General features: G+C 41.5%; 3 protein-coding genes and 1 pseudogene across 7 annotated transcripts; 3 read left to right on the top strand and 1 right to left on the bottom strand.

The window, feature by feature from the left end:
- The first annotated feature begins 286 nt into the window (after positions 1-286).
- On the top strand, positions 287-35,518 carry zcchc2 (zinc finger, CCHC domain containing 2). 3 transcript variants are annotated; one of them, XM_080418047.1, is made up of 14 exons: positions 287-1,301; positions 6,303-6,435; positions 8,824-8,894; positions 22,159-22,230; positions 23,359-23,459; positions 26,297-26,388; positions 27,769-27,831; positions 28,651-28,711; positions 29,073-29,202; positions 30,373-30,443; positions 31,070-31,143; positions 31,400-31,504; positions 32,114-33,613; positions 34,388-35,518. In XM_080418047.1, the coding sequence occupies exons 1-14, from the start codon at positions 474-476 to the stop codon at positions 34,447-34,449; spliced, it is 3,363 nt and encodes a 1,120-aa protein (XP_080274173.1). In that variant the 5' UTR covers positions 287-473; the 3' UTR covers positions 34,450-35,518. The 3 variants fall into 3 exon arrangements, with proteins under 3 accessions (XP_080274173.1, XP_080274174.1, XP_080274172.1); XM_080418048.1 differs by having other exon boundaries at positions 6,300-6,435; positions 30,379-30,443; XM_080418046.1 differs by having other exon boundaries at positions 6,300-6,435.
- A 4,791-nt stretch (positions 35,519-40,309) lies between these two features.
- LOC308076863 (GPI mannosyltransferase 1-like) lies at positions 40,310-48,572 on the bottom strand. 2 transcript variants are annotated; one of them, XM_080417384.1, is made up of 8 exons: positions 48,326-48,572; positions 46,924-47,097; positions 46,078-46,198; positions 45,463-45,709; positions 44,795-44,898; positions 44,145-44,299; positions 42,201-42,302; positions 40,310-41,605 (listed from the first exon to the last, which is right to left on the bottom strand). In XM_080417384.1, the coding sequence occupies exons 1-8, from the start codon at positions 48,485-48,487 to the stop codon at positions 41,435-41,437; spliced, it is 1,236 nt and encodes a 411-aa protein (XP_080273510.1). In that variant the 5' UTR covers positions 48,488-48,572; the 3' UTR covers positions 40,310-41,434. The 2 variants fall into 2 exon arrangements, 1 of the variants encoding a protein (XP_080273510.1); XR_013932340.1 differs by having other exon boundaries at positions 41,469-41,605; positions 44,145-44,295.
- A 3,762-nt stretch (positions 48,573-52,334) lies between these two features.
- LOC308076995 (E3 ubiquitin-protein ligase TRIM35-like) lies at positions 52,335-66,237 on the top strand (the record flags this gene model as incomplete). The annotated part of the gene is made up of 6 exons (XM_080417518.1): positions 52,335-52,708; positions 56,570-56,608; positions 57,604-57,633; positions 59,032-59,154; positions 63,118-63,162; positions 65,180-66,237. Exons 1-6 carry the CDS (start codon positions 52,444-52,446, stop codon positions 66,235-66,237), a joined length of 1,560 nt encoding a protein of 519 aa, XP_080273644.1. The 5' UTR covers positions 52,335-52,443.
- Positions 66,238-81,573: 15,336 nt separating this feature from the next.
- LOC308076994 (myosin heavy chain, fast skeletal muscle-like) lies at positions 81,574-101,997 on the top strand (annotated as a pseudogene). The gene is made up of 39 exons: positions 81,574-81,780; positions 81,876-82,019; positions 82,553-82,709; positions 83,013-83,040; positions 83,158-83,260; positions 83,617-83,709; positions 83,797-83,860; positions 84,062-84,160; positions 84,235-84,338; positions 84,678-84,816; positions 85,154-85,272; positions 86,498-86,647; positions 86,742-86,912; positions 87,007-87,310; positions 88,023-88,087; positions 88,208-88,295; positions 88,715-88,832; positions 89,293-89,416; positions 89,520-89,656; positions 91,044-91,299; positions 91,503-91,745; positions 92,154-92,330; positions 92,766-92,911; positions 93,248-93,338; positions 94,769-95,158; positions 95,601-95,727; positions 95,831-95,949; positions 96,051-96,247; positions 96,571-96,754; positions 97,202-97,367; positions 97,745-97,869; positions 97,985-98,293; positions 98,908-99,111; positions 99,590-99,715; positions 99,980-100,150; positions 100,854-100,958; positions 101,040-101,135; positions 101,732-101,863; positions 101,977-101,997. The product of its transcript is annotated as a myosin heavy chain, fast skeletal muscle-like (transcript).
- The last annotated feature ends 19,899 nt before the right edge of the window (positions 101,998-121,896 follow it).

Here is a 121,896-nt window from a genome sequence, read left to right as displayed (position 1 = left end):
TTGGCTATTCCAAGATCGCAGATCTACAAGCGCATCACTTCGTGCCATGCCATGAGCTTGTAGATCTGCTATTTTTGAAAAATCCTGGCACAATTCTTTTTTTTGAGACAGAAGGCCCACAGCCCCCCCCAAAAAAAATCATTTTGGGGTCCTTGATATGAAAAAGTTTGAGAACCACTGGACATAGGTCGGAGTAATAGGTCCGGTTCTGTTTAGGACCCAGCCTGGGCCTCGGGCCAGTTCAGTCAAGACTGAGGGGGGAGGAGTCAGTGGATCATGATTGACGCCCAGTGGAGAGAGCAGGAAAAAACTACAGCCCTGTCGCCGCTACACTGTGACTATTAGCTAAAATAAAACACTGTAAAAACGAATAGGTATTTATGAGTATTCGGCGCTACGAGGCCATGCGATCGCGCGAATAATGCCTATCGATCCGTGATTGACACCCGATCGCCTCTCGCGTCGAGCTGATAATGCTTAAAATGAAGCTGCCGATGAGAACGGGCGAGGAAGGAGGAGGAGGCGGCGGCGGGGCCGCCGTCTACTTGTCGGAACAACTCGATCTAGTGGAAAATCTCCCCGGAGGAATCGGTTCCTCCTCGCGATCGGCGGCCGACGACAGGCTCCGGGAGCCGATCGCCGGACGTCCCGCGGCGGCGGCGGATCCGCCCCGGCTAGACAAGGAGACGGTGTTCTCGTGGTTCGGCCTGCGCCTCGACCCCGCCAAGCGGATCGAGTTCATGTGCGGGCTGCTGCATATGTGCCAGCCGCTGGAGCTCCGCTTCCTGGGCTCCTACCTGGAGGACCTGGCCCGGAGGGACCACCACGTCCTGCGGGACGCGGAGATCCGCGCCAACAGCGCCAACGGCGACATGGGGATCCTCCTGACGGACGACGTGATCGGCGACCCCGTGGTCCGGTCCAAGCTGCTGGTGTGCCTGTCCCTGCTGGGGTCGGACAGCAGGGAGTGCGCCCGGGTCCTGTTCAGGATCCTGAGCCATGTCGACCCCGCGCTGTTCTACAAGAACTACGGCTACCCGCTCCCTCCGTTCAGGGACCACCGGCCGTTCATGGACCGGAGGTCGGAGCAGCACTGCGGGGGGTCCGGCGGCGAGGCGGCGGCCGGCGGACCCCTGGAGCAGCTGGCGCTGCTCTTCACCATGGCCTCCCTCCACCCAGCCTTCCCCTTCCACCAGAGAGAGACGCTGCGGGGCCAGCTGGACAAGGTGGACCTCCTCCTCGCCAAGGAGGAGGAGGACCGCCGGCGGCACAACGAGCTCACGTTAGCCGCTCAGGCCACGGTAAAAAAAAAAAAGTCCACGGTTTATAATTGTAATGAACGACTGAATGAATGTGCACAACTTGAACTTTTTTTGCACTTGACCCTACCCGGGTCTAGACTCGATAGCATAGCATGAATACCAAAACGCTCGCCCCAAAACACAGTTGCTCCGCCGGGGCAAATCCGGCGACCTCGGAATGGTTGCCACCTATAGTGTTCCTAAACGTAACCTCAGTAAACTATGCCTAAACAGTACTGTGTTCTACCGTGTTACGCTATATACGTAGTATGACGTGCAGAATTGGAAAAAAAAAACGTAGCCCTCTACTAACCATTTCATCCCTTGACCACGCATGAGCGTATCCATGACAACGCGCAAAAAAAACCTAGAACACACCACTGCCTAAATCTAACCTTATTCCCAAACGCGACCTCAAACTATGCCTAAACCTAGTTTTATTCATAAAACATAACCTCAGTAAACTGCCGAAACCTAACCTTATTCCTAAACCTAACCTCAACTACGCTTAAACCTTAACCTTATTCCTAAACTCAAGCTCAGTAAACTATGCCTAAACCTAACCTTATTCCTAAACGTATCCTCAGTAAAAACTATGCCTAAACCTAACCTTATTCCTAAACTCAACCTCAGTAAACTTTGCCTAAACCTAACCTTATTCCTAAACATAACCTAAGTAAAACTATGCTTAAACCTTATTCCTAACTTAACCATAGTAAAACAAATACAAGAACCGCTGGGGGCGAGCGGTCCGCGGAAAAAATGGGGGCGAGCGTGTTTTGGGGCGAGTCTTCCGGTTACCCATAGCATTGCTAAGCTAGCGTGCTATGTCTGTGTTCAGGAGACGACCTTTCTTGCAGGCAGGCTAGCATGTTATGCTAGCATTGCAATGAGCTTACATAGCTGGCTAATGTGCTAAGCTAGCAGCTACAGTTAGTGAGTGAGTTCACGAGTGTGTTTCCGTGGGCATAATGTGGGGCGGAGGTTCCCGTTATGTAACGGTGTCCATGCTGTCCGCAGTGGTGGAAAAAGTACTCATACTTTTTTACTTAAGTTAAAGTATCAATACTGCAATGTTGAAATACTCTGTTACAAGTGAAAGTCCGGAATTCAAACTTTACTTGAGTAAAAGTACAAAAGTATTGATCATGTCAAAATGTGCTTAAAGTACCAAAAGTTTCAAATGGCCAAAATGTAGTGGGCTGAAGTGGTTAATATATGTTTTGTAATAATAACAAAATCTACAAAGTAATTCAAGTTGTCGAACATTTGTAGTGGAGTAAAAGTGCTGCTATATATTAAATATTTTAGCTGGGGATGCCTTGGAACCCCCTCAAGGACCCCTGTGTACCCTCCTTGGACCCCACTCTGAGAAATACTTATATAAACTGACTGCATAGCATAGGAAGTTGATATAGTAGTTGGCAAAGACACTTGAAGTAACACTTGAGTTCACCCAAAGGCATTGTTGCCCCCCTTGTGGTCCAGAGCCATTGAGCCAAGTGCACCTTGTTGATATGATTGGCAGTGAGGATGGTAAATTAATATATATGCCAGCTTAGAGCTATATTAGTTATATTGTAGTATTTCACCTTTGTAATATAGTGGCAGTACTCTAGAGTAGTTATTTTTATTTTTTAAAGATATTTTTGGGGGCTTTTATGCCTGTATTTATAGCGTTCAGTGGAGATTGACAGGGAACGGGGAGAGAGAGATGGGGAGAAACATGCAGTAAAGATCGTTGGGAACGGGACTCGAACCCGCAATGCACTGTCAGGCTACATGGGTGCTCGGACCGCTAGGCCAGGGATTCGGGCCTAGAGTTGGTTTTCTAAGTGGGGTCCTTGAGGGGGCTCTCAGGGACACCCCAGCCAAATGAGAAGTAGTTTCATTTAATTATAATTAAGTTCACCTCAAATTATCACAATACAAAAAGTATACTCAATGTTTCAAATCATATTTGGGTTTCATGGCATCTGTGACATGAAAACCCCTATATGTGTTGTAACAATAGCAGCAGGTGTTTTACAAAGTGAGGTGCTATAATAGTCAATTAACAAGTTACAACAGATTCTGGTCTCGGTTGGGCCGTGAAAACACAGATTTAACTGTTTTTGTGAATGATGCCAAATACATATTTTATTGTTGTGAACGTCAGGTCAAGTTATTTAAAAATAGAAATGGAAAGCAATCCTGGGAATGGCATGTGTGAAATGTCTGTAGTACACATGGAGAAGGGGGAACACGTTACCTTAAAGTAATAGTGCCACAGGCCTTTTTCCTCCTTGATGATGACCCCTGGCTGGTATAATATGTACCATTGTTTTTTCGTTCTCCAAAAGTGTACATTTAAATGTAAAAGCTCTATACATTAAATATGACTTTTTTTACCGCTCAACTGACCACCCCACCTGTTTTTTTAAAAACCTTTTTACAAGTGTAAAACAATATATACATTATAGTATTGATAAACTTTTTCAGAAATGGACATATTTATTCGCCAATGGTAAATTGTGTATTCTTTGTTAGTAGTGAAGTGACTTTATAAATTACAATGTGTAGTTTTGTTAGACCAGACAGCTATCCATCTTTGGCGAAGATTAGAGGTCCTATTCCTTACTTTTGAGTGGAGCTGCTACTTGATACCATAGACATCCAAGAATTGAGATAAGGAAAACTAAAGTTAGCTCACCATTCAATATGTAAATGCATAATAAAAGGCATCCACAAGTTATGTCTGACTCTTGGAAAGTAGGAAATAAAATTCCCCCAAATCTGCACTAGGCCTATTTCTTTAAATAGCTTACGTTCCACATGGTACTTTGATGTGCCATTCTCTCCCATACAAAGAGGAAATTGAGAGAATGGCACTATTAGGACTACTAGGCTTTAGCCTACTTTTCATACGATGTTCTCCATGGTCCTAGTTTACCATTAGAGCCTTTGAAAATGGGCAGAGAGGTGCTTTGAACACAAATAGGACATGTGTGAGCACTGCACCACCCCTGTATGGGAGGGCAATATACAGTATACACTCACTGTGGAAATATTCTGTACTAGCTTTCATTTCCCTTTCTGTGAAATTCAACTTTTTGCTGTATGTAAAGAAACCTTATTAGAATGCTTTTAGCACTGTTTACTGTTTACATATATTGTAGTTGATGGGGTTTTACTAGCAATGCTACATAATAAATTGGTTAGCCACATGAACGCTAGCATCCCTATTCTGGGGGGCGAACATTCGGCGAAAATATCAGGTCTACATATGCTCACAACGCATCGAGGCAGCCATCTTCGCTTATACAGCTTTGCAATGACTGACCGTTGATCTCCTTCTAAAAAGAAGTGATCTACAAGTTCACAAGACTTCACAATTTCTGCATTATAGCCTACTGTATATAATGAGATACCCAAAATAGAGACGTCTATTTTATGTTATTAATTGATGTAAAATAACTAATACTATCAAACCTACCTTTACATCTAAATCTGAAAATAAATATTATTTAGAAATGTATGTCTATTTTTACTACATAGTAGTAGTAGTAGTACATACACGGCTGATCAGAACCCTACCATCATTTATTTTGCCTAGATCATTGGGGAAAGTAGAACATGTGCAAAATAATAATCTGCTCGGACACACACACACACACACACACACACACACACACACACACACACACACACACAATCCCCAACATATCCCCAATGGTACAGTAATGGAAGTCGTTGACCGCTAAGTTTATTTTTTGACTGTACAAAAGGCCAGCGCTGCATGTCGTCTACTCTCTATCAAACTTGTAATGGGCGCTGCGGAAATGTCACGTGTCACAGGCTGTTGCTTTTGTTTGTCCTCCAGAAGGAAGTCACTTTTAGACATCTGCTAAAGCGCTGAAAAGTTCCAAAGGTGTTTGGGCTGAAAGGGACACTCAAAAAGTTGAGCTTCGTTTCTCAATCACAAGTTAAGCTCTATACACTTTGTTGTATGACAAAATGGCAAACATATTTTTTGTTGTCATTATAGCTTAAGGTTTTTTTATTTCATACTTGGCAGTTATATATGAACATTTAGAGTATCAATGAAATAAAATGGGGAAAAGAGGATAAACCCTTGTTCACAAGAGTACCCCTCGGTGATACTTTAAAGTGGTCCCCGCCGACATACAAGGAATTAACGCCATTGTGTGTCAAAACAATCCAGGTCTCCTCCTCCTACGCCTACAGACTATAGAAGCCAACCTTAGCCGCTATCGGTCATCTTGCACTCTGGGAAGGCAAGGCAAGTTTATTTGTATAGCACATTTCAAAACCAGGCAGAGGAGGGGCGGGGATGGGAACATAAAGTCTTGGGAGGAACTCCTGAGAGCTGATCTGGATTTTGACATCATGCTTTAAAAAAGGAGGGGGACATGAATGAATATTTGTCTTGTTGATACTTGATAGTAATTAAAATCACATCCAAATGACAAACTGTGTTTGAACATCTAGGGTTACCACTATCATCAATAAGATAATTAGCATTAAATACAAATGCAATGTTGTCGCAATAACCCCTCTGTCAGGAGAGAGAGGCAATGGACATGCAACTTGTGGATTATAGCTTTAAAATCTATTGGGCTATTCTTCTGCACCAGAACCACATTTTCCTTCACTTTCCCTCAAGATTGCTTGTTAGCAATCTCGGCTAATCATTTAGCTTTTGTTTTACAGATGACTATTTATTCTCTGGGGTAATGACATGGACTAGTTAAGCGACTTTGTATCTAGAAAAGTGCTATATAATATAAATTGCATGTATTATTCTTACTAGTTGATGGGTTGTGAACCTTTAAACTTAAACATAACACTGATGTATTCATATTTTCATGCGAATGAATGACATTTATTTACCCAATATTTATTCTCCGCTCCTCTCCTCTCCTCTCTGTCCCTCCCCTCCACCCCCTCCACCTTGTCGTGGCAGTATAATTGACAGTAATTGTGTTTCGCCTCCAGCAGCAGCAGAAGGGCCAGAAGACAGACTATCTCTCCCTGGGTTTGGGCTTGGGCCAGCATTCAGCATCTCAGGCCCCCGGCCAGAGCAGGCGGTCCAGTCACACACCACCCAGCCGCAGGGCCACGCAGAGAGAAGGTATGTCGTTGCCACTATACTACTTCACAGCTAGATTAGCCTCGATCTCCAGGCTTTTATTGTTTAGTTTTGCTAAAAAATAAAAGCCTGGACCAGTGCGTCGGTGTACCCGGTATGAGTGTTAATTTCCCCAACCAACCAGAGTGCAGTGGGCGTCGCTCGTAATGTTGTGTTAACGGGGCGGGGGTTGACGGACAGATCGGTGAACCAATGGGATCAGGCGCAGTCTCTCTGCGCCTCTATACACCCGGCCCTCTATACACGAAATCAGGAGCGTTGGTGCAGCCTACAGCTAGATTGACTCAAAAGCAGAGCAGTATGTAACTTATTGCCATTATAAAAATGCTCCAGTGGAGAATTACAATTTGATCGTGTTATAATTTCATAAAAGATAAAAAAAATCGTTTTAGCTTTTTCGCCATTTACTATCAAATTCAGTTGTAAGCCCCCCCCCCCCCCCCCGTATGTTGTGGTCCCAGTCAGCCAACCCCCACTGTTGGTCTGGGGAGTGTGCAAACAATCACATGTCTCCTCCAATACACAAGAACTCACCAGCCACTTCTTTTCGCCTGACGGCGAGGAGTTACAACGAAAACGAACGCATAACGGAGGTTCATGCTTCCTTCCCAGGTTCCCCTCCCCACTGTACAGGCACCAGCAGGAGTCGGTAACGTAGCGACAATAACATGGCTGGCTTCATACCTGTGAACAATGGCAAATATGTTTTGCGGTGCCCGGCCAAGCCAGAGGCACCGCTGTTGGGAATTGAACACGGGTCCTTCCAGTTCAAATGTTGTCCACTGGAATGAGGCAGGTGTATTATGTTCTCTACAAAGAACATATTACATAGCTCACATTTGACCTATAACTACTGGAAAACGAATAAAGTTAGAAAGGTATGACACTTGTTTTAGCTGTCATTGTTTTTTTGTTATAGGAATATGTTTTTTAATCCAAACTTATTTTTTTTATATACATTTTATAAAATGTGTAATGTGTGAAATGCACATAGATACTACTACACTACTTTGAAGGAATTTGGAAACCGCCATTCGTTTCTCTGCCAGCTAGTTTTTGATCCAGGGGTCTTGAAAATGCCAAAAGTGAAGGAGAGGAAGACATGAATCAGCCAAGTCAGCATGAAACTACCCATTTTTATAATGTGATTTATGAATATTCTGTAGGGATGGGCAAGATTACTCTGTTCCTCATTCACTCGTAGAAGACATTCAAATGGATCTGTGAGAGATGGATTTTCTTTTAGCCTCACTAGTATCAGGACTCTGAGGATAGCAATGTTTGTCAGTCGGTCAAACAAACACTTTGGTCCTAAACAATATGGCCCATGGCCTTTTGTCTAGCCTAGCGCCAGGCCAAATTTCCCCTTTCACACACGGTAACTCAAAATCCAATGGGCAGATTGCCATGAAAGTTTATTGATGCTTCCCGGAAGATGAACCACAACTATTTAGTTAACCCTTTACTCTAGTGCCACGTAAAAAAAAATTGCCCAATGAGAGCTTCTTCTGCTCCAAGGATGGAAATGTCAGTCAGTTCAAATCAGTGTAGTATAAGGAGCAGCACTTTCTGTAGGGGCCACTAGCGGGCCTTTTTAATACTCTTACTCTTGTTTTATTTGAACCAATTTATAATTTAGACCAGTTTTAATTCGATATGTTGATTTTACTACGCATGGCAAGGTAACTGCGCAATGGAAACCTACCAACGTGTAATTTTGCTATAAGATTTTCATATTAAAAATACATTTCTCTTTGGCATTGAGGACATTCAACGATTTAGTTATCTAAACCGGGAGCAGATTCAGTATTTCATTTTCATTAGAACATAATCCATGACTATTTCTGAGAAAGAAGATACTAATACTAATGGCTTATACTAAAATACTAATGGCTTACCGGAATTGAATTCTGGGATTTGTATTATGAAAACAAATGTTTTCATAATACAATGTGACCAGTCACCATGTGACTTCCATTTATCACATGGTGTTAACATTTTAACTTCACATTTTAATAACATGATCACGCTGGAACTAAATTGATGGTCATATAGGTAAATTATGGCTCTATTATACTTCCAATGCATTGTTTGAAGACTAGGAGTATAGTTACGTTAATGGGTTATAAGTTAATGGGTTTGTATACAACTATGGCAAAGCACATCCCCGATATTTTAGATAGAATAAAACCTACGCTGATTAGTTTTTAAACTAGTTTTCTGTGTATACTGTATACATACATCTACAGTATTACTGTATGGTTAACATGTCCAGAGATGGCAATCTCTTTTAGTCATAACATGTATTTTCATGAAACAAAATGTTTTATTTGCATGTGGTACTAACTAGTTTGCGTGTGTTCCTTCCAGCGGTGCACATAGAGAGAATTGTACTGAGGAGTATCTCTCGCAGCAGGGCAGACAGGGAATACAATTTTGAGGTAGGTACTACAACACACACTCACTCACACACTCTCTCACACACACACACACACACACACACACACACACACACACACACACACACACACACACACACACACACACACACACACACACACACACACACACACACACACACACACACTTGCCTTCATTACATGGTGGTCCAGAACTTCACCCCCCCCCCCCCTTTCCAGAGGTCCCACAAGGCTGAAACAAATCTGGGAAGTTCAACTTCTGTTCGTTAACATAAATATCACTCCAAGCTCTTTATTGAAGGATTTGTGATTACACTAATGTGGAAACAGGCCATGCTGTTCAGATTTGTTGATGTTTTCTCCATTCATCCTGCCATTTTCGCCATTTACAAAGCATGTGCCTTTGCATACCTGTCATCTCAGAAATGACTGAGTTGACTTTTAAATATTATTTCAAAAACCAGTAACCTACCGTGACAATAGGAGGGTACTTCTGGATGATGTCGTCACTAACGGGTGTGTCAGAGTCTTGTACACTGGTACGTGCATCTCTGTCTGCTAAACCAGGCATGTCCAACCACATCTGTGAAGATGTATATATTCAATTTATTAGATTAATTGATAGTGAGTCCTTAGTTATAAAAAGAGAGCCACAGTAGATTTTAATCAGTAGCACAGTGTAAAGTGTAACATATACTTTAAATTGCAGTATGATGTATTAGTACTTTAACACATAAGATTGAATAACATTCAAGTTTGACATCAGGAAATAAATGTTATTCTGAAATTGTGTTATTGTGTAATTCCCCAATGTTGCTAGTATCTGTCAATTCTGAGCAATCATTTAGATATTTCATTTAATGTGTTCAGGTGCACATAGCAGGTGACTTTGCATACCTGTCATCCCACAAATGCCCGAGTTGACTTTTAAAATATTATTTTAAACCCTAGTCACATGCCTTGACAATCCAGAAAGAGAATGTGACGTCACACTGTTTTGTTTTAATAGTGCAGACCTCACAAGATGGCGCCACCTGTCCATTGAACTCAATGGACTCACTCTTGATAGGAGGTGAATTCTGGATCATGTCATTATACCTGTGGATGTGCACACCCAAATTAAATTATGTGTAGACTTGACTTAGTTGGGACTGCAAAGTCTGGCACTCAATTAATTTTAATATACCAACCCAACCGAGGAGATAATTACATGAGAACAGTACAATTGAAAAGCCGACAATTGATGAGACTGTTTTTTAATTAAAGCTTCTGCGCTTTATTGACCACACACACCCCTACATTTTGGTTCACCAAGTCTATGGTATATCGGCTGTGTGCCCAGCCTTGGGTTTGCTGCTTGCTATGTGTTCAAAAGTCCTTTATAACTTTGCACCTTTGAGCCAGTGTGTGTGTGTGTGTGTGTGTGTGTGTGTGTGTAAAGACGGATTACAATTGGTAATTGGAAACACCTGCGAATCAATTAACCATGGCACTGCTCTGAGTCACTCCCTGTGGCTCAACCTTGGAGTGCAGGTCTCCACACGGCCTGCTCAAGGAATCTGCCGCCGGGGGGGGGCAGGACAGTGCAACTGTTGGCATTTGTGGTGCCCCGTATGGGCTTTGGAGGTGCGCTCTGTAGAGGCCTCTCAACTAAACATGCAACTCCAATTTGGGTATGATTAGATGTTCCATTCACGATACTTGGCATTTTTTTTGTAAGAAACAGGGCCTGCCCACACATTTGTTTTAAGGCAATTACAGGCAAATTGTCATTTGTTCCAGCAGTTTTCAGCAACAAACAGTGACATCACATTTCTAGCATTTGTGTAACCCTATGGGTGTAAGTAATATTGCTTTTGGCTCTGTGTTGTTTAGAGGCCCCTCAATGTGTGACTCAAATTTGGGGCAGATCAGACACAGCGATTTGTGGCATTGGCCCTGTTCCAAAATCCCCCCTTACAGACTCAGTGACTTAGACGCGCGTTCATGTGAAGTCTATAAGGGCTTAAGGGCTGTCCCATTGTCAAATTGTTAAGTCAGTGAGGGCTCTGGCAGAGTCCTTTTATGCACCCTGTCCGTAAGTCTGCATCGGTGCAGCCTTTGCCTAAGGGAATTACCCACAATTCATAGCATTGTAACGTTAAATAAGGGGATACCAAGGAAATCCTTCTAACGTCAATCATTAGGTATGCAAATTGGTCATGCAGCCCTGTTAGAATGTCGACAAACAGCAGTACTTTCTCATCGTTCTCAAAGAGAGTCGGAGATGTATTTAGTAAAAGTGAGAGACATGAGATAAAAAAAAATTAAACTAATGTACGAACCCTAATCTAAACAAATTAAAATGAACAGAATATCCTAAATATAATAATAATAAACCCTCGCAGCCTGACGGTAAATGTAAGGGCAGTAAGAGTTTAAACAAATTATATAGCGTCATGAATGAAGGACTCAAATTGCTGTCCCATTCCTTTTATACCATGTGGAGCCCTTGCAGTCTCTCACACTCAAGCACATACCCAGTGACGTCACTTAAATGGACAGGAGGCAAAAACATTATCTCCGCCTCACCGGCCGTTCTGGCCTAGTGGCGTTTCTGCCTGTGTTGTGTGGGTGTTGAAATACCTGCCAAGCATTTAAGCATTGCACTCTATGAGTCACTCGCGATGGCTCGACTCAAAGCAGTCTTAATTGGATGAGATTTCACAAAAATGCTAATAAACGAATTACATTTGGCTTCCTCACTCTCTACATATAGTCTAGTCTTCGAATAGTCCATGCACATGTGCAAGTTCAGATCGATTGGTCAACCTACTGAGGAGAAAAGAAGGACAGAGGTTTTAAGGATAGTACATGGTAGGATAGGATAGTAGGTTTAAAGGTGCTGTAAGTGATTTTTTTGTTTTGTTAATGTAAGTGTTAAATAGCTCTGTATTCCCATTATAATGATTGGTACTGGAGTGTTCTCCCAGTCTCTCCAGCTCTCCTGGTCGGGTACCAATTTCATCCAATCAGGAGAGAGAACTCATACAGGATAAAGAAGGGAAATGGGAAGTGATGAACCAAAAATTTTAAATGGCAGTCAAAGTTTTAACCTGCACACTATAAAGTTGAAGCTTTATATGGGTTCTCTCTCCTGATTGGATGAAATTGGCAACCCACCTGAAAATGTTTCCTGTTTACTAAATAGCTCGAGGAAATGAGAGACTCCTGTGACCGAACAAACACTTCTATTGTAATGAGTATCATCAGATTACCTTTTAACCAAAAAGGAAAAAAACACTTACTGCACCTTTTTTTTTGTATCCAAGCCTAGCAACGGTCCAGAAAAAAATGAAAAAAATAAAATAAACATTTGATATATGAAGAAAAGAAAGAGACAATAATGTATTCATAATTTACTGCCTTTTGGTATTTGCAAAAATGGTGTTTACTCTTTTTTCAGATGTGAAGCACCTCATGAACCTGGCTTCTAACTCACTCTTAAGAGTTTTATATGTCTGCTTGCTTTTCTGGGTGGCTGGTTAGCTAAAACATGGTTCAGATGGGCTAACTTTAGATCTGTTGAACCGGTCATTATTTATGTGAGAATGACCTACACCACTAAAACGGCTGTACAATTGCGAAACGAGCAAATTAAGGGTTGTTGTCGAATATTTAACCCAAATGTATGCCTTTGAGCTACATTGTGGACATAAACACTTGCGGAGGAGCAACAGGGAGACTATGTAAGAGTGGTGCTTCATGTCTGCAAGCTTATATGATATATGTGCATAAGCATCAGCATAAGATCACTGTTCTTTTTGTCACGATATGTATCTGTTTGACGCGAAGAATCATTGCAGAATTACAAATTGCAGAATCGCAATATAGTGAAGAATCGTAATCTTATTGTATCATGATACAATGGAATTGTGATGTTGCTGTTGATTCCCACTCCTATTTCCAACACACCAGTCATTTCAGTTGTCCCCAACATTTGGACAGGCCTGCAGGCTGATTGCGTCCCCACCAGGTCATTCAGCAGCATGTGCCACTGTTAAAAATGCAAAGTATAGTTTTGTGTGTGTTTTATACTTCTGCTAAGACACACTTTCATGATCAACGTGAAAGATAGCACTGTCGTGACTCGTCGCAAGATAGTCTCCCTAATGCGCATCATTACAACGGCACATATTCAGCTCGTACAGTGTATTACAGTCAATCTTTGGAAATAAACTTAAGAGAGATTGCCAAGAGAAACCAGGACAAGCAGGCAGATGGATGGACATCAGGGTTTCAGGATCTGACCTGCGTACTGGATACTGGATAAACTGCATTCTATTGCACTTTATTATCGGATTATTATCTACTGCTGATTTACTGCAGTATCCATTTCCATGCTCCTGATCACACTTTAATACCTAACATCTGACCTCTCATATCTTCTCTTAATTTATCTTCCACTGTGTTGTTGCACAGTATCTGTTAGTCTTAGTGTAGGCGTCATAATCCCAATGATAATTTAAGTTCAACACATCCCACTAGGGGAGAGACCTGCAGGTCGCATAGCTGTTCAGAAATGTTAAGTATTTGGACCTCACACACTCTGGGATCAACAGCGATTGTCTCTTGACATGCACTGATATTCACAACTTCATGTCATGACCATGACAGTGTTACAATGTCCTATACATACATATGACTGTTCTTCACGTTATTATTGCTTTGCCTACTTTTAGCCAGATATCTCTTGACTGTCACGAGAAGAGGAAGCTGTGAGTTCACCCAGAGATGACTGCTACAGTACACTAGTCATTGACTTAATTAGTTGAGCTTCTCCTCACACAAGATGGCATTCTCATTCTTCTGCTTTTGTTTAATTTATTTTCAATTTCTAGGAGTGCTTTGGCAACATTGTTCGTGTAGCTAGCTTTCATAACAACAAAGCATATTGAATTGGAATTAATTCAGTGATAGGAGAACAGGGAAAGTGGGAAACGGTAAGTGAGAGCGACAGGTCTGTGTGTGTTAGTGAGAAGTGTGAGAGAGGCATTCAGTGCCAGCAGCATTGCCGAGTTCATTCTGGATCCTGGCAGAATCTCCCTGTCGCACGGCTGGCTGCCATCCGCTCTGCGCGTGCGTGCGTGTGTGTGTACATGCTTAGGCTCTCACTCTTATTATGTGGCCAGTTTGCTGATTCAACTTGACTAAGGTGTGTGTGTGTGTGTGTGTGTGTGTGTGTGTGTGTGTGTGTGTGTGTGTGTGTGTGTGTGTGTGTGTGTGTGTGTGTGTGTGTGTGTGTGTGTGTGTGTGTGTGTGTGTGTGTGTGTGTGTGTGTGTGTGTGTGTGTGTGTGTGTGTGTGTGTGTGTGTCACCTTTCACTTATCACTTGAGGAAATTGACATCCTCTCATGAAAACATTGTGGATCCAGTAAAAATGTTAATGCCAAAAGCAACTGGAACAGCCTTTGCTGACACTGAGTGATTCCCAACATCAGAGTTCATAAAGCGACTGGAAATCCTTGAAAATCCAACCCTAGCGTCCCCATTCTGGGGCAAACATTCGGCAAAAACAGCCGACCTACAAGCTCACAACGCGTGGCAGCAGCCATCTTTGCTTATACAGCTTGGCAATGACTGACCCTTGTGCTCCTTCAGCTCCGTTTTATACTCTGTCGCACTACTAGTCACATAAAAAAAAAAGCGATTACAAGTTCACAAGACGCTTGCAAATCGACTTTTTGCCAGGCAACACCGTCGTATGACGAAGCATAAAGCATAGCACTGCCACGTGAAGCAACGCAATGTCCAACAGAAAAGGCAGAGGAGGTAGTCAAAACAGATTTTCACTATGTATTTCTTTTATTTTTCAAACCAAATTTTCTAATTTGGCTGGTTGGTTAATAATACATTATACTGTTGTGTGACAAACTGAGAATATATAATCATTACATATTATTACTGCTTTACAGCCACTTTAATATGAAAGTGACCATCTATTTGCTGTTCATGTGATGTATTTCACGATTTCTTCTTAAATTCCATCTAATGCAGCTGGTAAAGGTGTTTATATTGTTGTATTGTATACAAATGTACTTAAAAAAAATACATTCACGTCGAGGGCCCTCTTGTGGATGTAATGGTACAGACCAGTCCTGACATTACATGCTTTTTTTTTGCATATGTTCTAAGCAAAATATAATAATATAAGAACGTTTTTAATAAAGTTTAGGTGGTATGTGGTGGGCAGGCAGTGTCGTGTGTGCCCGGAATATGCCCAAATATGGATGGACATGCCTGACATGAGCGCCAATCGTGTTGTCAGGCAATGGTTGACGTCAGCGCAAATTGCCTTTGTTGGGCAATGATTTCTGTTGTATGTTTGGTGTGACAAGAGAATGATCAGTGAGAGAGACAGAGTGGAAGAGAAGGGGGAGATGCAGTTTGTGTGTGACATCAGACCAGAGCTCGCTCAGCATGAGAGGGAGACGGATAGATAGAGAGGGAGAGAGTGAGGGAGACGGATAGATAGAGAGGGAGAGAGTGAGGGAGACGGATAGATAGAGAGGGAGAGAGTGCCTATTCAGTGACGTGCCAATGACGCAAGACACATTAATCCACTAAGACTGGGAACGGCATCTGTGTCATTTTAAGCACAAAGTGCCGTGCTATGAGCTTGTAGATCTGCTATTTATTTTTAAATAGTGGATTTTTTTGGTAAATCTTGGAATATATGTGTTTTAAAGTGAACACATCAAGAATAGCAGATCTACAAGCTCATAAGCTTGTATATCATATCATATCGTATATTATATAAGAAAAGGAAGGAACCGACTGAAACCAACTTTATTAAGAAACAAAACAAACAATAAAAGGATAATTGCTAGATTAATTCCATAAAACTTAAAGGATCTTTGTGGAACTTGGTTGGAAGGATCATTAGATTGCCCTGAAGACCTGGGTAGCTATTGGGTTGAAAAGGTAAATACAAATAATGAAAGATTACACTTTGTATTTGTATCAGAATAAAAAAAGGTAAAAATGTCAACACCCTTGCTCACTTTGCTACCAGAGCTCAAGCGACATGGGAGTGAAACTGGCAGAGTAGGTCACCAGTGTCACTACTCACTGTCACACTGTTGCTGTCCATCTCTCTGCCAGCCAGCCAGTCTCTCTTTCAGTCTACTGTTGACTTGAAGCGTCACAAATATCTGCTGTGCATTGCAAGTGAGTAGCTTGAAATGTGACAACTAGTGGGCCGAAACGAGAGCTGTCACAGAGCCAAAAACTCAGTTATCTTAGATTTCACTGTTGGGAGCCAAAACTGGCCAGCAAGCCCTTTAGTGATATCTTGGTAACATTTATACGTGTGAAGTGTAAATAAGTGTGACTAATTGGTGAAAATAGCCTAAACAGCATAACATTCAACCTGAACTTAAGCTGTATAGCTGGCTTAGCAAATTGATATGATTGCATAACTAAACAGAGGTTAATAAACGCTGTTAAGCAATACATCACCATAACAGATTAATGTTGAACACACATACCACAGACCACATGGCTACACACTACAATTAACAACATACATAAAACCATCTTCCCTCTGTTCTGAACATTTGTACATGTCCAAACATCTACAACAGGGGTTGCAAATAGTGTCCCATGGGTCAAATCTGCCCCCCCCCCCCCCCCCACCAAACGATATGGCCCCCACACTGATATCCTGCAGGTTTGTCAGGGCAGCTGTTTAGCAGGGATTTGGAGCAGAACTGGGAGGGATGGCGTGTTCCTGCAATATGCCCTCCGGGTGAAACTCCTCATCATCAGGCGAAGAGAAGTGGCTGGTATCTCCACGTGGTTGTCTACATATAGGGGTTGGCAGTAACAGGGACTATATACATTGGGTAATTGCCAAGACTAAGAGAGAGTGGTAAAAAAATGCCTTCCATTTGCATAGAGTAAATTCTGGCCGATATCGTGCCTTGTTCTGCCTCACATTGCAGAGCAGCTGTGTAGGTCATATGGACAGCGTGGTGCTGAAATTAAGTCTACCAAACTTACAGCATAAAATGAATAGTAAAAGCACTTTCTTTTATTTTATAAAACTGTATTATTGAGATGTTATTGTGAAACCTTGTACAAGAACTCAATGCCTCAAATCTGCTTGAAATCAATGTGATATTTGCCTTAATCTGTGCCACCATTTTAAGAGTTTCAGCTGAAATCAATCAACCATTTTAAGAGTTTCAGCCTAAATCAATCAATCGCTCAGTAAATCATTATTTATTATTTAAACAGATATACTATAGGGTGGTGGACACAAGTTCACGCAACATTTATCTAAGGGGACATTACAGGCTTTTGCCCCCTCGTGACACCAGGCCTGGAGATCATACACACACACAGTGACACATGAGGCCTATAAATGTTGCACTTTGTGACCTTGAACCCCTGACATGTTGTATTTTTAGCCAGGTTCTCTGTACTGTAAGGCAGAGACAAGTTGCTAGGTTAGCCATGGTTACTTCCTCTCAGAGATAATTTGACAGAAGCTTCTAGTACCATATGTATAAAAGGAAGTGCAAAAGTTTCAATTATCTCGCTGTTAGCACATTTTCAACAGTAGGCTAATTGATAGTTACAATACAAGCACGGCACGCGAACCCGCGCGCACACACACATATGGCTCTCTTTCCCTCTGTCTCTCTCTCCCTCTCTCTCTGTCTCTGTCTCTCTCGTGTTGCTTTCTCTCCAGTGACACGATTCAACCATACTGTGAAAGAGCCATTTGTTTCCCTCTGCCTCACACACACACACACACACACACACACACACCACACGTCACCAGTTTGTGAATCCAGGCAACATATTGGCGACGCGTTGAGAGCTTGTTGGTTGGCTATTTTTGATGCGTGGCACCGTCCTGTGATGAAGTATGAATTCAGGTTTTAGATTGAAGCGCTCTTGTCTTTTAAGAAAGCACGTGGGGGTTGGTGCACAAGTAAATGGAAAAACAAAAGGAGGTAGCAAAAATGCAGTATACACTGCCAATTGTGTTCGTGTAGACGCCCAACAAAGTCGAATGCACCACGGTGCATGATGGATTTGTGTTTTGAACCCACAATCTCTGCGGTGGTGAGCAAGGCGCTTAAGCACTGCGCCACCCGAGCGCCTTTAAAAAGAAAAAGAAAATGTTTTCCCCCAATTTATTCTGCCAATGAATTCCTCCCCCCACACATTTTCTGTGTGTTGTCACTGCTGATGTATCCTACTGGCTCACCTGCCAGTGAGGAGCCCACACCTCTAGGGTGTTATGCCCGTGGGCATCTCTCACTTTAGAGAAGAAGTTAGACAGGTACATGGGCACTGTTCCTCTGAGAATCTTAAAGACCAGGCCCATTGCAAGTTGCTGAAAAGGCTGACATTCAATCGCTGGGATACTAATGCATTATTAATCACTTAAGGTCTTAAGCGGCGATATTTTATACTTTGTTGCACGACAGTATGGCACGAATATAGCGAAAATAGACACTGTACAAGTTCAAACCGTGTCACGTCATTCATAATGTGTCGTGAGCTGCTTTGTTTTTATTTTTATTTTTACATTTCCACTTATAATGACATGCCCAAATAGGGACACCAGGTTAATACATTCTCAAATATGATGGTCTGTATGTTTATTGGGGATATTCTACTGTTAGACTGATAGGTTCTTGGTTTACCTATGATCCTAGATTTCTATGCATTTGATGTATTACCTTGTGTTGTCCTTGCTTACTGTAAGTCGCTCTGGATTAATGCCTAAAGTGTAATTGTAAATTGTGTGTCATATTTGGGTCCAGAAAGAAAAGGAAAAAAAAGAAAAAACTTTAAACCTTGAGGTGTACATTTAGTCATTTCAGTAGTCACAGGTGGTACAGCAGCAAGGACTGTTTATGGTATGGAATTTGTCTCACCACTGCCAGCAATGTTGAGGCGATTCTTGAAAGCGTTTCTATATTATATAGAAACGCTATTATAAGGCTAACTGGCTAGCCATAGCTAATGGTAATTCCTCTGGGTTGCTAGCATTTTGTCGATCAAATCACTTTTTATAGTCAGTCGTTTGACAACTAAAACATAAAAATAATGTCAATGACAACAGCTGTACCGTGTTATATGCTATCATGGCACAGGAAATATGGATGGATGGCAGCAGAAACGGCTTCTCTTACTGCTGCTAATGGTGAGAAAGAACATGTTGGCCATGTTTGTGAAAACGGTTGCTCCTGTATAATACCAACATAAAACAAACCGAGGGATATTATATGTATAAAAAATATATATACGTATGTATAAAAGGATGCTTCAACAGGGGGAGAGAAGAGATGTGGGAATGTTTGGGAGAGAGAATTGAGGCACAAGAATATGGGGGGTATAGACAGCGAGAGGAAGGGAGGGAGAGTTTTGCTTTCCCTTTGCCAAATGACAACAGCAAGTCTCCACCACCCTCCATCTGTTTGTCTTGGATTCCACTACTGTTTACGCACACACACACACACACACACACACACACACACACACACACACACACACACACACACACACACACACACACACACACACACACACACACACACACACACACACACACACACGCACACACAGCACTCATCCGCTATCAGGTAAACAGGCATACAGTATGTCATCTTGCACAACAGTGATCGCACATAAAAACAATGATCTTGTTGAAATGATGGACCACTGACCCTTGACCTTTTGTTCCTTCCCTCATTTCTAGACATAAAAAAGTATCCGTTTCCCAAGCCACTGTGCTTCACTCACTCACTTAACTCTATAACTGCCAAAGACGTTTATAAACGTCTTTGAGAAATTAGCTGTTGCCTGCCAAAGACGTTTAAAAACGTCCTGGAAAAAAATAAATAAAAAAAATTCTAAAAAGATTCTCTAATTATTTAGTATTGACACCTTTTCGATATTCCAAACGAATAAGGAGATAACAATTTCCAAAGATTTGCTGCTCCATCCACTTCAATGTTAAAATTGAAACGGACAAACAATTCACAATGTTTTTTGGTTTGAAACCACTGGTTTTGAGCTATTTTCAAACATCAAACAACACATGACAACAAGGTCAAATTGACCTCCGTTGACATTTGTGAAACCACACCTGAATCTCATCTGTGATTAGAAATTTTCTGGGGAAAAATATTTTGTGGCTATGCGAAAAGGTACCAAAATCGGTCAAAACCCTGGCAGAGGCTACAGACTGTTCTGAAAAAACTCTGGCAGGGTAAGAGTTAATCATCCTCGTGCTGGATAGCACATAAAGTCGTCACCAACGCACGCCAACGCTGTCTGTCTACTGCCCAATGCTGCACTTGGCCCCGAGTCCATCCAAGTTGTTTCATTTCCTCCTTCACATATCTTCTCCATGTCTCTTTGAGTCGGCCTCTTTTTCTCCTCCCTGGTGTCCATCTCATGGCTACCCTTGGGATGACACTTAGGTCCATTCTGCACACATGTCCACTCAACATACACCTTCTCAACTTGATCACACTTGACAGTAGGGTCAGGCCTGTTCCTCTGTAAAGGTGTTCATTGGAGACCTGTCATGGGCCAAAATAGCCATAGTATTCTCCCTAGGCATCTTGTCTGAAACATTTCCAGCTTGTGACGGATGTTTTTTTGTGCTGATCTTTGATGATCTCCATATGCTCTTCAATACGGAAAAAGCTCCCCTTGCCGAACATCTGCCCCTGAATCTCCGTCTGTTGTTCTCTTACTGCCCAGATAGGTGAATTCCTGAACCTCTACCTCAGTATTGTTATTGAAGCCACGGTCCAGGAACAAACATTTGGAAATAGTGCAAATATCCCAATCGTTTATATTTTTATATTATTTAAGTGTGTGGGTGTGACTGGGAGCCTTTCAGGTGTTGCGGATGTATGGTTCATACACGATCATGTATGAGTGTCATTAAACAAATTAAAACACGGTAACCACAGGTTACCAACACTAGAGAATGATACATTTGTGTAATTGTGTATCACATATGTTCACGTTATGACAAATCATTGAATGGAGTGGTGTCTTAGTTACATAACAGGACATTTTAAGAATTATAAGGTGTTGGCGTAAAACAAAAACAATGAGAGTTCATGTTGAGAGTTTGGCGCTTGAAAAGGTTCACAGGTTCCCTGTGATCTCCTCTCCGCTAAACGGAGCCCCGAACAACCAATAGCACTCGCTACTAGTGTAGTAAAAACATGATCTCCTGCCTGCTTCCCAATCCCACCCATGAACACTGACGACTGGGTTCACTGGAGTACCCCACTTAACTTCAACTTTGTCACATCACAAAGTGTAAAAGAGTGGGTGAAATTTCATACAAGCCCCCAACGCTTTGCAGTTTCAAAAATAGTCACAAGTAGAGAGAGGAGAAAGAGAAAACAAAGTCAGATAACACTCGTAACAGGACACATTGTCAAATATACATAAGGTGTATGGTCAAAATACAAATACCCATGAGGTAGAATATCACAGTCTCTTGTGCAAGTAGAGACAACACTTAGCAGCATATTTGACAGACAGCTGCGGAATCGATGCAGCCGGCGCCAACTGACTGAATTTAACCACTTAAACTCCATATGGGTAACCGGAGTCCCTCAGGGTTCAATACTATTGTATTGTTTCTGTTATTGTGAGGAAAGCTTTTGCTGAAAATAGCCGATCGACAAGCTCACACTGCGACGCATTGTGAGCTTGTCGATCCCCACAATACCAATGCTGGGGTTTAAGTGCTTAAAAATAAAATGGAAAAACTCCATTGCGTTTTATATCAGCATTTTATTTTTGGTTCTCTGCGTACTCAAAAGTGGTTCCCCAAATAAATAGGAAGAGAGATGTCAGTTGTAATATGTGTTTTCCAGTTAGATATGACTGTCATTAATTAAACTTCCACATTGTCAGCGTGGAGTATTGCTGGGGAAAGATTAGGCTCACTTAGGCATCTCTGTGTGCTCATGGGAAATTTTGCTAGTACCTCTGTGTATGTAACTAGGAGAGAACGCTGCCCCACCAGGGTTATAATACACCGGGGGAAGCCCCGTCTCCATGTTTGTGTTCGTTCCAAAAAGCCAGGCAGTGTCTCTCTCTCAGTCTGGTTTCTCTAACATTGCTTGTCTTGAGTTCACTGTGACCCCGTGTTAAAGCCACCTCACACATATCCAACTGAGTGATTTGCAGTCATGCCTGAATGGTCTACATACTGAGGGTTGTGTGTGTTCTCTGTGTGTTTCAGGTCCAGTGGTCGGACTCCTCATCCAGTAGCGTGACAAAAACCCACCTGGAGCTGGAGAATTTCTTACTCAAGGTACACACACAGTTTTCACCCCTGCGGTGGACTGGCCTGCTGTTTAACCACTTCCAACCTCGCATCTCTATTTTGGGCATATGCAAAAATATTACAAAATGTAAAAAAAATAGCAGATCTACAGTACAAGCTCTCAACGCGTTGCATTGTGACGCATTATGAGCTATGATTGGCTATTTTCGTTGTACAACGAACCTTAAACCAGGCTTGCGTGGTTTAAAGATGGCGCTTTCAGCAGTAGAGAGTTTTTTGACTAATATTAAGGCAAGTCACATGAAACTTCAAACAGAATTGACAACTTCAATCTCAAACTGGCACACAAGCAGCAGAAATGAGGCATTATCATGCTTTGGACAACATATGAAAATACATATTTTTGGGCACTTTGTACTATTATATATTTTGAAACAGATGTGAAATATGAGTGATGTTTACCTAACTTTTTGTACCCAAGGCACACCTTAGGGCAATAACATTTTCAAGGCATACCTGTATTAATGCAAAATAGCCTCTATAACACTCTTATCCCTCTGTAAATGTTTATTTTTATTCACTAATATGAAATAAAAACCCTATTCTATACATTCACAAATCTTCAAGTAAATAAGTTATAATAAATAAGTTATTTTGAACATAACTTGTATTATGTCTATAATAATAAACAAACAAATTATTTAATGTATTAAAAACAACAATCCTATAATGATATGCCCAAAGTAGCGACGCCAGGTTGAAAGTGTTTAAATTATATTTTTAGGGTATATCATTTGCCTCTGTATTGGGAAATGAGAGTTTATTTATAGTTGTATTCTGTATATTGCAATAGTAATGTGTCTCACTGCACACCAGTGTGCCTCGGCACAGCGTTTTGGAAGAACCACTGGTATATAATATTATGTAATGCATGCAAATGTTTGTAAGTGGAACAGTGAGAAGTAAGTGACTGAGAAGAGGAACTGCAGGAGTTTCTGAAACGATGCCTCAATAGGATCTCTGGTTGAGGCTCGATTCAAAGCCACATTCTCTCTCTGCAAAAAGAAAATGGAAAAAGTCACATTGTGCAAATGGAGCCTAAATGAATGGCGATGATGTCGTTAAAGCAACCTGTCTTGTCTGTGTGTCCACCAGCTTCCCAAAGAGCAGAGCACCGAGTCCTTTGAGAAGGGAATCCTGCAGCTGCTCAGCCAGGGAGACAAGTATGAGAGCTGTGATGTGGAGAGAAGCCTCAGGTAGGGCCAACAGGGACATTGTTTACCACTGATTACCGCCATTAACCACCGTTTTACGACATCTGAGGGGGAGTAGCCCAGTGGTTCTCAAACTTTTCTGGATCAGGGCCAACTTCTGACAGCTGACAGCTGGCGTTTGAACGAGATGAGCCACACACGCGTCTTTGGACACCGGTATTTTGACTCGGCCATACTCAGCCAATTCTCAAGTGAATGTTATAATTCAAAGGTCTCTATAATCTGTCAAGTGTCTATATTCACATATAATCGGTGTATCAATCATGTTTTTCTTGTCCCTCTATCAAACGTTATGAAGCTGAAAGCTAGAGTCGGGAGTAGTGTGATTCGGACCTGCTAAGCTGGATTGACAGCATAATTGATTTGACCTACTTTTACGCAGCGCACGCATGATGTAATTAATTATTTGGGTACACCTGTGTAGATTCCAATAGCACTACTCTGGAATACAAAAACGCTCACCCCAAAAACACAGACGCCCCGGGGAAAATCTGGCGGTCGGTATAAACGTAACCTCAGTAAACTATGCCTAAACCTAACCTTATTCCTAAACGTAACCTCAGTAAAACTACACCTAACCTTAAACTTATGTCTAACCTTATCCTGAGTAAAACAAATACAACAATACAAGAACCGCTGGGGGCGAGCCTTCCGGTTAACCTACTCAGTATTGCATTTTAGAAAGGGTCCCGCTACCCCTCCTGCAGCCAACCAGAGAGCTCTGTCTCCTCTCCGCCAGCCCGACGTTCGGTAGCCGACCGAGCATGTTCGGTCAGCTTTTGACGCTTCCTTACAACTTACGACTCGACACGAGTACACACTGCCCATTCGACAACAGATTTTCGGCCACAGGCGCTTTCCAACGCTTACCTCCGCCTTAACTAAGAAATGAAGACAAAATCTGACAATATGGTGACACAATTTAACATTTGGTCAATAAATATTGTGAAAGCCTACGTTTTCAGTTAACCTTACAACTGCCCTTCTAGTAACCTCCGCACATGCACATACTGTACGTATGCGTACACACACACACGCACACGCACATAAACATTATGTGCAGAGACAGACACACCCCTGCTTGTCTCCATAAGTTTCATTTTGTCGTGAAGTGAAAGTGCCAGAAGTGAAACCTACAGTATAGTTATATGATCCTGCACTCACCCTGCTGCTGGCATTGAGACTACTCTAAAAAACATATAAAATCGGATTTTAATTTCACAGTTATGCACTTGAATGTGGGTGCAATTATTTACAACAAAATGTAACCAATTCTTTCTGAATAGAAAGATGTTGGCTCCATGCATGGTTGGACATTATATTAATTTAGTTTGGCTTGAGTGTACACGCACGCACACTGAAACGTCAACGGAGTTATTTCCAACCAAGTATATGTGATTTATGATGTATGGTATCAGAACAGCCAAATGGAAAAGGCAAATTTAGAAATAAGTGCAATCAATATACTGTAAACAAGTGGCAATGTTATGCAGTCTGAATACGCAATAACTAGCAATGGAAATCCAAAATATGTGGTTATGTTTTTTCACTGTCCACTGACTCTTTCACAATAGCAATGATTTATTGAAAGACATTTTAATTATGACGTTTTCTGCATCTAGTTCACTTCTGCACACCTGATGGAAAAAATGCTACTTTTCCTGAAATTTGTGGGAATCAATCAATCATACTTTATTTATAGAGCACATTTAAAACAACCGTAGTCGACCACCTGCACAGGTTAAGAGCAAAGCAATACGTCTAAGCGAAGAACAAAAATATACATGTATACATGCAAGAGACATGCACACAGAAAATTATACATGTGCAAATGTACACGTAAAACGTAAAAAAGCAGACTATCGATGATTAACTTAAAAATAATGGTGTGGGCAGGGTTTGCAGTGCTTATTAGAAATGATGCACTCCTGTGCAAAAATAAATAAATGAGCCAGCCCTTTCTCTCTAGCTCAGCATTACTCTGTGTGTGTGTGTGCGTGCGTGCATGCGTGCGTTTGTGCCTTGCGTGCTTGACACAGATCACCTGCTGAGCTGTGAGCGTGTCACTTCAACATCCACAATTACATATTGTCCTTTTTAGGAGAAGATGTTTGCCATGAAGTGATAAATCCACAGTAACAAGAGGAGAGAACATCTCGTAAAAGATGGTCACCTCATGAATCTGCATTAACTTTATTGCACTATCCATCTTACACAACTGAACACTGAAATGGGACATATTTTATTCAGACCCACAATGCAGTGCAAACGTAAATTGTTAACGTTGCATTTATATAGCACCTCTATCCAATGCTTTATCCATAACATGAGCCCATTCACACACGCATCCACACGCCAACAATGGAAGACACCGTGCAAGGCACCAACCTACTCATTGAAGCAGTTAGGGGTTCAGTGTCTTGCTCAAGGACACTTCGACCGGATCCGGGGGATAGAGATGGGAAGTAGAGCCCCTCTGGCAACTCCTGCCCGCTCCCACTGGATTTCTGACTATTCTGCGCACGCAATGGTTTTATTTATTTCTTGACCGCTCGCAGTTCATTTCCGACTGCCTGCTCCTGCCCGTGTGTAAAATTTAAGTGCTTTTTTGGTTCCCTATAATCCCACAATATTACCGTCTAGTCCTGCATAATCCTGCAATATGTCCCATTGGGACCCGAAAATACAAAACACGCACGCAGAGAATTAAGTCCTATCGCCTAGCCCTACCAAGCGGTCACTTTATATCTCCAGAGCCACAAGAGATGTATGACATTACTGTGACATTAACATGTGTGTGTCTTCTGTGTGTGTGTCAGGGAGAGGTTCATGTGTGCTCCTCCACTCTTCAGACAGACCAGGAAGGTCTGCAGTTTCTTCAACTGTGACTCCAAACCTACCTGCTGCAGATGTAAGTAACACTGTGTGTGTGTGTGTGTGTGTGTGTGTGTGTGTGTGTGTGTGTGTGTGTGTGTGTGTGTGTGTGTGTGTGTGTGTGTGTGTGTGTGTGTGTGTGTGTGTGTGTGTGTGTGTGTGTGTGTGTGTGTGTGTGTGTGTGTGTGTGTGTGTGTGTGTGTGTGAAACATGAAGAATGGTGCAATTTGGTGTGCTACTCTATGATGGAGAACAGAGCACGACCTAAGTAAGGAAGTAGGTCAGCGAGGCTTACTGTCGGTATCAGCCAAGAACGTGGGAGTTTATCCCCGTTTCAATGCGCTAGACCTCTGGGAGATGGATTGCTGAGGTGGAGTGCAACACCTACCATCAGCTCCCAGTACTTAACGCATGACTGGCGCACCCAAGCCGTGCTACTGATACGCTGAGAACCCATGACCTTGTGGTCCAAAGGCGAGTGCTCTACCGACTGAGACCATAAGTAGAGTTTGTTAAACCGCTTGGACTGGCCTTGGAAATTTGTGCTTTTAATTTGTACAATGTTAGCCCCAAAGCCAGTGTATGTTTTATACTAGCACTGTATGTATAAGAAACACACCATAGTTAGTTATCACTACCACCTACTGGGCAGAAGGAATAGTGCAGTTAAATGTCTTCATGTACAAACATCATGTAGTCAGTCCAGTCCACTGGAGGAGCTTTTACACTTACATGAACTCTCACACACTGGCCTTTTGCTGGGGCCAGATGGTGTTCTCCCACGCACAGACGCACAGAGACACACTTTTTCCACCATGTCACCATCACCTAAGACACCTGGTGTGACACATTGCACCTGTACCAGTGTACTGTATTTCCACTGTGTGTGTGTGTGTGTGTGTGTGTGTGTGTGTGTGTGTGTGTGTGTGTTAAGTGTATGTTTCTCCAGCGATGCTGCTGGGTTTTCAACTGAATTAGTCATGGGACTCGTGTGGTCTTTTTTTTGGGGGGGGGGGGGATTTCCTGCCTTTATTGATGGTACAGTGGCGAGAGACAGGAAACTGGGAGAGAGTAGGGGAGTGACATGCAGTAAATCCACCGCCGGGCACGGGAATTGAACCCGGGACACACTGTCAGGCATCAAAGCCTTTGTGGTATGCGCCTTAACCACTTGGCTACCGGCGTCCCCATCTGTGGTCTTTTTTTTTTTAAATGAGTCCCAGGGAAATTCTTATTGAATCCCTAATAAAAGGGCACATTAAACGCACTTTATTGTCTTCCAAAAGGACACATTGAACTCACTATCGATGCGTCCAGAGGACACGTCGATAGTGCGTTTAATGGGTCCTTTTGGAATAAAATGTGTCTCTGACGCGGGACGCATAGCTAGCTAACAACATCACCGTTTCCTCTCCAGGCAACTGCCAGCTGGGGAAAGCCTATCAGGATGACTGCTCTGATGCCTCCAGCCAAGAGGAAGGTGAGAGATGATGTGTCTTCTTATTTACTAAAACAGTGGTTCTCAAACTTTTTCATGTCATCATGGACCCCCAAATTAATACGTTTTCGGTCGTGGACCGCCAGATCAGAAAATACTTTGTGCCAGTGGGATCCCCATACAAAATTTGTGTTATATTTTTATTTTTATTTTTATTTTTCAAAAAGAAAACCGTTTTTTTTTTAAAGATTTGAAACCTACAAGATCAGAACACGTTGCAATGTGTGAGCTTGTAGATAGGCTATTTTCAAATAGCTGATGTATGTATAGCTTTAAAGTGGTAAAATTATTTTATTTTCACCACACACACACACACACACACACACACACACACACACACACACACACACACACACACACACACACACACACACACACACACACACACACACACACACACACACACACACACACACAGAGAGAGTACACATCTTTTTCTGAAATGCAGGCCGTGGAGCATCTGGTTGCCTTTCTCAAGGACACTCAGGCCTAGCCTAGACCCACGACCCGGGGTTACGGGTCCATTTGGTTCCATTTGTACACTCTCAGAGTTATGTTGGTCGTTGAAATTGAACCACCAGTATTGTAATTGTATAGCAGACGTGAAAGTCCACATACCAGCTCTGACAGTGTGATAAAATCCCGTTCCAAATGTGATGGAACCGATTCCGGTTCCTTAATGTTGGATCCGGTTCCTCCGCTTCCGGATCCCAACCCTAGTGGTATAGTGAAGTGCAGTGTAAATGGGTTAATACTGGCATGTTATGGGTTCTAATTGTGGTTTTGTTGCTGTTCTCCCAGATGCAGAGTCATACGTTCAGGGACCCAGGAAGAAGATTGGTAGCAAGAGCCCCAGTGTTGGGTAAATCTCTCTCTTCTCTTCTCCCTCTCCTCTTTGCTCATTCTGTCCTAGTTTGTGATAGCTGAATGTGTTTAACGATTTTCAACCTGCCATTATTTTGTTGGCATGCCATTATTTCAAAATGAGTGAAAATAGCCAATTTTCAAGCTAACAGCGCATATATATGGCTTAAGTGTTTAATTTGTCCCATTGTAGCATCATTCTAGATAGAATATATTTGCTAACTTCATGGTTCACTGACCATAATTAATACAGCGGCCATTTTGCTGTGGCATCACACCTCCCAACTGCGAGGGAGCAAAATGGCCAGCATGTGAATAGAAACAGTGTGCAGCTGTTTATTCCGTCCCCTCTGCTCCAGTGTCTCCGGTGCAAAAGGTTCCAAGGGGGAGACTCGCAAGGGAGTCCACAGCTCTGACTATAACGGCCAGGCTGAACGGAGGAAGAAGAGTAACGTGATGAAGAGCGGCCAGGAACCTGGCACCCAACAGGTCAGTCTAGAAAGAGCACTGGTTCTCAAAGTCTGGTTTGGGGGACCATCTGGTCCAAATGGACCCCCTTACAGGTCTGTAATAACACGCAGCTCTCTGCCACTCGTAGTACCAGCTGTGGTGTATTACCAATTAAAACAGTAACACAAACTTGTGTTCTTAAATGTGAACTTCAGATCTGATCTAGTTAATGATTATAGCTTCCTGGAGTTGACCGTACCTTTGTGCTAAAGATTGTGTGTTGTGTGGGTGTGTATGTATGTGGGTGTGTGTTTGAGAGAATCTGTGCCACACATTGAGTCACATGATCAAGAACGTGTGTATGTGCGTGCACTTTTGCTGACGAGGCACATTCTCTCTCGCACTCTCTCTCTGTCTCAAAATATACATCATGATATCATTCACAACTTAATTCAGTAGGTTGTGAAAAGCAATCTGAAAGTGTAAAAAAAATAAAATCTACAAAAATGATAACAATTTATTGGTTTATTGGTGTGACATGCTCTCACATGACGGTAGCGGAGTAATGTAATTAATGAGAGACGTACGGCTTTTGAATTGGATGGTACTTACAAATGGGAGTTGTGTTATTGTCCCTGGAGAAAAGATTGATTTGAACAATTTATTGATTTACGATTGGAACATGCATGATTTATAAACCGTGCCATGACTTAAAGTAATAAAAGGTATAACATACGATTGGTGTTCTCTTACAATAATGACCACCTCATTGGTATTATCCTGAACCTGTGGATTCTATGCAGTTATTTAGTCACAAGTACTTTTCATTGGTTCAATATGTATAGTATTTATAAAGCCCACCGACAGACGTAACCACTTTCACTTTCTCTGTACTACAGTGTCACACAAAAGTAGCAAAAATATCCATTAGTACAGTGACTGTAGTATGAAGAAGTAGGGTATTGATTTAAGAAGAAAAAACGTTAAAGTTTAAATATGGATATACGAGATTTCTCCAACAACATTTTACCTGAATTATGGATTTTTAAATGAGCTTGTATTGGCGTATACGTTTCAACGTCCACAGCAACATAAAAAGAGGCAGAGCAGTGGTTACTGAGAAATAAAACGCATAATGACGTAACCTCAGAAATGCTCTTCATGAAATTGTAAAATTCAGTGTTTCCTGTCTCTCCTCTCCTCCCAAAGTTCCAGGATTCTGAGAAGAGAAGCAGTCACCCTGTCGGAAAAAAGAGCTGGCCCATGCAGGCCACAGACAGGTATGATGACAGCAGCCGCCCCATTGTATTTTATTTGACGCATTAAAAGGAAATTGACTTGCTGAGGTTGGTGAATTGCAGGTGAACACATATTAGTTGAGACTATTTATATATTCAATTCTCATCAATACTGTGTGTGTGTGTGTGTGTGTGTGTGTGTGTGTGTGTGTGTGTGTGTGTGTGTGTGTGTGTGTGTGTGTGTGTGTGTGTGTGTGTGTGTGTGTGTGTGTGTGTGTGTGTGTGTGTGTGTGTGTGTGTGTGTGTGTGTACTGACAAACAGCACAAAGCTCCCACAATTGACGCGTTACTAAAGGCAACAGTTTATTTGGGTATATGCCGATATTGTTTTACGATTGTGCTACAAATCAAAATGAACAGGTAGTTGAAGTCTAAGATATCCTGGATCCACAAAATAACCAGAGCAAGTTAGGGTGTACAAATTAAACCCTTTTTGCAGTGTTTTTTATTTTATTTCGCAGTGTAGCATAGAGTGGTGCACATCCACAGACCACCACCATTGTCTATTTCCCATCTTTTATAGTGTGCTGTCTACTAGTCTACTAAATAATGTGAATGTTTGTTCATTAACAGTGCTGTTAATGCCCTCTGTTTATGTGTTCCCTCAGGGACAAGGGGAAGAAAGCAGCTGCCTGTATCACCAATGGCAGTGTGGCTGAAGGCCAGCCACCACAGAGGAGAGGTAGGTGTCTACACCTACACCTAGGTGTCTGATACAGTACCTGTATCAATGGATGGATATCGTCTCTTTCGGTTCTGTCCGTCTCTTGTATGATGAACTTAGGGCATTCATTTACGAAGAAAACATTAAAAAAAAAAATATGGAGATGCAAGGTTTCTGCTTGACAGAAACGAAGAAAGAGATTTTATGACGTGGACGTGGTGTGTCTAGACTTGGGCTTTCGCTAAACGTGTCGTTTGTGTTTATGGCGGCTCAGGCTTGGACACGTACGGTGACACGTCGTCGGAGAGCTACAGCTCTCCATCCAGCCCTCAGCACCACGCACCAGAAAGCCTGGAGAGCGAAGACGAGAGGAACAAAGGTAGGAGACCACACACACACACACACACACACACACACACACACACATACACACACACACAGTTAAAGACGGGACGACCCATGTCCCACATATCTCAATTAGAGTTCTTCACAGTTCCAAAAAAGCTGGACCCGTGCCAAAATGGACCCCATCTCCAAGTTCGTTTTTGCACCAGACAACGTGCATAAATAAATAAATACAAAATCTGAGATCCGAGGGCAGTGGGACACCGTTCCCACCTAACCCAAGGACAATCAGACCCTCTAGTCCTGATCCAATTATATGACTAAAGCTCAATTCATACTCCTCTGTCACTTCACTAAAACAACATCTTCTACATGATAACAGTGTGTCGCATTGGCAGGTTAAATAAACAAATAAGGTATTTACATATATACAGATAGCATATGTGATATCAGGTATGTACATGGTGTTTAGAACATTAGCATAATAACAGGTGTGTTCATGTTCTTTTAGAGACATTAGCATTAACTAAACACCCGTCTTTATCTTATCTAACCAACTTGTCGTTATAATATCATTAGCATTAACTCAACACCTGTCTTTATCTTATCTCACCAACTTGTCGTTATAATATTTCTCCATCAGATACCGACAGCCACTCTGACGATTCCAGCAAAGGCCGAGACACCTTGTTCCCCCGCACAGGGGAGAATGTAGCGGGGGAGGTAACCTCCGCGCTCCCCCTGTCCTCCAATACCCCCCAGCCCCAGGTCCTCTGCCCGGACGCCCACAGTAACTTCACTCCTCTGTCCTTTGTGCATTCCTTGTCCTATATGTTCCCCAACGGAACACCAGAGCCTCTTCTTCCCAGCCAAAGTGTCCTACCTGATGGGAAGTCCTCGTATGATACGCTGATGATGCAGATACCCCTGCCTCCTATAGTCCCAGGCCCCGGCGCTTCAGTAGACCCAGAGAAGAGGGAGGCGCACCCGGCCGCGCTCCGTGCTTTCGGTGCTCCCGGGGCTGTCCAGCCTCTGGTGCAGAGGTTTAAGACGGCGTCGTCTCCGAGCCCGAGGGCTCCAGATGGCACTCCTGTCCCTCCAGCCTCGCAAACGCCTCTCCAAACCCCTCTGGGGGCCGTGGGCGTCCTGCAGCAGCCAGTCTACCCCACCCCGGACCTAGCTAGTGTGGGCTCAGGCCTGCCACCCCCGATGCCACTGGTGGAGCCCTCACATGCCAAGCACCCAGGCCTGTCCCTGCCCTCCCCGTACACCATGCCCCCCATCCCCGCCATAGGAGGCTCTGTGGCGTCCGGAGGGATAGCGGCGTCTCCGGGGCAGGTCCAGGCAGCCGTTCCCCCGGCGGTGCCCACCCACACGCCGGGCCCGGCGCCGAGCTCCAGCCCGCCGCTCACTCACAGCACGGCGCGCGGCGACTGCACCGCCTACATCAACAGCAGCACTTCCGCAACCCCCATCACCCAACAGCAACAACAACAACAACAACAGCAACCGACGTCGCAGCAGCAGCAGCCGATGGGCTGCGGGGCTTGCGGTTGCCACAACAACTGCGGCAGCCGCGGCAACGGCGGCGGAGGCATGGGCAACAGCGTCGCCAGCAGCACGGCGGCGGTCAGCCACGCCCCTTTCTTCTTCCCCGGACCTCAGATGGCGGCGGCGGCGGCGCGGCAGATGTTCGGCATGCCGCCGGCCCTCTTCCAGGTGTCCACCTACCTCACCCAGCCCCAACCCCCGCACCAGGCCAACGGGGCCTTCTTCTCCAACCCCCCGCCCGCGCCCCCGCCCCCCTACGGGCCCCTGCAGCACACGCACTCCCACAGCCACTCGCCGGACGTGTCCTCCCACATGCTGGGGACGCAGGCGGCGGCGGTGGCGGCGGTGGCGGCCAGCTACGGCCTCCAGCAGCAGATGGCGCCGGCCGCGGCCTTCTGCCAGCGCTTCTACCAGCACATGTACCCCGGCGGGGCCCTGGGGCTGCTGCCCCAGGGGGGCGGCGCCGCCGCCGCGTCGCTCGGGGCCACCGGGATCAACAAGAAGAACGGCAACGTGTCCTGCTACAACTGTGGAGGGGCCGGTCACTACGCACAGGACTGTAACCAGCCCTCCATAGACTCCACACAGCAAGGTAAGACCCCCACCAATTGTTAGTTGGTAGTTATTCTAGTTGTGACATTTTCATGAGATTTCTTTATTTATTCGTATTTATTTTCAATTTCAGTTCGTTTTAACTCGTTTTTAAAGTAGGTTTGTTAGTTGTTTTTATTTTGTGAAAAGGCTTAGTTTTATTTGTTTTAGTGTTTGTTTGTTTCGTTTTTTTTGCCAGCTTCACATTCACACACACGCACACGCGCACACGCACACACGCACACACGCAAGGTCCAGATAAGGATCTGGGCAGACACCCGTGTGAGGAAGGGTCTGATCCTCTGGATGTTGCACCGTGCAGACCTACAGAACGGAGTAATCGCTGCAGTGTGTGCCGTCAGTGGAAAGAGAAAAACATTGGCTGTTGCCATGCATAATGAGAGGGAGACGGCAGAGAGTAGCCAATGCAATTGGGAGAGGTCATCTGATTGGCCAGTTTAGTTGTGTGCGCCTTCAGATGAATCTACAATGTAACAAAGCGTTGCGTTGTGTGCTTGCAGATTGACTATTTCCACAATTAAAGTATAAAATTATTAAATATGTCAGTTATTTCTTTGTTTGATTAAGTTATGTCATTATCACCCCGGTAGAAGTTTTGTTTACGAAGCCTATAATCCAAACAGAAATGCCATTTGTTTCATTTATATGTTCCAGTGTTCAATGCCAAAGTGACAAAATAATCGCAATTATTTGCACGGCAACTAATGGTCCAATATAAAACATGATCGTGACACCCCTGTACCATTTCTTCCAGGTGGCTTCCGGCTAAAGTACGCTCGCTCCCATACGTCCGAAGCACTTGACAACGCCGACTGAGAGAAGAAGAGAAGAAGGTTGATCTACTTTCTGCTTGGTGGTCTTACAGCTCCTCTGTGTCTTTGGTTTTTGGGGGGGATTGTATTTGTTTTTCTAAAAGCAAAGACTGCAGCCTGGTCTGGAGAGCAGCGCTGCCCAAGGGCCCCCACTCACTGGACACAGCCTGAGTTTCAGGCTCATTTAGACTTTAACCCCATGACCGCAGCGCTTAGACGAAAATATATGGAGTATTTTCAACGGAAAAGAAAGTCAAAACCTTTTGGTTTTTGTCAAAAGGTGACGGCCGTGCGGCGAGGTATGGATTAGCCTCCTTCAAGTCGTGCCTGAGACACGACGTCATTCACCGCGAATGAGAGCCAAGCAAGTCTGTTTTTTCCCCCGCAGACATTCACACACACACACACACACACACACACACACACACACACACACACACACACACACACACACACACACACACACACACACACACACACACACACACTGCTGACTCCTGCAACCTATCCCTTTCTCAGTGGCTTTTCCTTTGGTATTTTTGCACTGAAGACTGGCATCAGTGGCAGTGGCTAGCATAATCTAAGAACTAACAGACTCACTGGAGAGAGTCCACAGGAGACGACCGTTCTAAAACTGACAGTTTGGAAAAAGCTCTTAATATACTGTTGTTGGTTTTTTTTGTGTGTGTTCTACAGTAGATTTCATGCCTCCTCCCTGGCATTACTGCTTTTGACATAGGATTATTTTTCTCCCCCCCCTGTTCAAATTTATATCAGTTTTGAAAGATTAAAAAGAAAACACAAAAAACAATCTAAAAAAAGATTAATGCAAGCAACATGCTGGGATTTTGTTTTTCTTATCCTTTATCATTTTTTTTTTTGCTGCAGTGTTTTTGAATGTACAATTATGATTTTTATTTTTTTTGGAGTTAGAAATTTGACTGTATCAAAAAAGTGTTTTATTTCCAAATAGGCATTTTCTGCCACTCGATATATAATGTGAAGCGCATAGTTGAGTAAGACATTCTGAAAATGTCTGTTGTCAGAAGATAAATGCTGCTCTGTTATTTTAATGTATTTGATTTGTTTTGTTTTTAAATGGTATTATTTGGTGATATGCACTATAGCGAACCAGGAACTCTAACGCTTAATTTATGGTCCGTCGTCCGTCGATATAACATGCTCACAGCGCGTCGAGAACGCAACGTTTTGGGAACATGCAGATCAGCTATGTTGGGCACGCGGCGACACCGTGGTACGCTGTCGCGCGCAGAGAACGGCCGAGAATAGTCAACCTACAAGCTCACAACGCGTCGCACCCGCGACGCGTTGTGAGCTTGTACATCGGCTATTCTCGGCGCAGGACACCGTGAGGATATAATGAACATGTTGTGTTTTTTTTCTGTGCTTTCTTCATGTTTTTAAACACGATTTCTTCCCCTCTGACATCACAGAGGTAAATCTCAGTCCTTCCTAGACCGACTACAACAGACTACAGCCCATGTTTGCTGCGGTTCCGGTCAGACCGGCCCCTCCAGCTTATGTCAATCACCTTGTTAAGAGTGCTCTAGTCTAAGGTGTCAATTACCTCATCTGCCAGCACCATTACAGTGAAGGCCACCATGACACTCCCACAATAACTGTTGGGCAGAAACCTTGTCTCAATATTTTAACTTTTTGTATTTTTCCGTAAAGTAATGCCCTACTTGATTATATTACAGTGTCACACAAAAGCATCAAAATAACTAGATCTACAAGCTTGAAACGCGACACGTTTTGTGCTTGTCGATGTGCTACTTTTGATATTTTTGGATTTAAATCCTGAAAAGTAAAGACGTATATAAGGTTTTCACCCAACAGAAACGATATGTGAACACCAACTAACAGCACTAATATTTGCTGAAAAAAATCTAATGGCTCATTTACCTAATACAGTTTAAAACAAATGCATTATGAACGAGGAAATGCCAAACTAAATCCCAAACTGGGGCCAGTTTGACTGGAACTACAGCATGGGCTGTAGTCCAGGAAGAACTGAGATTCGCCTGGGCGACGTCAGAGGGGAAGAAATCATGTTAAAAACACCTAAAAAACACATGTTTATTGTCCTCAACTTCAAATCGGTGAAGTGCCCCTTTCAACAGCCAAACTGCAAATCACAAACCACAACGAGTGAAAATGTACGCTGAATAGAGAAACCACATGTACCCCTAATCTGCATTTACACCTGTCAATAACGTGTAAACGTTTATTTCCATTTTAGTGGGATTAGAGATGCATTGCTTTTTTCACTTTGTCACAAACGTGATGCCTTCGGTGCATCTCAAGATGCATTTACACCTGGGTTCTATTTGTTTTGATCACCATGTGGTTTCATCTTAGCCTGTCGGTGGCGTTATAACGCCAATACTGAATGGTTTCAAGCAGAGCTGTGGAAAGAGAGCGTCTTGTCAACTTTCTTATTTCTTTCTCCTGCAATAGTTCCTGGAAGTTAGCCGCAAATACTAGCGGCAAAGTAAGAGTTGCAGCACAGCAGAACGTTTGTACCTTTAAAAGGTAAGACGTTCAAATAATCTGATTGTATATTATCGGAAATATATATTTACCCGCTGAGAACTTCGGGGGAACGTTCTGTGGCCCACGTGAATCACGTGAGGATCAAACATTTTGGACTGAAGTTGATGAGACTCTCTCTTTACATGGCTCTGGTTTCAAGTGAGTCCAGACACACAACATGTCAACCTTTACAATGTCATCTGCCTTCCTCATCATCATCTGACCGTTCATCAGAAGATCTTTGAGGTGATTAACTACAGCCCTGTCGGTGCGCTAAACACACTAATCGCAGAGTAGATTCCTCACCAAATCCCAGTCACACTACACTGCAACGGTGTTTTGTCGAATAGATAAAATTCCAGAGCAAAACCTGGAGTGGGAATTATGGAGACAAAGCTTCGTCTTTTATTCATCGCTGAACCAAATCAGTTGGTAGCTCAAAGCACGCTTGCCAATAGCAGAGTTTGGCGACCAGTGATTTCACTGGGTTTAGCAGGTGTTTGTCAAGAGCAGTGGTTCTCAAAACCTTTTATTTTTATTTCAAGGACCCCCATAACTCTGAGAAACAAAAGGAACTGGTTCCATTTGTACACTCTCGGGGTTACAGACATATAAGGGTTGCCCGTTTTTTGGACCCCCTCGAGGAACCATGACGGTCCCTCGACCCCACTTTGAGAACCACTGGTCAAAGAGTGCTTCTCTGGCCATTTCCAAAGGACTGTAGACACTACAGACTTTGTGACGAAGTCTTCCTGGAGTTGTATCTCTGCCCTGTCATTCCAGCTGAACTAACTATCTGTGCATTTGGTAAATGTCAGAAAAAAAGATCTATGCACATACTTTATTTTTTTCCCCTTCCTGGTCAATGGTTTGGAACGCTTGCAGGTGTCATGTTGGCTGGATGTATGGATTGGTATTTATGCATTGTCTAATGACCGTGTTGGCTGACAAAAATTGCATATTTTGAATTAGCAGTTTTTTTGTTGTTGTTGAAAATGTGTCTTTTTGTGGGACGACACTTGTCTTACCAGTAAAAAAAAAACGGCCTTTATTGTTTTGCAGTTCTTATTCAGATACTTATCCAGTATCCATTCATGACAAGTGTCTAGGATGCAACTCCCTGTATAAATACGTAAAGGATGGACACACACACAGAGTGAATCACACACTTTGTTCAAATGACGAGTCAAATTCTCTGAATATTGTCAAATATTCAAGCCAGGCTCCCAGCAAGCTCTTCAGTGCTACATTTGGTTTAACCAAACGGCACACACACACGTTTGCATTACTATACTTGTGAGGACATCAACATTTCAGAACGGCTCAGCTTATGAATGGCATACAATTTCTTGCCATTTTAACCCTATCCCTGAAGCCGGAAATAGCCAATCTTGGGACACTAGCACGTAACTTCAGTGTAAACCAGGCATAACTTCAACCGCTAAACATAACATTTAAATGTCTAAAGAACCTTTATTTGTTGGCCTTACTCTTAAAAAATAGTTTTCTCACAAGTATAGTAATGCAAGCAAACACACACACACACACACACACACACACACACACACTTCTGAGATGTCAATCTTGCTTGAAAAGTAGTGTGGCTCCGCGTCTTGCTAAAGCTAACAGGACACAGGACATCTGCATGTGGACCACTGGCCGAAGAGAACCGCGCAAGATCAACAGATAGGAAATGAGGACGAACCAACCAACCCAGATTTTGTTGAACTTTTAAAATGGTTAAAGGTTTGAAAGATGCTGTACTGTATATTTAAGAAAGGGGTCGCCAAGGCTGCTGGCCCTCAGTTGTAATGTTTACTATATTCTTTGATATCTACGTACTTGGAAAGGTCATATATTTCTAGAGCGGAATTTGGATTTTATGCAAATTGTTGATCTGTTTTCCTGGAATTAACAGCAATAAATATGAAAATGCCAAGAACAATTGGCCCGACGTTCAATTTCAAAATCGGTTGCTTTTTGGGTTCATTACTAAGTATTTATGAAGGAAAAGTATTGTTGCTGGTCCAGTGACTCAAACTGGGGTCCCCGAAAACATCTTGACATTAATTTTTTTTGAACATTTTTAAATGTTTGAGCCACTTTCAACGTGGTGTCCCCATTTTGGGCATAAATGTTAATCCCCTGAATTTCTTTATTTTTTTAAACATTTCCAAAATGTATAAAGAATTAGAAAATTGTGCAAATATTAGATCTATAGCATGAGCTTGTAGAGCAGCTATTCTTTCTGTCCGTCACGCGACGAAGCATAGAGTTTAAAGGACAACTTCACCCATTTTCAACCTATCTTCATATAATTGGTCCTCAATCATGCTTTATTATAATGTGGTACAATTTCTGTGTACTTGGTCTGTGTCTCAGAGGAGGGCTTTGGACAGTGACATCATCGATGAGGAATCCAAGCTTATAGAAACTGCAGGCTTTCTATTCCTGGAAAGTTAGCATGCTATACTGGAAGCCATTCTCGGCTTAATTTTCAAATTTTAAGAATTATTTTGTTTGAAAAGAAAAAGAAACCCTGCCAAACGATGTCACTGGTATGTGGGTTTCTGAAGTGTCCACAGACCACCTATGAGAGTGAGAGACAGACTGAGCAGATTTATTTTGGAGCCTGAGCATTAGTGAGGACCAATTATATGAAGATGGGTTGAACATGGGTGAAGTCCTTTAAGTGGTTATCCAAAAGTTTTGCTGCCTAAGGGCACAGTCACGCGGCACTTTTATTTGACCCATTAGGGCAGATTCTGCCGATGCAATTCCCATTGAAATGCATTTGCAGAATCCGCCCTCAAAGGTAGAATAAAAGTGCTGTGTGACCGTGCCCTAAAGCTTAATTATTGCACCAGATAAACAGTGAAGGCTGGCTGAGTACTTTGTTCACAACTGTTGCTTTGTCACTACTAGTGTGAACGCGCCATGATCGGCCAGAGTCCTCCAATTTGGCATTAAATCAAGACATCCGGAGTGACGGCCATGACAGCAATCAATCAATCAAGTTACCACCACATGTTCAGTGCATTTCATGGGAAGGAAAACGACCTCCATTGCTTGAACTGCTCTCAAATATTCTAGCGATGGCTGTCCCACAACAGCTGCACAACCTGAACAAAAGCAATGGTGTGTGACTGCGTGTTAATGAGGTCTCAACCATAAGTCTCAACATTCAACCCCCAAACCATCTGCTTGACTAGCAGAACTGAAACTATTGTTACATATTTTTTCTCTCATGATTTATTCATGAATTTCTTTCACGGAAAAGAAAGAACTTCTCATTTCAAAACTACATTTATGTTTGACTATTTCCATAAACGTGCGCTGTAGAAAAAAAAGAAAAGAAAGTTACATAAAAAGAGATCTACAAGCTCACAAGACGTGATGCAACACGTGAATATGTGCCCTGGCAACTTCTTCGCCTTTAACGAGTGGTAATTTATAAGTTGGTCACTGTTAATCATTATCAACAATATCTTTTTCCACCCCCCACCTACAAATAACACACATACATATACATATATAAATATTGTGTCATTTTATTCCCCAAATCCCTCTCAGACAGATATTATTTACTCCATGTTTTCCCTCCATTTTAGTTCACTGAACTTCAAGTAAGAGAAAACACAATTTTTTTGTGTTGTGGTTCCATGTTTACCACACACTTGGCCGTCGATACTGGAAGCATACAGGTGTTAGAACACAGATAGTTGCGCTCATCATCTAAAATGCTCAATGTGGACTGACACCCAATTTCAGTAGCTGACTGAAATGCTGTGTTCTAAAAGCACAGAGAACCTGTTTTTATTTGTGCCTGTAATGTCTCGTAAAAGGTTTTCCTAAATATTTCAATAACAACTGACACAAGCACCTCTTTTTTTTGCATCCAGGAGAACATGGAGCTGAATTAATAGTGCAAAACTGTAAATGGTCACTAGGTGGGGACAAAGGACGAGGACCTACAGTAGGATACCAAAACATTTTTGGAGTTGCATTCTGAGCTGGTACCACTGGAGTTACAGCATATAAACACCTCCTCCGTCCGTTACATATCGTTGCTGTCCGACAGAAACCTCGATGAGCAAAACCTTCACTTTTCAGGAAATGAAAAATAAAGAACCTGTGTTCCAATGGATACAAAATAAAATATTTATAAAACCCACACACAATTAACCACTTTCACTTTTTGAAATAGCCAATCTAGATCAGCTTTTTTCGCTACTTTTGCATGACACGAAGTAGAGCATTATCTGTATGACGAAGCAGGGCATTAATCTGCACTTCTGAAACACAGAGATACAAGGTTTTCTGCTAGACAGCAACAATACAGTGTTTTGATAGGTGAATGTTCCTTTGAAATCCCAATGCTGAAGTTGTAATCCAAGGAACGAGAACAAGGAGAAAGTCCTTCCACACTTTCATCAGTCAACCTTGAGTCTGTGTGTGGTCCGCGTCGTGGGTTTATAATGGGCTAGAATCTGAAGCAAGATGAAGCAGTTGATGAGCAGGAACAGCAGACCGGCCAGCCAGATCAGCAGGAATGTGTTGTAGCCTTCAAACTCCAGCAGGTAGGCCGGCCCCAGCCACACACCCTGACCCACAAGACAACATTATAGGGATTTAAGCGTCACACAACACACCTGCCTTAAATTTACTGGAAGTACTTTTACATTTACCGTACAGTATATTTGTATTCATATTATGTTGGAGGGGGGAAAAAACATGTTGGTAGGGTGGATGACGCAGTTGTACTTCCTCATAATTACCATGTACGACCTTTGTACGACCGCGTAAGTCGACATAAATAACTTGTGATAGTCTAATAACTTGCTCCAAGTCTGTGAATGGGCTATTGCATTCAGTCTCAAGCTTGGAATAAATCATATTCTTGTATAGGGAGTTTGTTAACTGCTTAAGTGCCACTGGACGTCTAAGACGTCCGTTTTAACATAAGCCCTGAGTGCCACTGGACGTCTAAGACGTTTTTTGTTGGAAAAGAATGTTCAGAACCCAAGATATGATGATTTGAAAATAGCTGAACGACAAGCTCACAACGTGCCGCACTGCGTCGCGTTGTGAGCTTGTCGATCTGCTATTTTCTGCAAAAGCCTTCCCCACAATAAGGATGCTGGGTTTAAGTGGTTTAAGAATAGGGGCCACTTGGGTCAATATGATGAGACTCATTACCTGGCCAGCGAACCACAGAAGCAACAGTCCAACTCCTTGCTTTGGAGACAGACTGAGCTGAGGGATCAGAAGAGGAAGCAGGCACAGGTACCACAGGAAGTACTAGGATGACACACGGAGCAAAGGTCAATATAAGAAGCTACAACATTCTAGACAAGGTCACTCAGCAATGCTCACTATTGACTATATTCAACAAGTCCATTCTACACAAGGTCGCCCCAAAAGTTTGAAATAATCGTGATATTGATTTGACGTCAGATTATCAGACTTCCCACACCCAAACTTTCCGATATGTAGTCCAGGGGCCAAGCCATATTTTGGTACCACCTAAGGTGACCGTAAAGTTTTTGTATATTTGTCTTCCTACATGTCTCTAGTTTATATTTTGGTATGACAGCCCTTCCAATCTTGTAGCTTAATGGCAGTTATCACTACCTACCGGCTAATGTATCCGGTAAGAGACACAAAGTAGAATCTTTGTGTCTCCTACCGGAAATACACCCGGGCATCAAATTATTGCGACAAAAACCAAAATATATCCATGTATTCAAGGCTTCATGGGGTGTGCAATTGATAGAAAATAAATCATTTTTTGGGTGAACTCCTCTTTTAAGTTTCCCAGGGGGACTCTCTACCCATTCAGCTACAGTATGACCACCCTAGACCGAAGGAGGGTCAAATTTTACAAGCTTATGGAAAGCAGTCTTTTTGCAAACACCAAAAATCTGAGAAGTTATCAATTGCACACCGCATGAATACATGGATATATTTTGTTTTTTGTCGCAATAATTTGATGCCCCGGTGTATTTCCGGTAGGAGACACAAAGATTCTACTTTGTGTCTCCTACCGGATACATTAGCCGGTAGGTAGTGATAACTGCCATTAAGCTACAAGATTGGAAGGGCTATCATACCAAAATATAAACTAGAGACATGTAGGAAGACAAAAATACAAAAACTTTACGGTCACCTTAGGTGGTACCAATTTGTGAAAATATCAGTGTTGGCCCCTGGACTAATGAACAATAAAGCCATCATACGTTTAGCACTCACAATAGCAAATGACACTGATCCTCCTCTACATCGTCACTTCAGATTCATGCCATCTGGATGAAGATACAGAACTTTGAAATGGCAAAAAGTTTCTTTTAGTAGGAGTTTTGTCCCTTCAGCCATTGCTGCACTAAGACCGACTTTGAATGCTATCAATGCATTGAATGGGAGATTATCACGTTTTATCAGACCATTGAATGGGCGAGTAGGCAACATACTGATCTACCCATGATTTATCAGACCATTCATTGGGCGTAATCAGGAGCTACTGACCTACTCGGAGGCAGAGCAGTCCCCACCACATGATTTACGATTCTGTGCCTATCGGTACACAACTCGAACGGCGCCAAGTAGGCTCAAGCGAACGTCGCAACGTTCGGGACGGCAACTCGTTCGCTTTAGCTCGCTCGGTGGTCCCTCACGTGACTCCAGTTCGCTTGAGACTGCGCCCCTCCGTCATGGTCCGAAACCGAAACTGAACTTTTTAAGTCATCTCCGTCGGTAGGTCAGTATGTCTTGATAACACCCAATGAATGGTCTGATAAATCTGAAAATAGGTCAGTATGTCGCCTACTTTGCCCATTCAATGGTCTGATAAAACGTGATAATCTCCCATTCAATGCATTGATAGCACCCGAATGGGGTGGCACTAAACAAACTGCCTCACTGAAATGATGGTTCTGTGTATACTGGGGACTTTCTGTATGGTGTTGGTGTTATGTTGTTTTGTGCTAGATGGTTATGTTTTTTTCTGTTGGAACAGACTGTGAAGATAAATATCCCAGAGAATAAAGACAATTATTATTATTATTATCGCCCAGCCCTGATTGACATGAGAACATCGTTTTGCTCTCAGATGGGAAGTTGGGACGTAACATCAGCCGTTGTTACCTGTGAGGTGCAGACTTTGTTGAAGGAGACGAACATGGCGGTGTGCAGGAAGCAGCAGAGAGCCAGGTCAGTGTGGTACGCCCAGGACACCAGCAGCACCAGACCCAGCTGGGGAAGGAACGCTGCCAGGCCCAGCCACACGCTCCACCCACTGTCTGAACACAGGACACACACACACACACACACACACACACACACGTCACGGAACTCATGAGGGTAAAGCAGTGATTCCAAACCTGGTGGGTCGTGAGGATATTTTGCATGTGGGCCCCCAAATACGGTAATTGGCAAAATGATAAGATTTTAATGATTATTTAACATTACTATTACAAAATGAATGTAAAATATATAGTTTTCAGTTTGATACCGATAAATAGGAATTTAAAGGATACTACGTTAGTTCCATTGAGTCAAGCCAGAACACAATAGATTGATTGATCATTAAAATAAACAAGTTCTGGAAATGCATGCAGCCCTACCATATGACCACTTGAAGGGGTATTTCGCAGTGTAGATTTGGGTCTAAAAAAAAACGTGTTTATCTGGGGGCCCTTCAAATAAATTAAAAAAATTGACTATTCTAAATTACGGTACAACAAAATTAGCAATCCTGAAATGTGTCCGTATTGTTTGGACATATGGGTACACACCTGCAGTGAGGTAGAGCATGTAGAAGTATGGGGAGAAGTTGTGTCTGGTGTCCCGTCTTGTCAGGTGGTACAGGTAGGTCTCATTGAGGAACTCCCAACCATAGCTGCGCAACAGAAAGGAACGCAGGACGCATTACCAGCCAAACTAATTCACTACTTAATTTATTTATTTATAGTCCTTTACCGTTAACTCCCTTTAACCACTTGCAACCTGGCACCTCTATTTTTGGCGAATGTTCGAAATCTTTCAAAATGTTTCAATTTCGTTTAAAGTTTTCCAAAAATAGTAGATGTACAACACATCACACCGTGATGCATTATGAGATTGTAGATCTGCTATTTTCGCTATTTGTCATATGACGAAGTATATAGGGCATAAGTGGTTAACTTCTTTAATATCCTATCAGGCATACTGCGACACAATACAATGTCTGGAGATGTGTGTTACTCGTCTTTCCCCTCTCTGCCGTCAGTTTCCCATTTATCTCTACACTGTCCTTTCTAAATACAGCGATTATTTTTGCATAATTTGCATCAGGCTTTCCGCCCCCGAAAATGGCTAATTGTGTTTGTATAGATGCTCGGCCAAACAAGATGCAAAGCGGCGGACTCGAACCCCTAGACTCTGTGGTGGTACTTTCTCTTATCTCTTTGAGTCTGGTTCTCACATGTGGTAGAAGAGTGCAGTAAAGCCGCAGAACACTCCTCCCGATACGGCAACGAACAGAAACAACTCTCGGTTGAGGAAGCTTCTGATGAACCGCAGCGCTCTCCTCCACCACGCCTGCGTCCTCTCCTCCACTCTGGGCGGCGGCGTTCGCAGGGCCAGGGCGATGGGCAGGGCGTATGTGACGGGGTAAATCTTCATGTGGACAGAGAGCCCGTAGAGTAGCGCCGCACACGTCAGGCGCCGGCCTAGAAAAGAGTACATTTACATCTGCTATTAACAAGACCTATTAAAAGGAATCGGTTAGTGTTCTCTGGATAATAAAACCTTTATTATTTTTTCTTTTCTTAGCAATGAGACCTGGCCTAGACAAGGCCAAAGCAGTATAACATAATAGATCAAAACAAAAACAATAGAAGTACACAACAAGTACACAAACTGAAATGATAAAATACAAATAAAGAAATGACATGCGTAAATTATTACGGGTCCTAATCTGCGTTGTAACTGAATCTCATATTTTTTGCACGCCTATGCAAAACAGGCATCCAGACAGCCAGATGTCAATGCATAACACAAATACACCCTTTGTATTGGGTGAAAGAAAAGCTCCTACCTTCCATACAATGTAGTGTACCCAGCACTAGGGCAGACAGCACGGACTCTGCGTTGCCTCGGCTGGACACTCCCATGGGCAGGGGGTTTAAGAGCCACAGAGAACTGATGCGACACGCCCTCTGATAACATAAAACCAAATAAACTTGATCAGAAGTGCATTTCCTTCAAAAAGTAACTCACGGCTAAACTGATGGGGGACCGCCACTACAGATCCCATAGATCTGATAGTCTGTTAGTGAAAATGCTAATAATAATAATTAGGGAAAAGTGAAGAATCGGGTTCCTCACGCAATACATATACTGTATATGTCAATGGTCTCGTATGCACATGTGTAATGTCAGATCGATTGGTCAACCCACTCAGGAGAAACATAGATGTGGACAGACTGACAGAGTTGTGTTCATTTAACCAATTTAGACCTGTTACACATACGTTGTTATACCTTTCAATCTTGGACAGCATCTGTGTCACATAATTAGTTGTTGCAATAAATATTTATCGATTTATTTTTCTATAAACGTTTTTCAGAAACCTTAGGATTTAGAAGGTGTTTGTTTTTTTAGAATAGGCCTCAGGTCTAAATGGCTTGATAGTAGGATAATGCATTGGTTCTCCAAGTGGGGTCCGGGGGACCCCCAGGGGTCCAGGGAGTCCCCAGCTGAATGACAATTAGGAACCAAATGGACCCTTACAGGTCTGCAACTCATTTGGTTCCAAATTAACACTCTCTTGAGTTATGGGGGTCCGTGGCCCTAACAACGCATACCAAACTGGGGGGGGGGGGTCCTTAAAATTTCAAAGTGTGAGAAGAACCACTGGGATAATGAAGCGACCACAACGGACCTGGGAGTCCACGCCTCGCAGGCAGAGGAGGTGGAAGATGAGCAGGCCTGACAGGACGTCACAGAGGACGAAGAGGATCTTGCCGAACACGGGGCTGAGGTAGATGTTGGGGGTCAACAACCAGGCCAGCAGAGGAGTGTAGCGGTACGTCGATCTGTTGTAGGGAGACTCGCCCTGAACAGCACACAAACATGACAGATGAGACGAAGGTGGCAACATTTCAGTGATAGCAGAGGTGGGAAATATCCAGGTATTTTCATTGTGTAAAATATATAACAAAATGATTGTGAATGATTTAGTACAGACAGCATTTTCTTTTTTTTTTACAAAAGCTTAACAAAACCTTTCTTTTTTTTATATATTCTTCAATTATGCCGGGAAAAGATATTTTAAAAGATCAAGTGTTGACTATTAAACCATGTAATGGGCCAACCTCCCAGTTTTTTTTTAGAACTCCATAAAATGCCATATCTGACGGAGTTGACATCTGTCGGAGTTGACAAAATGTTTTTTTTTTTTCATTCCACATTTTAAAACATATTTTTTATTTAGTTTGGATTTAGAAGGACTGACGGAGTGGACATGTTATGGTTGGGACACACCAGATAGTATTTGAAAATAGCAGATCTACAAGCTCGCAATGTGTAGCCATGCAACGCGTTGTAAGCTTAATTGTAGATCTGCTATTAAAAAAAAAATCTTGGAGAAAGAAATAGGTAATTTTGAACATTTCGAACATTTTTGAAACATTTTAACAACAAATCTTGTATGGGGGGTCCCTGACTCCCTGGCACAAATTATTTTCAGATGGAGGGGTCTGCGGATAAATACATTAATCTTTAAGAACCACCGGTTTAAACAACAATAGGAAACCAGCCCCAAATAAGCAACTACACTTTAGAAACAAGCCAAAATAAGCAACACTTTAGAAACAAAAAACAAACCAAAAAAAACGCAACCAACAATATTTACAAGCAACTTTGCTTACAACCAATGTCGCTTATAATAAGTGGACATGGCAACACGCATAGTCTTTAGTTTACAGCAGAGACCCGTCCCGTGAAAGGGGGCGTCGATGCCCTCCGGGATTGTAATAGAACCTTTACGGTCAATGAATGGAACCGGTAGATATTTTGATGCGTGGAAATCCGACTCCAATGTATCTCTATGATTCCACGGCTGCAGTTTGGCTCCCGGGGCCGACGAAAATGACGTAGATGTCCATACCTTCTTTTTTTATACATAGGCTTTGACAGGGAAGTGGAAGAAGTCACACTCATTCATAGCAGCATACGGTCATACCGCAGACATAACAACCCAACACTCACGTTTTACATTATTTCTTATCATATGACTTGCCCCCCCATGTCTAATAATCACATTAAACTTATTAAACTGTCACCTCAGTGATGAACCTGGCAGCATCAGTGAACACATGGTAGTCGATGTCCGTGTACTTCACAGCCATGGTTCTGTCCTGGTAGTCTCCATAGAACACCAGACCGAGCCTCACCACCAGGGAGGCCGTGAAAACAACGCGTTTATCCATCAGTCTCTCCATCATGATGTTACGTTAAGCATAAGCCTGTATGTTCCATAGTTATAGAGAACTAGCTTAGCTAGTTAGATCCTTGTTGTTGACTATAACGTTCCCGCACGGTCCCGCAGTGCCACCTCGTGGTTATGTGGCATAGAGGTATAATATAACTAGAGGGCGGATTGCCCCGCCCCCAGCTATCATTTCAATGAATGTGCTCAGTGGCGTTTTGAAGCACCCGGAAACCTGCCGGAAGTAGAATTATTGGTTTGATTTTGTACCCCCATAGAGTTATGAGCATGCGCACTAGTGTCCTTTTTGCGTTCTACGGCAGCCCGTGTGTCAAGGATTGAACGCGATATATTTATTAAATACACTCGAGATGCCTATGTATAACTAAATGCATATGTGTTTATGTATAATATGTTTACATATTTATATCTATATATATAAATATCTCTCAGCATGTTTTGCGCGTGCATGTATTTATCCCCGCCTGCAGTTCCAGCTTTGGCCACTGGGGTGGCAGCTTCAATGTTTCTCAGCAACTCTGGGGGCTTGTTATGTGGCGGTACAGCAGCGGACACAGGTTGAAACCGTGCTACCGTAATGCCAGTAGTAGGAGCGTCTACCGTAATGCCAGTAGTACCAGCGTCTACCATAATGCCAGTAATACCAGCGTCTACCGTAATGCCAGTAGTACCAGCGTCTACCGTAATTCCACTCTAGGAGGGCACCTTACTTTATGTCATGCTGTTACAGCCAGTGGTGGAAAAAGTACTCAAATGTTTTACTTCAAAGTAAAAGTATCAATACTGCAATGTAGAATCACTTACAGTGAAAGACCGGAAATCGAAATTGACTTGAGTAAAAGTAAAAAAGTATTGTTATCAAAATGTACTTAAAGTACCAAAAGTAGAAAGTACTCATTAAGCAGAATGTCCCATTTCACAAGTTTTCAAAAGTATAAAAATCCTTTGAAATTAGCAGATCTACAAGCTCACAGTGAGCTTTGTGAGCATTGTGAGCTGCTATTTTCAAATGGCCGAAATGTATATAGGGTTGAAGTGGTTCATGTGTGTTTTGTAATAATAATACAAAATAGCACAGTTTCTGATCCTGTTTTGCACTTAACCTGGATATTGTGTTCATTTGTGTGTTAGATATATTTATTGTTTTTGTTTTGTTAGTCCATTGTTATAATAATGCTGCCTCTAGGCCAGGTCACTCTTGGAAAAGTATTAATATTATAATATTGTTTATTTGCAGAAGCAAATAAACAATAATAAAAGCAACAACAATATATTCTACAAATAATAACAGTAGATTGTGCAGGTGAGATCTAGTTTTCTAAATATACGTTTCTGACCTCACTGGACGGGCCGCCACACTTTTTTACACCTCTCCGCCTTAGCTGAGAGTGTGGCGTGGTAGAGGAGGTCTCCCCGAACGTGTGTGCGTATGTCACAAGTGCTGACACGAAGAGCCCTCTCCTGTCCAGCGTCCAATTTGTAATTCCTACTGTTGATACTGGATTTTTGGGTCTAGCACTCCACTGAGAATACCCATTGTTGATGCGCAACCTCTTTTTCTTATTTAGTTTAGTTTATTTATCTGTCTGTCATTTATTGTCTCAGATGAATTGAGTACATTTTAGTTGCCTCATTGTAAACTGTACTTCCATGTGCTTTTTCTCTGCAACCTTCTAAATAAAGTATTCAATCAAATCAATCAAGGGATCAAATCGACAGGAAGTGATGCCCACGATGCCCTAGGAAACTTGTGGATATGCATTGTGGATATGAGCATTTATCCATTTACATAAATTGATAATGTTATTAAAACCTTTTTTGGTACACAGAAACATAATTTGTGTTGTATAGCTTCGTTTAAATGGTTTTTAATGGCTTCTGTTTACTCTAGAGGATACTCTTATTATGAAGAGATCGTCCACCCGAAGTCTTATTGTTGATGAGTTATTGTTGCTAGTGGAACACAGCTGTGAGAAGCTGTTATAGAGCATCGCAGTTCCCGCCCACTTCCTGGTTTTTCGTGGTGCCGGAAGGAACAACTCAATGCATTTTTCCCATTGACATTTCCAAAAATATTTTTATCTATTAATTTAAGCCTCGAATCAAGCCATCATGACATGACATGAATCATGACCATAAAACGTTTTTTTCTGTGATTTATTTTATTTTATATTTAATTATATGATATACTATATTTAATAAATACCCTTTGTTTTGCCGTTTAAAAAAAAAAAAGAAATCACAGAATCAATGGGAAAAATGCATTGAGTTGTTCCTTCCGGCACCACGAAAAACCAGGAAGTGGTTGGGAACTGCGATGCTCTATCCACCTGTTTCCGCGGGAATTTACTGGAGCAAAAATCCTGTGTGGGAAACATCCTGCGGGGGGACGGGAAGTAGGAAATAGCGGCTCAGTGTGTTTACATTTGCCAGCAGAACGTAGCTGTACGAACGGGCCTTTTGCATGTAGTTGAAGCGCAAGGGGGCGGGGCGGGAGAGAGTCAGCGCACTGAAGTCAAGGCACAGACTACTGTGTTGTTGACGGACAACGGATGCACGCTTATGAGAAACAACACAAATAAAACCTGGCAAAACAGTTGCGTGCATTAGCGCAAGATGAGGATAAATGAAACATTCAGTCTAAATGTCCAGCAACTACTACCAATACTTTTGTATTTGAAACCTTACATTTCTCTAAATATTATAAACTCTTAGGACAGCCTAATACAAATATAATTTATGAAAAGGCTACTATAGGCTACAGTGAAGTCGGACTGAATGACTGAAACGTTTTTTCTTTTTTAACTCTCTTGGTGATTATCTGGCACAGTAGTTGTGGATTAGCAAACTGGACATTAATGTTTCCTTTTCGCGTGCGAATTACTGGACATTTAGACTGAATGTTTCCTTTACCCTCATCTTGCACTAATGCACGCAACTGTTTTGCCATGTTTTATTTGTGTTGTTTCTCATAATAAGCGTGCATCTGTTGTCTGTCAACAACACAGTAGTCTGTAGTGTGCCTTGACTTCAGTGCGCTGACTCTCTCCCCATGCACCGACCCCCCGCCCCCTTGCGCTTCAACTACATGCAAAAGGCCCGTTAGCCAGCTGCGAACGAGCTACGTTCTGCTGGCAAATGTAAACACACTGAGCCGCTATTTCCTACTTCCGGTCCCCCCACAGGATGTTTCCCACACAGGATTTTTGCTCCAGTAAATTCCCGCGGAAACAGGTGGATAGACCGCCGAAGTCTGACGTCATTTACACATCCTTTGTTTGTCTACCTGGTTCGCAGTTTTCCACCCCCGTTCTGAATCCCATAGACGTATTGAATATCGCGTCAAATAAGAACTGTGTTCCAAAAATAAACAAATGACCACGGCGGGTTGACTCTTATGGATATGAAGCATCAACTGACGGTGAGAAAACGCTAATGTTACTTCCGCCAAATTAGTTACATTTTCGCCAGAAACAGACTGTATCAAATATAAGTGACTGACTATCATAAACTATACAGAACCTCCTCCCTGACAATAACGCCGACACGCGGTGTTTATTTTTGGACCACAATTCTTATATGAGACGATTCTAAGATGACCCAATGTTATTCTCCATAGAGAAATTACTTCCGCAAACCTGGGGATGAACGAGTGACGTCAGGACTTCGGTGCTCTATTCTACTAACCTCGCATCACCAGTCTTTCCACCTCTGGTTGGATGAAACACTTCCTGTTCTCTAAAAAAATCAGGAACTTGTTTTTGCCCGTTTACAACAACATAGTTATACGAGACGAGAAGCGGAGCGTTTAAAAAAAAAAAATCCTTCCCACTCTGGAAGAGTTGGTTTCACTTTGTCGTCGTCTATTGTTTTGCGCATATTTCCATATACGTCACTGCATTCTACGTCTAGTCACAGTTTACTTAACCAAAAGTTTTCTCTGGATATATTATGGCTGCAAAAACACCTAAAAGAGCAATCTTAGACGCCCTTGAGGATCTGGAGAAGATCGAGCTGGAGAAATTCTGCAGCACTTTACTTGAACGTAGAGAAGAACCATGCATACGACGAAACGCAATTGAGAATAAAAGTATACTAGAGATTGCAGACAAGATAGTTAAAACGTTCACTGAGGACAATGCTGTGGAAGTAACAGTGACTATTTTGAAAAAGATATACTGCAACAATGTTGCACAGGAATTGGAGAAAGTGATGGGTAAGTTTCTATCCTAATGGATGACTTTGTGTAGACATCAAGGGCCCAGATTCCTGCTTTGAAATTGAGTCTATATAGGAAGTGACAGTTCATATGAATGGCCTGTAGTTTCGCTGTTTTACCCCGGCTGGTGTCAGAAATATTGTTTCTCCATTCAACTGCAGTGGGTTTTTGACAAACTTTAGACTTGATTGTATTACCTTAATAAACATTGTCATAAATACTATGCTTCCAGTCGCTAGTTTAAGTCTTATGTCTGTAAGGACATCCTTCAACTGTTCTGTACAGTCTCGAAGTTATATAGATATATTGTCAGGCCCTGCAGCCTTGCGGGGACTCTCCTCACACTGAGCAAAACCGTTTTAAGTTCAGCCTGATTAAAGTCTTCCAACCCAATAAAAAATGCACCAGGATGACTAGTCTGCTGTTTACTAATAGCATCATGCAGTTCATACAGTGCCTCCTTAGTATTGGCACTGGAGGGAATGTACACAGCCACCATGAAAATACTGGTAAACTCCCTCGACAGATGGAATGGACCGTGCAGCAACCCGAGTTGCTTTAACACTTCCACTGGGACGCTCATATCTACCTACATATATGTAACGGAGACTGTCTATCGTACACATATCTACCGGTGTTGTCTCTGTAAACTAGACGATTCACGGACATAGACATACTGACACAAGAGTTACAGAATACAGACATAAACAACATGAACCGGAGTAGCCGCTCTGTGCCATCTCTGTGCTTTATTGTGATAAATTGCACGCTTCTACCAGAATCTGTCATTCATAATTATTTATGTAATTCACATGTCTCTTTTTTTGGCGAATGTTCCCCCGAGAATAGGCATGCTAGGGTTCATGTGGTTAATGGTAATGCTATTCATAATAATGTAATGGTGTTTTCATTTAGTCAAGGTGCACTGATATTTTTATATTGTTGGATAATAATATTTTATATTGCACATGCATATGCTTTCATGTTGAGTAGTGTGCATTCCTCTGTCCTCGCTTCTAGTAGGGGGTACTAAGTGAAAAATCGTTACGCGGCGGATAAAAGCATGAAATTTGATACAGATGTCCCTTGGGTCATCCTAAAACATCCTAGAAGGGGTGCCCAAAAAAATCTTAAACAGGAAGTGAGTTATGGACAAAATCCAAAATGGCCACCTAAACTGTTGACCGTTGACTCAAAAGACACCAAAATAATCTCCAAAAAGCATAAAATGTGGCACACATGTCCTTTGGGTCATCCTAAGACATCCTAGAAGGGGAGCCCAAAAAAATCTGAAACAGGAAGTGAGTTATTGACCAAATTGAAAATGGCCGCCTAGTGTTGTCGATTGACTCAAAAGACAACTAAAGAATCTCCAAAAAGTATAAAATGTGTCACACATGTCCCTTGGGTCATCCTAAGACATCCTAGAAGGGGTGCCCAAAAAAGTCTTCAACAGGAAGTGAGTTATTGACTAAATTGAAAATGGCCGCCTACAGTGTTGGCGATTGACTCAAAAAGCCTATAGAATCTCCAAAAAGTATACAATTTGGCACATATGTCTCTTGGGTCATCCTAACACATCCTAGAAGGGGTGCCAAAAATAATCTGAAACAGGAAGTGAGTTATTGACTAAATTGAAAATGGTCGCCTACAGTGTTGAAAGATGATGCAAGATACCTACAGAATCTCATAAAAGCATGAAATGTGGTACAAATGTCCCTTGGGTGATCTGAACGCATCCTACAAGGGGTGCCCAAAAAGGTTTTAAACAGGAAGTGACCGCCTAAAAGCAGTTGACACAAAAGAAAACATAAGGGGACGTCATAAAAGTGTATAATTTGGTACGTACATTGAGTGCTTCTTAATATATCCTAGAAGGGGTTATTTATTTGTTTGCTTGTTTATTAAACTTTTTAGGAAGGGACCATGTTGAAGAAATTCTAAATGGCTGTTTAAACAGTTGACCATGGCAGTCTGCATATTATGCAGACTCAATACGACAGGTTATGCAGTGCATAACTTGCCGTATTTTGTAGTCTACCTTCTGTTTTCATTTCTACATCACTTATTTATTTTACTTTCTGCATAATTTTTTTATTGTACTCTTTGAATCTTCTTTATTTATCTAACTCTCTGCATATTCTCATTTATTTTACTCTGCATCTTATCTTACTCTGCATATTCTTATTTTACTCTCTGCATCTTATTTATTTTGCACTCTACATCTTCTTGCTTGTTTTACACTCTATCTTCTCATGTATTTTCTTCTTGATCATTACTGTTTTTTTGTGATTAGTGTTTAGTAACTACATGTATTCATGTGTGCCATTTCGCAATTACCAGCACATTGGCATAATGCTCTGCAAGGTAACCCAGCATCCCGGCATCTACACTTTCTCGAACAGAAGGGCTCAGCTTTGCAGCCACACTTGAGTTCTCTACAAACTTAAGCAGCCTCTGGCAAGAGTGTCCATAAAGGTGTCCACGAATCAGCGACTTTAATTTATTTGTCAGGAGATGGTAGAGATTGCATAGCTTTCAGGCTTCTGGACCAAATGCTAGATTGGCTGCTCGATTTGAATATTGTAGCAGTGCAGCCCGTGTGGGAGGAGTGTTTTCCATTGAGAGACTATTCAAACTTTTTTTGGCACCCCTTAGGATGCATTCAGATCACCCAAGGGACATTTGTACCAAATTTCATGCTTTTATGAGATTATTTTTTATGAGTGTCTTTTGCATCATCTGTCAAGACTGTACACAGCCATTTTCAATTTAGTCAATAACTCACTTCCTGTTTCAGATAATTTCAGGCACCCCTTCTAGGATGTCTTAGGATGACCCAAGGGACATGTATGCCATTATGAGATTCTTTAGTTGTCTTTTGAGTCAATCGACAACACTGTAGGCGGTCATTTTCAATTTTGTCAATGACTCACTTCCTGTTTAAGATTTTTTTGGGCACCCCTTCTGGGATGTCTTGGGATGACCCAAGGGACATGTATGCCAAATTGTATGCTTTTATGAGATTCTTTAGTTGTCTTTTGAGTCAATAGATAACACTGTAGGCGGCCATTTTCAATTTTGTCAATAACTCAGTTCCTGCTTAAGATTTCTTTGGGCACCCCTTCTAGGATGTCTTAGGATGACCAAAAAGACATGTGTGCCAAATTGTATGCTTTTATGAGATTCTTTAGTTGTCTTTTGAGTCAATCGACAACACTAGGCGGCCATTTTCAATTTAGTCAATAACTCACTTCCTGTTTCAGATTCCTTTGGGCACCCCTTCTAGGATGTCTTAGGATGACCCAAGGGACATATGTGCCAAATTTTATGCTTTTTGGAGATTCTTTTGGTGTCTTTTGAGTCAACGGTCAACAGTTTAGGTGGCCATTTTGAATTATGTCCATAAGTCACTTCCTGTTTAAGATTTTTTTGGGCACCCCTTCTAGGATGTTTTAGGATGACCCAAGGGACATCTGTATCAAATTTCATGCTTTTATCCGCCGCGTAACGATTTGGCCATTTTTTGTGCTTAGTACCCCCTACTATTCTACAAATAGCACTAGTCAGAGCTGTACGGCTCTGGCACTACAGTCAAAGTAGACATCCATCCAAAGTAGACAAACTACACATCCGGAAAAACAGCACTTTGTTGAAACTGCCCACCAGCTGCTCAAAGCCCCGGAAGATTTTCCCAATTCCGGCCGTTCCTTTTTTATCTTGTTAACATAATGTGTTTTGCCAGTTTTCAGGTAAATTCACCATCAAAAATGAAAGAATGTGCCACTCTGACTCCCACTCCTTCTAGGTTTTATTTATATTCATGATTTTCTCATGATTTTCTCTTCCTTCCTACAGAAAAAGCAGTCAACCTGATGAACATCCCGATTACCCCTGGTATGTAACAACCTTCATTCATACAGAAATGTACTTTATTTGAATCCAAATAAAACAATATTGTATAATATTCATGTACTGTGAGGATGTTCTCATGACAAACAGCTACAAAGAATCAAACCGTTCCAAAGAATATACAGTCATAGATACATTCAGGGTCAGTGGTGGCTGGTCAGTGGTGGCTGGTCAATAAAATATATATTTAAAATTAATATTAGGGCGCTAGGGCGGTGCCCTAGCGCCCTAATATTAATTTTAAATATATATTTTATATACGTGTATATTTTAAATTAGCAAACCAACAAAGTAAATGTTATATAGATAATGATTAATAAGTAAAATGTATAATCTGCCATATAATGTAGATAAAAAGCGTTCTACTTTGTCTAAAAAGACAAGATCTGTGTGACCAGTCCCAGAGCAGTAACTTACTGCTCTGGGACTGGTCACACAGATCTTTACCATTGACTCACCATTGAAATTATTGCACATGCGCAGTTCACTCTTCAATGCAAGAGAATGGAGCTAACGCTGGGCCCGGTTTGCAGCGCCCAGCACATATACTGTATACACCTAGAACTGCACTGTTGTTCTTGCCACTTTATTTGACCTCGTAAGCTTTGCTTTCTATGCCTGTATGTCTATGATTTATGCGACGCCGTATGACGGTGCAACAAAAACTGAAAACTGTGCAAAAATTACTGAGCCGACCCAATAACAACAAGGAGATCAGATTTTACTGACACAACTCAACACGTGTTGATTACGAAGCGTTACATATCCAACCATTTGAAAACAGCGGCTGTTGTATTTGTCAAGATTGATCCAATCCAGTGGCCGTAGTCTGTTCATCTGAGGTACATGAAATGATGAAAAATCTGGCTCGTTTCTGTTAACAAAGCAGACAGAATCAAAGAGTGTATGCCACCCTGACTTCCACTTCTTCTAGGTGTTATTTGTATTCATCATGTTGTTCTTCATCTTCTTTCTTACAGAAAAAACAAAGATCAAACCGAAGATCCCTGGTATGTAACAACCTTCATTTATAGAGAAATGAATCTTGTTCCAAATAAAAATTGCATTGCTTTATGCTTTATCGCCACGTAGTATTCATGTACTGTGCGGATGTTCTCATGACACAAACAGTTCAAAAGAATATCATAGATACAATAAGATGTTCGCCCACAACCAAAAGTTGATAACACGGTTATGCTGAAAATGATAATGCTGAACAAGGTTAGCCAACCATGTTAAACCAAATAGAGCCAACCTTGCGCACAAAGTTATTTACATTACATTACATTACAGTCCTTTAGCAGACGCTTTTATCCAAAGCGACTTACAATAAGTGCATTCAACATAGGTACTGTAGGCAAGGAAACTACTAATCACCAGAAGTCATAAGTGCATTCTCTTCTAAAACAAGCAACTAAGAGTATACCTAGTAGTCCATGAGCCAGAGCCCCAAAATTGAGCAATTATTATCGAAAGAGTGGGCAAAACCAAACCTATATTAAATTGTTCAGAGGGTCAATACGAGTAAATAAATGTATGATAACCTCACCACAGGAGCAGCTTTTTCATGGTTATCACACATTTTGTAATTTTCCCCATACGTACATGACAGGTCAAAAAATGACAACATTTTAAAAAGAGTTATCATAATGAAACTTCCGAAACTTCTGAAATTGTATATTTAAATATGCAAATTAGGCATAGGAAAATTTGCCCAAATTTGCATAACTTTCCAGAATCAACATTGGACAAAGCCAGAGTCAACATACTTATTTCATTTTGTTAAGATGTTGGATTCAAAGGTTTTTAACGAGGGAATATTCAATATCTGCTCAATTTTGGGGCTCTGGCTCATGGACTAAATGCCTAATTTGCATATTTAAATATACAATTTGAGAAAACTTGTAATACGATAAATCATCGTCTTCATGTAAGTAATCAACTCAGGCAGTTTCATTATGATAACTCTTTTTAAAATTTTGTCATTTTTTGACCTGTCATGTACGTATGGGGAAAATTACAAAATGTGTGATAACCATGAAAAAGCTGCTCCTGTGGTGAGGTTATCATACATTTATTTACTCGTATTGACCCTCTGAACAATTTAATATAGGTTTGGTTTTGCCCACTCTTTCGATAATAATTGCTCAATTTTGGGGCTCTGGCTCATGGACTATAGTGCTAAAGAGTGCAATATATCAGCTACCTACTTTCTTAAACAGATGAGAGTAGGAAGTAGGAAAATCAAATGAGCAAGAGCTAAAACAAATAAGTATTGAATAAACAAGAACCAATAAGGCAAGAGCTCGTACAACTAATTGACAACAAGTCGTGGGATCAACTTACAGATCACGCTCACACATCATATTAATTTGTGCACCATATGACGTTACCCTTCCTTCCTACAGAAAAACCAGTCAACCCGGTGGTCCAACCAAAGATCTCCGTTACTAGACCATTCCTGCCTGGGGAGATGACCACCCAAAGGTTGTGCCGTGTGGGTTATGCACAGTATTCAGGCAGTACATCAGGTATGGAAAGTAACTTTGTACTTGGTACCTGCAACAGTTCCAACACACACACCGCATCGTGGAGCCACAGCGAACACACACACACACGTCGCAAACCCACAGCGAACACACACACTTGCGCGTGTAAATCTGCGTGCTTGTGGCATGAAGATGATAGCCAAAGCGCCCTCCCTCTCATGAAACGCAGAGTGTGTGGACTCGGGCCGTAAATGAAAGTCCTTTGCAGCGTTCTCTGTGTAACAGTGGCCATGCACAGTTTGCAGTTTGATCATTCATCCCATAGCTTGGGACGCTATAACCATGGCGACGGCTCCCATAGGCCAAACTCCGATTCTCCGGTGTTGACATTAAAGCGTGAATAAACAGCTTACATTTTGGAAAAGTTAAAAACGGGCGACGTTATTTGGTGCATATGCTAACAGACAATGGCCGTGGGCAAATTCAGATCAGTTGCTCCAGCGATTGAGGAGGCAGGACAGACAGATCATGTCCACAGAGGTTTCCTTAATTATATAGAGAGATGTAGCAACCTTCATTTATAGATAAATGTATCGTGTTCCAAAATTGATAGCCATGAGTTAAATGCTAATGACATCAGAACTTATTTGGCAAAATAATACCTGTTGTGTTTATTTGTGTATAAAAATATACATTGCAGTTACATATTGTAGGCTACTCCATTTTTTATTATATAGTACTGTCTTTCTTCCTCAATATCCTACATATTGTCCACCTATTGTACGAGTTTTAATTGCCATGGGCCATGTTGCGCACAGGGCTGATGCGGCATTGGATCACGTTTCCACAGCTGTTTATCTTGTGATCACAACATGCGGATCTTGTGAGCACACCTTAATTAAATTGCAGTGCTGCGGGAATATGGGGTGAGGGGGTCCTTGTTGAGGGCCGTCCAATCCAAAGCGAGAGCTGTGTCCGTGTGCTGGGCAGTAAGTCGGTAGTTCAGGTAGTTTGGTCCAAATTCAGGTACTATACTACAGATTTTATCCAAATCTCATGCAATGCAGTACACCGTATCTGTAGTCCTGACATCAAGACTTATCTGTCAGATTTCTCATCGATTCGATACCCATCAGCTACATATGATTGGCTTCCAAACTTTGCAGGATTTGCTCGTTTTGCAGAAAATGGCACAAATCATGAACACTTAAAGTACCAATTGCTGTGAAACTGTACACACAGTAAGGACGAAGCCACACCCCAAATGTTTCACTTCGGCCTCATGGTGGTGCCACAACAGCCCACTTCAATATAAAAATATTTTAAATATTCCTTGGATCCTCACTCTCCATATAGGCCTAACCCTTCAACGCGTCCAGGAGAAGCGAGTTCCAAAACCGGCACCTGGCTGCAACCTACAGTACACGGTCTCTCTCTCTCTCTCTCTCTCTCTCTCTCTCTCTCTGTCTCTCTCATATATATTCATTCATTATATATATATATTTTTTTTTTAATAAATAATAACATTCAGATTCTCTCTCTCTTATTCATTCATATTATATATATAATAAAATTCAGATTTTAAACGGCAGTGGCTTTTTCATTTGATAGCGCCTTTACGCACAGACTCTCTCACTCACTCACTCACACACACACTGCCCACGATTATTAGTACTCATGCATTATGATAAACAATGTTCAAATCACTTAATGTAGGGGGAATTCAATTGCCTATGTCAGTTACAGCAGTACAATCCCAGGGGGAAATAATACATTTTTGTCCACAAATTGTTCAATAAAAGTGCAAAAGTCTACCCTAAATAAAAGATTTACCAGAAATGGATCTCTGGCTGCTCCAAGGCATTCTTTATTGGTGTTTTCTGCATGACGAAGGTCTTAAACAGCTGCCTTTCTGTCCATTGGAGTAGATAATTCCTTATTTTTAAGACATCACAGGAAAAAAAAATGCAATCAAGGATAAAGTAATTGGACTTGCATGTCACATTATCTACTCCATTGTAGTGTTGTCACGATACTGAATTTCCAACTTTGATACGATATCTTGGATGGTTTATTACGCGAGGCTCGCGAGGAGGAGCAGGAGGAGGCTCCTCCTCCTCGCGAGCCTCACGTAATAAACCCCCGCCTCGCAGCGCCGCGTCCTCCTTCTCCTCCTCGCGAGCCTCGCTAATAAACCCTGTCTCGAAAAGCCCCGCCTCGCCCCGAAGCCCCGTGCCTAAAAACGAGCGCTCTGTCTTCAATCACCCTGGTTCTCCAATCACCCTATTATTTTTTTCTTCTTTATATATATATTTTTTTAAATCCCAAATCGATTATTCTAATAGAGCAAATACATTGCATAATCCATCAAAACTAGGCTTTAACGTAATTAATAATTAATTAATAATTAATAACTATCTCAATGTATGATTACAAAATACCCTGCAAGTGAATTGTTATTGCCTGATGTCTGTTTATGGACAACTTCATTCTCAACGACAGGATGATAGACTTAATTAGTTTGATCTCATTATGCATTTTGTCTAATGGCTAGTACATGTAGAATTAAATATTGAGTATGTCATGTTTGAATCATTTTTACATAGCTCTGTATTTCTCCTTTTGTCATTCTTATAGAGTACAGAAGTCCTGACGTCACTCGTCCATCCCCAGGTTCGTAAAGTAATTTCGCTATGGAGAATAACATTGGGTCATCATAGAATCGTCTCATATAAGAATTGTGGTCCAAAAATAAACAAACTGACTCGGCGATATTGTCAGGGAGGAGGTTCTGTATCGTTTATCATAGTCAGTCACTTATATTTGATACAGTCTGTTTCTGGCGAAAATGTAACTAATTTGGCGGAAGTATCATTATCGTTTTCTCAATGTCAGTTGATGCTTCATATCCATAAGAGTAAAACCGCCAGGGTCATTTGTTTATTTTTGGAACACAGTTCTTATTTGACGCGATATTAAATACGTCTATGGGGATTCAGAATGGGGGTGGAAAACCGCGAACCAGGTAGACAAACCTAGGATGTGTAAATTAGGTCAGACTTCGGTGCTCTATAGATGGTTATTTCAGTAACAGGTGTCTCATGTCTAACTAATACTAATATAAACAATATCAATTTTAAGTGATTACACCAAAAAGTGAGGTTGGGAAAATGTAAACCCCCAAACACAACACAACAACAAGGTCAAAAGTACAATATAATAATGTATTTACCAAAATATTACTGAGATCAAAAGTGCAATACACACACACACACACACACACACACACACACACACACACACACACACAGTAAACAGAAAACAGAAAACGGAGGGGGCTTAGCCCACAACATTTCTCCGACTGTGACCAGCTAATCTCCTGCACCGTTCCGGTCACTGCGAAACTGTGCACACACACTCCCTGGATGCCAAAGCAGAACCTCTTTCCCGAATTTTTCAGATCAGCCTGTCATAGCGCCACCATGAGGCCGATTTTGGCAAAACACATTGTTTTTATATTACGCCTACAGATTTTGTCCAAAAATCACACAAATCGGTACACAGTATCTCTATAGTCATTTGATCAACACGGATCTGTCCGATTTTCCATATTCCATCCTGATTGGCTAAGATTGGCTTCCAAAGTTTTCAGGATTGGTCCGTTTTGAACAAAATGCCTCAAATCATGAACGCAGCGTGCAATTTCCGTGAAATTTTGCACGCACATTCCCACTATGCCGAGGAAGAAATGCCCCCCTTTCACATTGGCCTGTTATAGCGCCACCAGCAGGTCTAATTTAGCAAAACACATTTTTGGAACAAAATGCCTCAAATCATGAATTTGAGGCAAATCATGAAATGGCACCCTTTTCACGTTGGCATATTATAGCGCCACTAGGAGGCCACAATAACCTACATGACCTGGCGGAGACCTGTGCTCCGAGGAGCACTTTTCCTAGTTTATATTCCTGCTGTTCTTTATTTTATGATTTCATCTTTCTATAGGATTCCCGTCGATGGGCCGAAAACCTGGAAAAACCCCATCCCCAAGTATGTAACTTTCATTCATGCAATAATTTTCCTTGTTCTTTATTACATTTACGTTGCTTTTCATGTAAAGGTAGATGTGATTTCCTGAATTCTAGGGCCTTTCTAACAAGTAGCTTAATACTTTTTTATCAGGTTTTACTAATATGGGTACTTTTTTGTAATTTTATCCATTAAAAAGTTAAATGCTAATGGTCATTTTGTCACTGAGTCTATATACACTTTACCATATAAATTAAATCAATTTGTATTATTATTACTACTACCAGTTTACTACAGGTAACATTCAGAGTATCTTTAACTACTTAAACCCTGTACTTCATTAACTGGGGTCCCCCAGGGGTCTGTACTCATTACCTTCCCTTTTCCCATCTACACCAAATCTTTTCGCCAAGAATAGCAAATGTACAAGCTCACAACGTGTTCTGTTTGATCTTGTAGATCAGCAATTTTAGTGAATGTTTTCCTATTTTCATTGAATGTTTGACTATTACTGATCATAGGGTTCATGTGGTGGGTGTGAAGTTATCTAATACATTTGAGATTTCATCCCAAATAAAAGCTTAGTCCAATGGCCATTGAACCACCAGCCTATAGTACAACTGTCCATACGTTTTATTGTTTATTATCATCCTATTAACCCTTGCATTGTGTTAGAAACCTGCTGACACTTTTGGTGTTAGCGGGTTAAATTTGACCCGTGATTTAACTCAAATACTTCCCCCCCCCCACCTCATAGCTGACTTGTTATGCATTCATATCCATGTAAACACTTTTAAAAATATTATTTGGGGTTAGGGTTTCATCTTTCAATATAGCTCATTTTCAATTATAAAAATGTTAAAATTCACTCATTCCATTTTGTATAATGAAGACAATGGATAATGATGTTATCTAGCTATTATAGACTAATAGTAGAACACACTTCCAAAAATAAAATACTTGTTTTTGTTTTTTAACTTAACTGTTAATATTATTAAAAATAGTGACATCTGTGGTTTTAATGGTCAAAATTGACCCATATACCATTATATAAAAAGTCATTTATTTTTCATAAACCCAAACTTTATTTTACTCCTAATAGCACATGCAAATTGAGGACAAGTTGCTCTCAAACATGTAAACATTCAATATTGACAATTTGGGGGGAAATTGAGCCACACTTCTCTGCCGGGTCATATTTGACCCTTAAAGGAGAGATCCGGACATTTTAAGTGTTATCTTTGATGTGTCGTTAGTCACTCACCCACGTAGAAAGTGGCGTTGAGTTTTTCCAGCGATTCCCCTGTCGTCATTTTTTCGACCCCCTCCGTTGGCATAATGGGAGCGCGTGCATGAGTGAAATTCGTCTATTATAACCGATGCAAAGTCTCATGATACTCAAACATGCACTGAAAGTCCCTGAGAAGCTAACGCTAATGCCGAACGAGCTAACGCTGTTTGCTTATTTCTCTCCCTGGCAACACCGAGTTGCCAGGTTCTGGGAGAGAAACAAAAGATAACACTTAAAATGTCCGGATCTCTCCTTTAACACCACAGATGTCACTTTTTTATAGAGACCATCAGAATGAACTAAAATGGTGTTAATTCATTTTGTTGCGTTTAAAGTTGCTGTTTCTGAGGGTATCATGAAGCCTTAAATAAACCCTGTAAAAGCTTAGTCCAATGGCCATTGAACCACCAGCCTATAGTACAACTGTCCATACGTTTTATTGTTTAAATAAACCCTGTAAAAGCTTAGTCCAATGGCCATTGAACCACCAGCCTATAGTACAACTGTCCATACATTTTATTGTTCCAATAAAGAAATGTAAAGGGTGCTTTGTATTTAAACTTACACCTAACACAATGGAAGGGTTAAAGATTAACCAATTAGACTAACCAATTAGACAACCTCACCCTACTCACAATGTGTAGTTTCAGACATTGCCAACTGCCACTCTGATTCCCAATTCTACCAGATGTTATTCATATGTACGCTGTTCTTTATGATTTCATGCGTTTATCTTCCTTCTTGCAGCAAAGCCCAGGCTAATGTATGATCCGAAGGTCCGACTGAAGTCTAAACTCAAGACTATACAGGACAACAGGAACAAATACAGTGAGTTTGAACAGACATACAAAGAAGTTTCTTTACACAACGAGACGCAGGTGGGGATCACAGAGAAGCAGATCAGAGCAGAGATTGAAAAGCTCCACCAGTTCCTGAGAGAGGAAGAGGAGGAAAGAGTTTCAGCTCTGAAGGAGGAAGAGAAGCAGAAAGCAGAGATTGTCACCAGAGAGATGAAGAACATTCAGGAGCAGATCATCTCTCTCTCAGACCAAATGTCTGAAATAAAACAAGAGCTGCAGAAACGCCGCCCTTCACTTTTCAGACAGTATACATTGTTAGAACCTCAGCTGGTCTCAGGGGTGTTGATAGATGTGGCCAAACACCTGGGTAATCTGACCTACACAGTGTGTGAGGAGATCAAGAAGAAGGTCATGTTCAGTCCTGTCATTCTGGACCCAAACACAGCAAACGGCTATCTCTCTCTGTCTGAAGACCTGACCAGTGTGAGAGATACAGGGACAATGCTGGAGCTTCCTGACAACCCAGAGAGGTTCACTACGTATCCCAGTGTTCTGGGTTCAGAGGGTTTCAGTTCAGGGAAACACAGCTGGGAGGTGGAGGTTGGAGACCATCCTCGATGGAATATAGGTTATGTTAAAAAGTCTGTCAACAGGAAGGGAGATAAATCTGTCACACCAGAAGATGGAGTATGGTGTTTATGTCGACACAGTATGAAGTACACTAATGGCGTAGAATACATCTCAGTGCAGAAGCATCCTCAGAGGATCAGAGTCCAGCTGGACTATGATAAGGGGGAGGTGTCCTTCTACGACACTGAAGACATGACTCACATCTACACTCATAGACAGTACACTTTCAGGGAGAAACTCTACCCATATTTGAATTATGAACAGGCTGGTGATGCTGAAACCGCTGAAAGCACTTATATCAAAGTCTGTAAAGTAGAGGACCAGTGGTCGTGGATACAGGAACCAGATACGCATGACGTGTGTGCAGAGCTATAATTAGGCCAGGTCGCCGTCATGGTTCATAATCTCTTACAGAGCCATGCCACGGAAAAGAAAACTATCTCTGGGCCGTCGGACCCGAGACGCCAAGCGCAAGTGTTTCCTTCGTGCAGGAGAACATCTAAACGCAACACGCTGTAAAAGCAAGAGCGTAAAGCGTAAAAGGACCACAAAAAAGGACAGAAACTTCAGAAGAGCATGGACACCTCCACACCAACCCACAGAAATGGTTGACTTTCACACACCAACTATGGATAGCGTCTGCAATTCATGCCATGCTGTCATGTTCCCCTGGGAAACATCAAAAGGTCCTGTTGGTAAGAAGTCCTTCCGTGACTGTTGCCAATATGGAAAGATCCAACTCCAGCCATTCATGGACCCCCCTCCTAGACTACAATCTCTGTTTGACAGGGACTCTCCAATCCGGGCAATTCATGGACAACATCAGGCAGTATAATGGTTTAGTATCAATGGCTTCCAGGAACGTCACTGGTAAGATAGTGGAGTTCAAAGGACAAGGACCAAAGACATTCAAGATGAGTGGCCAGATGTACCACATTACTCCATCTGCAATCTTTCCTGACAGCACAAAGATGCCCAAATTCTCAGTGTGGCCAGATGTACCACATTACTCCATCTGCAATCTTTCCTGACAGCACAAAGATGCCCAAATTCTCACAAATCGGGCCTAAACGCAACACAACCTTGGATCGGGCCTAAATGTGAGGGCCGCGAAGCATCTCCTCACACAACTACTGGACATGTGTTTCCAGAAGCCCCTTGGTTGTGTATAAGTTTATAGCCAGGCTTTGGCCTTTTGGGTCTCTTGACCTGTATTTGTTAAACTAGATGTGAGGGCCGCATCTAGTTATTATTATTATTATTATTATTATTATTATTATTATTATTATTATTATTATTATTATTATTATTATTATTATTATTATTATACATTTTATTTATAACACTACATTTTTGCAAATCATAGTGCTACAGGGTTTAAAAACAGTGAAGTGAATGGGGGGTGGGTGTGATGTGGTAACATTTTCGCACTCTTATCAGGATCCTAGCAGTGCTGTTTTGAATGTATTGAAGCCTCTGCAGGCTCTTAGTAGGGATCCTGATGAGTAGTACGTTGAAGTAAGCCAGCCTGGAGGAGACGAAGGCATGGACCAGTTTTTCAGCAACTGGCAGGGTGGGGGTGGATTTAGACAATGTTCTTGAGGTGGAAATAGGAGGTTTTACAGAGGTGTTATATGTGTGCCTCAAGGTTCAGTTGAGAGTCCATTTTAACGCCCAGGTTGGTGACTGTGGGTGAGAGGGAAAGGTGTTTTTCATCAGGTTTGGATTACATTTTATTTTATTTTTAATTTACATTCATCTTGGTATTTGATTCCTCGTCTGGATGTAAAAAGTAAATTGTATTGAAATTGTTATTAAATCATGTCTACAGAGACAGGGTCAGAGAGGTCAACTCTAAGAACAACCATGTACTCTGTGTATAAATATATAACCTATAGGCTCCCTTCTGCATCGTGGATGCAAAACACACTCAATTCAACTTTTAAACTCTGGTGAAGAAGGCTGTTCACAGCGTGACTTGTAGATCTGATATTTTTGCTACTTTTGGATAACAATTATAAAATATTTTTGTAACAATTATTATACAAATATAACTATATATATTTTTACTGTTAATTTTTTGTCCTACTTAATTTGAATGTATTATCTATGTATTCAATGGACATTCACCTGCTAAACAAAATTGTCTGCAATAAAAAATAAAAATAAAATGGTGATTCATACTTTGTCACTATAGTTCACATGAAGGTATTTCATATCTCTGGTGGATAAATATGACTTCTAATCATAAAGTAATATTTTCTTGTCGTAAAAGTAGACTTACTGCTAAATACATTTGCTGATAAGCACAACAAGTACTCTTTTAGAGTGGAGGTATAGTAAAATGATGTGATTGTAAATGGTATATTTTCTATAGGTGACAGCTGGAGGTATAGTTAAGTTATGTCAGATCTGCTCCACACAAGGCCTATTGGACTCATCTAGGTACTAGGTGCACCACTAGTGGACAATAATTTGATGTTTTATTTGTTATCAGCCTTGAATTGCATTTCGTTTTTATCATTGACAGTCATTTTTGTGTTTCTATATTTATATTTATATAGCTCCCTGATTAAGCCTGGATCATTTGAATAAATTACTTGATCCACAATGACTATTAGTAGAATATTACTAGGCCTAATTGTTGATTAATTAGGATTAACAATTGAACATTTGTTGCTGTGGTGTTGGTTGTAAAGACAACGATTTACAATTATATTATAATTTTATTTATGACACCATAACACATTTATTTAAGTGAAATGGTATAAAATCAGATGAATGTTATTTTGCAGTAATCAAATGTTTGTCAGTGTGTTTACATCCAGACTGGTATCAATGGTATCAACAGTTGGATTTTCAACTGGTTTTGATGGAAAGAAGCAACATATCATCCTATAATACAATCCGCAAGTTTGCCCATGCCTGATGTGAAAAGTTTGTCAAGATGTGAAAAGTTTGTCAAAAACTGCGCACTGCGCATGCGTGGAGTAGCGAAACCCAACACCATGCAGCTGCTTTTGTAATCTCCCCACACAACAATACTGAGTCGGCATCTGGGTTGCCACGTTGGGGGGGGCTTGTGACAAGCAGACAGGTCAGTGTTGCCAGATGTGCGCCAGAAACGAGCAACCACCTTCATGAAAAAAATAAACCAGCCGATGGGGTCCGATGTTTCACGAGGGTCCCAAGACTCCCAGGGGGTCCGCGGACCCCCTGGGAGTAAAATTATTAAAACAACATTTTAAACTTTTTTGAGGGAAATTTTTATCCCACGATTTTGGGACCCCAAAATAAGTTAGCCCTCGCTTATTTTGGGGTTCCAAAGCTGCTTCTCCCTCCCTGCACGCGAGCGTGTCTCCCCTTGCACCATGTGTTTGTGTGTGTGTGTGTGTTTGTTTGTGGATTCCACACACTGGACTACTACGCTTTTGTGGGTCTTTGCGAAATCCCGAAGTGGAGTTTTGGTCATTGGAACGGTGATGCACGTCACCCCTTTGTGAAGTGGTTATTTTCAAACCCTGGAGTGCATTTAGGGGAGCGTCAAGAGTGTTTGTGTTGGAGCGCCTCAGTGCGGCTGAAGAGTTCATGTGCAACCTCTTGCATGCGTGGCTGTGGCTTTACAGTTCTCAGTTTTCCTTCGCCGTGTCTGTAGGTCTCCAGGGACCCCCAAGGGTCTCCAGGGAACCCCCAAGGGTCTCGCGGGACCCCCAAGGGCTCCGCTATGTTTCGCGGGGGTCCGAAGGGCTCCACGATGTTTCGCGGGTGTCCCAAGACTCCAAGGGGTCCGCGGAAAGAGGGGAGCACAGGACACTCAGCGTTGCCATGTCCTCTGATTAGACACGTATTTGCCTTGCTTTTCACCACAGCGTTGCCATGTCTGAAAATCATAAGCGACTTTGCCCTACTTTCACACAATACTCTCTCTCACACTGTGAGGTGGCTGTAAGGTGGATCGATGCGAAGTGGACGACGCGCCGAACTTCTAGTTATCTACAATAGAAGCTTTATATTGTTTGTTTTTTCCTGTGTGAAAAACTGTGCAATAAGCTAAAAATGCCATGACCATATCTGCAACAAAAAAAAAATCCTTGATGATAAAGTTGACGAAAACATAAACAAACCATGTGAGCTTTGGAAGTTACTTAACAATCAACTAGGCTGCAGCAAGAAACTGAAAACCAGGTTTACAAACATCAACATTAAGTCGGACAACACTCGGACAACACTCGGACAACATAGCATTCTACAAACATCTAGGTGTACGCAAAGATGATTTTAAACTCACCATGGTGACAACAGATGAGGTGTTTAAAAAATTGCCATGACAATATTCCCTCCAAATGTCTCAAAGACTCAGCCGCCTCCACTGCTCCAATCATCAGCAACATAGTAAACCTCTCCATCAAACAGGGACGCGTCCCCATGATTTTAAAATAGCGAGAGTAACCCCTCTGTACAAAAAAGGAAGGAAATTAGACCAATTCCAATAGGCAACTACCTCCCTATTTCTATTCTTAGTTCCATCTCGAAAGTTATGGAAAAAATAGTTTATGAGCAGGTTGAAAAGTATCTTGCTGAAAAAGAACTAATGTACGAATTCCAATCTGGCTTCAGAACATCCCACTCCACTGACACATGCCTTCTCTATTTGAACGACCACATCAGACAAGAGGTGGACAAGGGCAAATACTGCGGCATGGTCATGCTGGACCTCCAGAAGGCTTTTGACACCGTTAATCACTATATTGATTGATAAACTAAAAGCAATCGGTTTTGATAGCACATCAGTGAGCTGGATGCAATCCTGGCTATCTGGAGGGGAGAGAACAGGTGGTGGAGATGAACGGAATCCTGTCCCCCTCTCCCAGTGAGCTGTGGCGTTCCGCAAGGAAGCATACTTGGGCCTTTACTGTTCCTTGTACAGTATATGTACACGACATGACATCAGCTTGTGACTGCAACTTGTTATTGATGACTCAGCTCTGCTGGTCTCGGACAGGGACAAGTTGCAGGTTGAAAAAGCCCTTAGCTTTGAACTCGGTAGAATCTGCACCTGGCTCACTGATAACAAACTATCATTACACCTGGGGAAAACCGAATCTATAAAGAAAACATCCATACTCTTAGGGTCTAAATTTAACCTCGGAAAGGCTAACGGCTTCACAATAAAAGTGGGTGACAATTTTATCACGAGAAAAGAGGAAATGACCTACCTAGGTTCCATTTTAGAGGCAATCTTTTCAGTCATAAAATGGCTAGAGATGCTCGGATCGATCGGCTGATAATGCCTCTATAATGCCTCTGAAGTGTAGTAGGGTAGAAGTAAAAGTACTGAAAATTGGAACTACTCTAGTAAAGTAACTGAATTGGTCGTTGTTTCAGGCCTATTCCCCCCCCCCCCCCAAAAAAAAAAAACATTTTTTAATATAAATAGCATACATAGTAAATGTTGTTACAGAAGGTCTTGCACCATCACGTCGCGATGACACGTTGTGAGCTTGTTGATTTCAAAAAATCGTGAAAAACATTTCACACAAATCTAGTAGCCTATTGTGGTCCCTGCCTGGCACAAAATAATTTCAGATGGGGGTCTGAGGCCAAATGCATATTAATTTGGGTGTCCTTGACATGAAAAAGGTTGGTTTACAAGAATCAAATGTTGTGCACCTGACTGCAAGATGATTGAGCTTGTTAGCAGTGGTGGAAAGTAACTACTGTAAGTACATTTACTTAAGTACTGTACTTAAATACAATTTTGATGTAGGCTACTTTTACTTAACTGGAGTATTTCCAATTGTCTATACTTTTACTTCCACTACAACTCAAATATTGTACTTTTTACACCACTACAATTATTAGAAAACTTTAGATACTTTGTAGATTTGGATTATTATTACAAAACATGCATTACCCACTTCAGCCCTATACATACTAAGGCTATTTGAAAATAGCCGATCTACAAGCTCACAACGCATCGCAAAGCGACGCGTTGTGAGCTTGTAGATATGCTATTTTCAAAGCCTTTTTATACATCTGGAAACTTGTGAAATGGGACATTACTTTAAGTACTTAAGTATATTTTAATGCGAATACTTTTGTACTTTTACTCAAGTAAAGTTTGAATACCGGACTTTAATTTGTAACAGATTATTTCTACATTGTGGTATTGGTATTTTTACTTAAGTACAACATGTGAGTACTTCTTCCACCACTGCTTTGTTAGCAATTCCACTGACTGTTTGTAGGAAAAATAGGAACAGGAAAAGTGTTGCTGGTACCAGGTCTTAACAGGCCTGCTTTTTTGATACCCTTGATGTCTAGGTTCCAAGTGGGCTGAGAGATACAAAATGGAGATGTGTAACCACTAGTGGACCCTCAAATTAATATGGATTTGACTGTGGACCCCCAGCTGAAAACATTTTGTTGCGAGGGACCCCCATTAAAGAATTGTGTGTTGTTAAAATGTTTCAAATATAGCCTATTCAAAATGATCAGCTATTTTCTGATTTCTATGCCATATTAACACATTTTCAGACATGGATTACCTTGTTACACATCCAAAAGCAGCCCCTAGTTTACTCCGCTAGAGGGAGCTAAGTACCAAGATCTACCTTAATTGCTCTCATCCTTTCCATTATTCTGTGTGTGTGTGTGTGTGTGTGTGTGTGTTTGTGTGTGCGTGTGCGTGTGCGTGTGCGTGTGCGTGTGTGTGTGTGTGTGTGTGCGTGTGCGCGCGCGCGTGCGTGCGTGCGTCTATAAATTATTCATGAATGTGGCCTGGAAATCTGCGCACCGTTCCAGGCCACAGAGGCACATTATATTGTTTAACTTATATTATAAGATTGCCCCTTCACTATTTCTATAAACACCCTAGTGCAGTGAATAGGATAATTTGACTTAACAAGATGATTTTTACGTGGGCGCCTTTCATATTGCAGTGGGTTTGGCTTGGTATGCATGGCTTATTTGTGTAATTACTTCGAGTTCTCATTGTCCCTGGAAAGACAAAACAAGACTCAGAACACAGTGAGTTGCTACGACCTTGAGGTTGTAACTTTATTTTATGCTGTGTGTGTGTGTGTGTGTGTGTGTGTGTGTGTGTGTGTGTGTGTGTGTGTGTGTGTGTGTGTGTGTGTGTGTGTGTGTGTGTGTGTGTGTGCGCGCGCGTGTGCGTGTGTGTGTGTGTGCGCGTGTGCGTGCGTGCGTGCGTGCATGATGGACTGCAGACCTGTGCTTGACTGATTAAATGAGAGTATGATTGATTTTGGAGGATGGTTCCGGCCTTTGAGTGCAGTTCATTCATCACATGCCATCTCCCTCTATTTGTAGCTATTCTTGAGTTTGGAGTGGATTTAGTCCATCACACCAAAGAAAGAATTCTCCATCTCATCCATTAGCTTTTATTCAGCATTGTGCTTCACTCAATCCCCCATTAGGGTCCAAGGCTGAATGTCATGATGCTAATTGCACCTCACCTCTTAAATGATGGCTCATGAGACATGTAAAAGCTTGTCCTTCAGCCATGGGTGCTCAAAAATAAACAAAGGCCTTTCATTCATGTAGACATGGAAACACTTTCACCATGTCAGCCCGCCTCCACTCCTCCACTACCCTTCTCACAAAGATGTGTTACCAGGAACTCGTGCACAGAACACACACTGGAACACCAACTTCCTACAAAGCATGCACTATTAAAGGACTGGCATAGAATATATAGGCCTATACTATCAAACATCAAAATGCATAAATCTTTTATGAAGCAGGCCCGTAAGTCACCATAATGGACGAATATGTCCATTGTTGGATCCTATAACTAGGACCTACAGCGCACAACAATGGACATAATACCGTACATTGTTGTGTCATATTATTATTATTTAACTGTTTTTATTTATTTTTCAACACCAACAATACATACATGCATACATCACAAGACGGAACATAACCATACATTAACAATACCTTAAGTAAATAGACAGTACATTGTTGTGTCATATACCACACAACAATGGACAGCAGGCAACATGGCTTGATGAGAACGTTAGTTCTCACGTCAATATCTCTGGATAATACATAATAAAGATGATGAGAGATGCAATTATATTCTGATTCTATTTGAGTAACGAGGTGTCCAATGTAAATGAAGTGGAGTAAAAGTATATACAGTTTTTTATTTTAAATGTAGAGAAGTAATATGAATGTAAATTAGAGTATAGATCCTCCCAAAAATGACTAGTATTCAAACAAAGTACTTTACACCACTGGAAATAAAGTACCCTACTCTCTTCAGGAAGTTGACCAGCTGAGACGGCTCCAATGGCTGTGGGGTTTTCATTTCAAAACAATGTATTTTCGCAGAACACTGTTTTGAAATGAAGTTATGATTTGAATCAATATTTCTTTGCATCGATTAGATTTGTGTTTCATTAATGCACTTATTTACTACATACTACGATGACATGCAGCACAGCAGATCTAATTAGTAGGTAGATTAGGACGTACGTTTTTCCTACAGGCCAGAGTGCTGAATGGTCTCCTTCATTCACTCACCAAAGATTACATGTACGGTCCGCATTTGGGTTCCTGTAGCAGTTTCCCAACGTTACTGCAAATGCAGTACCGTTGGGTGTTACCTGAGTGAGCCACAGACATTCCTCCTTTCTAAATAGTATCCTACATTTCATTATTTTCAATTAATGGTTAATTAACGTGTTTCAGTTAACGGTTATCTAAATGGCCACGATGTACAACCAATAATAGTTTAACTTTATACATAATGGAATGTGTTCCAGGGGCCACAAGAAAGCATAATCCATGCTTCCAGGGCTAAAAGTAGAGGCTGAGTGAGATGGTGATTAATATTATAATGGTAGAAAAGCAACGCACTGTCAAGTCTTGTGTTATTTATAAGCTAAATTGTTGATAAGTGTTGTTTGTTTGTGTATATGTACTGTAACTCTCTCTGCTGGGTGCTTTTAGTGCTTTTAGTGCTTTAGTAGTCGTTGCTCCCTTAACCTAGTAGTGTAGTCCTAAAACAAATCATTTTGAGTGGACAGACAGATGAGTGAATGTGTTTGAATGTGCCATGTCTCTCCTCTGCAGTGCTCCTATCTTGGCTGCTTCCGACTTCTCCCCACTATTCAAGTTGGCAGTAGATGCATTAAGATTTGTCACTGGCTGTAGACATCTTCCTCATCACTGCACTCTGTACGAAAAAGCAGATGTACGCAGGTACCCATCGGTTGAGCTTCATAAATAAAGCTCACCTTGGTTTGGTTGCTTTATATTTGTGTGTACACATCTCATCAGACTCCAAGGACATTACAACCTCTGCTCACACAGGATGTTAGCCTGATTATCAGACTGAAGCTGCGTGGAGCGATCAGTCTGAAATTGGCTGCACTGTAGTCGATTACTTTGGGGGAGGGGATTAGCATTTCCCTAAACCAATCACAAGAGATCCCAGGATCCGCCTACATGTGACGTCACAGGCTAGTGTCGCACAGCTTGAGAACGCCCTGTGGCGCTGATTGGCTTGTCGTTAGACCCACCCCCACCTCCGACTCTGATTTGACAGGTATTTCTTCTACCGTGAAAAGCCATAGGCTCACATTATGATACCAGACCAAAAGGAGCCCCACTCAGAGAGTGGGCGGGATCTATGGTCTGGAACCAGGCTAACAGCATGTTTTAACCTTGACTGTTCCATATCTCTGCTGTCGGGCAGAAACCAGCCATGTCCAAAATATAAACTTTTCAGGAAATGACAACAACAACAAAAAGTGTTTAGAACAACACAATACTGCCTCATCAAAGTTGGTATGGTGACTTTATACATCGTCATATACTTGAATGTGTCCTTATATTATCGTCACTCCACCCAAATACAGCTCAAGAGGAGGTTTTTGACCATTAATTTGGAGATAGTCTTTCCGTCTGACTTCGTCATTCTAATCAATGATGGAAAAAACAAAACAACTATCTCCAAAGTTGGGAGTTAGGTGGTTTGACCAACAGTTTGAGGCTCCAATGGAGTTAGGAGGTTTAGTCAGAAGCGTGTTTTAATACTTTTCATTGGTTCAATATTTGTAAAACCTACTCACAGACCCTAAATGGTGTTCAATAGCACTGATTAAAAAAAAAAAAGATTGGCTGGTTTCTGGCCGACAGCGACAATATAAAATTGTATGAAGGAACTGTATTATTTATTTATTTTCCTGTAAATGTGGTGACACGGTTACACTTTGTGACAATTTGCACGTTTATTCTTATGGGACGGGGTGTTACGTGTTTGTAACTCTACTCTTCTTAGTGCTTTCAGTGCTCAGTGGTGATTGGAGGGTAGGGTGGCGGTGGAGATGACAGAAGACAACATCCCGTCCCTCATCAGTCCTCAGGCAGCTGGTACAACTCTCTGCAACACACACACAAGGGCAAGCGGCAGTCTTTTCTCTTAGATGGTGGAGTGTTAATGCGCAGATGGATCAGCCGGTTTAAAGGCTGATGTATAGCCCATTAATGAGGACATGCAGCACTTGCCAAGTCAAGTGGTACCACTTTCTCCTCTCTCTCCCATACCTGCTGTGGGTGAGCCATTTAAACATGTAATTGTTGATTGTGTTGTCCCATCGCCAAGAACTAATGCTGGAAATAGCATAAAAATCCATTTAAGTTGACTTTAACGTGTGTCACCTCACTACAAGTTTTCCATAGGCTTCCTCTGTGGAAAAATTACTGCTCCATCAATTACCAAAAATTCCAAGTGGGCACAATTAGACATAGGGGACACATGTAGGTCTTTCCGGGGGGACATGACATTTGTCACATATATTCAAAGACTTTGGGAGGGATTATTTTCTATTTATAAAACTTTGCTAAATTAGTTTTGTGTAGCTCAGTAATCTTCCAAGTACTGTGTATTTATTTAGAGATTTGTATCTCAATTATTTGTACTGTTATGGTTATTGAAAATGAGACTCACTTGTGCACTAGGTTCTGCTGCCAAAAATTGCTAAAACCAGTCTGCTTCACCCAAAAATGTTAAGGGGCATACATTCACACACAAACTGTATTGTATCTACAATGCAAATTAATTTAGAGAACAGGAAAGCAAAGATGAAAGGAATCTGCCAACATAATATTATTAATAGCTGATTTTCTAACACATATTGCACAGGAAGCAGCATGAATACAGATGAGTCTGTGTTGACATCACATAGCAAGGAGGAACTGCTGTATTTTGTATTACCAGCTGCCTCCACACTCAAGCTCTTAGACTCTGTTTACCACTCAGCTCTGAGGTTTATTACTGGTGACAACTACAATACTCACCATTGTGTCCTGTTGTATGATAAAGTGTGCTGGTCTTCTCTGGCTTAGAGAGAAGACGAAAACTACCATCATGCATTACATCCATGTTACATTGGAACCATAGGCAAATTTTAACTCGCTCTAGTGAATGGCTAGTTCTTCAGGCACTAAGACTGCTTTAAGTATTGGTGCACCAGGTTCTTGGAACCTCTTGCAACATGACTGTCATGGGGAAGCCTGTGCCCTCTATAGACAGTACTGAGGAACTTTGATGCACACATACACACGACCCAGCTGCTTCCAATAGCAAACGCCATCAATCCGGCTGGGAAGTGTTGCGTGTTGTGTTGCATGTTTCCTTTAGAGTGTACATCTGATGACATTTCACACAAGGACTGAAAGGATTTTTAACATGTTCATCAATTAACACTGTGGGAGGAAGTCAAATTATTGGTTGGTCACCTGTCTCTCCTCTGCAGTGCTGGCAATCCTGTTGATTGGGAAGGTGACAAGCGCTGTAGAGGAGGAGGGGGGGTAATTTGTTCCTGTTATTTTGCATTTTTCTTGTATGCGTTTGGTGCCTGAAATATCTATTGAATCGTACTAGGTATTGAAAAATAAGTTGGACAAACATTATGCAATACATGTGGCCTAAAGCTTGGTGACACGAGGTGGTTACATGTGGCCCAGAGGTGAGGTGAATTACTCATCAACACCTCTTACAATAGTCATTCCTACATTAGAGAGAAGCTTAAGGTCTTGGGTTGAATTGGGTATCAGTTTCATTCTTATAACTTATTTTAACAGCAAGTTATTAACCGTCAAATGCCCTCTGACACATTGTGAAACAACCCCTTCACAGGCTTGGTTGTCCCTATAGTTATCAATCGGGTTTAATTAAAAAGAAACATAATAATAATAGAATTACCATCTCTATAATACTTCACCAACACCCTTTGTTTTTATTTATTAGTTTTAAACCAATTCCTCTGTAATGTCACATTTGACAACTAACTCCCAACCATCCCCACCTGACCTCTTTGACAAATCTTTTATGCTAGCCACATGTCAGCTGAAACATAGAATCAAATTATGCTATTACCTTACTCTTTTTAGCAAGTGTTTGATTTTGAAATGCCTAATATCCTACTAACCTTTTATTCCAGAAACAACACCAATGAGACAAATTTACTGTCCCATAAAAAAAAATGACAAAAATCACCTGCACCTAAATGTCTTTGGTGTCTTCCACAAAATTCCCAGGTAGAAATGAGCAGTGGTGGAAAAAGTACTACTTTTATTTACTTAAGTAAAAGTATCAATACTGCAATATAGAAAAACTCTGTTACAAGTAAAAGTCCGGAAGTAAAAATTTACTTGGGAAAAAGTTTAAGTATATTAAGTATCGGTATCAAAATGTATTCAAATGTATGAAATGTATAAAAATCTTTTGAAAATAGTCGATCTATAAGCTCACAATGCGTCGCATCGCGATGCATTGTGGATTGATGTAGATCGTCTATTTTCAAATGGCCGAAATGTAAATAGGGCTGAAGTGGTTAATGTATGTTTCGTAATAATAATCAAAATATACAAAGTAACTAGTAACTAAAGTTTTCAAATAATTGTAGTGGAGTAAAAGTACAATATTTGCCTCTGAGATGTAATAGAGTATGGAAAATTGGGAAATACTCCAGTAAAGTAAAAATACCACAAAATTGTACTTCAGTACAGTGCTTGAGTAAATGTACTTAGTTACTTTACACCACTGGCTGTAATTAGCACCGTGACAACCAACCCATGAGACAAAAAACCCGGTATCCCCCTAATGTAGCTATTCTGTGGACTTGAATTGAATTAATCCGTGCCTTATACCAGTGGTTCTCAAACATTTTCAAGTCAAGGACCCCCAAATTGCTATGTATTTAGCCACAGAACTCCATCTGAAAAGTTTTGTGCCAGGGTCCCAGGGACCCCCATAAGAGAAGATTAATGTGAAATGTTTAAAAAATAGCAGATGTAAAAGCTCGCAGTGAGCTTGTAGATCTGCTATTTTTGAATAGCCCACATATATTTGTGATGCTATATTAACTACTTTTGCTGGGGACCCCCTGGAACCCCCCCAAGGACCCCTGGGGGTCCCCGGAACCCACCTTATACAATTAGAGGAAGTATGCATATAGGAGAAATGCAATTTGCCCAAACATCCTCAGGGATTTTCATCTAAGCCTCCTGTAGCCTACTTTATATCCTGTTGGTGGATCCATATTTTGCATAATATTGTACGTCTTGGAGATTAAACCCCTCACAAAAGGATTTAAATGTAATAGCTCATTTTGTTGAGTCTTTATTTGGATATTTGGGGTATATAGGTAGGGATATATTTGGAAGAAGAACTGCGAAATTCAAAAGTATCCAAATGATTTTGGAATCTCATTATTTGCAAAATGAAAGATTTATGGTTATGAGGGTTTGAAGAGGTGATTAAAATACAGAGAGGAGAAAAGCCATTAATTTGATCGTTAACAGTGTTTGTAGGAGAGAATGGTAAGGCTTTGCTTAGAACAGTGGCTCTCAAACATTTTGTTTGCATTTGGTGCATTTGGTGCATTTGGCCGTGGACCCCCATCTGAAAATGCTTTGCACCAGGGAACCCTAGAAGAGAAGATTTGGGTGAAAAGAACATCAAAATCATTCAAAATGTTCCAATACTTTCAAGATTTAAAAAAAGGCTTGCAGCCCCCGGACCACACTTTAAGAACCACTGGCTTATAACATATGTTTCAGTCTTACTTGCAGTCCAGACATTTTGATTGTTGTTTGTTTTGGTCTGATGGAAATGTTGCAGCATTAGTAGAGGTACATCTGATCCTCCTTTGTCCCCCCCCCCTTCTTGGTCAAGCCCAGCTGTTGGTCCAAAAGGGTCATGTATGTAGTGTGTAGACAACAGTTAATACTACACCGGACGACCCAAAGCAACACCCTGCCACCCTCTGAGTATATTTGGACAGTAGCCGCTGGTATGAAGTGGTAAGTGATTTAGCAGCAGGTGGTGAGGAAATGATGATTGGCAAGACATGGTATTAACGTGGTTTTAAACATGTTTATGGCATGTGAACATGTCAACACAACCTGTCGTGACCTTTTGGAGTGATGTCCTTCATAGTTTCTGCATAGCATGCAATAAACACTCAATATATAAGAGGCCCTTGGTGAGATGCTGGTTAGAGTGCGGAGTGGATTTCAGAGTTCCATCCCGTGGTGAGTGAGACTTGAGCTGTCATTCATAGTATCCATTAGTCATGTTAACTGCCTGGCACTTTGTTAACAATTTAGCCTTAATTTATAACGGCATTAGAATAGAATATGTGTTGAAAGTGTATATGTGAAGAAAATAACCTAGCATTGCTTCAGTACAATTGTAATATGCTGTCGGATGGACACCTTGTGTGTCAAAGTGTTACTTTTCAGGAAACGGAGAAGAGGCTGTGTTCCAAATTAATCCAATGAATGTAGCAATTATTTAGTCGTAAACTGTTGTTTAATACTTTTTCATTGGCTAAATATTTATATATATATATATATATATATATATATATACGTTGAGCTTGATATTTTCGTTACTTGTGTGTGACACTCTTGTACGATGAAGAAGTAGGGCATTAATCTGCTAAAATAAAACATTTTTAAATATAAAAACAACGTTTAAATATGGAGATAACTTTTTTAATTCATAATAATTTAATTTAGTTTCACAGCATGGTTATACATAAAGTGGATCACTCAACTCATATCTGGAACTGAGTTGAGCGTGTGTGGAAGTGATGTGGAAGAAATTGATTCATTAGGAATCATATAATCCAATTGGAATTAAAAATACTTATATAAACAATAGATTTATGTATTAAAATGTAAATGAATACTAAATGAATGTTTAAATAATCAATATAATGTGTTTTTTTGTCACGCTCAGGGGTTGCACTTGTGAAAGGTTCTACAGTTCTTGTATAGTGGGAAAAAAGTGAGTGTTCATTATGTTTCTATTAAACCTACACAATATCACAATAGTGCTATATAGTAATACTGTGGTTCTCAACCTTTTCAGGCCGCAACCCCCCAAAAATAATCTTATTTGAACTGGGGACCCCCACCCTGACAAGCAACCAACTGTTTGACCAGTTTTTATAGTATAGTTTGTGGATTAATTTTGATGCAGTAATGGTCTTATTTCTTTTCTTTCTTTCTTTTTTTAAGTCATTAAATAAGTCTTAAAAGTCCTTAAATTGTCACTTCACCGTCGAGACCACAGGTTGAGAACCACTGTAGTAATACATTTCTCTAGTCAGACTGTAAGTCAGCAAACGCCACCGACTTGTCTGTCTACAGAAAGCCGCCACCATGAGTACGGACGCGGAGATGGAGCAGTATGGCAAGGCTGCCATTTACCTCCGTAAGCCAGAGAGGGAGAGAATCGAGGCTCAAACTGCGCCCTTTGATGCCAAAACTGCAGCTTATGTGGCCGATGCTAAGGAGCTGTATCTCAAGTGTAAAATTCTGACGAAGGACGGTGGCAAAGTCACCGTGGAAGTGCTCGACACAAAGGAGGTATAGCAGGGCCTAGGTGTATCTAAAATCAAATAGTGACACATACATCTGTGATTTCAAGACATTCTAAAGTTGTGTTTTGATTTTCTTTTTAGGAAAAAACTGTAAATGAGGAGGATGTGCACCCTATGAACCCTCCCAAGTATGACAAAATTGAGGACATGGCCATGATGACCCACCTCAACGAAGCCTCTGTCCTGTATAACCTCAAAGAGCGTTATGCAGCATGGATGATCTATGTAAGACCGTCTACCTGCTATAAGAGCAGTGCATTTTCTACCCGTGTCTAGGACTGTCACCATTAGGAAATTGTACTTGATTCATTGTCGCTCAAATAATTGCGATTAACGGTTTAATTGCGTTTCTGTCGAACATTGTGAACATTATGAATATAAATTACATTTCTGTTTGGCTTTTAGGCTTCGTAAACAAAAGGTGCACAGGGCAGATATGACAAATAACATACACATTTACTTACTTCACACTACACTACAAAAAATATTAATAGTGAGCCAATCTACAAGCTCAGCGTGTTGTGAGCTTATAGATCTGCTATTTCCACTATTTTTGACAATGTTTGAAAACAGTTTTCAACATGGAATATGCAAAATAACTGTGATTATCTCAAATATTTTTGATTAGGCGCTTACTGTATGTAATAACTGTGACAGGTCTACTAAGAACAGTGCATACAGTGGACTGTTTTCTCAGATACAGTATGTATGTACGTGGTCACTCTGATATGATAGGTTCTCTCTCTTCTCCCCTGCAGACCTACTCTGGGCTGTTTTGTGCAACTGTGAACCCCTACAAGTGGCTCCCGGTGTACGACTCGGAGGTTGTCGCCGCCTACAGGGGCAAGAAGCGTATTGAGGCTCCACCCCACATCTTCTCTGTCTCTGACAATGCCTATCAGTTCATGCTCATTGGTATGTACTGGTCAGGACCATGTCAAAATATATGAATCGTTGTTGTTGACGGGCAAAAACCTTTTATCTCCATATTTTAACTTGGGGTTTTTTCGTAAATTATCGCCCTACTTGATCATACTACAGCGTCACACGAGAGTATCAAAAAGTAGAGCTTGTTGATCTGCTACTTTAGCCATTTTTCTATTTGAATCCTGAAAAGTAACAGTTTTGGACATAATTATGAGGTTTCCAACCGACAAAGACGAAATATAATGGGTTTTGGTATAAGAACTAAAAGTACATTTGCTTTAACTTTTACAGATAGGGAGAACCAGTCTGTCTTGATCACGTAAGTTTCTCACCTACTAGCCTAGGCATTAAAAAACAAACAAACAAACAGACAGACATTAACATGGTAATCAAATTCACTAACTGCATTTCTCTGAACGTATGCATTCATAACCAGTGGAGAATCCGGTGCTGGAAAGACTGTGAACACCAAGCGTGTCATCCAGTACTTTGCTACAGCAGCTAGTTCAGGAAAGAAGGCAGAGCAGACCCCTGGCAAAATGCAGGTAATTTATGTGTACAGGTTTTTAACCACTTACTTAAACCCCAGCATCCATATTGTGGGGAAAGCTTTCGCTGAAAATAGCAGATCGACAAGCTCACAACGCGTCACAGCGCGGCACGGTGTGAACGTATCGATCGGCTATTTTCAACGAAAGCTTTCCCCACAATAACAGAAAACTGAAAATGCAGTACACTAGCATAGAGCCCTGAGGGACTACGCTCAGCCATAAGGGATTTTAAGTGGTTAACTTCAACAAAAAAATCTTCAACAAACTATTTTTTTTTACATAAAACATGTGTTGCTGTACATGTGTTGCTGTACAGAATTTATAAGAATACTAAAACATTCTAGGGGTCACTGGAGGATCAGATTATTGCAGCCAATCCCTTGCTGTAGTCCTATGGTAATGCCAAGACTGTGAGGAATGACAACTCCTCTCGCTTTGTGAGTATAAAATAATGTAATGGTATGAGAAATCATCAGTCATTTTGCAATGTAGAGGGATTCTACAAATTGTCTTATATCACACAGGGTAAATTCATCAGAATCCATTTTGGCACAAGTGGTAGACTGGCCAGTGCAGATATTGAGACATGTAAGTATGACGTTCACAGATGATAAATTATATATATATGCCTTCAATAGAGCAGTAGTTCCCAAACTTCTTAGCTCAAGACCCAAAAGAGAAATTAGACATTTGCCCAGGACCCAAATGAGTGAAAATAGCAGATCTACAAGCTCACAACGTGGCGCAAATGCAAGCTTCTGGATCTGCTATGTACATTAACCCTTATAGATCTGCTGGAGAAGTCCAGAGTGACCTTCCAGCTTCCTGCTGAGAGAGGATACCACATCTTCTACCAGATGATGACCAACCACAAACCTGAGATTATTGGTAAATTGAATCACTGATGATGCAGCGATAACATTCATGAATAAAAAATGAATTTAAAACGTTTTCTTCTTCAGAAATGGCGCTGATCACATCAAACCCCTATGACTTCCCATTGTGCAGCATGGGTCAGATCACAGTGGCCAGCATTAATGACAAAGAGGAGCTGGACGCCACTGATGTGAGTAAACAGTGTGCAGTCAGTTTGCTCTGCAAAATGTATTTCCTGAAGCAGTGGTTCTCAAACTCAAGGACCCCCAAATTGAAATGCATTTGACCTCGGACCCCCCATCTAAAAAAGGTTTTGTGCCAGGGACCCCCAGAAGAGAAGATGTATTCATTTACATAAAAACATTTAAAATTATTAATTAATTATAACATTTTCGATATTTTTCAAAATGTTTAAAAAATAGCAGATATTTTGTAATAGCCAACTTATAAATGGACCCCACTTTGAGAACCATTGTCCCAAAGGGATGTTTGTTGGTCTAACGTTTCGTCTCAAAACCTTTGAACGCAGTCTGCTATTGACATCCTGGGCTTCAACGCTGAGGAGAAAGTGACGATCTACAAGTTTACGGGTGCTGTGATGCACCACGGTAAGATGATCTTCAAACAGAAGCAGCGCGAGGAACAGGCGGAGCCCGACGGCACAGAGGGTGAGCATTGTCTCCAGCCAAGGAATGAAAATAACGAGTACCTTATCAAAACAGTAAAATGTGTATATTCTTATATTCTACATTAAAGCCTCACTATGTAACTTTTTAATGAATAAAATGTAATTTTGTCCAATCTGTATGGTAGAGTATGTTAATACGATATAACATTTACAATTGGGGTGGTTGTATTTTGTCTCCCTGCTCTTCTATTGAGACATTTAGATTGTGTCAAAGGTCATGTCTCACCTAGACACAGGATCTGACACACATTTTGACCTGAAGTTCCATAGAGCATGCTTTAGAGATTATGAAATATTATTTTCCTAACTTGTTTTAGTGGCTGACAAGATTGCCTACCTGATGGGTCTGAACTCAGCAGACATGCTGAAGGCTTACTGCTACCCCAGAGTGAAAGTGGGAAACGAGTATGTCACCAAGGGGCAAACTGTGCCACAGGTGAGCCAAGAGATACATTATGTTGTTGTTCTGATTTCATACACACACCTTGCATATCGTTGCTGTCGGGTAGAAACCTCCTATCTCCATATTCTAACTCTTTGTGTTTTTTCAAATTAACGCCCAACTTGATCATACTACAGCGTCACAAAAAAGTATCAAAAGTAGCAGATTTGCAAGCTTGACGTGTTTTGACCTTGTAGATCTGCTATTTTTTCATTGGAATCCTGAAAAGTAATAGTTTTGGACATACAGTACAGTATGAGGTTTCCACCCGACAGAGACGATATATTCTTAACATGACATAGCCTACCATCAGAACCCTTTTTGAGTTGTATCCAAACTAAATCTTCATGTGTTTTTAAAGAAATATTCCAACGTTTTTTCAGCCTTAGCACTATTTATTTATTGTATGAAACACATACATAACTAGAAAAAGTGCTCCTCGGAGCACAGGTCTCCGCCAGGTTAGGTAGGTTATTATGGCCTCCTGGTGGCGCTATAATAGGCCAATGTGAAAAGGTTGCCATTTCTTCTTGGGCCTTTCACGGCAATCGGACCTTGCATTCATGATTTGAGGCATTTTGTTCCAAAAATGTGTTTTGCTAAATTAGACCTGTTGGTGGCGCTATAACAGGCCAATGTGAAAAGGGTGGCATTTCTTCCTCGGCCTAGTGGGAATTTGCGTGTGAAATTGCACGGAAAGCGGAAGCTGCGTTCATGATTTGAGGCATTTTGTTCAAAACGAACCAATCCTGCAAACTTTGGAAGTCAACCTTAGCCAATGAGGATGGAATATGGACAATCGGACAGATCCGTGTTGATCACATGACTATAGAGATACTGTGTACCGATTTGCATGACATTTGGATAAAATCTGTAGGAGTAAAAGGGTTTTGCACAAATCGGCCTCCTGGTGGCGCTATAACAGGCCCATGTGAAAAATTCATCCAGGGAGTGTGTGTGCACAGTTTCGGAGCGACCGGGCCAACGGTGCCTGAGATTAGCTGTTCACAGACAGATGGACGGACGGACACACAAACGGACGGACGGACAGGGGGTAAAACATACTCTCTCGCCATGCCTTTCGGCCTGGCGGAGACAACAAATAGCAATACTTCCCACTCATCCATCTTTTGCAGCGTATCGCTGCAGGAAGTTGACCTATAGTTCCAAGCTCCAGTGACACATTCACTAAAAACTTCCATAATGCCTACTTCCTTAGGTAATGGGCTCGGTGGGTGCCTTGGCTAAGTCTATCTATGAGAAAATGTTCAGTTGGATGGTCGTTAGAATCAACCAGATGCTGGACACCAAGCAGCAGAGAAACTTCTACATTGGTGTTCTGGACATCGCTGGTTTTGAAATCTTTGACGTAAGCATAATGGACTTGTTTTATGTGGCAGACTAATTCCGTCTATCACAATGTTGACTTTAAGAGATGAGGCTAATGATGTTTCCTTTCACAGTTCAACACCCTGGAGCAGCTGTGCATCAACTTCACCAATGAGAAACTGCAACAGTTCTTCAACCACACCATGTTTGTTCTGGAACAAGAGGAGTACAAGAAGGAGGGCATACCCTGGGATCTCATTGACTTCGGCATGGACCTGGCTGCCTGCATTGAGCTCATTGAGAAGGTACATGGATCTGCTAAAATCTAAAACTACACAGATGCTTTCCCATTTTCTTTTCTTTTTGGTTAAATGTATCTTTTACCTCCTTTAAAAAAAGCCCATGGGCATCTTCTCCATCCTTGAAGAGGAGTGCATGTTCCCAAAGGCGTCAGACACCTCCTTCAAGAACAAGCTCTATGACCAGCATCTTGGGAAGAACAGGGCCTTTGAGAAGCCCAAGCCTGCCAAAGGCAAGGCCGAGGCCCACTTCTCCCTGGTGCACTACGCCGGCACCGTGGACTACAGCCTCGCAGGATGGCTGGAAAAGAATAAAGACCCGTTGAACGAGTCTGTTCTGCAGCTGTACCAGAAGTCTTCAGTTAAACTGTTGGCCATTTTGTATCCCGCTGCCGAGCCTGAAGGTAAGATGTTTAACCACTTAAACACCATATGGTTAAGCGGAGTCCCTCAGGGCTCTATCTATACTAGTGCCTTTTCTCTTTTATGTTATTGTGGCAAAAGCTTTAGCTGAAAATAGCAGATCGACAAGCTTACAATGCGACTCAACGCAGCGCGTCCCTACAATACGGATGCTGGGGTTTAAGTGGTTAACTATGTTCAAGATTTCTTTCTGTAATCAATTAATAAGGGACAACAAAATATATAATCAATTAACAAATCTTCTTACAATAAATGCAAGGAATCTCTGTATGTACGTCTGTTATCCACATATAATTTATTTTCTGTCGTGATGGCTGCTTGGTACAAAATGAATTTCCCCAAGGACAAATAAAGCATCAATTATCTATCATCTATCTCGAGAACCATTCGACGGGCCGATTCCAAATTTCGGCACCCAGGTCGCAGACGACCCGGTGTCGAGTCGGTCGGATAGGCGGTTGTCCAGAACCACCAGAAATGGGCATGCATCGTTCCCAACTTGCAGCGTTCCCGAGTAGGCCGGTGCCCAACAGGCATCTGTCTAGTGACTCTAGTTCATTAAATAATGAACAAAAATAGAAATACAATATTTCTGCTGACTTTATCAAACGAAGATTCTGGACGAAAGTGTCTAATTGAATCATTCTTTGTAAAATGATATAACATATATTATTATATGTGACAAATATACAGATAATTCAAAGAAGGGAGGCAAGAAGAAGGGCGGTTCCATGCAGACTGTGTCTGCAGCATTCAGGGTAAGAATATCAACATTATAGTCATGTAAGAAACAAGGCACAATATCTTATGATGGAATTAAACAAGTATATCACTTTTGACTAATAATAGGCCTCCATGGCTTTATTATGTCTCTATAGGATAACTTGGGAAAGCTGATGACCAACTTGAGGAGCACTCATCCTCACTTTGTGCGTTGCCTGATTCCCAACGAGTCCAAGACTCCAGGTAAACACAGAGAACATAAAATTGCAATGTATGACAGTGGTTCTCGACCTTTTCAGGCTGTTGTCTCCCAAAATAATCGTATTTGAACTGGGGACCCAATAGCAGATCTACAAGCTGTAGATGGCAATCTTTGCCTCTTTCTTATATTTGACAATTTGGCCAATGTTTGACCAGTTTTTATAGTATAGTTTGTTGATTATTACTTTTGATGGCCTTTTTCTTTTCTTTCTTCATTTCTTAAAAGTCTTTCAATTGTCTCTTCACTGTCATCTGGGGAATCCCCCCCCCCCCCCTAAAAAAAAAGAAAAAATCTTGTGGGGACCCCCCTGGGAGCCCCGACCCACAGGTTGAGAACCACTGATGTATGCCAGTATGTCATTATTTTGTCATAATAATAATAATAAGCAACGTCTTTACAGGCCTGATGGAGAACTTTCTGGTCATCCACCAGCTGAGGTGTAACGGTGTGCTGGAGGGCATCAGAATCTGTAGGAAGGGCTACCCCAGCAGAATCCCCTATGCTGACTTCAAGCAGAGGTAAAAGTATATAAAGAATCTGTGAAAAGGGCTACCTCAGCAGAATCACCTATGCTGACTTCAAACAGAGGCATATAAAAAAACACAATTTCAAGCAGCTTGTCCCTGCTTGACATTGCTTAATACCTGCTTAATACCTACTAACAGGAAAGCTAAATGACCATGACTATTATTACATAATTGCAATTATTTGAAATAATCGCAATTATTTTTGCATAATCGCATATCTGATCTACAAGCTTACAATGCATCACTTCGTGATGCGTTGTAAGCTATTTCAGCTATTTTTAAGTATAAAATTATTCGTAATTTCTTTGTATATTTACGTAAGTTATTTCTCATATCTGCCCCGTGCAATTTTTTATTACGAAACATAAAAGGCAAACAATTATTTGTGCATGAATCTGCAACTTAAATTTGTATTTGTGTCGCCCCTGACCATGACCTGTTCACAAAATAGGTACAAAGTACTGAATGCCAGCGCGTGCCCTGAGGGCCAGTTCATAGACAACAAGAAAGCCTCAGAGAAGGTGCTTGGGTCCATTGATGTGCCTCGCGATGAGTACAAGTTTGGACACACCAAGGTAAACACACAGTGCAAATCTTGTTTATCGCCATTAAGAGAGGACTGAGACTGTGATTGTTGTGGTCTATTAATGACATAGTTTGTAATACCCTATTATTTAGGTGTTCTTCAAAGCTGGTCTGCTGGGCGTCCTGGAGGAAATGCGAGACGAGAAGCTGGCCTCTCTGGTCAGCATGACTCAGGCTCTCGCCCGAGGTTATGTCGTGAGGAAGCGGTTAGCCGGTATGACGGCAGGCAGGTACATTGAAAACATGATTTATTTAATATCTAGTAAATTTACAAGTAAATGTTTTTGCATGAATGTAGAGTGAGTGATATTTTTTGGGTTAAAACAAAAAGTTTTTTGTTAAAAGTTTAAAGCACTAAATCATTGTTATAAGTGTTTGTTCAGTAATCTCTCTCTCCAGCTCTTTAATAAACAGAAAATACATTTCACAGGGGGGTTGCAATTGTTCAGCCAATCAGGAGAGGATAGCCATTTATCAGCTTAAATTTTATACCGTTCCAGTCATCACTTCCAATTCCACTTGTTAAGTTCTCTATCCTGATTGGATAAAATCGGTGCCCCGACCTGAAAAGGCGTGTTCTGTATATTAAAGGGCTGGAGAGACAGGGAGTTATTTAAAGGGATATTTCACTTTCAAAAAAACCTTTGGTCATTTTATCGTCTACTCAGGCTTTTGTCAGCCCCCCAGACCGTTTTTACGTCGCTTGATTTAGTATTTAGATATTTGATAATCATTTTATCAGACACGCCCCCTTCCTATACAAACCCATTATAACTTCAAACTCAATTTTTAACCTGTTAGATTCATCCAAAAAAAAAACGTCCTTGGTTCTGCTGACTCACCCTGCCCTCCTAATACGTGAGGGGGCCGTGTTTTTTCGATTTATTTTTTCATTTATTTAATTTTATTTTTTTAATGTATTTAATTTTTTCCATTTTCCAAAAAAAATATAAAAAATAAATGAAAAAATATATCGAAAAAACACGGCCCCCTCGCGTACTGGGAGGGCAGGGTGGGTCACCAGAACCAAGGACGGGTGTTTTTGACGGATCTAACATGTTAAAAATGGAGTTTGAATTTATAATGGGTTTGTATAGGAAGGGGGTGTGTCTGATAAAATGAATATCAAAATATCAAATATCTAAATAATGAATCAAGCAACTTAAAAACGGTCTGGGGGGCTCACAAAAGCCTGAGTAGACGATACAACGACCAAAAGTTTTTTTGATAGTGAAATATCCCTTTAACACTTATTTGAATAATAATAATAATAATAATAATAATAATAATGAATTGCATTTTTATAGCTCTTTTCCAAGTGCTCAAAGCGCTTTACAATGGTTCATTCATTCATAACAAAGGAATATCACTTACCCTACCTTTTTAAAGGAGTAGTTCACCGAAAACATTACTGTCTAACAATTACACACCCCTTCATGGGTGTGTAAAGACAAAGAGTCTCCATTAAGTCTGCTGGTCATCAAATTATTGGCTCAGGTATGCGACAAAAACCAAAAGATCTCCATGAATTCAAGGCTTCATGGGGTGTGTAATTGATAGAAATAAGAAATGTTTTGGGTGAACTACTCCTTTAACACGACTGTTTTCCACACACAGAGACGCCATTTCCACCATCCAGTTCAACCTCCGCTCGTTCGTCATTGTGAAACACTGGCCATGGATGAAGGTCTACTACAAGATCAAGCCTCTTCTGAAGAGCGCCGAGACCGAGAAGGAGCTGATGAACATGAAGGAGAACTATGAGAAGATGAAGAGCGACCTGGCTGCTGCCCTGGCCAGGAAGAAGGAACTGGAGGAGAGGCTGGTGACCATGGTGCAGGAGAAGAATGACCTTGCGCTGGCGGCCTCGTCAGTAAGTACACACCTCTCTACAGGGCATTGCGTCGACTGAAACTATGACGAAAGTCTTAATTTCGTAGTTTTAATCGACGCAATTAAGACTGGGGATTTTGTTAATATCTTGTGTCTCAACTTAAATGTTATCTCATTTACTTATCCAGAACAAAATGCTGACATGTTTCCTCCCTTATTATTATTTTTTTAATTGACAACCAGGGAGAAGAGACTCTGGCCGACGCCGAGGAGAGATGCGAGGGTCTTATTAAAAGTAAGATCCAGTTGGAGGCCAAAGTCAAAGAGACCACCGAGAGGCTGGAGGACGAGGAGGAGATCAACGCCGAGCTGACCGCCAAGAAGAGGAAGCTGGAGGACGAATGCTCCGAGCTCAAGAAGGACATCGATGACCTGGAGCTCACCTTGGCCAAAGTGGAGAAGGAGAAACACGCCACTGAAAACAAGGTTCATGATTATGTATAACTCTAGTGGTCTTATCAAGTTATAGTACAGTATACCAGTGGTTCTCTAACGTTTTCGTGCCAAGGCCCCCCAAATTGATATGTATTTGGCCGCGGACCCCGCATCTGAAAATGTTTTGTGCCAGGGTCCCCCAGAAGAGAAGAAAGAAATAGCTGATATACAAGCTCGCAGCGTGCGCTGTGAGCTTGCTATTTTTGAATAGCCAATGTATACAGTAAATGGATAGAGTGGTTAAAATGATTCTGCCCCCCCCACCCCACCCCAAGGACCCCTTGTCTGGGACCCCACTCTTTGAGAACCATTGATATACTCTAGCTCTAGCAGTGTTATCAAGTTATAGTACAAATAATAACCAATCCATGACAAACAAATGACGTTCCGCTCATTCAGGTGAAGAACCTGACCGAGGAGATGGCCACTCAGGATGAGGGACTCGCTAAGCTGACCAAGGAGAAGAAGGCCCTGCAGGAGGCCCATCAGCAGACCCTGGACGACCTGCAGGCAGAGGAGGACAAAGTCAACACTCTGACCAAGGCCAAGACCAAGCTGGAGCAGCAGGTCGACGACGTGAGTTCACAAAGTGAAGCCGACGTTTTAGAGCAGTGGTTCCCAAACTTTGACATGTCAAGTACCCCCAGATTGATGTATTTGGCCGCAGATCGACCCCCCATCTGAACAGGTTTTGTGCCAGGGACCCCCTGGAAGAATATTTATGTTTTAAAAAATATATATATATTCCAAACATTTTTTATATTTTCCAAATATTTTCCAAAATAGCAGATGTACAAGCTCGCAGCCCGCCACGTAGTGTCGCGCTGTGAGCTTGTAGATCTGGTATATTTGAATCGCCAACATATAAATGGATAAAGTGGTTAAAATGATTGTGATGCTATATTAATTAGCTGGGGACCCCCTGAAACCCCCCCCCCCAGCTACTTTGAGAACCAAAGTTTTAGAACACATTGTTGTATTGAATAATGATTATGATGTATTGTTGTGCAGTTGGAGGGTTCTCTGGAGCAAGAGAAGAAGCTCCGCATGGACCTTGAGAGAACCAAGAGAAAGCTCGAGGGTGATCTGAAACTGGCCCAGGAATCCATCATGGACCTGGAGAATGACAAGCAACAGTCTGAGGAGAAGCTCAAGAAGTAATGTTGAGCGCTATATGTGGCATGCAGAAAAACGACCTGCAGAATGACAATAAAATGTTGTCGCTGTCGGGTGGAAACCTCATATTTCCCAAATCTGTCACTTTTCAGGATTCAAATTCAAAAGCGGAAAAAGTATCAGATCTACATGCTCACAACACGTCGCTTCGCGCCACGTTTCGAGCCACGTTTCGAGCTTGCAGATCTGCTACTTTTGATGCTTTTGTGTGACGCTGTAGTATGATCAAGTAGGGCGTTAATTTACGAAGAAAATAAAATATGGAGATAAGAGGTTTCTGCCCGACAGTGACGATTATCATGTACTGTATTCCACAGGAAGGACTTTGAATTAAGCCAGCTTCTGAGTAAGATTGAGGATGAACAATCCATGGGGGCTCAGCTACAGAAGAAGATCAAAGAACTCCAGGTATTTAAAATGTCTTTACAAATCTTCAGCTTAAACCAGTGGTTCTCAAACTTTTTTGTGTCAAGGACCCCCCCCCCCATCTGAAAAGGTTATTAGACCCTCCAGAAAAACGCGGGCAAAAATCCTTGATTATGACATTCAGTTTTACAACACATTAAAAGTCTTTGTCATGGTCCTTCAAATGTGTATAAAAAGTTTTAACTGAAAATTCCACTCTAGTGAGCCATTGCAGGTGTTTTTCTCTCACATTTCTAAAGCCTTTTCAACTGCAATGAAAAAAGAAATCTTTGCCTGCGGGTGTTGCTGTTGAGGGATTTTGCCTGTCAATCATCACCTCTGCTCCGCCCACCCCCCCCTCAAAGGAAAGGATAGGGGAGGGGCGAGGAGGAGAGTGGGTGGGATTAATGGCCTGTGACTTCACTGTCCAAGGCCAATCACAGATTACTTTTCAGCCTAATTATTCAGAAAACCCCAGACCCCAGAAAATCCACTGAATGTTCAAAGTTCAGTTTTTTTGGGTGTAATTGAGGTCATAAAAAAATAAAAAAAGTGAAAATGAATGTCATAGTTAGCCTGGTAAACCCCCTCCCTCCGGAAATCTCATTTGCATTTGATTTCAGGGAGGTCTGGGATTGCGCAGGGAGTAAGCATGCCCGAACACTGCGTGTTCGAACCAATCAGCGGCTGCTAGGGGCGGGATCATCCAATCAGCTGCCTAGTAGCTTGAAAAAAAGAAAAACTGTCTGTCATCGATTCTGCGACCGAAGTCTCAGATGGGAAGTAGGCTGTGAAACAAATGTGTGTCGCAAGCTTCTTCCATTTGACGGTGTCAGGTTATGTCATAGTACCTTTAACTCATTCACTGCCAGAACTTTATTTTTTTGCGTTTGCCCACTGCCAGAGATTTTTAATTAAAAAAAAAAAGTACTCAGGAGCCGAGATACAAAATGTTTAAGTTTTAAGTTAACAAGGAAGTGGATGGGAGTCTAGATCTTCAACTAATCATATCTCCTTGGTCTTTGGGTTAAAAAATGAATAAATAAATAAGAAAAAAAAAAAAAAAAAAAATTAAAAGTCGTTTTAGTCGTTCTTGGCAGAGGGGGCTTAAAGGACAAAAGTCGTTTTAGTCGTTCTAGGCAGGGAATGAGTTAAAGATGTATTCAAATTATTCAAAAACAAATCTGTATTGTTTTAAATAGCAGATATACAAGCTCATAGCACGGCAGCTTGTATATCTGCTATTTTTTAATAGCCATTGTATAAAATATGTTTAAAGTGGTTAAAATGATTGTGACGCTATACTTACTTTTGCTGGTACCCCCCCAACTTGCCCAAGGATCCCACTTTGAGAACCAACAGCTTAAATCTGTCACAATAAGTAAGACTAAACTATACATTTTCACGTTAATCCAATTAATGAATTTGAAAAGGCTCGTACCGAAGAACTGGAGGAGGAGATCGAGGCGGAGCGCGCCGCTCGCGCCAAGGTGGAGAAGCAGCGGGCCGACCTCTCCAGAGAACTGGATGAGATCAGCGAGAGGCTGGAGGAGGCTGGTGGAGCCACCGCCGCTCAGATCGAGATGAACAAGAAGCGCGAGTCCGAGTTCCAGAAGCTGCGTCGCGACCTCGAAGAGTCCACGCTGCAGCACGAGGCCACCGCCGCCGCGCTCCGCAAGAAGCAGGCCGACAGCGTGGCGGAGCTGGGCGAGCAGATCGACAACCTCCAGCGCGTCAAGCAGAAGCTGGAGAAGGAGAAGAGCGAGTACAAGATGGAGATCGACGACCTGTCCAGCAACATGGAGGCCGTCGCTAAGGCCAAGGTATAAATGGAATTCCTGTGTTACTGTAATTACTGAGGAAAATACTTGTTCCATTTTTACATTGCAATTTTGATTGATTGAATAATAGTCAGAAATGTAAACAGCATGTGGTGCAGTAAGACATTAAAGCTAAAAAGATAACACAAAAAGTCCTGGTATGGGGACTTGTTTCCATTGTGGCCACATGTATTCAATTAATCAACATAGCATACAAAAATAGCAACACAATAATACATACAGTACAAGTCATCAACAAATACAAACACTATATGTACAAAAGGCCAGGCCAGTTTTGAAAGAAACCTTCACTTGCGTTGAAAACCGCTATTCTAAACAGAGTATTCCATTGACCATTGAGTGAAATTTGTAGAATATTGAAACCGGAACAGAGAGAATACATTTGGGGAATTTCAATGACTGACTGTCCATTACTAATTAACAGGGAAATCATGAGAAGCTGTGTCGCACCCTTGAAGACCAACTTAGTGAAATCAAGACCAAGCATGATGAGAATCTTCGCCAGCTTCATGATATCGGAGCTCAGAAGGCAAGACTGTTGACAGAAAACGGTAATGTCTACTTAACCTACATGAATGGTACTTTACCAAATTCCATAATTAGAGATGATACGTTGATAAACAATTTTTGAAAAGAATATTCCAATTTCTATAGGTGAGTCTGCTCGTCAACTTGAGGAGAAAGAGGCTCTTGTCTCTCAGCTCACCAGAGGCAAGCAGGCCTTCACCCAGCAGATTGAGGACTTGAAGAGACTCCTTGAAGAGGAGGTTAAAGTGAGGAACATATTTCTTTTTTGCAAATATGTCTAGTTTCATATTTTATTGTGTTATTGTATTTAGTTGACACTATTTTTTATTTTATTTCATGTTGACAGGCTAAGAATGCCCTTGCCCATGCTGTGCAATCATCTCGCCATGACTGTGACCTTCTGAGGGAGCAGTTTGAGGAGGAGCAGGAGGCCAAGGCGGAGCTGCAGCGTGGAATGTCCAAGGCCAACAGTGAGGTGGCTCAGTGGAGGAGCAAGTATGAGACTGATGCTATCCAACGTACCGAGGAGCTGGAGGAAGCTAAGTAAGTGATCAGTGTTGTACACCAGTAGGATCACGGTAAGAAAGCAATAGCCAGCACACCGAAGTCCTTCTGGTACTTTTAATTCATATATGCGCACAGACAGACACAGCGAACGCGGACATGTTTCGGCGTCAAGCCTTCCTCAGCGTGTCACCATCTGAAAATGTTTTTCCGGTCGTGTAAATTCACATGATCATGTGTCTTCTGATTTATCAGGCTACCTGGAACCCACCCGAGGACCCCCACTTTGAGAACCAATGTACCACTCTCAATGCAAAAATATTGCCCACAATAATTTCATACTATTCAAAACTGATCAACAGGAAGAAGCTAGCCCAGCGCCTTCAGGAAGCTGAGGAGCACATCGAGGCTGTGAATTCCAAGTGCGCCTCTCTGGAGAAAACCAAACAGAGACTCCAGGGTGAAGTGGAAGACCTCATGATTGATGTGGAGAGGTCCAACGGTTTGGCTGCCAACCTTGACAAGAAACAGAGGAACTTTGATAAGGTCCTATGACATTTGTTATTTTAAAACATTATAATGATTTTTAGTCTTGCGAGCCAGACTGCTGCCTCCCACAATTTCCAAATGCTTCCGTCATACAGTCTGGAGCAACGGAAGCTCTGAAAAGGAGGATAAAGCGGATGTGATGACTCCTCCGCGCTTCCGTTTTGGCTTTGCAGTCGCGCAAATTTGTCCTAATATAAATCAAAATAATCTGAGCATATATAGCCTGCTGCTTATTATAAATGGAAATTCTAAAATAAGATGTAAAGATATTTAAAAATAAGTTTCTGGAACGGAAATGACGTTCCGGTCCTCGGATTTCGGGAGGTGTAGTTTATAGACTATATCGGAGATTGTGGAATAGTTGTCTGGCTATGCGAGACTATAATGATTTTAGCCTTCATAAAGTTGGTTAAATTACATATTTGATTACAAATCTGTGTGCAGGTCCTGGCAGAGTGGAAGCAGAAGTTTGAAGAGGCCCAGGCGGAACTGGAGGGAGCTCAGAAAGAGGCTCGTTCTCTCAGCACAGAGTTGTTCAAGATGAAGAACTCCTGTGAGGAGTGTCTGGACCAGCTGGAGACCATGAAGAGAGAGAACAAGAACCTGCAACGTCAGTCTTTCTCTACAATATTGCTTTTCAATGATTTTAATTTTTTGACAGCTTGTTTGTTTACACATAAATGTTTCTATTAATACAGTATGTTGGACTCATGTTAATGTGTATTTTCAGACATTTAACCACTTAAACCCTTAATACTTAGTTGTTGTTTTTTTGTGACATAAATGACAAAATATTAAGAAAAACATTTGATTTAGATTAGATTATATTTCCAAAATCACACAGATATATTACATGGAATGTTCACAACAATAACAGTTCAAATGTTTGATTCACTGTGTTACTAACGAGTCAAAATGGGTTTTATCAATTGCATTTATTCAAATGGAAATACTTTCCTCAATCATTATGTTTCAATCAACATGCAGAGGAGATCTCAGACCTGACTGAACAGATCGGTGAGACTGGAAAAAACATGCATGAGCTGGAAAAGTCCAGGAAACAGATGGAGACAGAGAAGGCAGAGATCCAGACAGCCCTGGAGGAAGCTGAGGTAAATATTTAGGTTCTAGATGCAATCGTCAATATAATATTCAATTTATTTCCAAACAGTTGAGCAGTCTATGATATTACACTCATTATGCTACGGACAATCAATCAATCAATAGGGTACTCTGGAGCACGAGGAGTCCAAGATCCTGCGTGTCCAGCTGGAGCTCAACCAGATCAAGGGCGAGGTTGACAGGAAGCTGGCGGAGAAGGATGAAGAGATGGATCAGATCAAGAAGAACAGCCAGAGGGTGATAGAGTCCATGCAGAGCACCCTGGACTCTGAGGTCAGGAGCAGGAACGACGCCCTGAGGATCAAGAAGAAGATGGAGGGAGACCTGAACGAGATGGAGGTTCAGCTGAGCCACGCCAACCGCCAGGCCGCCGAGGCCCAGAAGCAGCTGAGGAACCTCCAGGGACAGCTTAAGGTGGCAAAAGTCATATTACCTAATCGTTCCTGTCAGGCAGAAACCTCTTATCTCCATGTTTTAACTTTTTGTGTTTTTTTGAAAATTAACGTCCTGCTCGATCACACTACAGCGTCACACAATCGCATTCAAAGTAGCAGATCCGCAAGCTCGGGGCGAAGCGACGCGTTTTGAGCTTGTCAATCTGCTACTTTTGCTACTTTTGAATTTCAATCCTGAAAAGTAAGTTTTGGACGTATGAGGTTTCCACCCAGACAATATTCTATTTAATCTCACATATACAGTAGCCAGACGATCAGAAATCTCAGCCTAGATCAGGCTAGATCATCCTAGAACCTAGAATCAGATTTTGTGATATCTAAACTCAATGAATGGGTGGCTAAAACTGGGTGGATCTATTTGAAAGCCTAATATCTCCCTCAGTTAAGGGGGAGTTCCACTTTAGGCTAGCCGCTAGTGGATAAGATGTTGGCTTTCCATGCGGGAAACCCCTTTTTTGAATCCTTGGCGTTACATATACAGTACATAATACTCAAACAGGAACTGCTCTGAAGAATGAGCGGCCACATCTCTTTTTCTCTACAAATTAAAAACTCAAATGTGACTTATTTTAGGATGCCCAACTTCACCTTGATGATGCTCTCAGAGCCGTAGAAGATGTGAAGGAGCAAGCTGCCATGGTGGAGCGTAGGAACGCTCTCATGGTCGCTGAGATCGACGAGCTGAGAGCGGCTCTGGAACAGACGGAGAGAGGCCGCAAAGTGGCTGAGCAAGAACTGTTAGAAGCTAGTGAGCGTGCTGGACTGTTACACTCACAGGTAAAAAAAAGAAAAGAAAAGAAAAGATCAGCACTCCTTAAAGGTAGAGTACTGTAAGTGATTTTCTTTGGTTAAAATAAGTGTTAAATATAGCTCTATATTCTGGTAACACTCAGTAACAGGAGTCTCCATGTCTCTCCAGCTCTTTATTAAAGAGCATACCAATGTTATCCAATCAGGGTTGAGAACTGAGACAGGATACAGATTAAACAGATGACACAAATAAATGAGCAGACACAATTGGATAAATGGGTACTCTCTCCTGATTGGCTGAAACTTTGCAACCCACCTGAAAATGTATTTTCTGTTCTTTATAGAACTGGAGAGACTCCGGTTACTGAACACTCTATAGCAATGACTACTATTAGAAAATAATGCTTGAAACTTTTTGTTGTAACCAAAAACTATCACTTAACCTATACCTATATTGTACTTACATGTCATACACTTACATTGTTATACTGAATGTTTATTTTAGAACACAAGCCTTTTGAACACCAAGAAGAAGCTTGAGGCTGACCAGCTCCAGGTCCAAGGTGAAGTGGATGACAGTATCCAAGAAGCAAGGAATGCTGAGGAGAAGGCCAAGAAAGCCATCACTGACGTAAGTTAGAATGTCCACGTCTTATATATTAAAATTGGCTAATAGGAAGGCGGGCTGGTCGGTGGGCGGACCACGGCCACGTCACTGTGACTCAGACATAACCATGAACAAACCCAATACGCCCATATATAGACAAGTCACTAGGACTCCAATCTGGGAACCCATCGTCAAATAAAAAGGAAAAACAGCGCCCCCATCGTTTTGGACATAGGAGGTTTCTGACAGACAGGAACGATACAATAAATACAAAAACATACTTTCCAGGCTGCTATGATGGCAGAGGAGCTGAAGAAGGAACAGGACACTAATGCTCACCTGGAGAGGATGAAGAAGAACCTGGAGGTCACCGTGAAGGACCTGCAGCACCGCCTGGATGAGGCTGAGAACCTGGCTATAAAGGGAGGCAAGAAGCAGCTCCAGAAACTGGAGTCTAGGGTAAGATGCAGTTTATAGTTCATTTTGACTGCAAAAACACTTTTGAATAAGATTCCATTTAGTTGACTAAATATCATAACAGTCATTTTTAGTCAACTAAATCTACTGTTGATTGAGTCAACTAAAATGTATTTTGAACGGCCTTGATGGCGTCGTAGTGCCTGTGAAGAAAAAGAATATGAAGAAAAAGAATAAACCCGCACACTCGTCTGCTCCAAGGATCATTTTATTGACAACGTTTCGAGCCAAGGCTCTTCATCAGGTCAAACTCAAGAAGTGTGTACCTCACCCACTTAAATAGACACCCACAGGTCACGTTATCAATCAGTGGGTGGGACAACACCACAGGGTAATCAGATAGAGATTAGAGAAAAACATCAAATAAATACAGTGTTCAACATTTACATATCCACAGAACAGCAGTGGAAAAAACACAAATGGACACTTGATTAATAAAATCTATAGCAAACAGAATTTAAATAGACATGTCGTAGTGCCTGTGCCACACGCCGAAAATAGCCAATCTACAAGCTGTCGAACGGGTCTGCGACGCATTGTGAGCTTGTAGATCGACTATTTACTGAGTGTGACACCCACGCACAACCAAGCGCAAGACAAAATGAACACTGTGCGTGGGTTATAGTCTATATACACAATTAAATCATAAGAAATACATATCATAATGTATAATTAAATCCTGAAGGTGCGTGAACTGGAGGCTGAGGTCGAAGGCGAGCAGAAACGTGGAGCAGATGCCATCAAAGGTGTCCGCAAATATGAGCGGAGGGTGAAGGAGCTGACCTACCAGGTACTGTGTCATACATGTTCACTTCGTGCCATTAGCCATCGACGTACAACTCGTTGTTTCATCATTTCACTCTCACTTTAGACTGACGAGGACAAGAAGAATCTTGCCAGGCTTCAGAATCTGGTCGACAAACTGCAGCTCAAGGTGAAGGCCTACAAGAGGCAGGCTGAGGAAGCGGTAAGAAAAATATAGATAATTATGTGTTTTGGTGTGGTTGCAGAAAGCACAATAAGGAACCATACAGTGTCTGCGTTGAGCTTGAAGTGGTGATTGGCAAGTTTAGACTATAATTCAGAGTTACTACTAAGGGGGGCCGCCAAATCTTTGTGTGATAGGATTATCATTATTCTTTTTTTACATTAACCACTTGAACCCTAGCATTACTATTCTGAGGAGAACTTTAGCCCAAAATAGCAGACCTACAAGCTCACAACACAGCGGCTATTTTTGGCAACAAGGTTTGGTGTAGAGGGAAATGAAAAGAGCAGACTAAGTACAAGGAGTGAAAGGTCAAGTTTACTAAGCATTGATGGTTTAAATGGTTAAATATCTGAAAATACACATTAACATGACAGCGCTGTCAAACAAGTCTATGAAGCTATCTGTGAAATCTATGGAAAGGTTTAATCTGCAACACAATTTTATACAATATGTTGTGGGGGGGTCCCTGCTTTATCTCTTTCTCAGCTAAGGGGTCCTTGGCCTGCAAAACGTTGAAGACCCCTGCTATAAATTGCAAGATGCTCTTTTGAACTGTTTCTATCTTATTCTAGGAAGAACAAGCCAACGTTCATCTGTCCAAGTGCAGAAAGACTCAGCATGAGCTGGAGGAGGCTGAAGAGCGTGCCGACATCGCTGAATCCCAGGTCAACAAGATGAGAACTAAAACCCGTGATGCCGGCAAGGTAAATACATAATGCAATACGGTATGAAGGCACATTATCAATTATCGATTATCATTGATTTAACCAAAGATGTGTGTTGAATATATTCTAAAAGTATGTTAACATTTTCACAGGGAAAAGAAGCCGCTCAATAAGGTCTTCAATTAAACTCACCATACAATTAATGTCATAAAATATGTCATTATTGTATTCAATAAAGGTAGCATACTGTAAGAAAAGGTATTTTGTTGTTTGTTATATTCATTACTTGGTCTTGTCAATCACCTTTTTATTGTCAGGCTTGTCAGAGTATTCTAGGTCCAACTCACAACGTGTCCACTGCGTAAACCCATTGCAATGATAAACAATCTTATACTTGATCTTAGAAGTTTTCAATGAAAATTAAAAAGATCCTTTTCTAGTGGCAATATCTGGTTGAAAATAAACTATCATCATTCATGCACCCATGACTATACGGTATATGTAGATCACAACAGTACAGCTTACTTTGTGATAAAGAATGCATTATAAAATCCATTGCACTGTAGCACCACATTGCCAGATGGGGGCATTATAGTCATGATTTTAAGCCACACATGGGCAACATATGGCCTGAGGGCCAGACCCAGCCCCTGGACCATGTCAGTCCGGCGCGTGACTTCCTCAAAGGAAAACGGAACATAAAAGGCAGCAGATTAAGCAGCAAATTAATTTAACTCAATTCAAAATATTGGCAATTAATATTCACAATTTGAGTCCATACCAGCATCGCACTGATGCAGGTAACTGTATGTACTCAAATGGTAAATATCAAAACTAATTGTGAATCAGTCTGCCTTGGGTCCATATTTAAAATATTGCAATGGTGTTTCATCAGTGACCTATGAAGTGGTGCATATAAGACAACTGGGAAGATACAAATTGGTAGGCTAATTTAAAAGTTGATCTACTTTATAAAGTTGGTCCACCAAATTCATTCAGTTTTAATATAATTCTTTGTTTCAAGTTTCGGCCCTTAGCTCACTTCATGGAAGTCACGAGTCAGTATGGCCCTCTGGAAAGAAATGTTGCTCATCCGTGTTCTTCTAAGCAGTGATCATGCAAACAAAGAAGCTTAGAAATCTCCCCAATAAAAATCAACCCTATCGACCACACAATGACAATGGAAAAACAAAAGCCATAATCCTATATACTCCACTGCCTCACCTGATTAAAAAGAAAGAAAGGGAAAAAAAGTCTAAAGGCAATTCACAGTAATTTACAATTTAATCATTTAGCACGTGCTCTTACCCAGAGAGAATTATAAAGTATAAGATCGTAGCAAGCCAAGTTTGTCAGCAATAAGGCAATTCAATGTGCTTTACATAAAAATAAGCAAAAGAAACACATTCAGTCAAAAGAAAATGTTAAATGCCTAACTCTTTAAAAGGAAACACATATTCAGGACACAGTGCAAAACACACGATATAAAATGACAATTGAATACAAAAAAAATAAATAAGTAAAAGATATATATAGGAAAATAAGAGGTAAATAGCATGAACACTGGTCAACAACTGACAACATCAAGCCTATTACACTATTTTAGGGTTAAGTTAGTCTCATAGTTTACAATGAATTCCTTTGCATTAATACTTTGGGTGATTATTTTACCATAGCTTTTGTCTGATATGATATTATGGACAACACAGATGAAGTTTATCATAACATTTGACTATTGTCACTTAGACATTCTTTGTGATCTTTTCGTCCTCGTGGTCAGAAACGCATTGAGGGAATTTCATGGCATTTGGCACAAATGTCCACTTGGCCTCAAGGATGAACTGATTAGATGTAGGTGGTCAAAAGTCAAAGGTTAAGTTCTTTATGACCTCATTGTGAATCCTGGAGCTCTCTGCTGGAACTGTTGCCCCCGCGACCCGCCTCCGGATAAACGGTTCAAGATGGATGGATGGAGGTTTCTGCCACTGCATATGCACTTAGACTGTCTTTTGCCCACTATGCAACTAGTTTATTTTGCCCACTGCCAATCTTGTAAACCGCAGGACCGATCAGCTCCATTGTTTTTAATTCAGACTGCCACTTGAAAAGCATACAAATCAAATCGTAAACGAAGAGGAAATTAAATGAAAACACGCCTGGAGGGTTCACACCCTCCATGCACAAACACCTGTCATTCTAAATCTCTCAGTTTCTGAGATATGGCCAATTATGTCATTTTGACCTGCAATGCCACACATGCATGTGGGCAGGGATTTGGAAATATAGCACCCAGTCAGAGATGAACATTCTTAATAGGAAAAGTAAAACTTGTTGTTTCAGAACACCATGACACGCCCACAGCTGACATTTGGACCAATCATGTGTGTGTGCGTGCCTGTGTGTGTGTGCATGCACACATGCTTGTGTTCTTTCACCTTCATGTGCATTAACCACTTAAAACCCTCTATAAAACTAATACTTAGTTGACTGGAGTTGGCGCTCTACTTTGTCCACTCTTTTTCCCCTCTACTCCAAACCTCTTCACTAGCAGATCTACAAGCTGAATTGTGACATGCCGTGAGGCTCTAGATCGGCTAATTTCAACGAACTAGAGGTTCGGACCTATACCCCGCCGATCCGACCAATATGTCTGAGTCATAGTGTTGGAGGCTTTGTCCCTGTATGTTTCTGTATCTGTCAGTCCTTGTCCCTTATGCCAATACAGTATACTGAGATCCCTGATGTCATCAGTATTTGCCCATACATTGGAATGTCCATACATGGGCATATCGGTTGGATCGGCGGTTGAGGACAATTGGATATCCAAACTACTCAACGGCGGGCACTGCCCTCCCTCTGTATTTGGTCATAACTATAATATTTGATTTTGTCCATATTGGTCAGCCCTAATGTGCACACTTGGGATGTTTTGGGCATTATCCTATGTTAAAATTGGCTTAAAGACGGGGTGCCGTGATTTTCAGTGATCCCCCCCCCCCTAAAACATAATCATCAGGTATTATGGTTATACTAGGAGGAAGATTTTTTTCAAAAAAGTGTACAGAAATTGTTAAAATTATGTTTTTATGTATACCTGGTATACCTGGTTCTCACCTTAGCACCTCCTCCACCACCTTAGCACCACCCACCTGTCCTAGTCCTCCTCCTCATGCCCACACCTGTTGTGTTATGATAATGAGGGGGAGGGTATGTTTTTACTATGTCACTAAAGGGCTGTTTCTCTATTGGCACGTTTGACCCTCAAGGTTTCAGCCTCCAGGTAGAAACTCAAAATAGTCAGAGAAGACATAAAACACCATAAAAACACCACCAGGGGGCTTAATGAAGTTCTATCAGAACAAGGGAACCAGGGGACCTGGTACTGCCAGACCCCTAGTGGTTGAAATCTGAATGGCCGGAAATCTGAATGGTTTCTAAACTACGTCACGCTAAGCTTGGCCAATCAAAAAGAGGGACATGTAAGAAAACGTTTTCGTCCATATATGGACGAAAACGATAGCAAAAGGGGACCGACAAAGCCTCATGTAGGCCCGACCCCCTGGGTCTGGCAATGATGTCATAGTGCTGACGTGACGTTACATTAGATGTAATTGTCCTTTTAAATGTCGCTATTGTATTTTCCAACACAACACCATTCAGCAACTTCTGGAAACAAATTGCCTTACCTTCTAACCACCTCTTCTGTGAATTAGTTGCACTGATTCACAAAGTGGTGCTGGTGTGTGAAATGTTTTACTGCACAGTACATCTGAAAGGAGGACATAGGCATTCCTACCCAGCCGCTGTGGTAGTCGGACACAAGCTGTACTCATTTGGAGGATACAGTAACAAGAACAAGAACAACAGTGGTCAGATTGAAGTCCACATTTTCAACTCAGTGTCTCTACGATGGAGGAAGTTGCCCCCATGGACAAATGGAAGAGGAGAACATGACCTTGAGGTTCCCTGCGTGCGCTGGAGCCACACAGCTGTTCTGGTAGAAGACATTGTCTACATCTGGGGGGGATCTCCTTACTGCAACGTGCTTTATTCATTTGATGTTGACAACCACAGATGGTACAAACCTAATATTTCTGGTACAGTTCCAGAGGAGAGGAGCTACCACTCAGCCTGTGTCTTGAGGAAGGTCATGTATATCTATGGAGGGTACACCCAGCTGACTGGATGCACTACTGACATCTACAAGTTGGACACCACCACAATGGTCTGGTCTTTAATTAACACCACAGGCACGCCATCATCTGTTTCAACACATCACTCTGCCACCATCATTGGGACAAAGATGTTTGTATTTGGAGGCTATCCGGACCCCGACAACAACATCAGAGTGTTTGACACAGAGACCAACTGCTGGCTGAGCACGCCTTCTGCACAGCTTCTTACAGAAGGACGCTGGGGTCATTCAGCCTTTGCCTACAATGGAGAGCTGTACATATTGGGTGGATACAATTCAAACCAGCCCTTCAATGATGTGTGGAAATTCAATCCACAGACCTGCTCATGGAGGAAGGTTGAGCCCAAAGGGAAAGCCCTGTGTAGGATATCTTGGATGGCTTGTTGCATGGTGGGAGATCGTATCATCCACTTTGGAGGATACAACACACCTGATGACCTGTATATCTTAGATTTAAGTCCAACGCTGAAGACACTATGCAAGCTAGCAGTTATTCAGTACGGTCTGGAGCAATCTGAACTCACACATGACATCAGGTTGGAACTGGCTGTCATGACTGCCAACAAAAAAAGACCAGGAGACCTGGTTCTGCCAGACCCAGAATAAATTCCTAGTACATAACACACCTACAAACCACTTTATAAGTTGAAATCAGAAGATTAGAGCACTACGTCACGCTAAGCTTGGCCAATCGAAAAGAGGGACCGGGAGGAAAAACGTTGACCGGGAGGAAAAGAGGGACAGACAAAGCCTCATGTAGGCCTGACCCCCTGGGTCTGGCAAAAAGTGCAAAACCATGGCACCACCTCTTTAAGGGAGGGCGGATGGAACACGTCGCCACGCTCATGTCACCATTAGCCATATAAGGAGTTCCCAAAGCAGCTACGTCCAAATATAGAGTGTGTTGTCTAACCTCAATGTGTAGTCATGGCATCAGACGCAAACAAATCAGTCGGCTCCATACATGGGCACAAAAGGGTGCATGCTCATATATGGGCATATACTGATGACATCAGGGATCTCCATATATGGGCATTAAAGGGACACAGACTGACAGATACAGAGATCGGCGGTGCGACGATGTGAGGGGCCGCATAGTGGCCCGAACCTCTAGTTTTGGTAAATATGTAGAGACGTTCTCTGAGGTTAAACATGGTTAATTGTAGAATGGAGTCATATTTATACAAATTAATATTGCAGCGCATATCACGAGCCTTGGACACAGAAAAGGTAGCCTATTCTACAGTGTGCAGTGCAGCTGACATTAATTGAACGCAGCAAAAGCCAGCAGCAGTCTCATGACAGTACAGAGATGACAAGGTAAACAGCTTAACATCCAAATAAAGTTAAACAATCATCTGATTTGTTTGGAAATGTTTTTAAACTGTGTTGTGGTTACCTAGATCAGTGATTCTCAAACTTTAGAATTTCAAGGACTCCCATAACTCACTGAGTTACACACCTGTAGGGGTCCATTGAGCGTCTCTGGACCACACTTTGAGAACCACGTGATCGAGATCTAGATGAAAGCCTTTTGTTTAAAAACATAAATGAAACTTACCTGGAGTTTACAATATATTTGGAATACAAAGTGATCGTTTCCCCTTTAATGTTAATTTTAAGAATTATTCAAATGAGTCTTAATTTTTATGTTAATATAGATTCTGTGGTGGCCAACCACAATGGATATTAGGTACTTGCGTTGAATGGATCTAACAGGAAAAAAGTAAACATTGCGGTTGTGTAGGCACTAGACCATACATGGGCAACTGGCGGCCCGGGGGCCACATGCGGCCCCCACCTTCACTTAATGCGGCCCGCAGGTTAATACTGGAATACTTATATATTATTGATTTCAGCTGTTACAATTCCAAACATGCAAACATGACCCGCTTTAATTACTTCAGTCTATATTAGTAGCTTAATGACTAGTATTAAAATTCAATTGTCTTTTTTTTGTCCAATGTATTTGTATTTAAGTTCATAAAGCTAACATAAGTATAACTAAATGCATTTGAAATTAAATAAAGATTTTACTTTTCAGGATTCCAATTCAAAATAGCCAAAAAAATCTGGATTCCAATTCAAAAGTAGCAAAAATAGCAGATCTACAAGCTCAAAACGCGTCGCTCGTTTTGAGCTTGTAGATCGGCTATTTTTGCTACTTTTGTGTGACATAGAATGGCGAAAAAAGTTAAAATACGGAGAGACAGTATATGCAATGTGGCCCTCTGGAGTGAGTGTGGAAATCTAGTGTCCCTCTCCATCAACAAAGTTGCCCACCCCTGCACTAGACTCTATAGCAGGGGTCTTCAACAGGGGGTCCGGGACCCCTAGGGGGTCCTCAGAGTTATTATAGAGACTTAGTAAACTGGACCTGAGTTGTCTCCGTACTTCGACCGCTTCTTTCCGTCTCTTCATCAAATCTCTTCTCCGAAAATAGCCGATCTAAGTAGATTGTAGATTGTAGATCTGCTATTTATGGTTAATGTTCCCTCCAGAATATGCTGGAGTTCAAGTGGTTAATGTGTTAAATAAAATAAAAAAACGTGCTGTAAAAAAACGTATTGCTTGAGATAACTCAAGCAATTACATTACATTTTTAATGAGTTAGTCCTAAACGAATATTGGTTTTACTTTTGTTTAAAAGGTTAGCCATTTTAAACATCTCATCCCTACACTCTGCACACCAGAGCCTTCTATTGACACCTTCATAGACTCCGGTACATTCCGTAAACTTCCGGTTCAGAGCTTTGTCACTATTCGCCAATAGAAGGCTATGTGGAAGACCTGGCCTGACGTGAACGGAGGTGACGCAACTCTCCGTATATGGTTCTGGTGCACACGTGTTGGAGGAAGGAAGTGTTCGTACAGTATTTTATCAAATTATTTTCATAACGTAGTAGTCTACCCCCCAACGCACGCACACACGCACACACACAATGCTCTTTAATAAATGCTATGCTCCAGAGACTTCAGACATCAGGGGTGTAGCGTTACATAACTCCTACAGGGGTCACTTCCTCCCCGGAGGATTGAATGAGCTAATAATACCGACTCAAAGCTCCTTAGATTCCAATCAATTAAAACTGAGAAACTTAACACCATGCCTGCTGATTAAAGCAAGGCTGTAACCGCAAGCTGACGCAGTCATGTTCATGTCGAAGATTTCCATATAATGTCTTCCAGATGCATGCCCTACCATATGTAACGCACGCGCGCACACATGCACACACGCATGCACACACGCATGCACACACGCATGCACACGCACACGCGCGCACATACACACACACACACACACACCATAGCCAAGAAGATGATTATCTAATGTTGTCCTTTCCCGCTGGAGACCTCTGACATCTGAAGGCTCTTTATGCATGTGTGTGCGTGAGTGCATGTGTGTTCCTGACCTAGGCCGTATTTGGGGACAAAACTGTCATTAAATGTGGCCTATATCACAAACTTGGTGTCCCCAATTGGAATGGAATGGAATGTGCTGAATTGAATAATGATTTAGGGGGGGTTAGGGTAAGGAGTTATGGCAGCGATTCTCAACCTGTGTGTGCGTGCGTGTGTGTGAGCCACAACGTGTGCTGAAGAATGTGTATAAAAGTGTTTCTATGTACGGCTGTGGTTTTGCTACATGTGTGGAGTTACTGAAAAATCCTGTCGTAATAATTCTTTGGTTATCCTCCTCAACACACACACCCGCCCCCCCCTCCCCCCCCCCCCCCCACACACACACACACACACACACACACACACACACACACAGACGCACAGACAAACACACATGCGTGCGCCATATCTCGTTGTTACTACAGCTGCTTTCATTCAAATTGTTTTGGAATATTCTCTATGATGTTCATGCTCTCTCTCTCTCTCTCTCTCTCTCTCGCTCTCTCTCGCACACACACATACATACACGCAAGCATCCACTTTTTCTATAAAATCCCATACCTCCTGCCATTAGAGCCATTAGACACCTGCCACAGGAGACGTGGTAAAGCTAAAGAGAACGTCTGTTGCATTTATTTATTATGCAAGTATTCAAAGGTACATGCTTTGAAAAAATAAAGCAAAAAAAAGTACAAATTACAATGTACATTTTATTTTTTTAAATCATTGCATTGCTGATGTAGTCAATAAAAAAAGGAAATCCAGAAAACTATCAATTATAGTGAAATGAGCTAATCTACAAGCTCACGCGTCTGCCGTGTTAAGTGGTCATTTGGGTGGGCCGTGGACACCTTCGAGATTTTCAAATGGGCCCTGATCCAGAAAAGGTCAAGGGAGCCACTGGTCTAAAGAAACAATGTTCTTCAATGCATCTCAACTGGGGGAGATTCATGTCATTTGTAATCTTATCTACCATCTCCTTTATATCATTGCTGTTGGGCAGAAACCTCTTATCTCCATATTATAACTTTTTGTGTTTTTTCGTAAATTAATGCCCTACTTGATCATACTACAGCGTCACACAAAAGCATCAAAAGTAGCAGATCTACAAGCTTGACGCGTTTCGAGCGACTTTCACTTTCCAATTTTTTTCAAATGTATTTTTTATTATGGTTTTATTGGGGTTTTCTATGTGAGGGATCCGTTGAGGGTGGGGTATATGTGGGTTTGTATGTCTGTATACTTTTCTGAAAATGATATAAATAAAGTTATTATATTCAAAAAAGAAAGAAATGCCACCACTAACCCATCAGGGAGAAATGACGAGAATCTGATGGATAATACTATAGGAGAAATGTCCCTTTTATGGAAGAGTTCCATCCCAGACAAAATAAACCCAAAACAAATGCTCTCTATGCTATATTAAGATGTGGACAGGAATGGAACTTTTCTGTTTCATAACAGAACATGACATTTAGTTTAAGAATAGTGTGACACTGATTGGTCCTGAACCACACCGGCCACAGAATGTGGGTGACATGCAACAGCTGTGTGTGTGTGTGTGTGTGTGTGTGTGTGTGTGTGTGTGTGTGTGTGTGTGTGTGTGTGTGTGTGTGTGCGTGCGTGCGTGCGTGCGTGCGTGCGTGCGTGCGTGCGTGCGTGCGTGTGAGCCACAACGTGTGCTGAAGAATGTGTATAAAAGTGTTTCTATGTACGGCTGTGGTTTTGCTACATGTGTGGAGTTACTGAAAAATCCTGTCGTAATAATTCTTTGGTTATCCTCCTCAACACACACACCCGCCCCCCCCTCCCCCCCCCCCCCCCACACACACACACACACACACACACACACACACACACACAGACGCACAGACAAACACACATGCGTGCGCCATATCTCGTTGTTACTACAGCTGCTTTCATTCAAATTGTTTTGGAATATTCTCTATGATGTTCATGCTCTCTCTCTCTCTCTCTCTCTCTCTCGCTCTCTCTCGCACACACACATACATACACGCAAGCATCCACTTTTTCTATAAAATCCCATACCTCCTGCCATTAGAGCCATTAGACACCTGCCACAGGAGACGTGGTAAAGCTAAAGAGAACGTCTGTTGCATTTATTTATTATGCAAGTATTCAAAGGTACATGCTTTGAAAAAATAAAGCAAAAAAAAGTACAAATTACAATGTACATTTTATTTTTTTAAATCATTGCATTGCTGATGTAGTCAATAAAAAAAGGAAATCCAGAAAACTATCAATTATAGTGAAATGAGCTAATCTACAAGCTCACGCGTCTGCCGTGTTAAGTGGTCATTTGGGTGGGCCGTGGACACCTTCGAGATTTTCAAATGGGCCCTGATCCAGAAAAGGTCAAGGGAGCCACTGGTCTAAAGAAACAATGTTCTTCAATGCATCTCAACTGGGGGAGATTCATGTCATTTGTAATCTTATCTACCATCTCCTTTATATCATTGCTGTTGGGCAGAAACCTCTTATCTCCATATTATAACTTTTTGTGTTTTTTCGTAAATTAATGCCCTACTTGATCATACTACAGCGTCACACAAAAGCATCAAAAGTAGCAGATCTACAAGCTTGACGCGTTTCGAGCGACTTTCACTTTCCAATTTTTTTCAAATGTATTTTTTATTATGGTTTTATTGGGGTTTTCTATGTGAGGGATCCGTTGAGGGTGGGGTATATGTGGGTTTGTATGTCTGTATACTTTTCTGAAAATGATATAAATAAAGTTATTATATTCAAAAAAGAAAGAAATGCCACCACTAACCCATCAGGGAGAAATGACGAGAATCTGATGGATAATACTATAGGAGAAATGTCCCTTTTATGGAAGAGTTCCATCCCAGACAAAATAAACCCAAAACAAATGCTCTCTATGCTATATTAAGATGTGGACAGGAATGGAACTTTTCTGTTTCATAACAGAACATGACATTTAGTTTAAGAATAGTGTGACACTGATTGGTCCTGAACCACACCGGCCACAGAATGTGGGTGACATGCAACAGCTGTGTGTGTGTGTGTGTGTGTGTGTGTGTGTGTGTGTGTGTGTGTGTGTGTGTGTGTGTGTGTGTGTGTGTGTGTGCGTGCGTGCGTGCGTGCGTGCGTGCGTGCGTGCGTGCGTGCGTACACTCACGCTACAAGCCCAGGAATTGTGACAAATGTGTGTGTGCATGTGCGCGTGTATGTGTGCGGCTGAATTAATGTCATGGGAGAGTCACCTTTGTCAAATTTCTTATGGGTTTAGGGGAATTTAGCTCAAATCATGCTCTTATGACTGGTACAGCCTGGAATCTTTGCTTTGGTTCTTCTTTGTCAATTGTTTGCTGCAAGCTGGAGAAAATCAGGTTAAAAGATGAAAATATTTCTGCACAATTAGATCTGCGCAGACTTCTATCAGAGCTTGATGAAGGTCTAAACTCTAGCAGACCAAAGACTCAATGACCACCAATAAAATGAAGTATGCAAGGATCTTAACATTCTGTGTGTGATCTGTTTTATTTTGCAGCAGCTTAATGCTCAGCCTGGTGAGCGGTACGTAGGCTCTCTTCACTTTCTTCATTGAATAACAAACAAATAAATAGTGGGTAGCTGTTAGAGACTATAAAGCTAAGTCTAAAAGCCCTGCTTTGTGGCCCCTAACAGTGTTGCTTCTTACAGACAAATACTATGGTTTGAACTGGCCATTATAGGAATACTTCACCCAAAAAATCTATTACTCACCCAATGAAGCCTTGATCTCATGGAGAACGTTTTACTTTTTATCGCATTCGTGAGCCAATAATCCAAATGTAGGTATAAGTGGTAGGCAAAACTATATAAAAGAATAATATAAACTTCAAACAGTCCGGCCACACGTGCACAGTCCGGCCACACGTGCACAGTCCGGCCACACGTGCACGCGCGCTGCGCGCACGTGCATGTGTGCCCACCTGCAACTCCCAAAGCTAGCGTTTTGGCTACGCCACTGGTTAAGATTGGTCTCCTATTAACTTCAATTAGTCAAATATTGGATTATTGGCACAGGAATGCGACAAAAAAGTAGTTTATAAAGTATTTTTTTGTATAAAGTATTCCTTTAAAGAGGTCTGAATGCATTGACACTGCAACCCTTAAAGGCCTGTGCTCTCACTTTTAGACACAGGACATCTTGATACAAAGGGACAACACCATGAATTTGAACTTTTCCTTCTTTTTTGTGTGTTTTTGGTCTCCCCTACCTCTCTTCTATCCCAAAAAATACCCCAGTTTGAACACTCAGGCTTTCATAGCATATCTGGGGTTTTCTGTAAATTGGTCTCAAAACAGACCAAACTGATTTTCACCCGAACGGTACAATCCCTCCCGTTTTTTCAGTTCCAACTAAAACATTTTGTTTTACTTTTTCCACACAGAACCAGGAGATAACATGCATACAAACTAGCTCAATAGCGCCCCGTGCCAAACAGGACAATGTGGTATTGCAGGTGAAAGTGCTTTATAAGCCAGAGAGAAGCTAGTTGGAATGAGTATATCTGAGGCTTGATTTAGGCTCAAACCTTTTGAAAAACGTTTGAGGGACATAAACAATATGATATTAAATATATTTAAAAAAAAATATTTCATGATGTAGATCCTTTAAGAACACAAGGACTGCAAAGGGTTTTAAACATGTTTACTTATTGAAACTGGAAATGTTGTCTCTCAGTTGTGCTGGCCAATCATGTTGATCGGGAAGGTGCCAACTAAGTGCTGTAGAGGAGGAGGGGTGTTTGTTCCTGTTTATCTTGCATTTTGTCTCATTTTAATCTAGTGAGCATTTTGGCGCCTGAAATATTGTTTGAAAAACATTGACGTAATTGTAGATCAACTCGAGGGCCATGGTTTGCCTTTGATTGAGTTAATTGATACAAACTTACTAATTGTTGTGCTTGGTTTGTCTCACCTGCTTAAAATGGAGGCTGCAGGTGCAGCAAATGAATTTTGCTTGTGAGAACACTCTAGAGAGCTGCTAGGGCTTTTGTGGAAGGTTGTTGCCTGTTGCAGTTTCTTGGTTTGTTCTTTCTCTTAGTTTAGTACTCAAGTGTTTATCTCTTATTTCCTGTTTTTGGAACATTGTTTTGTCATTTTATTTTTTTAAAGTCAAGTTATTGTTTTTGTCTAGGTGCACTGTAAATATGCTGCACAGGACTGTTGGTGTTTTGGAGGTAAATACAAAACCCCAAAGTGCATTCTTGGACTCTCTGTTTATCTTTTTGGAGCCTGAGACATTGACCAATCTTCACAGACCTAAAACAAAGGAAATTGAGCAGAAAGTTTCATGTCACCAGCTCAGCAATCTGGGAACCCAGATCCAACTGAAAATGAAAAACAGCGACCTCTGCTGTTTGTTCTATGTCTGTTGGCTCTGGGCGGAAGAAAACGTAACACCAGTGCGCAAGGAAACCGGGGTTTAGGTCTGCCTTCAGCTTTCACTTCCGGTGGGTGCCACTATGTTTTCATTCCCACTAACAATATTTCTACACGGAACACTAACACCACTTCTCCCAGAGAACATGGATCGTTTTGGTTATAAGCCCACTTGTTTCTATGATGAAAGAGTAAGTTAAAATGTGAATATCTTTCCGTGGTTTTGTCTGCTCCGCGGACGCTATTGTTAAATTAGTTTGGGTTTGTTTCGAGGGGGAAAGATCGACGGACATGTGAATCCCGCCCACTACATTTGATTGGGTAAAGCGCGGCCTGCTTCCTGATCTGAAGACACGCCCACTTGTAGCCAATGTGCACACGTTATGACGAACCTCCCCGACAGATTCCAACGCAGTGCAGAATCTGTTCTTGAGAGATTACCAGCTCAGTGGCGTTGGTTAGAGTGTCCGTGTCCGAGACTGGGAGGCCAGGGTTCATTCCCCCGACTGGGTCATACCAAAGAGTCAGACCATAAAAATGGTATACCCAATGCCTCCCTGCTTGGCACTCGGCATCAAGAGTTGGATTGGGGGTAAGTCCCTGTGACATACAGTACTAGCATCATGTCCAAGGGATGTACTTGTACATCGAGCCACCTCACTCTACAGAAACGGGAGATGGGCTCAAGCTTGACCACTTAGCTCTCTTGCCACAAGAGATATAAGATGTTTAGAGAGTGCCAACATACCTGTACCGAGGAGCTCTCATAACACTCCACTGGAAGAACGACCTCAGTATACCTGTGGCTAAAATTCCCACGTGCCGAACAGACCACTGACTTATACCTGCCAACTGCCCTATGGGAAAATGGAGGCTTTCTCTGTTCCTCAGCCCAAGGGTGGAATCTTTCGGTCAATAGCATCCCACATTGTGAATCTGACATCAATCTGGTCACTTGGCGAAACGACAGGCACTTCACATCCTGCACGTTGACGCCTGGCTCAGACTGCCATAAATTCCAATTCATGTGGTGAAATGAGGCCATTTCAATAAATAAAATGATGTTTGTGTGTGTGTTTGTGTCTGACGTACAATGTGCTTTACTGTGTGTGTGTGTGTGTGTGTGTGTGTGTGTGTGTGTGTGTGTGTGTGTGTGTGTGTGTGTGTGTGTGTGTGTGTGTGTGTGCGTGTGTGCGTGTGCGCGCGCCTGGATGCACACGTGTGTCTGTGTACGTACGTGAGGGCAGTGTCTCCACCACACACATCAATCAGTTTATAGTTTATTGAGAGCAGTCCATAAACAGAAATGTTAACCAGACAGCTCTCCTCGCTGTGTGTCACTTCATGTGCCAAGAATAGCCAATCTTCAAGCTCATGATGCGTTGCGGATGTGATGCATTGTGACACCGCAGCCCAGGTGCCAGAGCAAATAAATAAGAAGGGGCATTTTCATGAGGAGGGCACACAAAATCACAATGGCAGGTGCACCAAAAACATGAACTGCCCACTCCAAGGTTCCCATGACTGAAAAGTGCTTTATAAATAAATATATTAATAATATAAAATCGAGACAATTCAATACGTTAATGAACAACAGTATTGTGGGCCCGTTGCCACACCACGGATACACAAACACATAGACGGGGCGAAGCACTCTCGAGAGGCTCGCCTTCTGATATCCTAATAAACGTCTTTATTGGCCCCTCAGCGATATTCGTCTTTACAGTTTGTTCCAACGGAAAAACGCATAACCATATAGCACAAAACAACATAGCACTCAACGACGTAACACCAAGACAATACATGAAGTCCCCAGTATACACAGAACCATCAAATCAGCGAGGCAGTTTGTTTAGTGCAGCAATGGCTGAAGGTACAAATCTCCTACTAAAACTTTTTGCCATGTCAAAGTTCTGTATCTTCGTCCAGATGGCATGAGTAGTGTAATTTGCTATTGTGAGTGCGAAACGTGTAATGGCTTTATTGTTCATATCAGAAAGTGTGGGTGTGGGAAGTCTGATAATCTTAGAGGCAATACTGAAAAGTTTGTTTTTGTGGACAATATAGTGAAAAAACATGGGGAACAATATAAAAACAGGTTGAATAATGCTTTTCTACAGAAAATCTATCATGAACACAAATTGTCACTTATTGAGCCAAGCAAGCTGCAATGCAAGCTTGTTCTGAAGGACACAGAAAGGTAAACGGGTTGCCAGTCGTTAATCGTTATACAATGGACAAACCAAGGACAGCCCACGTCTTCATGCATCGATTGGTGAATGTTTCAGCAAAGAATTGCACTCTTAGCCTATGTACCCGTACACAAGATGTAATAATAAAGAAACCTTGAAGCTTGAACCGCCGCCAATGGACAGCAACAGGTCATGCGCACTGTGACCCAACACCATGCTTTTTTTCTTGCTTTTTTTTAAACAATAGAGCAAAGCAGACCGTTTCAGAAAATAGTAGGCTAATTTGTTTTTTAAACTATATATTTCATATATTTTATTAATATCTATATTAATATTTTACAATTATATAACATAACAACAACAACAATATGGTTCTTTTGTTAAATGTCTATAAATAATCAAACAAAAACAGAGCAAATAGACATCACATAGAATACATACACATACATAATAACAATATGAAAAACAAAAGCAGAAAAATAAAGATACAAAAAAACATTACAGAAACATCAGAAAAAACAAACAAATACAAAACAAAACAGATATGGTCATGATTTTTCTTCCCACATTACAAAGTAGCAGAACCATCTATTAACACAGGTCCCAAAGGATTACCTTCCATAAACTGTCTGAACTGTCTCCAAATTTCTTGAAAGATGGCAGATTTCTTTTTAATGGCAAAGGTCAGCTTCTCAAGTGCAAGACAATTTGATAATTCTCTATACCATTGTCTGATGTCTGGCTTATCTGGGTTTTTCCAAAAGAGTGCAATTGTATGTTTAGCCTGGAGAAGAGAGTAGCCTATATAATCATACTCTTTTTTTTACTGTTAATTTTGAGATTACCAGGAAATATGTCCAGAATGCACAGCTGTGGGCAGATAGGAATATCTTCTGAGACTATCTGGGATAATATACCAAGTACCTCTTTCCAATACTTCATGATCTCTGGGCATTGCCATAAACAGTGAAATAATGTACCCTTCTCCACATTGCACTTTACACGTTGGTCTGGTGTATTAGGATCAAAATGATGAAGTAGAGAAGGAGTAATATACGTTCGCATCAGCCATTTGTACTGTAATAACTTGTATCTGGTATTGATTGAATAGTAGGCCTAGGCTAAGTTTGTAATAATAATACCGACACTACAGCAATAGATGCGAAGAGTTAAGCCAGATCATACTCCATGCAAGTAAGTAGGCCTGGCCAAACAGGCACAAACGCGCGTCCATAGTGAACATATTCAGTATTGCAGTGGTGGAGATAATAAACATAAAGAGTTACATTTGAAACTACAGCCTGTTAATTTGAAAAGTAGAGCAGAAGAGAAAATACAAAATAGACCCAAAAAAATATCTAAAAGTGAATTGAACAGCACAAAGTGGAGACCACTTCAAAACATGTTTTTGTTGACGCAAGTATTTGCGATTTGCAACCGTATTTAAGATAAGTGGGGTGAGGAGGGTTTTTTTCACCCACTTTCTCTTTCTCATTCATTTTTGTAAACAAAGGAGGAAGAAAGTAAAGGCATTAAAAAGCCCTTTCTCCCAATATTTTATCTTTCGGTTATTTCTGCCCACATGTGTCTCATTGGTCAGCCTCAGGGCACCACACCACAAAATGAGCCTCGGCTCAAAATTTTATTTTTGCTGCGGTCTGGAGTAGCCCCGTTTTAGACTAAATTACTGCTGGTGTACAGTGGATGGAGGGCAGCCCAGAGGGTTTGGCAAGGAGGCAAAGCTGCAATGACCGAACCGTCTTCAGTCAGAGCAACATGAGGAGAATAGAGCTCTCTGCCCACACACACACACACAAACACACCAAGATGACTTGTTAGTAGTTAGGACTAACAGTGACTACGGCGATCATCAGATCACTTTGTACTTAAGTACAATTGTGAGGAGTATTCTTTGAGACGCACATACGGGTATGTTGGGGCGTGGCCGAATCCGCCAATGATTTTTCTAAGTATTGTAAAGCAGGTAATTGCAACAACCACAGATCTTGTGAAAAATGAAGACGGGGCCGTCAAATATTCTAAACGTTCCGCGGTTCTGCCAATAATGTTATTCTTTGAGACACATCCGAGTTTTTGCCGGGCATCATGTGACATTGATTCCCTTCCCCTATTCGCTCATAGGACATGACGTATGTGTAGGCAGAAGAATTTCCCATTTTTAATACTTTTACTTCTACTCCACTACATCCCAGAGGCAATATTGTACTTTTACTCCACTACAATTATTTTAAAACGTTACTAGTTACTTTGCAGATTTAAATTATTACCTATTTAATACATAGGCCATTAAAAAATAGGCGGTCTACAAGCTCACATCGAGACGCGTTGTGAGCTATTTTAGAAATGTTTAGTTATTTTAACGTTGGTACTTTAAGTGTATTTTGATGCCAATAGTTTTTTACTTTTACTCAAGTAACATTTTGATCACAGGCCTTTTACTTGTAACAGAGTAATTTTTATATTGTGGTATTCCTACTTTTACTTAAGTCAAATATCTGAGTACTTATTCCACCACTGGCGATGTCTTACTTCTAAAAGTTGCTCCAAACACACTGCACAACCACAGACTACAGCTGATGATCAGCTGATGAAACTGTTCTGTGTGGATGGGGAATTTTTGACATTGCATTTATTTGCTTGCATTGGCGATGGTGGAGTGCAGACTCCAAGGACTGGGAGATCTTAAGCTGTACTCATCCCTGCTACCGTTTTCCTCTCAGAGGAGCTGTATGAATGAACGATTTTTTTCTTCTTCGTGTCTTGTCATAAGACCCATCCCTTACGAGATTATAAACAATATCACATTCACTTCCTGGAAACAGAAACTGCACAAGGAAAGAAAGAAAACATTTGAATGGAGAGGGGCACATAGAGATCTTTGTCTTTTGGATAATGGAGCACAAATATACTTTTCACTAGCATAACAGCTTTTTATCATAATAAATGTTCTCAGTTTTGGTTTATGCAATATGTCCTATGTGACCATTTGTTCTGATATAAACTATAAAGTGTGTCTTTAACTATAGCGATGTTTGCAATGCTGTTATTTTGAAAACTGTCAAGTAACCCAGTCCTTATAAGTGTATCCTCTACTGTATACTTGCCCATGCACCTTTTATCGATGTATCCCAATTAAAGATTTTCCGAACTATATTCTCTAGCATTCTGATTAGTCTATTCCATAATGCTGCTCCCATCCCACGTCTCCTGTTATTGCCAATACAGGTGCGAATTTTATGCACTCCAAGGAAATACTGTATAGCCCTATTCTGGACCATTTGCCCTTTCATATTTGTGTTTGAGCCAAAATATATATACCTGCCATATAGTCCATGACAGGGCAGACACAAGTCTGAAATAGTTTGGAGTAGACAGCATATCCCAGGTCACCCAGCGGTTTTTGCTATTAGCTGTATTAACTAAGAGGTTCACTCTATGGAGTGCGTTGGCGTACCAGAGGCCGCACTCGCGTTGACCTTGATCTGCCGACTTCGGGTATGTGTCGGTGGAGGTGTCGAAGGTCGAAGCAGCAGTGAACTTCAGTTCTCCTAAAAAATAGTGCCAAAAAAAACCCAAAAAAAAACAGGACCAGTTTTCTCAAGTGCTCAGTTCTCTGAAAAAGAGAAGGGAACCAATTCTGTCAATTGCACAGTTCTCCGGTTACCGTGCAGGCGTGCACACATGGACAGATTATGGACTGGGCCAATGGGGCCCGTGCCCAGGGGCCCTGAGGGTCCTGGGCCGTGAAAACAGAGCTGGGTATTATGGTCAATGAATTAAATACTAATTTCACCCTTAAATGTATACTAAAAGAACCATATGTTTTATGTTTAGCCCACTGTCTAGAAGTCTTTACTTTACTGCATTTTTTTATGCAGTTGAATGGGTGAATTGATTTGACAAAAAAGAAAGAAAGAAAAGTATAGCTTGTTTTAGGAGTGAATATTCACTAGAAGCAATTTCTGTTCACAGTATCTAACGTTGTGTATATTGTAAACAGTGAACAGAATTGAAGCTTGACTTGCAAATCAAACTTGCTGTTGCAATATTGGTGTGAATAATACTAACAATTAAATATCTTCCCCAAATTGTTCATCCCTAGTTCTCATATAGGCTAATGAACTGTTGCTTAGATCAAGTATTGGTTATCGTCTCTGTTGGTGGAAACCTCACATATCCAAAACTTTTCAGGATTCAAATGAAACAATAGCAAAAGTAACAGATCTACATGTGGATCTGCTACTTTTGCTACTTGCTACTTGTTTTTAAAATTTTACGAAAAAACACAAAAAGTTAAAATATGGAGATAGGAGGTTTCTGCCCGACATCAACATTATATTACCTGACTAATGTTTAGGAGGGTAATCAGTCATCTCTAACAGAAAAGATTACAATTCAAAAGTAATGTTCCCAATCCAATCCTGTGTACCAGACCAGACAGCGGGGGTTTGCTGTAGATTAACATGTTTTCCAACGGAGACAATTTTGCAAGTCGGGTCCACCCTCACTCCTGTTGCTCCTATTTATAATGCACTGTGTTTAAATATAGCCACACACACGGCAGAGAACTGGCAATTGTGGCCGTAAAAGTGGCTTTTTATAGATGTTTTTTTCAAACAGATGAGGGAGTCACTGGGGTCAGAATGTATTATTTAGTAAGCTGAATGGATCTACCAGAGACTTGAGTGTGGGTTGAAAGCTGTGCTGAAAAACAAGCCAGGCAACAGACATGACAGCAAGCCCTGTAGGGCCTGAGTCAAGTTGCATATCGCTGCTGTCAGGCAGAAACTACATATTATTTTTTGTGTTTTTTCGTGGATTAATGCCCTACGTGATCATACTAACTA

This window comes from Gymnoscopelus braueri (assembly GCF_963280865.1).
Source record: "Gymnoscopelus braueri genome assembly, chromosome: 21".
Lineage (NCBI taxonomy): Eukaryota > Metazoa > Chordata > Actinopteri > Myctophiformes > Myctophidae > Gymnoscopelus > Gymnoscopelus braueri.
Note: the sequence above shows the minus strand (reverse complement) of the source record. Positions and strands in the feature narration are given on the sequence as shown.

What these genes read in the sequence shown, in the direction of transcription:
- zcchc2 (XM_080418046.1), top strand. Translation starts at nt 474, where the DNA reads ATGCTTAAAATGAAGCTGCCGATGAGAACGGGCGAGGAAGGAGGAGGA. An exon ending in CAGGGCCACGCAGAGAGAAG is followed by an intron (nt 6,436 to 8,823) that starts GTATGTCGTTGC and finishes TGTTCCTTCCAG; the next exon opens with CGGTGCACATAGAGAGAATT. An exon ending in CATAGACTCCACACAGCAAG is followed by an intron (nt 33,614 to 34,387) that starts GTAAGACCCCCA and finishes CATTTCTTCCAG; the next exon opens with GTGGCTTCCGGCTAAAGTAC.
- LOC308076863 (XM_080417384.1), bottom strand. Translation starts at nt 48,487, where the DNA reads ATGATGGAGAGACTGATGGATAAACGCGTTGTTTTCACGGCCTCCCTG. An exon ending in TGCGAGGCGTGGACTCCCAG is followed by an intron (nt 46,199 to 46,923) that starts GTCCGTTGTGGT and finishes TTATGTTATCAG; the next exon opens with AGGGCGTGTCGCATCAGTTC. An exon ending in TTCTGTGGTTCGCTGGCCAG is followed by an intron (nt 41,606 to 42,200) that starts GTAATGAGTCTC and finishes CTTGTGGGTCAG; the next exon opens with GGTGTGTGGCTGGGGCCGGC.